This window comes from Hemitrygon akajei, chromosome 19, assembly GCF_048418815.1.
Source record: "Hemitrygon akajei chromosome 19, sHemAka1.3, whole genome shotgun sequence".
Taxonomy (NCBI): domain Eukaryota; kingdom Metazoa; phylum Chordata; class Chondrichthyes; order Myliobatiformes; family Dasyatidae; genus Hemitrygon; species Hemitrygon akajei.
In genome coordinates this window covers 57,065,446-57,186,477 of record NC_133142.1, presented here as the reverse complement: position 1 = coordinate 57,186,477, position 121,032 = coordinate 57,065,446, and the positions used below count along the sequence as shown (strand labels likewise).

Below are 121,032 nucleotides of genomic sequence, written 5' to 3'. Positions count from 1 at the left end.
CTTTGTAGATGTGCTGAAATCGTGGGGAGGGATGTATCTATCATTTTGTAGGCTTTTCTGTTCTTGGGTATTAGTGTTTCCATACCAGGCCATGATGCAACCAGTCAGGATACGCTTCACTGTGCATCTATAGAAGTTTATCAAAATCTTAGTCATACCGCATCTGTGCAAGTTTCTAAGAAAGCAGAGATGTCGTGCTGCCTTTGTGATGGCAATTATGTCTGGTCCAGGGATAGATCCTTTCATATGATGACACCAAGAAATTTAAAGTTACCGACCCTCTCCACTTTCAATCCCCTAACGTGGGCTGGTGCATGGACCTCAGTTATCTTCCTTGTGTTGTTAATAATCAGCATTTTGATTCTGCCTTTTGATTTTGCTGATGTTGGATGAAAGGTGGTGGTTGTTGTGGCACCTTTCAAAAAGATTTTCAATATCTTTTCTTTATGCCATCTGTCCATATTTCTATTGGAAATTGGTTGATGGTAATATCCCATCCTGTGGTTATATAGGAAAAGTGGGAGAGAACAGACCAAGTCAAGCCAAAGAATTGGATTATCAGAGCATATTGTCAGACTAGATGAACGTGATGGCCAAGTGACCTTAATGTAGTTACTTAAGAGGATTAGAAAGTGAGATTGTTATATTTAGATGAAAATGTTCATGAATACGTGATATGCTTTTAAAGATACTTTCACTCTCACCTCGAAGCATTTCTGGCTTCTTCTAGAGCTGAACACTTTAAAGTTGGCCACCAATACCTCAGTGTATCTGCTGCAGACACCGCCACAATCCACTTGTTATCTCCAAAGCTGACTTATCCAACACGTTTGTTCAGCTTTTTTTATGGTGGCATAGCTAGTAGAGCAGTTGTCTTACAGCTTCAGTCCTAACCCCAGTGCTGGCTGGGTGGAGTTTGCACATTCTCATATTGGCTGAGTGGGGTTCCCCTCCCGTATCTCAAAGACATGGGTTGGTGGGTTATTTGGTCACTGAATTGCCTCTTGTGTAGGTAAGTGGTAGAATCTGGGGGAGTTGGTGAGAAAGTAGGGAGAATGAAAAGAAATGAGATTAATGCGGGATTTTGGTGTAAATGGGTGTTGGGTGATTAGCAGACATTCAGTGGGCTTAGGGGCCTGTTTCTGAGCTTGTCTCACTGTCTCTATGACTGTAACCAGCAGGATGGTGGGGTGGAAGCCTAACCTCCCTTTTGGGGCAGACTGTACTGCTATATCCCATGCTAACCACATCATATGAGGGCTAGATCTGTGGCATTCAAGTCTGGCAACCTAGGTCTGTCCAAAAAAACCAAGTATGACTTGCAGAGGGCTATTTCAAGAGCTAAGGAACAATTCCGAGTGAGGTTGGAGGTGAAATCGGATGCACATCAACTCTGGCAGCGTTCACAGGCCATTATTTCCCACAAAATAAAAGCCAACATATCATGAGGCAGAGACACTTCACTCCCAGACAAGCTCAACTCCTTTTATGCTCACTTTGAAAGGGAAAATAAAACTACAGCTATGAGGATCCCTGCAGCACCCAGAGACCCTGTGATCTTTGTCTCGGAGGCCAACGTCAGGCTGTCTTTCAAGAGGGTGAACCCTCGCAAGGCAGTAGGCCCAGTCGGAGTTCCTGGTAAGGCTCTGGAAATTGGTGGGGGTGTTCTTTAGGTTTCAATAGGTACTTTCAATGTCAGAGAAATGTATACGATATACGTTCTGAAAGTCAAAGGCACGTTCAGTCACTCACTGCTACAACTGATAAATTGTGTTAAAGTTATCGCCACAAACGGTGAAGGGGCAAACGATGGCAAGTCATGAAGCTGTGTTGCAGAGTCATTGCAGGTGAGTTCCGATGCCCGTACAGCTGGCCTGGCAGCAAGGTTGGATTGCTCTGGGCATCGAAGGAAGAAGTAGGGACCCGGGCAGAGAAGTTTTGGTGCTTGTTCAGCTGGCCTGGGTGTGAGGCTGGTCGCTCTGAGTGCTGAGCTGATTTGAAGAGCTTGAGAGTGGCTTCAGGCTGGGCAACAAAATCTGTGTCTAGAACGTGTCAGTGGGTGACGCGGTCTAGGCCCAGAGCCTTTTGCTGTAGCTGGGTCCTGGTGAGAGGTACAGTTTGCTGTTTGGCCAATTTAAACACTGGCCGAGATCCGAGGCGAGAGCTGATCTCACTCGCTCAGTACGATAGTCATCTCCACAGCACTGAGGCTATGAGGCAGCCCTGGCTGCCGTGCTCCATGCCTGCTAATATGGTGAATTGATAGGTGAGGCTTTGAGCCTCCACCAGGCTGCTCTGAGGACTCAGTTTTGGTTTAAAATGTTGTTGTTCGCTTCAATTGTTTGCATGATTGGTATTTCTTTTCTTTCTCTTGCGCATCGAGTGTTGGACTTTTTATTTTTATTATTTTTTTCCTTTAATTGATTTTCTTGATTTGTGGCTACCTGTGTGCAAACAAATCAAGGTTGAAGCTTGAATTGAATTGAAGTTCACACCTGCTTCAAAAGGGCAACAATTATAGCCAGTGACCAAGAAGAGCTGTGTCAGCTGCCTTATCACCCTGTGCCTCGCACAGTGATGAGAGGTTGGTGATGGCTAGAATCAACTCCAGCCTCAACAAGGACCTGGCTTGCTACAATTTGCCTATTGCCACAATAGGTCTATGGCAGATGTGATCTCATCGACTCTCTGTGTGGCCTTGGATCACCTGAACAACACAAATGCCTCTGTCAGGAATCTCTTTGTTGACTACAGCTCAGAATTTAACACCATCATTCCTAAAATTCTGATCGAAAAGCTCCAGAACCTGGGCCTTTGCAAATGGATCCTTGACTGCCTAACCAGAAGACCACAATCTGTGCAGATTGGAAATGACATCTCCACCTCGATGGCAATCAACACTGGCACACCACAGGGATGTGTACTTGGCCCACTGCTCTACTCACTACACCCATGTCTTTGTAGCTAGGCACAGCTCAAATGCTGTCTATAAATTTGCTAATGATACAATCATTGATGGCAAAATCTCAGATTGTGATGAGAGGGCGTACAGGAGTGAGATATACCAACTAGTGGAGTGGTGTTGCAACAACAACCTTGCACTCAATGTCAGTAAGACCAAAGAACTGTTTGTGAATTTCTGAAAGGGTAAGATGAGGGAACACACCAGCCCTCAGAGGGATCAGAAGTGGAGAGAGTGAGCAATTTCAAGTTCCTGGCTATCAGTATCTCTGAGGACCTAACCTGGACCTAATATATCAATATAGCTAAAAAGAAAGCAAGACAGCAGCTTTATTTGTTAAGAGTTTGAGATTTGGTATGTTACCTAAAACATTCGCAACTCCCCCAACTCACCTATAGCCGTTACTGCTGATGCTTCACACTGTGCTGTGCATAAACAACTGTTCAGAAAGGTGTGGCATCCGCTCACCTTCTTCAGCCATCAGCTCCACACCCACCCCGAAAGAAAGTACAGCTCGTTTGACTGCGTGCTTCTCTGTCTCTACCTGGCTGTCTGCTGTTTTCATTTTCTTCTAGAGGGTCGCCATTTCACAGCGTTCACTGACCACAAACCCCTTGTGCATGCAGTGGTTAAAAATACCAGCCCTTTGGTTGGCAGGGCAGCAATGCCACCTGGCCTACATATCAGAGTTCACAGCAGACGCACAACACATCAAGGGGAAAATAATGCTGTGTCATTGAGCCCATACACAGGGGGGTTGACTATGCTGGCATGGCAGCCGACCAAGCTACTGATCCAGGCTTGCCAAGCAGCAGTCGTGGGCCTGCAGTTGGTTGACAATAAGTTTGGGGAAGCTGTGGTTTTCTCTATTGTGTGATGTCTCAATCGGTTGCCCTCGCTCCATAGTGCCTGCAAACAGGAGTCGTTTTTAACTCTGTTCATGGCCTCTCGTACCTGGACCAGAAGACCAAGTTTGTGTGGCATGGCCTTGGAAGTGATGTGCGTGATTGGACAGCAGTCTGTGCGGAGTGCCAGCAGGCGAAAATTAATCGTCATGTCCGGGTGTCATTGGCTCCTTTGGAGGTCCCTAAGCAATGGTTTGACCATGTCAACATGGACCTGGTCGGTCCTCTTCCCTCCCCCTGTTTTCACGCACCTCCTTACCATAGTGGCCAGAGATCATCCCTCTAGCATCAACAATGGCCGCAGACGTGGCTCGGGCACTCATCAGCACCTGGGCTGCTCGGTTTGGCAGCTCATCTGATATTTCCTTTGACTGCTGTCCCCAATTCACAGCAGACCCATGGACTGTGATGGCCCAGAACCTCGGCGTTAGACTACATTACACCCACAGTTTCACCGCTCCTTAAAGGCTGCCCTGAGGGCTCCTCTAACAGATGAGTGTGGCATGATCGCTGCGGCTCAGAACAGCTCCAAAAGAGGACCTGCAGTCGCCTGCAGCTGAGTTGGTATATGGAGTGCCCAGTTATTTTATTCCTGACACCACGACTCTCAACAGCATCTGCCCTCCTCACTAAATTCAATTTCCTTGCACCTATTCCTACTTCCCATCATGGCGTATAGCACTCTTGGGTTCTATTGACATACATTCCATCTCATTTGTTTTCATCCGCCACGATGCACACCTTAGCCTTAGGCCCCCTTACAAAGGCCCGTCCTGCATTTTGGAACGAAGTGAAAAGACTTTTATTATAGATGGGAGAGGTAAACCAGAATGTATTCCTGTAGATTGCCTTAAACTGGCTAACCAAGATTTGGAGGATTCCACTGCCATGCCCCTGGCAATATGACATGACCCTATGTGTGTCAACACACCTCTGGACAGGCCCCGGGGCGCCAGCTGGTGCTCAGTCCTTGGAGAATAGGCCTTGAGCCAGGCAGCTCGGACAGGCTATCAATGCAGGCTTTGGAGAACTCTGGAGGGGCCTGTGTAGGATAAAGTAATGAGTGGTAACATAAGCTTTATTGACAATGGAGTGGGGGGGGGGGGGGTTCACTTTAAAGAGGTTGGTCTGATGTGATAGCGTAATCTCGTTAAGTTTTTTTACTGCACTTTATGTTCCCTCTGGTTGACAATAAAGGAGTTGTTACAGTTCCCATTAAATTTAAAATGTCTCTGTCGTTTTATTTACGAAAACCTACAGCCCCATCACTGAGCTGTTCCCAGAACCTATGAACTCGCTTTCAAAGACTCTTATATTTATTGCTAATCTATTTATTCACTATTTTCTCATATTTGCGGTTTGTCGGTTCTTTGCACTTTCGATGTTTGTCCGTCCTATTGAGTGTGGTCTTTCATTATGTTAAAAAAAATTGGATTTACTGAGTATATCTGCAAGAAAACAGATCTCGGGGTTCTGTACGGTGACATATATTCACTTAGATAATAAATTTTCTTTGAACTTTGAGGTTTAATCCTGACCTTGAGTCCAGTCTGTATGGAGTTCCCACACGCTCTCTGGATGAGGTGGGACTGAAGAATTCCCTGCGTAGTTCCACTTTTAAATTCGCTGGTAGCAGTGTGAGCACCGAGCAGCCTCAGCCCATTGCGTAGATAACTCACAAATTGTGCTCTCCTCTTTATTCGTTTGCACTATTTATTTATTGTTGCGACTTGTAATTGCCTTGCACTGCAAGACAACACATTTCTCGACATATGATTCTGATCCACCCCCTTATGAACGTTTGTTTATTTATCACAGAAATATTAGTAATAAGTGAAGGCCGGGCAGAAATATTAAAATTGCATGCCAGGGGCAAGGTCGCAACTTGAGACGGATGTTGACCGTGTAGCAACATCCGCTGGTGCCCAAGTTCATTGGCAAGGCGGTATGGGGAGGCGGGATATTGAAAATACGGACATGTGCACTAACCAATAGAGACAACTATTTGGGGTGGAAAGTTGTTGCTAGGTGATTAGAAGTCAAGTCAACTCCTCCAGAATAACACCCATCTGTCAAATCTGACCAAATTCAAACCCCGGCACTTTGGCATGTCTTTCGGGGCCATTTCTCTCTCAGGGAGGAGAGGAAGTGAGCTCACTGGGCCTGGAGCATCCAGACCCGAGGAATGCGAATGCAGAGCCGGGAGAAGGAGGAGGAGGAGGAGGAGGAGGACGCTGCCTCTAACGCTGATTGGATCACGGGACTATCCAGAGACCGTACTTCCTCGTTAGCTGCTCTGACTTGTCCAGCCTGACCAGCTTTCCCAGGCGGCAGGTCCCGGGCAGGAGCCGAGAGTTTCAGTAAGTATCAATCTGGCTTTGAAAGATTTCCGGCATCCGTTGTCATTCAGTGACGTTTCCCTGTTATTGCAAACAAAACCAGTTTGCTGAGGAACTTCTGAAGGGGGTTAAGGGTTAGCCAGTTTATTCCGCGTCAGCGGCTTGTTTCCCTGGATGATATTCGGGAAAACAGTATATAGACGCTGACTCATAATAGTTTCTTGTATGGTTTGTTTTTAATTAAATTTGCAGTTTCTGAATGCTAATCTCCTTGATTACAAGCCGAATAAAATAACTACCTCAATCCCTTTATAATATGTGCTCATTTTTAATTTAAATATGATTGCACAAATCACTGACATACGTCGCGAAAAGTGTTTTGCTGCAGCAGTACAGTGTAATATTTAAAATACTACATGTTACAATAAGCAATATAAATCATTAAATGGTGCAAAAAATAGCTCATAACCTATTCAGAAATCTGATGGTGGAGGGGATGAAGCGGTTCCTAAAACCATTTCACTTCCCTACGTCAATATTCTAAATCAATCCAAGTACTTTATTTTCTCTATTGAAAACAGCAAAGGTTCAACTTCTGTAGCAGGAGAGTTAGTGTTTATTCCAAGTTCTTTTAAAATAATTATCAAATTTTGTCTTTCTCTGAAGAGAAGGGATTATGAATGCCTGTTGCCTCCCATATCCCAAAGACGGACAGGCTGGTCCCAAACTTGTCCCAAAAATGAACGTGGATAGTTGAATTTCAGGGGGATGGGGGGGAGAGAATAAAGCCGAATTTGTGTAAATGGGTTTGGGCTCGGCCTTGCGGGTCTATTTCTGTGTGGTGTGGCTCTATCGTGTAGGGATTTCTTTCTGTTTCCACCTGTCTACGGGTGGGGTATGGCTGTGGTGCTGTCACGCAATCTGTCCGTAGTCTCTAGGCACTTGCGCCTGGAGCAGATCAGTTGTAAAACGAGTTACCTCCTCGTTGTAAACGACGAACCAATGAGAGCCGGGGCCTGGCAGCCCTCGGTGGTGGTGGTGGTTGCTCGTTTGGAGGGTAAAATCAGGAGGTGTGGGTCTGGAGGAGCACACGTGAACAGATTTCACAATAAAAGTGACCGAGATTTGGTTTCGCGTGGCGCGTTGTACAGCATGAAAAAGACCCTTCAGCCCAACTCATTTGTGCCGGCCGAGGTACAGGCAGCAGGGAACTCGAATTCATCCTGCATGCTGAAATTTTTTTAAAGCACACAAGATGGAAATACAAAACAACAGACTCAGTGCTGGAGGAACTCAGCAGGTCTGGCAGCATCTACGGAAAGGAATGAACAGTCAATGTTTTGGGCCGAGACCTTGTATCAAGGTTGCTAAAAATTTATTGAGGTACAGCGTGAATAGGCCCCTCTGACCCTTTGAGCAGTACCGGCCAGCAATTCCCGATTTAACCCCCGCGGGAAATGAACCCAGCTCGCTGGTACTGTACAGCTTTGTGCAAGCCACTACCTTACCTTCTCATTCCACGCGGAAGCCAAAGTGAATATTATATCGACGCGATTTGGTTTCATTAAACAGTAATAATATGTGTTTAAAAATAGAAGCAAAAAGGCGGTGGTTCTACCATTTCATTCGCTTATTTAAAGAGTGATTTAAAGAAAATGAGTCAAAAGTTAAGCAACCCACGAATTTCAAAAATAATTTATGAAATTTCTTTATAAAATGAGCCGAGTTATTCGAGGATGATGTCACCAATCCGGGCCGCACAGGAGTTCAAATGACACAACAATACTTCTCCTTTCAGAACCAAACTGCAAACAATACTTGCTTTGAATTTCTCTTTCTTTTTGTATTGTTTTCGAAAGGTTGAATTTATTATCACAAGGGTGTTGAGCTGTGGGTGTTGTTTGTTGCTGTGATGAAAGGAGCAGTAACGTATCTAAAGAAGGCAGGACATGGTAACACCAAGTCTACTGTCCGGAAACAAGGCAGTGTTCAGGTGACCGTTGGCCATTTGACATGAAGCCACTGGTTTTAAATGCTTTTGAAGCACCGTCACGGGACTGTGTATATAAGGAAGTCCTATAGTTGCTTGGCAATATCAAGCATTGTATGTTGCAGAACATGGGTGGGTCCAACAGTTGTTCCCTGGATCAGGTGATGGAGTCTGCAGGGAGAGGAAGTGAAGGTGGGACACTGTAGCACAGGACAGGTCCTTTGACCCACAGCGTTGTGCTGATCTATTAACCTACTCTAAAATAAATCTAACCCTTCCATCCTACATGGCCCTCTATTTTTCTTTCATCCCATGTGCCCAAATGTATCTGCCTCAACCACCACCCCAGCAGGGCATTTCAACACTCTCTGTAAGAAGAAAAAAAGTTTTCCCTGACTTCTTATTTGTATTTAGTTTCACATTTTAGTTGAGTTTATTTTTTTTGAAAGTATCTTAAATACTTGAATGAAGATCCGATTCATCAGCTCTTCATTCAGCCCTAAAACATCTGGACACCAAAGATGCAGACATCAGGAGGCTCTTTATCGACTACAGCTCAGCACTCAATACCATCATCCCCTCAAAATAAGCTTCCAGACTGTGGCCTCAATACCTCCTTGTGGAATTGGATCTTCAATTTCCTCACTTGCAGACCCCTGGAATAGAAACACCAGAAAACCCTACAGAAAGTAGTGGAAATGGCCCAGTCCATCACGAGTAAAGCACTCCTCACCCTTGAGCACATCTACTCAAAACCATTTTACTTCCCTACGTCAATAGACTGAAGTACTCCAAGTTCTTTATTTTTTCTATTGAAAATAGCAAAGGTTCAACTTCTCTAGCAGAAGCGTAGAGTTAGTGTTTATCTACTCGGGGTTGCCCCAGGAACGCAGCATCCGTCGTTAGAGACCTCCACTGCCCGGGTTACGCTCTCTTTTTGCTGCCGCCACCAGGAAGAAGTTCCAAGAGGTTCAGGACAAACACCACCAGGTTCAGGAAGATTTATTACCCCTCAACTCTTTAGCCATTGGGAATAATTTCATTCATCTTCACTTGCCCCATCACTGAACTGTTCCAACAACCTACGGACTCATTTTCAAACAGTCTTCATCTCATGTTCTCAATATTTATTGCTTAGTTATTTACTATATTTCCTCTTTTGTATTTGCACAACTTGGTGTCTTTTGCATATTGGTTGTTTGTCTGCCTTGTTGGGTATGGTCTTTCTTTAATTCTAGTATGATTCTTGGATTTACCGAGTGTACCTGCAAGAAAGTTCATCTCAGGGTTGTATGTGGTGACATATATGTACTTTGATAATAAATTTACTTTAAAATACTTATGAAATTCTTGTGTATTTCAGCTATCTGTGACCTTATGCAACCTCCATTGCTCCTTAAGTTCATTGGCTAGTTGGTGTGGGAGGGTGGGATTTTTAAAAGATGGACATGTTAAGCAACCAATAGAGGCACGAGTTGAAGCAGCGAAGTCCTATTTTATTTAGAGACACAGCATGAAATAGGCCCTTGAATCACGGTGCCCAGCAACCCCCGACAATCCCAATTTAGCCCTAACTCAATCATGGGACAGATTACAATGACCAATTAACCTACCTGATGTGTCTAGATTGTGAGAGGAAACCTGGGCACCCAAGGAAAACTGCATTCCATGGAGAGGATTAATAAATACCTTACAGAGGACACTGGGATTGAACTCTGAACTCCACCTCGAGCTGTAATAACATGGCACTAATTGCTACGCTACCGTGATGCAGAAAGTTGTTGCTGGGTGATCAGAATGGTGACTGGGAGTGGGTCCTGATGCCTGTCCATGCTACAGGGAGCAAACTTTGACAGCAGACAGAGGTGGGGCTGGGATTCTGCTATCTGTCAAATCTGCAAAAAACACTGCTGGAGGAACTCAGCGGGTAAGATAAAGGATCTTGAGCTGAAGATAGGGAGAAGGGGTAAGAGTGAGGTGACTGTCCATCGCCCTTCACATATCCTGCCTGATGTGCTGAGTTTCTCAGGAGGGGGTATTAATGCAGTTTTTTTCCTCTGGGGTTAGGAAATTAGAACTAAAGGATACAGGAGCAGATCATTTGTCAAGTGAGTTACCACCTTGTTGCTAAACTGCATTTGTGAAAATTACAGCAGACCAACAATTCAGAGCCAAAGCCTAGTAATCCTGGTCAATGGTGGTGGTTGCCCATTTAGAGGGTAAAATCAGGAGGTGCAGTGAGTAGACTGCAGTGTGGTGGCTATATGGACTGAACTGCCAGAGGAAGGGGATTTGGCAGGTACATTGACATCATTTAAAGAGTATTTGGACAGGAAAACTGCTAGGAAAGGTTGAAAGCATGGTTTCTCAGCCAGGGTTCCATGAGACATTGTGATTTAAAACAAATATTGTTTTTTGAATTTTGCACGATGCTAGCGGTCGCAGTGGTGGGCAGTGACCGAGCAGCCCAGTTAGTAATCTCAGCTCAGTATGGGAGTGTGCAGTTGGACCAGGTTTACTTGGTTGAGTCCATTCTCAGTTTTTGACTCAAGGTCAGGGTTGATAATTGGTGAGTGCTGTGTTGCACAGGGGAGAATGGTAGGCTGATTGTGAGCATTGAATAGGCCTGCTCAAGAGGCTGTGATGTCAGCCTCTCCCTCTCGAATTACCTCCCCGACTTCCCCTTGCGTGCCGCAGACTGACTTATGGGAGCAAACAAACTCTACCGGTGTAATAGAAAATTGGAGGGAAATTTTCATTCTAAAGGTGGTCCAGATTTTTGAAGAGGAGGCATCAGATGGAAGAGTAGGATTCTAGGCCTATGGACAATTCTGATAAGGTTAATGATGACGAATTACAACCTTCTGAGTCAACAATGGACACAAAAAAGTATGCTTTTTTTTTACAAAAGTATTGAAGTGTATTTAACAAATACACTACTGTCTACTAAACAGTCAATTCCCTGGGGGGCCTACCGCTCTCAGAAATACCCCACTGTGCCCGTTGTGACCACAGGCTCCCTTTTCAAGGATAACCGAGCACGAACGTATCCTCAGAAAAGGGGCAGGCACTTGGCCCTGGCAGAGCCCTCGACTTTCCGCTGCCTAGACCGTGAATGGCCATCTTGACCAGGAGCAAGCCCACTGGGAGATCCTCCTCGCGACCCGCCCCCTTCCGTTCTCCGTGCCCATATATGAGGAGCACGGGGCTGAAATGAAACCAGAACCTGAGGAGCAGCCCCTTCAGATGCTCACACAGGGGCTGCAACCTCTCACACTCCATATCAGCGTGGTACACTGACTCCTCCCAGACACAGAATGGACAGGTGGACAGGGTGTCAGTGAACCTGCTTAAAGACCTGTTGTGCGGTACTGCCCCATGCCACACCTTCCAGCCCAGGTCCCCTGTGTACAGGCGAAAGGCCCCTGCATAAGGAGGTTTCCACTGGGGACCTCCTCTGCTGCCAGATGCCAAGGCAAGTGCAGTTGGCAGATGATGGAAAGGAAGTGAAAGGTGTGCAAGAGCAGTCCAAAAAGAAACTGGTTGGAGTGCTATGGAAGGGAGTGTTGCCATCCCCATGAGTGCAGGACCCTCTCCCATGTGGTGTCCCGAAGCCTGGGTCCGATAGGCAATTCCGGCCAATCAGGTGATGGTGCAGCTCCCGGAACCCCTCCTCTTTCCAAGACCCCTCAACCAACACTCACCCTGATAGGATGGGAGTGAGTAGAGCACTGTCCCCCACCAGCACAGGAGCACCCTGTCTGAATGAGATGAGACCCCATACCCTCAACAGCTCTCGTTAAAAGCGAGGCAGTTCCCTCTGTTGTGGTTTCTCGTGCCCAATGACCAAGAGATGCAGAAGATTCTTCAAGAAGGGTTAAACTTTAATTTGCAAATCAAAGCTGAGACAGTCATTGAGCTAGTCGCTGATTGCCCACCGATCCTCCTCGGACACAGCATTTTTTATAGCAATCTCCTGGTCCAGTTGCATTAGCATATGTAATCGATCTATAGTTGCGTATCACACGTACCACATGTACATCTTGCCACTATTGTTTTTATCCATTGACTTAATCATGTTCTAATCTACATCTCTTAGCTACCTCTCATTAACACACCATTGTCTTCTACATTCTTAAGATTTCGTGACTTAATCATCTTCTAATCTACATCTCTTAGCTACCTCTCATTAACACACCATTGTCTTCTACATTCTTAAGATTTCATTCTCCTACTAAATTGAGTACATGCATATCAAATAGCAAGTTTCAAAACTGACTTCATAGTTTTGGTTACACAGCAAAATTTATACTTTTATACTCCAATATATCCCCCCCAATAAACTCAAGCACTTATTCCCAAATCTCGGGTTAAACTATAATTTTCTGCGCCAAGACCTCAAAGTATTCTCTCCCTGTTACCCTGGGCCGCTGAGCCAAAAACCTGTCCCTCTGTATCTGAGACAGGGAAAAAGACTCAGCAGCCCTTACAATCTACTCCCACACTGTCGTTTTGCTTTTGTTCATCCTGCAGGTGTTGTAGGCTGTAACGATACATTTTTGGTGTTTCTTTCTCTACTAAGCTTGCTTCAGTAATTGCCACGAGCATTGGAAATTGTTTGGTTGCAGCACGCACTACAAGAGATTTGAGACAAGGAAGAAAACAGCACAGCACAAACGCACAGCTCAACAATATAATACTGACAGTTATTGCTATTTTAGTCAGCCATGCTCCCCATCCTCCGAGTCTACTTTCCAACCAATCAAAGAACTGATGTTCAAATCCTGCATTCTGTTTGACCTCCGTCCGCAGATTCTTTAATTTATTCATTGCTCTGGTGAAAGACCCTTCTGGGCTAGTATTGTTTGGTATGAAAGTGCAGCATTGTTCTCCAAACATTACACACACACACACTTTTTCTGCCAAAAGCCAATCCAGTACCTGTCTGTTTTAGATAGATAGATAGATAGATACTTTATTCATCCCCATGGGGAAATTCAACTTTTTTTTCCAATGTCCCATACACTTGTTGTAGCAAAACTAATTACATACAATACTTAACTCAGTAAAAAATATGATATGCATCTAAATCACTATCTCAAAAAGCATTAATAATAGCTTTTAAAAAGTTCTTAAGTCCTGGCGGTTGAATTGTAAAGCCTAATGGCATTGGGGAGTATTGACCTCTTCATCCTGTCTGAGGAGCATTGCATCGATAGTAACCTGTCGCTGAAACTGCTTCTCTGTCTCTGGATGGTGCTATGTAGAGGATGTTCAGAGTTTTCCATAATTGACTGTAGCCTACTCAGCGCCCTTCGCTCAGCTACCGATGTTAAACTCTCCAGTACTTTGCCCACGACAGAGCCCGCCTTCCTTACCAGCTTATTAAGACGTGAGGCGTCCCTCTTCTTAATGCTTCCTCCCCAACACGCCACCACAAAGAAGAGGGCGCTCTCCACAACCGACCTATAGAACATCTTCAGCATCTCACTACAGACATTGAATGACGCCAACCTTCTAAGGAAGTACAGTCGACTCTGTGCCTTCCTGCACAAGGCATCTGTGTTGGCAGTCCAGTCTAGCTTCTCATCTAACTGTACTCCCAGATATTTGTAGGTTTTAACCTGCTCCTCCACACATTCTCCATTAATGATCACTTTTTTTTGCCACGCTATCCTGCTAGTTGCATCCAGCTGTTGCCCTAAGGCCTCCAGTGCATCATCGGTGTAGTTGATGAATCTCTGTTGATTGTGGTATATATAGTTTATCCATTCAACATATTTGCTTACCCCTATCACAGGTGTGATAGCTTCCCAGTGAGCAACTCATCATCATCATCAGGCATGTCACTCGATTAGTTTGCATGCGGTAACTCATCAATGTTAACGGTAAAGCATCGACCCAATTAAGTTTAGTGTCTGCACAAATTTTGTTCAGTTTGGCTTTCAGGGTTCCATTAATTCTCTCTACCATACCCTGCGACTGAGGGTGGTATACACATCCAAATCTTTGCTTTATCCTCAGCGCCTGTAGTACCAGTTTGACCACTTTCTGGATAAAAGCTGAACCATTGTCTGAGCTAACTTCTGTAGGTATTCCAAGCCTTGGGATCACTTCATTTGTCAGGAATTTTACCACTGTCTTTGCCCCTTGATCTCTTGAAGGTACCGCCTCCACCCATCTGCTAAATCGATCAATTACTACCAGCATGTATCTTTTCCCTCTCACTGTCTTTATCATGTCTACGTAATCGATCACTAGATGTTTAAATGGTCCTTCAGGTACAGGAATGTGACCTATTGGGGTTGTAATTCCCTTCCGAACATTATTCTGTGCGCATACCTCGCACTGTGACAAGACAAAGTCCACTGAAGCCTGTAAATAAGGTGACAAAAAACCATCCTTCTTTATTTTCTTTATCACTTCCCCCCTTGCACAATGGTCCATCCCATGCGCTTCTGAAATCAGAATCGTCAGTAGAGGGATGGGTGCTACTAATAAACCGTCTTCCGTGCTCCACAAGCCTTCCGGGTTCTGCTTGGCCCCCCTTTTTCTCCACATTGTCTGTTCTGCCAAAGTTGCCTTACCTTGTATTTCAATTAGGTCCTCTACCACAGGTTCTGGAGTTAGGCTTACCTGGGGGGCAATGACAGCTGATGTACATCCAGACGCTTTTCTGGCTGCCTCGTCCGCAGCTTGATTTCCCTTTGTTATTACATCATTTCCCTTTTTATGTGCCTGGCATTTTACTATAGCCAATGCTTTAGGTTTCATTATGGCTTTTATTAAGTCTAGAATTTGCTGACAATGTTATATAGGATCTCCATTACTTTTTTAAAAACCTCTCTGTTTCCACACTGCCCCGAACAAATGGCATACTCCATGAGCATATGCCGAATCAGTACAGATGTCTACTTTCTCACCTTCCATCATTTCACACGCAGCTGTCAGGGCTTTGATTTCTGCTAGTTGGGCAGAACACGGTTGGGGACAGGACTCCATCCTAATAATCTTATAGCTTGACTGATCCTGCTGCACTACTGAGAATCCTGCATGATTTCCATCATAATCCCTATAACAAGAGCCATCTATGAACAGAACCTTTTTATCTGCATCCTCTAGTGGTTCTGACCGTAAATCTGCTCTCAATTTGGCAAATGCCATCGTCTTCCCTACACAATCATGGGGTTCTCCTTCATAGTCTAAAGGGACAAAATCGGCTATATTACTGGTAGTGCATCTCTGTATAGTTATGTCTGGAAATGTCAATAGCATCTGATACGCTGCTATCCTGGCTGGAGTCAGCACAAATTTCCCTCTTTCCAGCAATTCTGCTACTTTGTGGTGTGTGTACAGAGTCACAGGATAGCCCAGGGTTACAGATGATGCCTTTTCATATGCATAGTACAGCGCCGCCAATCCCTGATAACAGGGTGGATACCCCTGAGCCACCTCATCTAGTCTTGTACTGTAGTATGCTATCGGCTGCTTTGCTTTTCTTGTGCCTGTCTCTTGTGTTAGAACCGCTGTGACATAACCCTCCTGTCGGTTGGATACATACAAATGAAAAACCTTCTCGTAGTCAGGCAAAGCTAATGCTGGTGCTGACTGCAATTCCTGCTTAATAGTATTGAAAGCAATCTCCGCCTCTCCATTCCACTGTAAGCCGTTCTTCAAATTTGTATGTCCTGCTTCTTTCATTATCTTTCTCAAAGGTGCCACAATCTCAGCATATTCTCCTATCCAATCTGAGCTGTACCCTGCCATTCCCAAAAACGTCATCATCTGCCCTACTGTCTGGGGTTTTGGGGCCTTAGTTATTGCCTCAATCTGATCTGGTGCTATCGCCTTCACTCCCTTGGATATTACCCTGCCTAAGTACTCCACTTGCTGCGTGCAAAATTGCAGTTTCTTTTTGGATACTTTATGTCCTCCGTGCGCTAGCTTCTCTAACAGAGTTATAGTGTCCTGCTCACACTGTTCCTCGCTGTGGGAGCAAATCAACAGGTCATCCACATACTGTAACAATGTACTTTCCAATGGTCTGCCTTCAACACCTGATTAAAAATGTGTGGTGAATGTTGTGGTGAACTACATATACCTTTCTGGACTGCTCCTGTGGCTCCTCCCACAGACCCCTGCTGACTGCTCCTGTGGTTCCTCCCACAGACCCCTGTATAAAGGCGACTGAGACCTGAGCCCGGCCTCATTCTCCAGGATGTAGTGTTGTTCATTCTTCCAGTCAATAAAAGCCGATATCTCGCTTCTTACGTCTCAGAGTGAGTTATTGATGGTGCATCAAATGTTTAAATCCTTGCGGCATTCTGGTATAGGTATACTGAGCACCTCTGTAAGTAAATGCAAACAAATACTGACACTGATCGGCTAGAGGAATGCTGAAGAAAGCCGAACACAAATCAATCACTGAAAAGTAACTTGCTTCTGGTGGAACATTAGTCAAAAGCGTGTGTGGGTTGGGGACTACCGCTGGCCAGTCCTCTACCACATCATTTACCGCTCGCAAGTCATGCACCAATCTCCACTTAGATTTATCTGCTTTTAAGACCGGCAGCAACGGGGTATTTAGGATATTAGAAACGGGGACTTTAGGAGATCTAGGCCTCATATGGAGCCAGTGATCATTAATGGAGAATGTGTGGAGCAGGTTAAGACCTACAAGTATCTGGGAGTACAGTTAGACGAGAAGCTAGACTGGACTGCCAACACAGATGCCTTGTGCAGGAGGGCACAGAGTCGACTGTACTTCCTAAGAAGGTTGGCGTCATTCAATGTCTGTAGTGAGATGCTGAAGATGTTCTATAGGTCAGTTGTGGAGAGCGCCCTCTTCTTTGTGGTGGCGTGTTGGGGAGGAAGCATTAAGAAGAGGGACGCCTCATGTCTTAATAAGCTGGTAAGGAAGGCGGGCTCTGTCGTGGGCAAAGTACTGGAGAGTTTAACATTGGTAGCTGAGCGAAGGGCGCTGAGTAGGCTACGGTCAATTATGGATAACTCTGAACATCCTCTACATAGCACCATCCAGAGACAGAGAAGCAGTTTCAGCGACAGGTTACTATCGATACAATGCTCCTCAGACAGGATGAAGAGGTCAATACTCCCCAATGCCATTAGGCTTTACAATTCTACCGCCAGGACTTAAGAACTTTTTAAAAGCTATTATTAATGCTTTTTGAGATAGTGATTTAGATGCATATCATATTTTTTACTGAGTTAAGTATTGTATGTAATTAGTTTTGCTACAACAAGTGTATGGGACATTGGAAAAAAAGTTGAATTTCCCCATGGGGATGAATAAAGTATCTATCTATCTATCTATCTATCTATCTATTGCATGGACTGATTGTTCTTTTAAGCACTCCTATTTCAAGCAACCCCTGCACTGTCGATGCTATTCCCTCTTCTGCTTCTGGTCTTAGAGGGTATTGTGGTCTCCTGGGTGGAATCGCTCCCCGTTTCAGCTTTATTTCCACCGGACTAGCTGTTTTTATTTTCCCTACGTCTGTGTCATGCTGTGACCACAGAATAGATGGCAACTCATCTAACCTTTTATCTTTCTGCTGGCCTCTTTCCTTTCCCAGCAAGGGGAGGTGTGGTTGGGGAGTTATTTCGACCTCTCTCACTGTCCCTACCATATCTACACTTACCATTATTTTAATGCAATTGTTGTCTTCTGATATCCACACCTCTGGCGTGATTTTCCTCCACACTGTTACGGTTTCAGCACTCTTAACTAAAGGTCCTAAGTCTTTAGACTGATATCCCTTATTTACCAACAACGTTACGTGGGGCGCAGCCTCCGGTATCTTGTACCATTTTTCTAAAAAGGTGTTCCACTTAACTTGTAAAGCTGCCCCTTGCTTTCCAATTATCACAGCCTCCCTTTCCAGGTGCTGTTGGGTACATACCTCCAGGTGCCATTTCTCCTCTAACTCCCTGTTCTGAGTCTCGTCAAAAATCACTGTACAATGTAGCTCAGATTTGGGCATTACAGCCCTGTGTAATATAACCTGCACGCCCTTTTTCCATTTTTCCCAGGTTTCCTGAATCTGATCTGCGATGTCTCCTATCCAAAAGACATTAGCCTTCTTGTCTTCTCGCTCTATCAATTGAGCCCCTGTTCTTTCCACACTCAGCCCATTTCTGGTGCATTCTAATTTTAATTCCAATTTCAATAAGGCATCTCTGCCTAACAAATTAATCGGAGTTCCTTTAAATACTAGCACCGGCAAAACAATTCCTTTATTTCCCATTCTCAACCGCACTAGAGCCATGCACTGTGTCAACTGTGTTTTCCCCGAGAACCCTACCGTCTTAATAAACTTTCCTGACATGGGAAGGTGAAGGGCATACTGTGGCTGTACACAAGTGTACGTGGCTCCAGTATCTATCATCATTGGTGTCAGTTGCCCTTCTAACATAACCTGAACAATGGGTTCCTCATCTGCCTCCCTTTTTATCATTGGGTAATGTCCCTTCCCACTCAAGTTCTTGGGGCACCCCTAATACCTCGCATATGGGTTCACAGGTCCGCTTGGGCTTGTGGGGGCTGGTCCTTGGCTAAACTTTAGTTCCCTTCTTATCGGTTCCTGTTGGTGTGTGACAGGTCATAGTGTAAACGGACAATCTCTTCTCATGTGACCTGGCTGATTACATTCCCAGCACAATCTCTCTACCTCTCTTTCCCCCTGTTTCCTCACTGGTCCCCTCTGCCCATAGCTCCTCTGTCCCCCTCCTTGGGACTTCCAGTCCTGTCTGGGCTGTTTGAATTTAGTCTGTTCCTGATAGGGCATTTGTGGGAATGTTCCCCCAAAGACAATTATCGGCATGGGGTTTTCCAGCCCTTGTCTTACAGTATGATCGGTCCCTCCATATAGCAGTGCTTTGTCCAGTTCGATGGCTGTACTCGAACCGGTGGTTGCTGGCAACATCTTTTTCTTTCTTTTTGAGTTCTTCGAGCTGCATTTGTATTAACTTTCTTTGCACTTCTTCCTGCTGCTCAGTCAACCTTCGTTTGTCTTTCCGGTATTTCTCAACCGCATGGACTACGTGGTCTCTAAATTCTTGTGGGGTCATTGACGTCAGCCCAACCACTTCCTCCAGCTTGGATTTTACTTGTGGAGGCATTGCATCCAAAATGCTATGTCGGAACAGTGAGGTCATAAATAAGCTATTCTCCGCCTCTTGCTCAGTCTCCAGTCTCCACCTTTTCAACTGGTTTTCTACGTAGGCTGCTGGGTTTTCAGTGTCTCCCAGTGGATCCCCTTTTAAGGCTTTGGGGTCCACTTTGGGTGGATAAAGCTTTCTGAGGGCCTGCCATACCCTCTGCCTCACTCTGTCAAACCCGTCTCCATCAGTTCTTGGGTCGTTCGAGTTTACTATGCCAGCCATTTCCATTAGTTCATTAAATTTGGAGGTTCCCATCAACCTTATCAATAGTGCCTTCAAATCTCCCATAGCCAATAATCGTCCCGCCATTTCCTCTTCAAAGGCTCTAATCTATTTCCCTGCTCCTTCATGTAGATTGGGCAGAGTGTTTTTCAGCCCTTCTAGGTCCTGGGATCCCCAAGGGATATACTGCACTTGTCCTGATCCTTTTACTAACAACGGCATCATTCTTCCTCCTTCTTCCCACCTGCCCTGGCTCTCCTCCTCTCCTGACTCCCCATCTGTCTCAGGGTATGTCTTTACTGCCTCCCACACAAATTTCTCCGGGGTCCTCTTCTTCCCTCGGTCTCCCTGTGGAGTCCTTCCTTTCTGTCTTGATTCAATACTTGGTTGGCCCCTGGAGTATTTTTCGCATCTTCTCTGGCAATCCCCTCTCAGTAACTTATCTAGCTCTCTCTCTACTTCCGCAAGTCGCTCCCCTACCGCCTCCTTCTGCTCTTCTAGGCTTCTGCCTCCTACCTCTTCCCCACAAATTCTCACATCCTCTCTCTCTCCACTTAACTCTTGCTCCTCCAATGAGTCACCTTCTCTTTCTTCCTGTCCGTGTCTGTACACCTGTGGCAGGGACTCCTCATGATCCTTACTCGTGCTTGATTCCCTTCTCTCTTGTGTTTCTCCAAGACTCTCGTCTCCTATCTTTTTTCCACTTCCTCTTGAATGCCTCATCTCTTCCTGCCCTGATTAGCCACTTTCCTTTCTGGTCTGTTTATTTCTATAGTATAACCGATACTCCTCATACTCCTTTTCCTCTCTCAAGTATTTCATCCGTTCAATCCCTTCTTCCATTTCTCTCTGTGCCTGTTCCACCTTTATCCTTTCTGCCTGTATCTCCTTCCATATCGCCACTTTTTCCTTCTCGTATTGTTTTTTTCCTCCTCATTATCCCAAACCTGTTCTTCTCCCTGCATGTTTACTGTTCCCGTCAGCAGGGGGCACTGCTTAGGGGTTCCTTCCTCATTATAGGGAGGGGGCTTTTCTGTTTCTTTCGCATCCGGGTATGGAGCTGAAGCCAGCTTCTCACTGTACCCTTCTCTCTCTCTAACAGGCTGTTTCTCCAGCACCTTAGTGTCTTCCTCGCTTGTAATCAATATTCTACCTGTCCTCCTCAGCCTTTCTCCCTCCGTTCTGAAGAGTTTTAGCACTTCCATTTCTCGTTCTCTTTTTTGCCCTCTTTTCTTAGATTTATCTTTTGGTTTGTAATTTTTAATTAGTCCCTCCATTTCTTTGCACAAACTTACATCAAACGTTCCTTCTCTTGGCCACTTTGTGACCAGGTTTTTGGTTCTTTTTTCCCATTTTTCTGAAGTTTTTGTGATCTCATATTTAATTAACGGGAATTTTTTGCTCAGAACCTCTACTGCCGTTCCTTTACCTGTCATGTTATTCTCTCTTTTTAAGGTATTTCAGAGATTCACAGTTTGTTTACTGGATAATATTATTTACTCTAATTCTATGCCTAGTCTATTCTGTTCTGCCCGTGCAGACCTCTATTCAGAGCGGTACCCACAGAACTTGCTCTTTGCACCTCGTCTGTTCAGACCCTTATCTCTTAAGGCGGTATCCACGAGGATTTTCTACTCTAATTCTATTCTATTTTCCTTTCCCTGCCCGTTCAGCCCTTCGTTTCATACGAAGCGGTACCCACAGGGATTTACCAACACCATGTGGACTTTTTCTTAACTTCTTATTAACTTATTTGTACTTACCCTCACTGCAGTGTTCTTGATCAATCCTCTGAGCCTCCTCTGTTAACCCCCAATTCTGCCAGGTTCTTTGGACCGGAGAGACCCTTCGGCAGTGGTTCCACACTTCTGAGACTCCAAGACCTCCCCAAAGCCAACAGAATTCTTAGTTCAAATTGTCGCAAAAAGCGCTTACCTTTTGTTTGGGTGCACCCTTAATTCTGTTAGCCTTGTGGGGGTCCCTAGAGGTCTGGGAAGCGTCCCCAATCTGCCATCTCCTTTCCACGGGTCTCTTTCCGGTCCTGCCGCTGTCGCCAATTTTGTCATGGTTTCTCGTGCCCCACAGATGACCAAGAGACGCAGAAGATTCTTCAAGAAGGGTTAAACTTTAATTTGCAAATCAAAGCTGAGACAGTCATTGAGCTAGTCGCTGATTGCCCACCGATCCTCGGACACAGCATTGTTTATAGCAATCTCCTGGTCCAGTTGCATTAGCATATGTAATCGATCTATAGTTGCGTATCACACGTACCACACGTACATCTTGCCACTATTGTTTTTATCCATTGACTTAATCATGTTCTAATCTACATCTCTTAGCTACCTCTCATTAACACACCATTGTCTTCTACATTCTTAAGATTTCATTCTCCTACTAAATTGAGTACATGCATATCAAATAGCAGGTTTCAAAACTGACTTCATAGTTTTGGTTACACAGCAAAATTTATACTTTTATACTCCAATACCTCAAAGCCACTGGAAGCCGCGTGCCCTCCTGCAGGTAGTGACCCAGTGGAGAAAGTGCGTTGCCAGCGCATGCCATCTCGGGAGTGGTCATTAGGTACAGTACCTGTGCAGGGTCCTGAGGCGATGTGTGCGCACACACACCAGAGACTGACCGCCCTCCGCAATCGGAAGACTCAGGACCGCAGCAGAGACCCAGTGCCTCCTGTTGCTCCAGAACAAGTCCACCAGCCTCCTGTGGATCCTGGAGACAAAACCAGTATGCAGAACTGAAGGAATCAGCTGCTACCATATCTTTACAACAAAAGCTACTTATCAATGGGTTTCACATAGACTGGCGATCCAAGTTAGAAACATAGAAAACCTATAGCACAATACAGGCCCTTCGGCCCACAAAGCTGTGCCGAACATGTCCTTACCTTAGAAATTACTAGGGTTACCCATAGCCCTCTGTTTTTCTAAGCTCCATGTACCTATCCAAAAGTCTCTTAAAATACCCTATCGTATCCGCCTCCACCACCATCACCGGCAGCCCATTCCACACACTCACCATTCTCTGCGTAAAAAACTTACCCTGACATCTCCTCTGTACCTACTCCCCAGCACCTTAAACCTGTGGCCTCTTGTGGCAGCCATTTCAGCTCTGGGAAAAAGCCTCTGACTATCCACACGATCAATGCCTCTCATCATCTTGTACACCTCTATCAGGTCACCTCTCATCCTTCGTTGCTCCAAGGAGAAAAGGCCGAGTTCACTCAACCTATTCTCATAAGGCATGCTCCCCAATCCAGGCAACATCCTTGTAAATCTCCTCTGCACCCTTTCTATGGCTTCCACATCCTTCCTGTAGTGAGGCAACCAGAACTGAGCACAGTACTCCAAGTGGGGTCTGACCAGGGTCCTACGTAGCTGCAACATTACTCTCGGCTGTTAAACTCAATCCCATGATTGATGAAGGCCAGTACACTAGTTGACCTATTTCACTGTGCCTGGTCTGTGACAAACAACTTATAAATGTAGCAAAGGCTCCAGCAAAATTGAACAGACACTTAACTGCCCCCCACCTCTGTGCCTTGCCCCCCCCTCACCTTGCTTCCTCTGCCCCCCCAACCCATCCTGCTCCCTCACCACTATTGCCTCATTCCCTGGCAGTAACCTTTCCTTTCTGCCTCTTGCAGCTATGCCACCAAAGAGGAAATCCGCTCAAGCAGCCACTACCAAGGGCAAAAAGGTCAAAACAGAACCAGAGGAGGCCTCCTTGAAGTCGACTGTTACTGCGCTGAAGGCCGCCCCAAAGGAGAAACTCAAGGCCAAGATCGATGAGCAGTGTCCACTGAGCGTTGAAGCACAGGCTGCGGTAGGTGGGGCGTCGTCGTAGTGTTATTACAGTGCTAGTGAATCCATCTCTGCCTGCTGAAGCAGTGGACGCCACCTCAGTAAATATATTTAAGACATGGTTGGATAGATTTTTGCATCATAGGGGAATTTAGGGCTTTGTGGAAAAGACAGGTAGGTGGAGATGTCCATGGCCAGACCAGCCATGATCTTATTGAATGGTGGAGCAGGCTGGACAGGTGGCCTACTCCTGCTCCTACTTATGTTAGTGATTACAGATTAAGCTTCAATTCCCATCACTGCCTCAAAGGAGTTTGTACGTTCTGCCCGTGACCCTGTGGGTTTCTTTCAGTTGCTCCTATTTCTTCCCAAATTCCAATGATATTCATGTTAGTAAGTTGTGGGCAGGCGATGTTGGCCCTGGGATCATGGCAACTCTTGCAGGCTCCTCACTGACTTGATTTTGTACAAGTGACGCATTTCACTGTATATTTTGATGTTTCAATGTACATGTGACAAATAAAGCTCATCCTTATTGGTTGTTGCTGTTCTGGAACAGGCCCTCCAACTCCCTTTACTTTCAGGCTCCACCACCTCTTCTGCTTTTGACAACACGGAACATGAGCCCCATCCTACACCAGGCTCATCCAACACAAGACAGTAGAAACACATTTTAACCATGGATCTCCTTTCATATTGGAAATGAAGCACCAAATTATTCAAAAGTAGCTTCTCCTATCTCTATCTCCTTTTCCTGTTGCTACTGCCCTCTGAATCGTTGTTGCTCTTCCAGCGCTCACCTCCTGAAGCACCATCAATAACTCTCGGAGACGGGAGGCAAAAGACAGGCTTTTATTAGCTGCAAGAAATGACCACACAACATCCTGGAGACTGAGGAAGGAGCAGTACCTCCAATCGCCTTTATACAGGGGTCTGTGGGAGGAGCCACAGGAGCAGTCAGCAGAGGGGCGTGTCCAGACAGGTATATGTAGTTCAGCACACCTCCACAGCAGTAAAAACTGTAAAGGCTGTGAGAGCATGGGAAGCAAACCCAATCCCATCTGTAGCAGCACAGTTCCGACTTGCGAGTCAGCCAGGCTCCTTCAACCTGGACTGTGAGGTGACAAGTATTGGCGGTATCAGTGATGAGCAGCAAATGAAATGATGATCACTTTCTGCACTAAGGCCTTGAAATCTTGAAACTTTTTAACCAAGATGCCTGAGCCATACTTTAATTGTCGTCGGTAACGTTACAAAATGTTGGGGGCGCCACACTTTAGAGCAGCCAACTGTATGATCGGGGTTCGATTCCCATTGCTGTCTGGAAGAAGTTTGAACATTTTCCCTTCACGTGTTCCGGTTTCTTCCTACATTCCAGACTACAGGTCAGGGTTAGTGAGTTTTGGACATGTGTGGGCTCACTGAGTTGATTTGATGCCAGCAATACACTTCACTGTATGCTTCAAGCACATGTGACAAATGAAACTGAACTAATTCAATCTAATCTAACCTACAAAAGGCCTGATGGGGTGAACAGTTGGGACTCTTAAGAGGACAGGCACGCAAACTGCTGGAAGAACTCTGCTGGTCGGGCAGCATTTGTCGAGGGAGCTGAAGTTCTGGGTCTGAGACCCTGCATCTGGACTGGAAAGAAATGGGGAGAGCGACATTCCAAAATGATGGAAGGAAAGGCTGGAGCCAGAGTTAGCAGGAGACTGAAACATCGAGAGAGCAGGCAGTGTGCACTGCTGTCGGAAGAGGTCCCCCTTCCCCCCTCAAGTCGGGGGACTTGGAGAAGCAATGCAGAAGAATGTAGCATTGAAACAAGAGAGCTGCTGGCCTCCCACTCTCGTTCACCGCAGAATCTAGCTCTTTCTCCCTCGCCAGTGAGAGATACCGACCGCAGTGTTGGGATGGGCTGCAGTTTTTTTGATGGATTCTAGATTATGGCTTCTTTAAGGGCTTTGCTAATGCTTGCATGGTGGAGGGAGGGAGGTGGTTGGTGCTCTTGTTGTGACAATTAGGGGGAGGGTAAGGGTTGATGCTTTTGATACCACTTGTGTGTGGGAGGGGGAAGTGAGCTTTGGGGTTCTAATATTTCTGTCATTTATCCTTTGGGTTTTTTCTGTTTCATGGATGTCTGTAAAGAGTTGTACAATATACATTTGCTGATATTAAACTGAACCTTTGAACCATGACTACCCCTTTGAGTTTAGAGAAAGTGAAAGGAGATGAAGACATTGTTGAGGGTGGTGGTGGAGAGGAATTGGTTGGATCTTCTGTTGAGAAAGAAGCTGGGAGCTTTAAAGCCTTCTTGATGGGGTTATAAGTGTACAGGCACTGGACAATCATGGTGAGAATGAATATCTCTCTTTGGCTTTCTGTGGTAAAATTATTATAATCATTGATTACATGATGGGGAGGCATAAGAAGGAATGGAAAAGCAATTTATGGAAATAACAAGAAATAGCAAACACCCCACAAGAAAGGGACATTATTGTTTAAAGGGGACCAGATTGTGCAGATCCCAGTCGAGTGTCTGGAAACAGGACAGGAGGCTCAGTAAAGATTTAAGTGAGGTATACAAATTTATAAAAGGTTGAATAGTTAATAATTTCCTTTAACAAGGAAGCTGGAAATTAGGGGTGTAGATTTAAATTCATGGGTGGAATGATCAGAAGTGAATTTAGGAAACATGCCTTCACCCACAGAGCAGCAGTGCCTGGAATCCAGACAGACTGAAGCTCTGCATTTTAGAGAAAGGCAAGGAAGGGTAAGAGACCAGTAGAAGGTTGCTCGATCTGATAAGTTGCGGAAAAAAAATTAAGGAATAACGTGTGGCTTGGGCTGGTGTACAGCACATGAATTACTTTGTAGTTTGCCACCTTGCCCAAGGCCACAGAGCACAGGATCCCAGCACAAAAATGTACCCGGTCTGTGGAGAGTGGGCTTGCTCGTGATGGTCCAGACTGCTTGGCTGTTTTTGTTGCAACATACACACAAAATGCTGGAGGAACTCAGCAGATCAGGCAGCATCTATGGAGAGGAATAGACAGTTGACATTTTGGGCTGAGGACTGGACTGGAAAGGAAGGGGGGAGGGAAGCTAGAATAAGAAGGTGGGGGAGAGGAGGGAGTACAAGGTGACTTGTGATAGGTGAAAGCAGGTGAAAGGAAAGAGGGTGGGGAGGAGAGGATGAAGTGAGAAGCTGGAAGTTGAGAGGTGGAAAAGGTAAAGGGCTGAAGAAAAGGAATCTGTTAGGGGGAGAGTGGGCCATGGGAGAAAGGGGGGGAGGGGCAACAGAAGGAAGTGATGGGCAGGTAATGAGAAGAGAATGGGTAAAAGGGAACCCCGAATAGGAAAAAAGAGGACATCTCCTTCGTTCTAGAATGAAAAAGCCTTTTTCTGAGAGCAGATGTGGCAGAGGCGGAGGAATTAAGAGAAGGGGATGGTGTTTTTACAAAGTAACAGGGTGGGAAGAGGTATAATCCAGGTAGCCGAGAGTCCGTGGATTTATAATAGACATCAGTGGATGGAGATGGAGACAGTAAGATTGAGAAAGGGGAGGGAGGTGTTGGAAATGGAGAGAGATGTGTAAATCTGAGGGCAGGGTGGAAGGTGGAGGCAAAGTGGATGAAGTCAACGACCAATGCAGTCTTTGATGAAGCGCAGGAAAAGTTATGGAGTGACACCAGTGTCTGCTTGGAACATAGACTGTTCCACGTAGCCGACAAACAAGCAGCCATAGCTGGGACCCATGCGAGTACCTATGGCTACCCAGTTTGTTTGAAGGAAGTGGGAGGAGCCAAAGGGGAAATTATTTAGAATCTGGATAAGTTCCACTAGGCGGAGGAGAGTGGTGGTAGAGGGGAACTGGTGAGGTCTGGTGTCCAGAAGAAAACAGAGGGCTTTGAGGCCGTCCTGGTGGGGAATGGAGATGTACAGGGATTGGACATCCATAGTAAAAATGAGATGATAGGGATCAGGGAACCTAAAATCTTTGAAAAGCTCCAGAGTGTGTGATGCTTTTTGTTGCAGGTTTACGAGGACTATGACTGCATGCTGAATCAAACCAACATCGGAAACAACAACAACAAGTTCTATATCATCCAGCTGATTGAACAAGACGACTCGTACTACTGTTGGACCCGCTGGGGCCGGGTGGTGAGTTTCAGAGTCTTCTCCAGTGCCCAGGCCCCCACCCTTGTGCTTCTAATGTCTGTCTGCAGCCCAACCCCACCGGCATGGATCAAATATGGTTCTGATGGATCAAGATCAGTCACGACACCCAGTCCCCCTCCCCCCTCTCCCCTCTCCCTCCTTGAAGTTGTAATGTACAGGAATCAAGTTGATGGTGGTGTCAGTGTCACAGCTCAATCTTGGCTGGAAGGGGGTGTCGTTGCTGTGCGGGGGAAGATGGTGGGCTGGTGAGTTTAGGCATATGGATCAGGGATCATTTGAGGTTCATGGGAGAGTGCTTTGGAGGGGTGAGGAAGGAGCATGGAGGATGGTAGTATAGTGGTGAGTGGTGGAGTGGTGGTATTGGAGGTGTTACAGTGGCCTAGATTGGTGGATTGGAAGAGGTGGATTGTTGCAGGAGTGAATTAGTGGGGTAAGCTTGGTGTGGGATGAGGAGAGGGAATTGGTGGTAAAGGCAGTTATGGGAGGTACTGTAGGGGTAGGCTTGGAAGTGTGGGATGGTGAGAAGAGGCTGATGGTTGGGGAGGGGATTGTGGGGAGTGGGGCAGATACTTCAAGGGGCAAGATTTGGGGTGGGATAGCATGAAGAAGTCGATGGTGTGAGGGGGGAGTTGGTTCTGAAGAATGGGCTAATTGCTGTCAGGGGGGTGTGCTTGGTGGTGTGTGATCATGAGAAGAGGCCACTGATGTGGAGGGGAGATGTGATGTGATGGGGGAGGGATGGAAGGGATACTACTTGGGCTTGAGATGTGAATGTGAGAAAGAGTTGGTAGTTGGGAGGGGAGTGGTTTTACAAGGGGTGAGTTTGGGGCTATGGAACAGCTGTGAAAGGGCTGATTTCTAGCCTTTAACACAGTGGAAGCCTCATGGGCTGCCCCTCCCAGGCACTGAGGCCAGTGACACCCACACTACTACCCCTTCAGGAGAACTCACACCCACCTTTACAGCAGTGGAAACTGCACCCATTTTCAAATTCCTGGCATTGCGTATCTCGCACAAGCTCTCATGGTCCCAGAGCATATCTACACGATCAAAAAAGCTCACCAGTGTATCTGAAGGAAGCTGTTCTCTGCACCTCAGTACTCATGACCTCCTACAGTTGTGCAGTAGAGAGTATCCCAACGTGCTGTGTAACTACGTGGTATGGAAACCACACTGCAGCGGACATTAAGGGTTTATATCAAAGCCCAACCCATCACCAGCACTAGTCTACCAGCCATCAAGGACCTACGTACTGAAAGGTGCCTGTAACAGGCCAGCAAAATTGAAAAGGACCCCAGCCACTCTGCTCATGGACTGTTTGTCCCATACCCGTTGGGAGGAGGCTACGTAGCATGCACACCAGGAGCACTAAGCTCAAAAAACAGCAACTTTCCCCAAGCAGTAAGGTTGATCAACACCTCCACCCACTAACCTACCCCTTCACAACTCCACCTCCACTACCCTACCAGTCACCTTATGTACACACAGTCCTGTGCTGAATGTCACTTTATGTACATGCCATCAATCCACGTATACAAGATATCTTATGTACTGTATTTATATTTATTGTGTCCTTTATCCTAGTGTGTTTTTTGTGCTGTGTCGTATCTGTAGTAGCAATTATTTTTTTCTCCTTTACATTCATGTATGGGAAATGACAGTAAACAATCTTGAAGTATCTGACCCTCACTTCCCAAGTTTGCTGAATGGAAGATTGATGAGGAAGGAGAAGGGGGGATGTCTGATTACAGTCTGAGAGGGTGTAAAATATATGTCCCCCCCCCCCATGAATTTAACATTTAATACTTCCCATATGCTCCCATTCACACAACTACTAGCTTGAAAGTAAGATTTAAAGATTCCTTTTAACAGAAGATGTTGTAAATGATTTGTACGATTGCTCAGTTACACTCTTGCCTCTGTTCTCTGGATTGGCCCTCCCTGATACCCCTCCTCCTCCTCCTGCCTCTCTGTTGATTAGGGAGAAACTGGGCAAAACAATCTGAGTCCTCCACTTGACCTGAACAAAGCTGTGAAGGAATTTGAAAAAAAGTTCAAAGATAAGACAAAGAATGACTGGGCGAAGCGAGATTCCTTCACTGCGCATCCTGGAAAATATACCATGATTGAAGTTCAGCAGGGCTATGAGGAAGCAACAGTCATGAAGGTGGGTAATTGTGATAAGTTCAGATGTATTTTTGTTTGGTTTGACTTATAAAAGCAGCGTTGGGGAAGTGAGACTACAGGCCAGGCTAGGGTGATGTGTGTCATTACAGACATTTGCTAAGTCAACTTTGTCCTTGTCAAAAAATACACCAAAATTACTCAATGGTAACTGTGCAGAATGATAAGAATGGGCAATTAGTAAAACTGGAGAGAGAGAAAGGAAGGAAACTAGTTTGGCCCTTCATAGGAATGAATGTTTGTATGTACCTTGGACTTCTGAATTTATTAATAATATTGGAGTTCACTCATGAGGATGGGTGTCCGTAACTCCAGGGAATGCCTATATGAACGTAATGGAAGGCTTTTGTCAATTTCCATGTGAAAAGCCAGGTCAGTAATATTGTGGAATGGATCACTATACCACATCTGCACAAAGATAAATCCCTGCTTTTTTTTAATTGGAGACAGTGCTGAAGGAAGCAAAGGAGGGCCAAAGCTGCAGAGACAGGAGATGAATGAAAAGAAGATGTGGAACACAAGAGACTGCATATATTGAAATCTGGAGCAATAAAAAATCAGCTGTAGGAACTCAGCAGTCAAGCAGAGTCTATGGGTGGAAAGGAACTGTCTGTGTGGGTCAAAACTTTTTATCAGGATTCAACCTAAAACATCAACAGTTCTTTCTCCCTCACAGATTCCTGCTGAGTTCCTCTTGCACAAGGGTTCCCAAGCCTAGGGTCCATGAACACCTCTGTTAATGGTAGGGGTTCATGGCATAGTAAAAGGTTTGTTCATTGTAGGCAGAGTGATATCCCTGGAAAGGATTGGATTGAATAAGAGTTGGTGCACAGAACCTCCGTTTCAGCAGAGTGAGCTGGAAGTTTAAGAATAACCAAGGCACGGATGTTTGGAGAGAAAGGAACGATATAATGTTATAAAGTGGCGTGAAGGAGAGAAGGTTCAAGATTGCAAATGAAAGGCATAATTTACCACAGTATAGCATGGCAGAATTTGCCTTTAAAGAGATTAAAAGATTAAAGATTAGCTTTGTCACACATACATCACACATACATTAGTGAAACGTGTTGCTTGTGTCAATGACCAACACAGTTTGAGATGTGCTGGAGTCAGCCTGCAAGTGTTGTCATGTTGGTGCCAATGTAGCATGCCCACAACTTTCTAACCCAAAATTGTACACCTTTGGAACGTGGGAGGAAACCCAAGCGGTCACAGGGATCGTGTACAAATACCTTAGACAGTGGCAGGAACTGAATCCTGATCTGAAGCTGTGCGACTGTGCCACCTCGACACTACTGTGCTTCCTTTCGATCCTACAAGATGGATGTTGGGAGTGTGCTAGATATCACCATGGAAGAATCCTAATGCCAGGTCTTCTCTGATTGCAGAATGATGTAGTGGATGGAAATAGTGTGCGTAAGAAAGTCCAACCAAGCACTTTAGATAAAAACACCCAGCAGCTGATCAAATTGATCTTCAGCCACGATATGTTCAAGGAGCAGATGGAAACAATGAATCTTGGTAAGTTTCACATTCACTGGGAGGCGGGGATCAGGGCTATGTGTATGTGCCTGTCACGGACCAATGAATCAGGCCACTGAACTTCAGGGAAAGGTGCACCCATGGTCTTGCAGTGTTATGCTTGTGTCTCAGCATTCTCTCCACTTCCTGCTTTAAATTTATGGATGCTTACCCCCTTTTTGAGGTTCTGCTTTGTCTAAGAATAAATGTAATGTTACTCCAGCCCTTAGCTTCTGCCACAGGAAATTTGGCATGCCTCTGATGACTCCTGCTACTTTTCACAGCTGCATCGTAGAGAGCAGCCTATCAGGATGCATCGCAGCCCAGTCTGGTAACTGCTCTGCCCAGCAAGGGCAAGGATTTGCAGTATTGTGAATGTGGTTCAGTCCATCTTGCAAAGCACCTCCCCTCTATTAACTCCATCTACAATGAAGCTGCACATGCATAAAGAAATGCAAACTGAAAAAAAAGAAAATTGTACTACTTTTTCACTGAATTCAGTATAGTAAATATTATTCCAGACCCCATACTTTTGGGGAAGGATTCGTGAATTCTGTAAAAATAAATTATGTAGCCTAAGCAACTGTAACCCAGGAGTTGCCTGTACTTCCCAAAGTCACATTTCAGTGGGAAGTGGTATGAAGCTTGGGGATTGGGACCAAAACCATCAAGAGTAGGCCCAGTATTTTTTTGGCTTAGAGTGAGAACTGCAAATTTCACTGCAAGATGAATCAAGTACTGATTCACGAATCAGGAGAGGGAAAGCTAGAAGCAATGAGGAAAGTGACAGGTATGTTAGAAGGAGTTTGGGGTACAACTGAAAGATAAATGAAAAAGTGCCTTATTTGTGTCTGAAGGATACAGTAACCTTTATGTTGGGGGTTATAAATCTTTGGAATTTGATAGTACAGATGTTCTGGCTCTTGAGTTAATATGTTGTGAAGCAGGTAGATTTTTTAGACTAGAAGACATCGGGGTTATTGGAGGATGCTGGGACTGGGACATGTGGTAAGTGAATAGTCATTACTGTATTGGTTGGTGCAAGGACTGCATTGCCTACCTCTGGTTATGTTTCTTACATTACAAAACTGAGTCGTGGTACCCTAGAGGATCCTGTTTAATAAGGGGAAGTAATCCCATCTGTGTGAACAGTCCATTTGGCTCCTCTGTACTGAGGTGACCCAGCAGTGCAGCAGTTAGCACAATGCTCTACAGCACTGTTTGTAAGATCGAGGGTCAATTCCCACTGCTGTCGAGAAAGAGTTTGCATGTTTTCCCTGTGGCTGCTTAGGTTTCCTGCCACATTTCACAAGTAAAGAGGCATGGGATCCAAGGGCACCTTGCTTTGTGGATCCAGAACTGGCTTGCCCACAGAAGGCAAAGAGCAGTTGTAGACGAGTCATATTCTGCATGGAGCTCGGTGACCAGTGGAGTGCCTGAGGGATCTGTTCTGGGAACCTTACTCTTTGTGATTTTTATAATTGACCTGGATGAGGAAGTGGAGGGATGGGTTAGTAAGTTTGCTGATGACACTAAGATTGGAGGTGTTGTGTGGAGGGCTGTCAGAGATTACAGCGGGACATTGATAGGATGCAAAACTGGGCTGAGAAGTGGCAGATGGAGTTCAACCCAGATAAGTGTGAGGTGGTTCATTTTGGTAGGTCAAATATGATGGCAGAATATAGTATTAATGGTAAGACTCTTGGCAGTGTGGAGGATCAGAGGGATCTTGGGGTCCAAGTTCATAGGATGCTCAAAGTTCAGGTTGACTCTGTGGTTAAGAAGACGTACGGTGTATTGGCTTTCATCAATCATAGAATTGAATTTAGGAGCTGAGAAATAATATATAAGCTATATAGGACCCTGGTCAGACCCCACTTGGAGTACTGTGCTCAGTTCTGGTCGCCTCACTACAGGAAGGATGTGGAAGCCATAGAAAGGGTGCAGAGGAGATTTACAAGGATGTTGCCTGGATTGGGGAGCATGCCTTATCAGGATAGGTTGAGTGAACTCGACCTTTTCTCCTTGGAGTGACGGAGGATGAGAGGTGACCTGATAGAGGTGTATAAGATGTTAAGAAGCATTGATCATGTGGATAGTCAGAGGCTTTTTCCCAGGGCTGAAATAGTTGCCACAAGAGGACACAGGTTTAAGGTGCTGGGGAGTAGGTACAGAGGAGATGTCAGGGGTAAGTTTTTTTTTTACTCAGAGTGGTGAATGCGTGGAATGGGCTGCCAGCAAAGGTGGTGGAGGCGGATACGATAGGGTCTTTTAAGAGACTTTTGGATAGGTACATGGAGCTTAGAAAAATAGAGGGCTATAGGTAAGCCTAGAAATTTCTAAGGTAGGGACTTGTTTGGCACAACTCTGTGGGCTGAAGGGCCTGTATTGTGCTGTAGGTTTTGTTTTTCTATTCCAAATAGGGTGAGTGAAAAGTGGACATGGTGTGTTGGATACCAGAAGTGTGGCAACATAATCCTCACTCCCATTATTTGACTCAAATAACACATTTCACTATCTGTTTTCATGCACATGCAACAAATAAATCTATTTGAGATGGGAAGAATATTTTAGGTAGAGTCCTATGTGTTTTTTGCAAGCATGTGTATTAAGGTTTCTTTGTGGCACACTGTTTTACTGATGGTGAAGTTTTGTATCGAGATATCAGTTGAAGTAGATCCTGGCACAGATTTTCAGGACGAGAACAAAAAGGCTGCTCTACTGTGGCAGTGACTCTGTTCATTACTGCCCTACCAGATTTGAAGAAGATGCCTCTTGGGAAGCTGAGTAAACAGCAAATTGCCAAGGGGTTCGATGCATTGGATGAATTGGAAGAGGCCTTGAAGAGCCCCAACAATGCAAAACGGCTGGAAGAGTTGTCCTCAAAGTTCTACACCATTATTCCTCATTACTTTGGACGTAATCGACCCCCTGTGATTAATACTGCAGAGGTGCTCCAAGCCAAAAAAGACATGCTGCTGGTGAGTGTCACGCAAAATAAATCAGACTTTGCCTCGCTTTGATGAGACACTGCTGGGGTTTGTCAGTCTGGACACTGAGCACAGTAAAACTCTGATAATCTGGCATCTGGTTGTGTAGAAATCCTGCCATCTGACATCTGGCTCACTTGTTAATTTGGGATGCAGTCTGTGGACTGGGTGGGATCTGCACACCAGGGTTCAGAAACACGGGTGGAACACCTGCAGATTTCCTACTCCATTTAAACTCACGGGGTTTGTGAAAATTTTATTATATTGCTGATGACATGATATAATATAAATTTAGTAGTAGTAATAAGAGTCTACAAAATCTGCTAGTCTAGTACTACCAAGGCCACGCAGGTGCTGACGAAGGGTCTCGGCCCGAAATGTCGACAGTACTTCTCCTATAGATGCTGCCTGGCCTGCTGTGTTCCACCAGCATTTTGTGTGAGGTGCTGGAATATTGTAGTTTTACTGTTCTGCCAAAGTACATCAGTGTGGTTACACTGTCAAAAACAGAAAATACTGGAAAGTCTGGGTGCATATGTGGAGCAAGAAGCAGAGTTAATATTTCAGATTAAAGACTCTTCATTGGAGCCATCATAGTCGTGCAAGACAATATTACATGTTGGCAATCAAGTTTATTACAAGTGGTGCCCTTCAGGGTGCTTGGATATTGGCTCTAACAATTCCATTAGTTCATCTCAAATTAAATTTCACCTCCATTCTCTCTCAACTATCATCTAGCCACTGTTTCATTATATCTCTCAATGATAATGCACACTCCCCATCTGTCCATTCAACCCTGCTGAGTATAAGATTACCTAGCAACTGTTTGAACAACGTTGTGCAACTGTGTCCTTTCCCCACTGATATGATAGCAATTCAAGAGACACCAATCAATGAGGCAGGTATAGAGAACAGAGTCATTTATGAGGTATGAAACGTAAGAGTATAGAACATGGGAACACGCCCTTCGGAACTAATCATGGTTATGATAATCCTGTCTGCACACACACGATCTATATCCATCTGAATGTTTCTCTGTTTCTGTGTTTCTTGTGAATGTCACTATTTTCACTCATTTTGGGCCAGGCCAAGATCCTTCATTAGTCCTAATGAAGGGTCGCTGCATGAAATGTCTCCCTAGATGGCTGCCTGAGATCCACCGGCATTCTGAGTGTGTTACAGTCAATAGATACTGTATGATCTATCTCAGAGCAGCCACGACAATAATGAAAGCAGAATCCATCTTATGACCTCAGATATGACTTTGGTTTTCACTCAGTCTGGGTGATACTCGAGAAATTAACTCGTGATTGGGTTGTGAAATTGGAAATCACAAGATGGAGAAAGGCAGCCTCCTTTAATCGTAAATACCCCGTCTATGTATGACTGAGCCAGACAATCCGGAGGGCCCCAGTTCTGTCTAGGGACTGTTTCTAGCCACAGTAGCACCAATCAAATTCGTTGATGTTAAGATGTGTTCATAGCGACAGGAGATGGTTCATCTCCACAATTAGAGCAGCAGGGTGCCTCACCGCACCAGAGATGTGGGATCAACCCTTATTTCAGTTGCTGTTTGTGTGGACGTTTCACATTTTCTCTGTGACAGCAAGGGCTTCTTCCCATGTTCCACAAACATGCAAATCGATGGGTTAATTGCCCTCTGTAAATTGCTAATCTGGGTGAAGGTGATGGGAATGTGAGATTCGTGTGTAGGATTTCTGCCAAAAACTCTGTTTTTGTCCTGCACTTCTCTATGGCTGTGTGGTCCTTTGTGACCTGTGGGTCTTGGCATGCTGAGTTGTCATTTAAGCTGCCATTCTTGTCTCAGAGCCAGAATGAGGCAGTGCTGTCGGGAGGGGCTGCAGAAGGAAAAGCTAAACACAGTGAGGATTTCTAAAGAGTCAAGAGCATGTGTTAATTTGTAAAATGTTATCAAATCCTCCCCAGGTGCTTGCAGATATTGAACTTGCACAGAGTCTCCAAGCAGAAAAGGAGCAGAAGCAGAAGACAGAAGACGTTGAGGTGCCAAACCCCCTGGATGAAGATTACAATCTGCTGAAATGCCAGCTCACTCACCTGTCCCAGACTACTAATGATTTCAAGGTAAAACCAGGACATCATCCTCCATCTGGAGAGCTGCCTGTTCCCTGCAAAAATAATCCCACCTCTCCCTCCGAAATTATCATTCCTCCCTGTCCCCTTCAAAATCACTACTCACTTTCACCCCAAGAATTACCCTTGCTGGGTATATTCAAGGAAGTTTTCGTAGAATCGCAACACGAGAAAATTTGCGGACGCTGGAAATCCAAGCGGCACACACAAAATGCTGCAGGGACTCAGCAGGTCAGGCAGCATCTATGGAAAAAAGTAAAGTCGACGTTTCAGGCTGAAACCCTTCAGCAGGACTGGAGGGAAAAATGCTGAAGAGTAGATTTGAAAGATGGGGGGAGGGGAGAGAGAAACACCAGGAGATAGGTGAAACCTAGAGGGGGAGGGATGAAGCAAAGAATGTCTGCAAGTCCAAAGCTCGTCTCCAATGTTGGGAGGAGGTTTAATGTTGAGAGTAGAGGTTTTGGGGACAGGTAGTGATATGAGGTCATGCAGACTTGCCTCTCTCCTCCTCCACTCATACTCTCCCCCCACCCCACTCACACCCATTCCTGTGAATCAGGGTGCTGTTTTGAATGACCTTCCAAGGTCACAGTTGAATCCCACGATGAATGACTAGTGGCTTCCTGGCGTTCAGTGTTCTACTGGAACAAGGAAATAGATTCCAAAAGAAGTTTGGAGCTTCCTTGGCGAGGTGAGGAGCAGGGAACCAAAGAGGAGATAGAGAAATGGGCTGATGACAGAGCAACTTCAGAATGACCACGACACTGGCATACAACCCACTGGGGCTGTGGTTGAATGGGGTATCTGCCTGGCTCAGTTCTAGGGGAATCTCTGGGTCTGGAATTGAATTCATTGCCAGAGATGGCTGTGGAAGCCAAATCATTGCGTATATTTAAACCGGAAGATGGTAAGTTCTTGAATAGTAAGGGCTTCAAAGGTTGTGGGGAGAAGGCAGGAGAGGGTTAATAAATTGGCCATGATGGAATGGCAGAGCCGACTAAAAGGGTGAATGGCCTAATTTCCTCCTGTGTCTCATGGTTGCTGAGGCAGTTGCATTTTATACAGGTTGTATGGTGAATCGGCAGTTTTGGTATCAGCACGAGTAACCATCTGACACCACAGTCTCTGAAGCCATCTTATTGAAGGTACATTGATATGGTGGTGGGGAGAGAGGGGATTGGTTTCATTGCCAGCTGCAGGTAATAGCGCCCCAGATCATTAGTGTTTCTCTTTTTCCAACCCTTCTGGATCTCTGTGTCCTTGCAGATTGTTAAGAAATATGTGGATGAAACTGGTTCCAGTAATCTGAAGGTTGTCAACGTCTGGAGATTGGACCGGGAAGGAGAGGTGAGCTTATGTGGAGTGGAGGAACCTAAATCCTTCCTGAGGCAAGTGCTGCTGCTCTTGCTGTGAAGTGTGTAGTGGGCTGGCTGAGGTCATAGGCAACTGCTGTCCCTGTGGTGGGGGCAGAGAGAAGTTGTGCAATGTGGAAAATCAGGAGGGTTGCCTTACTTGTCTCTAACACCACTTACTCCACCAAAGGCTATTAGATTGGCCAGAGCTAGATCCACAAAGAGTTTATCACCAAGAGTAAGAGCAAGAAGAGCAGCATCATCTTTTGCTCAACATTACCTGGAACAGAGAGCATGAAGCACGATAGCACAGCACAGGCCCTTCAGCCCATAGTGTTGTGCCAACCTTTAATCTTACCTTAAAATCAGACTTGTGAGACATGACCTGCCCCTCACAAACTACCCTTAATCACATTGTGCTTCTCATAAATTTTGTCTCTAAGAATCTTCTCCAATAATTTGGCCACCACAGAAGTAAGATTCACTGGTTTGTAATTACCAGGAATATCCCTACTACCTTTCTTGAACAGAGGAACATTTGCCACCCTCCAGTCATCTGGTTACTACTCCTGTAGCCAGTGAAGATGCTAAACTGAACAATTAGCAGCAACCGGGGGCATGTTGCTGAGGGAGCTGACTCTTGGCTCCCACGTTTGGTCATAGGCAGTTCTGAACGCCTGGAACCAGTTGGATCTGGGCATCAGTGCGCGGTGATGTCCTTGCACTGCAACCAGCACAAGTTCACTCTGTTCCTGTGTTCCCAGGCCGAACGATTCAAGGCTCACAACAGCATCGAGCACCGTCGTCTCCTGTGGCACGGGACCAACATCGCCGTTGTTGCTGCCATCCTGAAAACCGGGCTGAGGATCATGCCGCACTCGGGGGGGCGTGTCGGCAGAGGCATCTACTTTGCATCGGAAAACAGCAAATCAGCAGGATACGGTAACGGCACCGTCCACACTGCCAATCGCCTCTTTGATTGTCATTAATAGAGGTGGTGAGACGGGGCCATTCTGATCATGGACTCTGGTCCCTAACTCCTCTCTCTGTCCCCAAAACCATCCCTACAAGCTTAGAGAAACAGCTAAACCTGTGCCATGATTTCAACAGAGATCGCTCTTCAACACCATCTTGACCAGAAGTTCATGATGGCTTGTATTTTTCTTGCCAGTAATTGTACAAGCAATTAAGGAGCTGTAGTGTTTTTAACTCCCTTGACCCTCTATCCGTTAAATATTTCTGTGAAGGAACAGCAAGCTGCTTTTCAATTACACTTACATAGTCATGTCATCTTTTTGAACTGCATCATTCCAATCTCCATCTGTCGACTTTGCAACTCTTATTGTGTATAGTTACCCTCTTCACTGTATTCGTGCTCATCAGTTACTCCTGCTTTATCTGGTTAGAAGATATTATTGTTTGGTGAAAAGTAACATTGTACTCTGAGACTGGTGTTTCTTTTCGCAGTTGGTTTCACATCCAGCAGGGAAGGCATCATGTTCCTGACTGAAGTGGCTCTGGGGAATGTGCACTACATTTTCAATGATAATTCCCAACTGAGGAAACCTCCCATGGGCTTTGACAGCGTTGTTGCCCGTGGCATCACCGAACCAGGTATGTACAGCCCATACTTTATAGTGGCTGCCCTTCTCAAACTACACGCACCACGCACACACATAGGCATATACACGGAGGTGCATGACACGCATACAGACACAGAATCGGCAGAACCCTCTTTTGTAAGTGCTCCTCACACCCAGTTTTCCCTGGATTTTGCCTGCGTGACCAATGATGTCTTTGGATGCACTTCAAGTGGCCGGTTTATGTACAGGTAGTTCAGTGGCACAGCTGGTAGACCCACTGCTTTATAGACCCAGTTCAATCCTAACCTCGGGCACTGTCTGTGTGGCGTTTGCATGTTCTCCTTATGACTCGGTGGGTTTCCTCCTGGTGCTCCAGTTTCCTCTTGCATCCCAAAGACATGGTTAGTAGAGTACTTGGCTGCTGTAAATTACCTCTTGTATGCAGGCGAGTGTTAGAACCTGGAGGAAGTCAATGAAAATGTGGGGAGAATAAAAAGGGACTAAATGGCTGGTTACACACACAAAATGCTGGAAGAGCTCAGCAGGCCAGGCAGCATCTGTGGAAAAGAGTACAGTTGACGTTTCAGGCTGACACCCTTCAGCAGGACTGAAGAAAAAAAGATGAAGAGTAAGATGGTGGGGGAGGGGAGGAAGAAACACAAAGTGATAGGTGGAACCAGGAGGGAGGGAGGGGTGAAGTAAAGAGCTGGGAATTTGATCAGTGAAAGAGATACAGGGCTGGAGAAGGGGGAATCTGATAGGAGAGGACAGAAGGTCAGGGAAGAAAGGAAGTTGGGAGGAGCACCAGAGGGAGGTGTGATTTGTAGGTCAGGAGCTAAGTTGAGAGAGGAAAATGGGAATGGTAACGATGGGGGCATTACCAGAAGTTTGAGAAATAGATGTTCAAGCCATCAGGCTGAAGGCTACCCAATGGAATATGAGGTGTTGCTCCTCCAAACGGAGAGTGGCCTCATCGCGACAGTAGAGGAGGCCATGGACTGACATGTCAGAATGGGAAGTGGAACTAAAATGGGTGGCCACAGGGAAATCCTGCTTTTTCCAGCGGACTGTAGGTGCTCGGGGAAGAGGTCTCCCATTCTACATTGGGTAACATCAATATACAGGAAGCCACACTGGGAGCACCGGATATGGTAGATAACCACTACAGACTCACAGGTGAAGTGTCACCTCACCTGGAAGGACTGTTTGGGACTCTGAATGGTGGTGAGGGACGAGGTGTAGGGGCAGGTTTAGCACTTGTTCTGCTTGCAAGGATAAGTGCCGGAAGGGAGATCAGTGGGGAGGGGCAAATGTACAAGGGAATTGCATAGGGAGCGATCCCTGTGGAAAGCAGTAAGTGGGGGGTGGGGGAGGGAAAGATGTGCTTGGTAGTGATCTCTCACTGGAGATGGCTGAAGTTTCGGAGAATTATGCGCTGCACGCAAAGGTTGGTGGGGTGGTAGGTGAGGACAAGTGGAACCCAATCCTTGGTGTGATGGCAGGAGGATGGTGTGAGGGCAAGTGTTCACAAAATGGAAGAGATACAGGTGAGAACAGCATTGATGGTGGAGGAAGGGAAGCCCCTTTCTTTGAAGGAGGTAATCTCATTAGTTAGAAACATAGAAAACCTGTAGCATAATACAGGCCCTTCGGCCCACTATTATTGTTTCTTTTTTTCCCTTTTTTTGCAGTTTGTTGCCTTTTGCACATTGGTTGTTTGTCCTGTTGGGTGCGGCCCTTCATTGTATATATTCTGTTTCTTGGAGTTACTGAGTATGCCCACGTGAAAATGAATCTTGGTTGTATATGGTGAAGTATATGTACTTTGACAATAAATTTACTTTGAACTTTGAAATTATAAACACAGCAGATTCTACAGATACTGGATATATCTGCAGAGTAAACACAATGCCGGAGGAATTCAACAGGTCAGGCAGCATCTATGGAGAGGAATAAACAGTCACTCGCTTTCAGGCTGAGACCCTTCTGATGTCTTGGCCTGAAATGCTGACTGTTTATTTCTCTCCATAGATGCTACCTGATCTGCTGAGTTCCTCCAGCATCTTGTGTAGGTTGGGGGTAAGTGGAGGCTCGCTGCTTTTCATTCCTCTCTGGCTCTTTGCAGATCCTTCTCAGGACAAGGTGGAAATTATAGATGAGAAGAAGGTGATCGTGCCGCAGGGTAAACCCAAGAAGGTGAAGCTGGCCAAAAATTCCAGCTTTAGCCAGAGTGAGTACGTCATCTACCAGGAAAGCCAGGCACGCCTTCGTTACCTGGTGCAGGTGCGGTACTGAGAGCTCTTTCCACCAGCCTCCCAGAAACATTCAAGTTGAAGGAGCCAGAGCAAGCTTGCTTTCTTTTATTGGGACAGCTTTTGAACGTACACATTTAACCACTGTTGCTGTTCTGCTTTGCAGGTACTAAAGGGTGGAATGAGATCCCATGTGCAGGTGGGACCTATCACATTGGTGATGGGGCTGAGCACTAAGAATGGGTTCTTTCTTGTCACCAAGTACAGGCCTGTTCATCTGGGCCGGTTTATACTTCATTTGCCTGGACAGTCCCATTTCAATCCAGATAGGTTGATAGCACCTGGGTGATGTTGTGTTGGGTTAATGTTGGCACTGATGGTCTAGGAGCTTCTAACCCAGCCACGTTGGGGCTTGTGCAATGGGCAGCACTGACAGATGTCTTCCTTGGCCCTTCCTCATTGTAAACTGACAGTTTCTGCTCCTAGAACTTTACCAAGGATATTCACTGACCAGCATCCACTGGACAGGCTGAGAAACTCAGTGAGTTAGAATCTAAACCTCCCCCACCCTCTCCCTGAGAAACTCAGTGAGTTAGAATCTAAACCTCCCCCACCCCCTCCCTGAGAAACTCAGTGAGCTGATCTGGGTTTAAGTCCGAACACCACACTCTCCCTACATCCTCTCTCCAGGCTAACTGAGTACTTCACTTGATTGCTAAGTTGGACAGCATTAGCATCCAGACCATCTCCAAACCCCAGAGTTGTTTGGGAATTCTGCCCCCAAGGCACATCGGTTAGTTTGAATAGATCCGCTGATCCCAGTGGTAGACACTGGAAAAGCTGGAATCTGGGGAAGAAGTCAAACTGCTGCCAGTTGAGGAAAAGGGTCTCGACCACAAGTGTGAGCTGGTACATTTCCCACCGCAGGTGTTGCATTGCCGTTTGTTTGTCTCCAGTCATGGGTTCCTCAGGAGCCCTTCATCAACGTAAACACTTTAACTCTCACACAGCCAATGTAAGTACTTTCACGGCTGGTTTGTTCCCCATCAGCACACCAGCCTCTTGTTGAATGTCTGAGAAATTTATTTCCAATATTTTACCTTCCTTTGTGCTTGGAGACCACCAGCAGACTGACATTAGGGCATTCCCTTTGTCCTTGGAGACTGACACTGGAGTAGGAGATATAAGGTGAGTTCTCCCAGGTTTCCGGCTACAGACGGACATGGTTTGATTCTGGTTTCATTGTATCTAATTAATAGTCTGTGGACCTTCCTCGATACCCCACCTCTTTTCCAAGCATCTCGCATTTCTCCCCATTATATTGAGAGTGAGTGGCATGAGACTGACTGGCAGAAATGGAAGTTGAGTAATGTGTGTTGCTAGCTGACCTTTGAACTGGGGTTAGCTAGGGTGGAGGACGCTGACTTGATAGTTCTGTTGGGGGTGCAAGCGATTATAAGCCCTAGGTTGGCCATGGTGTCGGGACCCTGTACTCTGCACAAGACAGCTCCTCCCTAGTCAGGAATATGGGGCAGGAAGGCTGTCTGTGGCAACCTTGGATGGTTGACCCCATGTTGGTGGGTCTCACTGTGGAGTACTCTGCACCTGTATTTCAACCTATTGCTAGGTGCAAGATTTCCTCTATTGGGATGTTGCACTCTATAGATGGTCCTGTAATTAGTCTCTCTTAATGTTGACTGCAAGCTTCTGATGTATCTGCACTATTAAAGCATTCTCTTGTTCAAGCTGGTGAATCATCTCGCAGTGAAAGTCTATCATTGTTTTTGGTGTTCCTTTTACTAGTCCTCAGTGCCCTCCACTCACAAGGCTGCTTTCTGTCCTTCCTAACAATATGCCCTTCCTTCATATGTAACACTACACAGGTCTCTTCTCTCTGCCTGCCACGAGAGAAAATCTGCAGATGCTGGAAATTCAAGCGGCACACACAAAATGCTGGAGGAACTCAGCAGGCCGGACAGCATCGCATCGATGGAAAATAGTGTAGTCAATGTTTCAGGCTGAACCCCTTCAGCAGCTGGAGATCTGACTCCTCATCTTTTTGTCCCAGTCCTGTTGAAGGGTCTCGGCCTGAAACGTTGACTGTTCTGTTTTCCATTGATGCTGCCTGGCTGGCTGAGTTCCTCCGGCATTTTATGTGTGTCTCCCTCTCTACTTGTCTCTTTCTTAGTCACTCCCTTAGCTGTCCTTTACCTCCTTGTTTACTTCCTCTCTACCCTGATCCCTCACTTACACTGCCCTCAGTCCCTCCCCACTCTGTGTGTCACCGCAGCCTCTGTCCACACTCAGTGACAGTCTCAGTAAAAGCTAAGGGTGAGACAGTGTAACCAGCTCTTACCTCAGCCTCTAGAACAGGGCTTCCAAACCTTTTTCATGCCAGGTTGGGAACCCCTACTCTGGAGGGTCCAATCCTCTGGCTTAAAGCCCGTACACATACCCCACACCCAAATGCTGAAGGATCCCCCCCCCCCCCCCGAAGATGTGTTGTTAATCAGAGGCCCTGCCTTTGCTCTCAACCTGCTGTGCGATTCCATGAAGAGCAGCGATTGCTTCCAATAAATATCCTTCAGACAGATTGCAGTATATGCTCCTCGCCCAGTTCTGAGAATTTGCTGTTTTAAAACTCCTGTCATGTCTCCTGCACTCAGTGGCTAGGAGCACCTCAGAATCCTGAAGCCAGGACAAGTTCCATATGCACACAGGTTCTGCCATTCTTACCTTGACCTGGACTACCCACAACTCCTGCTGCATGTAAGCCCTGAGCTGTGCACTCCTGATATCTCTGACCTATGGTGGGTCAGCCAGATAGGACCTTTCCACCTGGGATCCCTGTCCCCGGCCAGAGGTAACATTCATCATACTCAGCGAGCTTCTGGCGTCTTCCAGCTGAGTGGGTCCGTGGTCCAAAGGCTCACATGTCGGAGAACCTCAGAGCCCACGCACGGTTCGGAATCTCGCCAGGGAGTATGGGGAGGATAGACATGCATGGATCATGTTCAGCCATGTTCACTACAGATCAGATCAACATTCCCTCTCAAGATGAAACAATCCTGGAAATAAAGGACAATGCACGATGCATGTCTGGTGCTCTATCCTTTATAAGGGAGTCCCTCACATCATTCACGTTAACTGCTTCTAGGCATGCAGCTTACAGTTGTACAAGACATTGATGAGGCCACATTTGAAATATTGTGTTCAGTTTTGTAGACCCTTTCATAGCAATGAGGAAATTAATCTGAGTGCAGAAAAGATTTAGGAGGACATTGTCAGTACTCGAGCGACTGAGTTATGGAGGGAAGTTGAACAGACTAGGGCTTTATTAATTGGAGCACAGGAGCCTGAGGGGCATCAACAGAGTGAATGCACTGTCCTTTCCCCGGGTTTGGGGAACCAAAAACTAAAGGTTGAGAAAAGAGAGATTTTGTAGGAGTGCGAGGGCAACTTTGAACCCAGAGCACAGTCTGTATATGGAATGAGCTGCTAGTACAAGTGTTTGAGGAAAGTACATAACAACGTCTGAGCAGATACATGGATAGGAAAGGTTTAGGGATATGGGCCAAAGTCAGCAAATGGAGACACGAGGAAATCTGCAGATGCTGGAAATTCAAACAACACACACAAAATGCTGGTGGAACGCAGCAGGTCAGGCAGCATCTATAGGGAGAAGCGCTGTCGAAGTTTCGGGCCGAGACCCTTTTTCAGGACTAACTGAAAGGAAAGATAGTAAGAGATTTGAAAGTAGGAGGGGGAGGGGGAAATGTGAAATGACTGGAGAAGACCGGAGGGGGTGGGGTGAAGCTGAGAGCCGGAAAGGTGATTGGCAAAAGGGATACAGAGCTGGAGAAGGGAAAGGATCATGGGACGGGAGGCCTAGGGAGAAAGAAAGGGGGAGGGGAGCACCAGAGGGAGATGGAGAACAGGCAGAGTGATGGGCAGAAAGAGAGGGAAAAAAAGGAGGGGGGAAAAACTAAATATATCAGGGATGGGGTAAGAAGGGGAGGAGGGGCATTAACGGAAGTTAGAGAAGTCAGTGTTCATGCCATCAGGTTGGAGGCTACCCAGCTGGTATATAAGGTATTGTTCCTCCAACCTGAGTGTGGCTTCATCTTGACAGTAGAGGAGGCCATGGATAAACATATCAGAATGGGAATGAGATGTGGAATTAAAATGTGTGGCCACTGGGAGATCCTGCTTTCTCTGGCGGACAGAGCGTAGGTGTTCAGCGAAACGGTCTCCCAGTCTGCGTCGGGTCTCACCAATATATAAAAGGCCACACCGGGAGCACTGGACACAGTATACCACACCAGCCGACTCACAGGTGAAGTGTCGCCTCACCTGGAAGGACTGTCTGGGGCCCTGAATGGTGGTGAGGGAGGAAGTGTAAGGGCAGGTGTAGCACTTGTTCCGCTTACAAGGATAAGTGCCAGGAGGAAGATCGGTGGGAAGGGATGGGGTGGAATCGAATGGACAAGGGAGTCGCGTAGGGAGCGATCCCTGCAAAAAGCAGAAAGAGTGGGGGAGGGAAAGATGAGCTGGGTAGTGGAATCCCATTGGAGGTGGCAGAAGTTACGGAGAATTATACGTTGGACCCGGAGGCTGGTAGGGTGGTAGGTGAAGACAAGGGGAACCCTATCCCGAGTGGGGTGGCGAGCAGATGGGGTGAGAGCAGATGTGCAGAAAATGGGAGAAATGCGTTTGAGAGCGGAGTTGATGGTGGAAGAAGGGAAGCCCCTTTGTTTAAAAAAGGAAGACATCTCCTTCGTCCTGGAATTAAAAACCTCATCCTGAGAGCAGATGCAGCGGAGACGGAGGAATTGTGAGAAAGGGATAGCATTTTTGCAAGAGACAGGATGGGAAGAGGAATACTCCAGGTAGCTGTGAGAGTCTGTAGGCTTATAGTAGATATCAGTAGATAAGCCATCTCCAGAGATGGAGACAGAAAGATCAAAAAAGGGGAGGGAGGTGGCAGGAATGGATCAGGTAAATTTGAGGGCAGGGTGAAAGTTGGAGGCAAAGTTAATGAAGTCAACGAGCTCAGCATGCATGCAGGAGGCAGCGCCAATACAGTCGTTGATGTAGCGAAGGAAAAGAGGGGGACGGATACCCGTATAGACTTGGAACATGGACTGTTCCACAAAGCCAACAAAAAGGCAGGCATAACTGGGACCCATGCGGGTACCCATGGCTACACCTTTGGTTTGGAGAAAGTGGGAGGAGCCAAAGGAGAAATTATTGAGAGTAAGAACTAATTCCGCTAGACGGAGGAGATTGGTGGTAGAGGGGAATTGGTTGGGTCTGGAATCCAAAAAGAAGCGGAGAGCTTTGAGACCTTCCTGGTGGGGGATGGAGGTATATAGGGACTGGACGTCCATGGTAAAAATAAGGCGGTGGGGGCCAGGGAACTTAAAATCATTGAAAAAATTCAGTGTGAGAAATGTCACGAACATAGGTGGGAAGAGATTGAACAAGGGGGGATAAAACAGTGTCAAGGTATGCAGAAATGAGTTCAGTGGGGCAGGAGCAAGCTGAGACAATGGGTCTACCTGGACAGGCAGGTTTGTGGATCTTGGGTAGGAGGTAGAAATGGGAAGTGCGGGGTGTGGGAACTATGAGGTTGGTGGCAGTGGATGGGAGATCCCCAGAGCTGATAAGGTTGGTGATGGTATGGGAGACAGTGGCCTGGTGCTCCTTAGTGGGGTCATGATCAAGGGGTAAATAAGAGGAGGTATCAGAGAGTTGTCGCTGTGCCTTGGCCAGGTAGAGGTCAGTACGCCAGACAACAACAGCTCCCCCCTTATCAATGGGTTTTATAGTGAGGTTGGGATTGATGCGGAGGGAGCAGAGAGCAGAGCGTTTGGAAGGAGTGAGGTTGGAATTGGAACAGGGTGGGGTGAAGTCGAGATGGTTGATGTCCCGTCGACAATTAGCAATAAAGAGATCCAGAGCAGGCAGAAGACCAGAGTGGGGTGTCCATGAAGAGGAGGAGGGTTGAAGACGGGAGAAGGAGTCATCGGTGGGGGTAGGAGAGTCCTTGCCAAAGAAGTAAGGTTGGAGATGGAGCCGGCAGAATAAGAGTTCGGCATCATGGCGTACGCGGAACTCGCTGAGGTGTGGGCGAAGGGGGACAAAGCTGAGGCCCTTACTGAGGACAGAGCGCTCTGCCTCAGAGAGTTGAAGGTTGGAGGGAATGGTAAAGACCCGGCACGGATGAGAGATGGGATCAGAGGGGGGAGTGAGGCTGGTGGTCCCTCTCCCCCTCTTTCTGCTTTCCGCAGGGATCGCTCCCTACGCAACTCCCTTGTCCACTCGTCCCCCCCATCCCTTCCCACCGATCTCCCTCCTGGCACTTATCCTTGTAAACGGAACAAGTGCTACACCTGCCCTTACACTTCCTCCCTCACCACCATTCAGGGCCCCAGACAGTCCTTCCAGGTGAGGCAACACTTCACCTGTGAGTCGGCTGGTGTGGTATACTGTGTCCGGTGCTCCCGGTGTGGCCTTTTATATATTGGTGAGACCCGACGCAGACTGGGAGACCGTTTCGCTGAACACCTACGCTCTGTCCGCCAGAGAAAGCAGGATCTCCCAGTGGCCACACATTTTAATTCCACGTCCCATTCCCATTCTGATATGTCTATCCATGGCCTCCTCTACTGTCAAGATGAAGCCACACTCAGGTTGGAGGAACAACACCTTATATTCCATCTGGGTAGCCTCCAACCTGATGGCATGAACATTGACTTCTCTAACTTCCATTAATGACCCCCTCCCCTTCTTACCCCATCCCTGATATATTTAGTTTTTTCTCCCCTCCTTTTTTTTCCCTCTCTTTCTGCCCATCACTGCCTGTTCTCCATCTCCCTCTGGAGCTCCCCTCTCCTTTTCTTTCTCCCTAGGCCTCCCATCCCATGATCCTTTCCCTTCTCCAGCTCTGTATCCCTTTTGCCAATCACCTTTCCGGCTCTCAGCTTCACCCCACCCCCTCCAGTCTTCTATCATTTCGCATTTTCCCCTCCCCCCCCACTACTTTCAAATCTCTTACTATCTTTTCTTTCAGTTAGTCCTGACGAAGGGTCTCTGTCCGAAACGTTGACAGTGCTTCTCCCTATAGATGCTGCCTGGCCTGCTGTGTTCCACCAGCATTTTGTGTCAGCAAATGGAACTAGCTGAAGTGGGCATCTTGGGCAGTATGGGCCAGTTGTGCATGCTTCCATGCTATTTGACTCTACAGCTGAGTCAAACAGGCTTCTACTGAGTTATATATAATTTTCAAACACCTAAATCTTCACAGCAACACTCTGGACACATCAGATTGAATGTTAATCACCTCTGTCTCTGAGCTGCATTCATGCAAATGCAGGCATCTCAAGTCAGTGGAGTGTTTCGTGGTTTGCAATCGGCCCCTGTCTGCAGCTCCAGGAAGACCAGTGTTCTGAGTTGCATTTAAACTCAATCTACAATCCATATTCAGATCTGAAGACTGGCTGCTGTTGAGATTAATATTTGCCATATTCCATATCTCTAGAATACACCCTAACAGTACGTATCAGTGTTGGCAGGAGCAGTGTCCAGAAATCCCTCACCTCACCTCATCAGAAACAGTCACACTTAGAAATAGTTTTTAAAAATTTTTCACTCTGAAAACCACGTTTTAATTAATAGTCGGTATGTTACAGACAACACTAGGAAAAGTTGCTATTCTTTAAAATGCAACTTGAAAGAACTGTGATGGAGTTCCCAGTGGGGGTGGGGTGGTAAAGTACGTGACTTACACTGTCATGTCCTCTCATTGCTGCTGTGAAGGAGCCCTGTCTTATCCTGTGTACTTGTCCTTCATTGTTATCATCTGAATACTCTTGCACCTGAATTTCTGACTAACACATGCACTTGGAACAGTTTCTTTCCCCCTTTCATTCTGCATTCCTAGATACCTATTCATTAAGCGTCCCTGTCTGTACATCTGGAGAAAACTGACACTCTGACAGCTGGAACAGCAGAGTGGAATAGCTCACAGCACAAAAGACCTGGGTCTAATCTATTGGACCTGCTCTTGTCAAATTTTCATGGTCCTTCTGTGACCACATACTCCATGTTCCTCCCAGTTCCAAAGGTCTGTGAGTTAGCAGGTAATTCGACCACCATGAACAGCTCCTAGTGTCTGAGTAGCAGAAGATGGGGCTGGGGGAGTGTTAATGAGCAGGAAGAATATTGGGATTAGTGCAGGATTGGAGTCAATGGGTAGTTGATGAACATTGTGGACAATGGCCAAGATGAGCTTGATTCTGTGCTGCATCTCTCCTGTAGCCCCTGACCCTTAAACTTTGCACTGAATAATACTCCTGTGATCAGTCATCTCATTCCCAAACTGGTTGGAACAAATTCTGTAGATGTCCTCTCCCTGCTTCCTCATGGTGAAGATATATCTCACTCCTTTGTATCCCAATCTAACTAGTAAGGAGTAGAGACCATTCTGCTTAACATTAGTGGTGGGAAAGGTAGTGGAATAATTCCTAATGAAGAGGTTAGAAGAACGTTTAGAAACAAATGAATAGCCCACATGAATACCAAAAATAAAGATCTGGCTTGCTCAACCTTATTGATTTTTTCAGTAGGTTATAGGGCAGACAATCAAAGTGCAACACATATAATTCATTTAGATCTCCAAAGGGCGTTTGATTAGGAGTCCCATAGATCAGCAAGTGAGGTTGGAGAAAGTAGCACTGGGAAATGTCACCCATTAGGTTACTTTCTGGCTTCAGGAGAGAAAACAGGAGGAAAGGGTGGTGTGTGAGGGTGTGTGGGTGGTGTTTCAAAGAGACCACACTGCTCTTCACAAACAATTTAGTCCCTGGAAACAAAAATACAGTCCCTACGTCTGCAAACTGTGGGAAATGCTCAATAATAAACTTGCACAATTATTTGTCAATGAAGTCCAAGGCAAATGAAGGATGAGCACTCTGGTAGCAAGAATAGGGGTGGTTAATTTATACTTCAATAGATAGGGTAGAAGAACAAGAATATTTCAATCTTGAATTAAAAATGCATGAATTCCCACGGCGGAAATGGTTAAGCCAAGGGGGCATAATTTTAAGGTGATTGGAGGAAAGGATAAGGCATATGTCAGAGGTAAGTACACAAAGAGTGGTGGGTGTGTGGATCGCCCTGCTGGGGGTGACGGTAGAGAGAGAGATACATGACGGGCATTTAAGAAACACTTAGATAGCCACATGGATGGTACAAAAATGTTGGGCCATGTAGGAGGGAAGCATTAGATTGCTCTTAGAGTAGGTTAAAAAATTAGCACAACATTATGGGCCAAAGGCCCTGTACTGTGTTGTAATGATCTGTCTTCTTATGTCTAATCACAAAAAGTTGTGCCACATGTTCACAAGATCATAAAGAAAGCAGACAAACAGCAGGATTCATTTCCAGAGGGACATAATGGAAAAGTTGGGAACTAATGCTAAAGCTGTACCATGTCTTGTTTGAGATACACTTGGAGTCCTGGTCATTATATTATGGGAAGGGTGTAGAGGGACTAGAGAGCGGGTACAGAAATGATGCAAGAATGTGAGGGAATAGATGCCAGGATGGCACGTTGAGAGTTGGGAAGGCTGAGGGATGACCTGACAGGGTTTTAGAATTATGGTATTTTCTCAGAGAGGATGCAGTGGGATGAGTATAACCAGAGGTATCAATATCGGATGAGAATGTGGAACTGGCTGGAACAAATTAGGGAGTAGAGAGTTCCACTGATGGGTTTAGCAAAGGAGGCTGGGGTGAAGCCAGCACGGACAGCTTGGACCAAATGATTCCTCACTGGGCTGAGCATCTTGTATAATCCTAACTCACCCTTGCCCACAGGACCAACTGCAAAGCTCTATATATAAACACACACACACACACACACACATTCACACACACATATACTCACACACACTCACTCACACTCACACATACTCACACACAATCACTCACACACACATACTCACACACAATCACTCACACAGTCACTCACTCACACACACTCTCACACACTCACTCACACACACACTCACTGACACACACTTTCTCTCACACACACAAACAGTCACACACACTCTCTCATGCACAGACACTTACTGACACTCTCTCACACACACATTCACACTCCCACACACTTACATTCACACTCACACTCACACACACCTCTCCACCACTCTTCTTGTTGAAATATTTAACATCTAAGTCTGCTTTTCTTTCCCACTTTCCCACTCCAGTTGATGCTGCCAGCGAGGCCTTCAGCCCTCGAGCCCTCGAGCCACTCCACTTGCACACACTGAGTATATTCTGATGCAAGGAAAGATGGCCAAAACTGAAATTCCTTTTCCATCTTCAGCTCCTCCTTTTTGGGCTAGTGAAAGAATTCACATCATCCAGATATCCTTTAACATTAAACTGGCAACTAGCACAAAAGGTTTATGATTCATTGCAGATTACAACTACCTATTTGCACATAATCCACTAGCAACAGGTGTGTGAAAGGGCAGTATCCTCAAAGTGTTGGAGAAACACAGCAGGTCGGGCAGCATCGATGGAGAGGAGTAAACTGTCGACACTTTGGGCCACGACCCTTCATCAGGCCTGGAAAGGAAGTGGGAAGAAACCAGAATAAGAGTGGTGGGGGCAGGGGGTAGGGAAGTAACACAATCTGGCAAGTGATGGGTGAGACCAGGTGAGTGGGGGGGGGAGATGAAGTGAAAATCTGAAAGGTGATAGGTGAAGAGGTAAAGGGCCAAAAAGGAAGGAATCTGATAGGAGAGGAGAGTTCTCCATGAGAGAAGAGGTGCACCAGAGGGAGGTGATGGGCAGGTGAGAAGAAGAGAAGGGGTAAGATGTGTGACAGGGACAGTGTTTGTGTTTGTAGAGGGTCACTGATGTGATGCAGCAGTGGTCCAGTGGATATTATGAACGTGATTATACCCTGGAACAAAACTCCCAAGAATAATGGTGATGAGCTACCAGAATTTCAGCAAGATGACAGTAAATTAACACAACCCTAGCGTGTACTCTGTACATGGGAGCGAGGGACTCTTGATAGAGGGTCCTCATCCTCTTACACCCAGCGCCGCGTACCAGTTACAGAGTTGAAAAGGTAAGCTCTTCCGGTGCCTGGAAGGAAATATTTCATTCAGTGATATGTAAACATGGTCATTTGTAAAGTTAGATTTAATTCACTATCCTCCTCAAGCTGGGTTTTAGTTGCTTGCCCCAAACCCATACCTTTCATCTTTGGAACATTAACTCCTAGGTTATTTAAAATCTCCTGTCCTCCATCCCTGTTCCTCTACATGTTCAGAATTAATGAAATTGCCAATATCTTCTATTTTTCATGTATATAAAGCTGTGTAATTTCCCTTTCAAGGGAACTTGGACAAGTACGTGGATAAGAAAGATCGTAAGGGACATAGGGCAAAAGCAGTCAAATAGGACTTACCTAAATGGGATCATTGGTTGACACGGATCAGTTGGGTCGAAGGGCATGTTTGCAGGCTCTCTGACTCTGATTAATTGACTGTTTGTCAGCTGCGGGTTGCCCCAGTGCTGAATTAACAACAGTCTACCCACAGAGAAAGCCAGAAGAATAAGGACGGTGCATGCAGATGAACAAGCACAGTTGGCGGCTCTGTGCCTTCATCTCTCCGACTCCCAGGTAAACAATTCAAGGGTGTGCCCAAAGTCTCCACGAAGAAATGCAACATCCCCACAGACTCATAAAAATCTCAGACCCATAGCAAAGTGCAGAAGGAGAGGCTGGATTGCTATCAACATAAATCCATTCTTGGTAACTTACTCTCCCCTCCCCACAGCCCACCCAACTCCCATCTCCAAATCTGCCCATACCCCACTCTCTCCTCAGCCAATTGCCCTCCCCTGCACTTTGTCCATCAGGCACATAGCATCATATAAACAGCATTCACAATAAAAACAAATTAAACATAAACTACACAATTCTCACAAGGAAAAGCACCATCCCATCCACCACCATTCATATGGACTGTGTATCGCCTAACCCTCAGCTCCCCATTATTCTAACACAACCAGCAAACCAACTCTTTCTACATTGAATAGCCACCTCTTTCCTCCATCTCGGCAATCAGCCCCTCCCTTCCAGCTGATGGCCCTGTAACCTTTCATCTATATTGTGTCTCATCTGTCACCAACTATTCACACTAACCTCACACCACTTCACTCCCCATCACCACACGTATACAAGATGCTAATTCACCTCACTTACACAATGATGCTGTCATCATCATCATCAGGTACCAGGCCCAGTTTGAGCTTTGACTGCCATGGCCCACACACTCCTGTTTCGGGTCAAGTGGATCAATTCATTGGTATTTATTTCCAGTTCTCTGGCTGCTGTCTCCATCATCATTTGTCTTCGTCTTCCTCTTGCTTTCTTCCCTTCAATCTTTCCCATAAATACCGTGCATTCTAACTCCTCTTTCCTAATCACATGTCCAATGAAGTTACATTGGCTTTTCATGATCTCATACATTATTTCTCTTTTTGTGCTTGTTCTGTTCATGAGGTCCTCGTTAGATATTAGTTTCATCCATGAAATTCTTTGCATCCTCCTCAAAACCACATCTCTGCTGCTTCAATTCATTTCCTCACGTTACTAGATATTGTCCAACTTTCTGAGCCATATAACATAACAATGATACTGTACCCATTTAACTGAGACAGCATTACTCCATCCAAACCCACATGCCTCAATGGACGAATCACCCAGTTTTGCTCCGGCTCTTCTTTACAGAAGCCAATAATTTCTGATGTTGTGCCAAGCTTTTAACCTATTCTGCGATCAATCTAACCCTTCCCTCCTGCATAACCCTCCATTTTCCTATCATTGTAAGAGGTTCTGAAATGCCCCTAATGTATCTACTTCTGCCACCACCCCGGCAGCACTCTGTATACAAAGCTGTCTCTAACACCCCTCCCCCCATACTTCCCTCCAGTCTCCTTAAAATGGTGACCCCTCACATTAACTATTTCCACCCGTCAGTCATCGATCCAGAGAGTGCAAGGGAACCAACTCCAGACTTACGTGCATCGATCGCTCGACCATCAAACTGCTGTGGGAACAAAGAGCAACAAATAATCGATGAATTGTCTCTGCTGCACCCACCTCCCTCGGTATTTCACTACAGAGATCCGAGGAACAGCTGTGCAGATGTTTCCTAAACGTCACAGTAAACTGAAGCATCTGGGGTCAATTCATTCCAAGCTGATGCAGAACAATTTAGTAATATCACAATAAAAGTTAATAGACCACAGCAAGAGTTGATTTATTAACAATTGTTAATTGTGAACTAGACAATTTACAAGAAAAAGGATGCTGCTGGGATCTGAGGACCGGAGTTATAGGGGAGAAGTTGAATAGGTTAGGATTTTATTCCCTGGAGCATTGGAGAATGAGGGGAGATAGGAGAAAGATATACAAACTTATGAGGGGTATAGATAGGGTAAACGCTAGTCGGCTTTTTCCACTGAGGACAGGCATGACAAGAACTAGAGGTCACAGGTTAAGGATGAAAGGTGAAATGTTTAAGGGGAACCTGGGGCTGAACTTCTTTACACAGAGGGTGGTGAAAGTGTTGAACGAGCTGCCAATACAACTGGTGGGTGCAGGCTCAGTTTTAGCATTTAAGAGACATTTGGATGTGGTTGGGATTAAGCAGAATCATAGTACAGCACAAAGTAGATGGACCAAAAGGCCTCTTTCTGTGCTGCAGTGCTCTGCGACTCTAGACATCACTTCAAATCTTGGATGCAGAGACAAACAGACCACATATAAACTGAAAGGGACAGAGAGAGGGAGAGGGGATGGGAAGAGAAAGAAAGCGAGAAATTGAGAGAGGAAGAGGCAATGCTTGCAGTAAATGATGACAGAACAATAACAGAGAAGGAGAGGTGGCAGTAAGGTATGCACCTGTATGCCAGTGGAAGTGGTGGATGTGGATTCAATTTTGACATTTAAGAAAAATTTGGGTAAGTACATGGATGGGAGGGTGTGGAGGGCCATGGTTCAGGTGTGGGTAGATGGATCTAGGCAGAACAACAGCTTGACTTGGACTCTATGAGCTCAAGAGCCTGTTTCTGTGCGGTAATGCTCTACGACCTGTCTAGGTGCAATGAAATCCCGCAGCAGCAACACAGGCACATTGCATCATATACAGTAAGCAGCATCCACAAGGAAAACAGGTTGCAGTAAACACAACTTCAACAAGTAATACAATTAGAAGAAAAAAAGTCAATTTTAGTACAAAGTGATCAAAGTGGTCATCTTATTACTATTCTGCAGTGATGAGGGTTGTGCCAGTTGGTTCAATGAATAAACCCAGAGAGGAGCACAGTTAGCAACAGAGGCAGAAACACATCCCATGTTCAAGGTGGGACAGAGAGAGAGGCGTGCAATGATGAAAAGGCAGGAGGAAGGGGAGACAAATTTCCCAGCAGGGAATGTTACCTCTTTCCATACACATACCCATTCATACACACTTACAGAGACACACAAATGTACTATTAAACACTACACACTTGTACATAGTCACAGAAACACACACTATTGTATACACATTCTCACACAGATATACTTTAATGTAGACTCACAAACTCAGAAACACAAACATCAATATCCACATATTCACAGACACTAATATAAACTGATAAATATACAGTATTTTCTTACACACATTTGGATAGACAAACATACATCCTCACAGTTACAGACATATACACTCCTTCACATGCAAACCGACTCAGCTATGCTTATAAGCAGTCAGAATTCGTAGTCCATATTGGTCCCTCGATAGGCTGACTAGAAGAGAGGCCATACTCGATCTGGTACTAGGCAATGAACCTAGTCAGGTGACAGATCTCTGGATGGGTGAGCATTTCAGAGACACTGACCACAACTCTCTGACTTTTACCACAGCCTTGAAGAGGGATAGGAGCAGATGGTATGGGAAAGCATTTAGTTGTGGAGGGGCATTATGATGATATTAGGCAGGAACTTGGGAGCATAAATTGGGATTGGATATACTCAGGAAAACATGGAGGTTGTTTAGGAAGTACTTCTGGATAAGTTTGTCCCATTGAGGCAGGGAAAGGATGGCAGGGTGAAGGAAGTGGACACGAGAAGTGGAACATCTGGTCAAGAGGAAGAAAGGAGTTTACTTAAAGTTCAGGAGTCAGGTCTCTTGAGAGTTTTAAGGTATCCAGGAAAGAGCTTAAGAATAGACTTAGTAGAGCTAGGAGGGACATAAAAAGGTGTTGGTGAGTAGGATTAAGAATTAAGGATAACCCCAAGGAAGTCTACAGGATGATGACTAGAGCGAAGGTAGGACTGATCAGGTATAAAAGAGGAAATGTAGAGTTAGAACAGGGGTAGGAGAGGTCCTTAATGAGTACTTTGCTTCAGTATTCACCAATGGGAGGAACCTTGATGAATGTGTGGATAGAGTAGTACAGCCTAATATGCTAGAACCTGTCAATATTAAGAAAGAGGATGTGCTGGAACTTTAGAAAGACAAGATAGGTAAGTTCCCGGGGCCACACAGGATTCGCCACGGATTACAACAATAAGTGAAGGAAGAGATTTTGGCAATGATCTTTGCAGGCTATTGGAGCAGTACCAGAAGATTGGAGAGTGGTAAGTGTTATTCTTTTGTTCAAGGAAGATAATAGAGATAACCCTGGGAATTATAGACCAGCGAGCCTTACATCAGTGGTGAGCGAACTATTGGAGAGGATTCTTAGAGACAGGATTTACGAATCTTTAGATAAATTCAGTCTGATGAGGGATATGGGGAACAGGTCATACTTCACAAGCCTGATTAATTTTTTTGAGAAACTTACAAAACAAATAGATGAAGGAAGAGCAGTGGTACTTGGAACAATATGGTGCCATTGTCCAATGGTGACGTCCTGCAGACAATTCACTAAACTATTTCTTCTTTCAAAAAATAATTCTACTACTAAACTGCATGAGATTGGAGTTATGTTTACACCTTGATGGTGTGCTTTTGGGCCAGTTGAATATCTGGTGTTTTGCTGCTTCCGAGGGAGTTCGGTGAGGTTGGGAGCAGAGTGTATGGCCAGGAGACCTAGAGGCCATGATCGGCTCTGTTGCTTCTCTCTGATTGAAGTGCCCAGCGAGGTTGAAGACAAGGAATACGAGAATGGAGGGTGTTCAGCGCCGCCTGCATGTGTTTGACTGGTCTTCCTCTACCGGCTTTCAGAGGGAAGTGGAGAAGCCTGGCTTTAATGTTGCAAGGATCGATTGGCAAGGCTTGTGGCTGTGGACTTGTTTTGAGGGACTTTGAGGCTCATGTTGCATGTGTCTCTGGATTCTGGTTACTCTTTTTTGCTGCTGTTGAGTGATTTGATCTTCAGTAGTGACGGCAAATCAAGATTTGGTGAAGGCTGGCTCTGTGGCCTGCAGTCGGCTATTGACGTGGAGCTGAACTGAACTACACTGAACACTCCTGGACTCCTGGTTTGATGGTTGCTACTCTATGTGATGTTCACTTGCGCCTTGCCATTGGTATAATCTGTTCTTTTTCCTCACCTTGGTGGTTTCTTTGCACAGATTCCATTGTGTTTCTTTGTTTCATGGCTGCCCGTAGGAGGATAAATCTCAGAGTTATATTCAGTGTAAATAATTTGATAATAAATGTAGTTTGAATCTTTTTTGAATCTGTGGATGTAGTGTATATAGATTTTAGTAAGGTGTTTGAGAAGGTTCCTTATTGATGGCTCATGCAAGAGGCTTGGGATCCAGGGAAACTTGGCTGTGTGATTTCAGAATTGGCTTGCCCACAGAAGGCAGGGGATGGTAGTAGATGGAGTGTACTCTGCCCAGAGGTAGAGTGGTGTTCTGCAGGGATCTGTTCTGAGACTCCCACTTTATGATTTTTTATAAATTTCTTGGATGAAGAAGTGGAAGAATAGGTTAGCAAATGGCATGAAGGTTGGTTGTGTTGTGGACAGTGTGGAACGTTATTGTAGGTTACAGCAGGACATTGGGCTGAGCAGTGGCAGATGGAGTTCCGCCTGGAGAAGTGGGAAGTGATACACTTCGGGAGGTCGAACTTGAAGGCGGAGTACAAAGTTAACGGTAGGATTCTTAGCAGTGTCCAGGAACCAGAAGGATTTTGGGATCCACACCTATTAATCTGAAAAGTTGACATGCATATTGATAGCGTGATTAAGAAGGCAAATAACATGTTGGCCTTCTTTAGTCGGCAGATTGAACTCAAGAGCCAATCTATATAAAACTCTGGTTTTAAACTACACTTGAAATATTTCATTCACTTCTGGTCACCTCATAATAGGAAGGATGTGGAAGCTTTAGAGTGGGTGCAGAGATTTACCAAGATGCTGCCTGGATTAGAGGGCATGTCTAATGGGGACAGTCGAGCGAGCTTTGGAGTGAAGGAGGATGAGGGGTGACTTGCTAGAGGTGTACAAGATAGTAAGGGGCAAAGGGGCAAGGAGTGGACAGCCAGAGACTTTTTTTTTGCAGGGTGGAAATGGCTAATAATACAAGAAGGCAAAATTGTAAGGTGATTGGAGCAAAGTATGCGTGAGGGAAGTCAGAGGTAGTTCTTTTTAACATAGAGAGCAATGCACTGTCTAGGGTGGTGGTAGAGGTACATGAGGGACATTTAAAAAAACTCCTAGATAGGCACACAGATGAAAGAAAAATGGAGGGCTCTGTGGGAGGGAAGGGTAAGATTGGTCTTAGAGTAGGCTAAAAGGTCAGCACAGCATCTTGGGCTGAATGGCCTGTACTGCACTGTTGTATTTCTATGTTCTATGTGATCATCTCTTAAACACATTTTCACATTCATATGCACATTTCACATTCTCTTGCACACAGTCGCACTCTCATGCACACTCGCGCACTGTTGCATATACACCAAAACATATACACTTCCCTGTATACTCACAGGAAATTACCCCTGCACACAAGGCAAGGTTTCATCTGTCTATCATGGAAAATGAGATGCCTTCTATGTAGCACATGGTAACAAACGGAAACACACATTTAAACACAGGCACTTGCACACTCTACACAGTCTCAGGGACACATACATTCACAAACTCTCACCCTTGTCATTACATACACTCTCCCACACACTCCCCACACACACTCATACCCGCTCTCCCCACACGCTGTCCCTCCCACACGCTGTCCCTCCCACACGCTGTCCGTCTCACACACTGTCCGTCTCACACCCTGTCCCTCGCACACCATGTCCCTCCCACACGCTGTCCCTCCCACACCCCGTCCCTCCCACACCCTGTCCATCTCACACGCTGTCCCTCGCACACACTGTCCCTCTCACACACTGTCCCTCGCACACCATGTCCCTCCCACACCCCGTCCCCCCCACACCCTGTCCCTCCCACACCCTGTCCGTCTCACACCATGTCCCTCTCACACACTGTCCCTCGCACACCATGTCCCTCCCACACGCTGTCCCTCCCACACCCCGTCCCTCCCACACCCTGTCCCTCCCACACCCTGTCCGTCTCACACCATGTCCCTCCCACACGCTGTCCCTCGCACACACTGTCCCTCTCACACACTGTCCCTCGCACACCATGTCCCTCCCACACCCTGTCCCTCCCACACCCTGTCCCTCCCACACCCTGTCCGTCTCACACCATGTCCCTCCCACACGCTGTCCCTCCCACACCCTGTCCCTCTCACACCCTGTCCCTCTCACACTATGTCCCTCTCCCTTTGCTCACCGGGCCAAGTGGGCTTATTGCCACGAGCTCGTTGTCCGTGCTGTTCTTGGTTTCACTCCCCTTCTGTGCTTCTGCCTCAGGTGGCAGCCTGCAGCAAGAAGGAAAGGCAGACAGGTTATAAAGTGGAAGAGCAAGGGTGCCTCTTCTTCCCTCTTTCTTCTTGGATTTGAAATGTTTACCTGGAGAAGAACTGTGCTCGACCCAGGGTGCAGTGTGTTGTGGTGGTCAGAATTAGACAGTGCATTGGATACTGAGTAGTCCAGTTCCAATTCAGGTTTCAAGTTTCAGATATATTTATCAAATGCACATTGAAACATGCAGTAAAGTGTGTCATTTGCATTCACGGCAGACCCACAAGTGTCAGCAGAACAGCAACAAAACAAGCCCACTTCCTCCCCCACCCCACAAGCTTGCACAGTACCCCAATCCAGGGCAGGCCGACTTCAGACTCGGACTCACAGGCATTCCCCATCAGTCATGCAGAGATTCGCAGACCTTAATTTCTGGACATTTCGTCGATCCTCGGAATCAACCTCAAGACCTACTGATCCCCCTCAAACTCTGGTCTCGCTGATTCGGATAGCCAGAGAGTGATTCATTCTGACTTTGTTCAGATTGCATCACACTGGAAACGTCCTTCTGAAACCAGACTAGGTACCTCCGTGCACTCATTACGTTAGTGGACCGAATGCTTTCTCAGTGCCACACGCACATCAAATGGAATATCAAACACATATCAAGCTCCTTGGAGTTTAGAAGAATGAGGGGGGACCTCATAGAAACATCTCGAATGTTGAAAGGCATGGACAGAGTGGATGTGGCAAAGTTGTTTCCCATGGTGGGGGAGTCTAGTACGAGAGGACATGACTTGAAGATTGCAGGGCGCCCATTCAGAACAGAGATGCAAAATTTTTTTTTAGCCAGAGGGTGGTGAATCTATGGAATTTGTTGCCACAGGCGGCAGTGGAGGCCAAGTATTTGGGTGTATTTAAGGCAGAGATTGATAGGTATCTGAGTAGTCAGGGCATCAAAGGTTATGGTGAGAAGGCGGGGGAGTGGGACTAAATGGGAGAATGGATCAGCTCATGATGAAATGGCGGAGCAGACTCGACGGGCCGAATGGCTGACTTCTGCTCCTTTGTCATAAGGTCTTATGGAATCAACGTTCACAAAATGCACATCCCAATGCATACCAGCTGAGAGTGGAGCAGTGGAGAAGCCTCAGCAGAACCGTGATCACGTGGTCCTGGTGCCACCTGGAGGGATACTCTGCTGTCACAGGAACACCTGATGGACCATCGACACGATCTTTGCACCCTCCCAGGGTTTGTGCAGCTGGCTACAATAACAGTGGGTGTTACACTGAGGTACTTGTCTGGCTGTCTCAGTGTCAAAGTCAAAGTAAGTTTTCTATCAAAGAATGTACATCAGTCGCCATAAGATTTATTTTCTTGCAGGCATTTACAGGAAAAATAAAATACAATGTCTAGAATTTCCCTAGCACATAGCCCTCTACTTTTCTAAGCTCCGTGTACCTATCGAAGAGTCTCTAAAAAGACCCTATCATATCCACCTCCATCACAGTCATTGGCAGTGCATTCCACACATCCACTGGTCTGCCTGAAAAACTTATCCCTCACTCCTCTGTACCTACTTCCAAGCACTCCTCGTGTTAGCCATTTCAGGCCTGGGAAAAAGCCTCTGGCTATCCTCACGATCGATACCTCTCATCATCTTATACACCTAAGATGAGTTGTGTAAATAAAAAAAGAAATAAATAATTCTGAGAACATGAGCTGTAGAGCCATTGAAAGTGAGTCTGTTGGTTGTGGAATCAGTTCAGAGTTGTGGTGAGTGAGGTTACCCATGCTGATTCAGGAGCCTGATGGTAATAACTGTTCCTGACCCAGATGTGTGGGACTTAAAGCCTCCAGCCCAATGGTATTAGTGAGAAGAGTGCATGGCCTGGATGGTGGTGGTCCTTAATGATGTACGCTGCTTTCTTGCGACAGTCCTCCCCGTAGGTGTGCTCAGTGGTGGGGACGGTGACCCTGCCAGCAACTCCTCACTACTGATCCTGAGGATCAGGCCCTGGTGATTCATCCACCCTAATTTGCCTCAAGACAGCAATCACCTCCTCCTCTGTAACTTGTAAAGTCCATGACCTCATTGCTGTATTGCCTCACTTCACTTGAGTGTCTCCCTTGCATCTCTTATACTCCATATGCACCTCATTTGTACCTTAATAAACAATCACACTTCCCAATTCACAACTGTCCTGCCTGATTCACCGTAAGTCCAAGAAAAAAGGCACGGCAACATCTCAACCTCCTTACAATTTGCATAGATTCAGCATGTTATCTGAAACTTTGACAAACCACTGTAGGTACACAACCTGACTGGTTGTATCATGGCCTGCGATGGAAACAACGCCCAAGGACAGGAAAGTCTTCAGAAAGTGGTGGATGCAGCCCAGTCCATCACAGACAAAGCCCTCCTATCATTGAGCACACTCACAAGGAGCGCTGTCACAAGGGAGAATCCTCAAGGACCACCAACCATCCAGGCCATGCTCCCATCAAAGCTCAAAGAATATTTATTATTAACATCTATAAAGCATCACTGCATCTCATCAGTGCCATCTTTAACAGACTTCTGGCTACACCCGTCAGGCAGGAGGTACGGGAGCCTTAGGTCCCAGAGCATCAGATTCAAGAACAGTTATTATCCTTCAGCCATCAGGACCAGCGTGGATAACTTCACTCACCTCAACAATCAACTGATTTCACAACCTATAGACCCACTTTCAGGGACTCTACAATTCATGTTCTCAGTGTATTTGTTTATGTATTTTCACAATTTGTCTCTCTTGCACATTGCTTATTTGTCTGTCTTTGTTTATCTGCAGTTTTTAATATAAATTCTATTGTACTTCTTTATTTTCCTGTAAATGTCTGCAAGAAAATGAATCTCAAAGTTGTATATGGTGACATAGTTGTACTTTGATAATACATTTACTTCGACTTTGACCTCTGCTCTTCAGTTCTCACTGAGGTGTCGAACACTAGGCCTCTGACCATAACCTTCCCTTCTTTCACTCTGGCCAATCCCTGGTGCACCCAGGTAGCAGAAACACAGGGCAGGCCACCCATTGGCAGAAACAGCTGCACTTCAAATGATATCATCAGCTTTAGAGTCGTGGAGTCTGGGTAGCTCATCAAACTTTTAATCCAAGAGTCCAGGGTTCAGGTGCTGAACTGATACAGGGCAGAAATAAGTAAGGCATAAAGAGGGCATAAAGGGTGATTGGAGGAAAGTGGAGTGGGGATGTCAGAGGTAAGAGGTGGGTATGAGGAATGAACTGCCATGGGTGGTGGAAGAGGCAGACTTATTACAGGCATTTAAGAAATTCTTAGATAGGCACATGGATGATAGGAAAATGGAGGGCTATGTGGGAGGGAAGGGTTAGATTGATCTGAGAGTAGGTGAAAAGGTCGGCACTGCATTGTGGGGCAAGGAGCCGGTACTGTGCTGTAATGTTCTATATTCTGTGTTCTAAGAGCCTCTCAGATAGGCATGTGAAAGGAGAGAGATGAACCATGTACAGACAAGAGGGGTTAATTTAATTTGGCATCATCTGCTTCTTTAGTTCAGCACACCATGGTGGCCCAAGGGGTTTCCTCCTACAGTTCAGTATTCTATCGTCCAACACCCTGGAACTCCCTCCCCAGCAGTTCTGTGGGAACACCTTCAACGACAGACAGCAGCGGCTCAAGAAAGCAGGCCATCAACATATTCTCAAGGGCACTTAGCGGTGGGCATTAAATACAGGTCTTCCTGATGATGCCAGGATCCAAACAGAATGAATAGATTGAGATTCATAGTTGGCAGCCACTCAAAATTACAAAGGGACAAAATTCCGTAGACAGGGTGAACAGTGACACAGCAACAGGGTCACGAATACAAACCACACTGATATACAGCGAGGGAAGACAGGTTGGAGGCAGAAGTGGAGGACAGGAGCATCTGCCCCAACTCAGCCTGGGGTTATAGAGAGAGGTACCCCATGCATTTAGTCCTACCTGTCCAGTAGCAAGTGCTGGGATACTTCACTCTGTGGGAAAATCCGATTAAAGCACAAAGTCCTGCAAAGAGCGGAACAGACCGGTGAGACAATTAAAGGCTACAGAAGGCAGAACAATATACTCAGCGTGTCCTTCATTGCAACAGACTCGTTAGCAGACTGAAACGTTCTTGACCTCCCCCAAAAGGTCTGTCTCAATGATCTCACAACGTTCCCCACATTGCAGAGACATAAGGACTGGAGCATCGACTGGCAAAGCTGCACAGTGGTGCAGGACAGGACTGGAACTCCACGTCTTTAGAGGGACTTGGCCAATGAAGGAGAGGTTTTCCGAAGGGGCCAGCACTGTTGATAAGGCAGCATTTTCAGATCATTTCACAGCTACAGATCCAGAATGGAAGGAGTAACAGTCTGTCTCAGAGACAGTACTGAGGGAGTGACAGTCTGTCTCAGAGACAGTACTGAGGGAGAGCCGGTCTGTCTCAGAGACAGTACTGAGGGAGTGGTGGTCTGTCTCGGAGACAGTACTGAGGGAGAGCTGGTCTGTCTCGGAGACAGTACTGAGGGAGAGCCGGTCTGTCTCAGAGACAGTACTGAGGGAGTGGTGGTCTGTCTCGGAGACAGTACTGAGGGAGAGCTGGTCTGTCTCGGAGACAGTACTGAGGGAGAGCCGGTCTGTCTCAGACACAGTACTGAGGGAGAGCCGGTCTGTCTTGGAGACAGTACTGAGGGAGAGCCGGTCTGTCTCAGACACAGTACTGAGGGAGAGCCGGTCTGTCTCGGAGACAGTACTGAGGGAGAGCCGGTCTGTCTCAGAGACAGTACTGAGGGAGAGCCGGTCTGTCTCGGAGACAGTACTGAGGGAGAGCCGGTCTGTCTCGGAGACAGTACTGAGGGAGAGCCGGTCTGTCTCGGAGACAGTACTGAGGGAGAGCCGGTCTGTCTCGGTCAGGGACAGTAGTGAGGGAGAGCCGGTCTGTCTCGGAGACAGTACTGAGGGAGAGCCGGTCTGTCTCAGACACAGTACTGAGGGAGAGCCGGTCTGTCTCGGAGACAGTACTGAGGGAGAGCCGGTCTGTCTCGGAGACAGTATTGAGGGAGAGCCGGTCTGTCTCGGTCAGGGACAGTAGTGAGGGAGAGCCGGTCAGTCTCGGTCAGGGACAGTAGTGAGGGAGAGCCGGTCTGTCACATTAACAGCACTTCCTTTAGATTGATGAGAAAGGCAGGATATGTCACTGTAAAGAGAACTACATACTTTCCCCTTGTAAGTACATACTTTCAAATGCTGTTCATAGACTTTAGTTCAGCATTCAACACAATCATCCCTCAGAAACTGATTGGAAAGCTGAGCCTACTGGGCCTGAACACCTCCCTCTGCAACTGGATCCTAGACTTCCTGACTGGGAGACCTCAGTCAGTCCGGATCGGGAGCAGCATCTCCAACACCATCACACTGAGCATGGGGGCTCCCCAGGGTGTGAGCTCAGTCCACTGCTGTTCACTCTGCTGACCCACGACTGTGCTGCAACACACAGCTCGAACCACATCATCAAGTTCGTCGATGACACGACCGTGGTGGGTCTCATCAACAAGAACGACGAGTCAGCTTACAGAGAGGAGGTGCAGCGGCTAACGGACTGGTGCAGAGCCAACAACCTGTCTCTGAATGTGAACAAAACAAAAGAGATGGTTGTTGACTTCAGGAGGGCACGGAGCGACCACTCCCCTCTGAAAATCGATGGCTCCTCGGTAGAGATCGTTAAGAGCACCAAATTTCTTGGTGTTCACCTGACAGAGAATCTCGCCTGGTCCCTCAACACCAGCTCCATAGCAAAGAAAGCCCAGCAGCGTCTCTACTTTCTGCGAAGGCTGAGGAAAGTCCATCTCCCACCCCCCCATCCTCATCACATTCTACAGGGGTTGTATTGAGAGCATCCTGAGCAGCTGCATCACTGCCTTGTTCAGAAATTGCACCATCTCAGATCGCAAGACCCTGCAGCGGATAGTGAGGTCAGCTGAGAAGATCATTGGGGTCTCTCTTCCCGCCATCACGGACATTTACACTACACGCTGCATCCGCAGAAAGGAAACAGCATTATGAAGGACCCCATGCACCCCTCATACAATCTCTTCTCCCTCCTGCCGTCTGGGAAAAGGCTCCGAAGCATTCGGGCTCTCACGACCAGACTATGTAACAGTTTCTTCCCCCAAGCTATCAGACTCCTCAATACCCAGAGCCTGGACTGACACCTTGCCCTATTGTCCTGTTTATTATTTATTGTAATGCCTGCACTGTTTTTATGCACTTTATGCAGTCCATTGTAGGTCTGTAGTCTAGTGTAGCTTTCTCTGTGTTTTTTTTATTACGTAGTTCAGTCTAGTTTTTTGTACTGTGTCATGTAAACCATGGTCCTGAAAAACGTTGTCTCATTGTACTGTACCAACAGTTATGGTCGAAATGACAATAAAAGTTGACTTGACTTGAAGTAGTTAACCTCTGTGGGGTCTTCTGTCACAGATTGCAACTGTGGAGTATATTCTGTAAATGCATCCTGAGATGTCTTCAGGTCAAGTGAAGGCTGATTGTTGAGTGGTTACTGGTGACTATAGATGTTAGATCTCTTTGTTATTGACTCCGATGTATTTCCCAAGCCAGCCTCCCCCTTCCCGCCCCCCATGCCCTGAATGAAAGCGGGTGCCTGACCTTGACCGATAGAGCATCAATGCGAGGGTCCCTGCAGTCAGGACTGCCACCACCGTCAGGAGCACCACAAACCAGGGCTGGGGCTTCCAGTACTTGTCCAGCAGAGTCACCACCTTGTGGACAGGTGTTCTTGTCTGGCAAGGGAGAGTTCAGAGAAAAATGAGCCATCGTGTGTTCTCCTCCCTCCACACAGCCCTTGCCTGCCTCCTGTGCCTCTGTCAGATTCTGAGTTATTTATCATTGAAACACGCAGTAAAATGCTCCTTTTTATTAACGACCAACACAGTGAGAGTGTGCTGGAGGCAGCCCGCAAGTGTCTGGCACCAACATAGCATTGGGTCAGCAGATCAACAACTAAACAGAATTTAACAACGGAACTACAGAAAAACCTGCCCCATCCCACACCCACACACACACACACTCTCACACACACCCACACACTCTCACACACACCCACACACACCCACATACACACTGACACCCACATATATACACACACACACCCCACATACACACACACACTCACACACACACACACTCTCACACACACCCACACACACACTGACACCCACATATATACACACACACACCCCACATACACACACACACTCTCACACACACCCACACACACACTGACACCCCACATACACATACACACACACACCCCCCCACACACACACACACACCCACACACACACACTCTCACACACACCCACACACTCTCACACACACCCACACACACACTGACACCCACATATATACACACACACACCCCACATACAAACACACACACTCTCACACACACCCACACACACACTGACACCCCACATACACATACACACACACACACACACCCCCCCACACACACACACACACACCCACACACACACACACTCTCACACACACCCACACACACACTGACACCCACATATATACACACACACACCCCACATACACACACACACTCACACCCCCCCCCACACACACACCCCACATACACATACACACTCTCACACACACCCACACACACACTGAAACCCACATATATATACACACACACACTCACACACACCCCCACATACACACCCACACCCCCCACATGCACCCCCACACCCCCACACACATGCGCGCACACACACACCCACACACACACACACACCACACACACACACACTCACACACACACTGAAACCCACATATATATACACACACACACTCACACACACCCCCACATACACACCCACACCCCCCACATGCACCCCCACACCCCCACACACATGCACGCACACACACACCCACACACACACACACCACACACACACACACTCACACACACACATACACACCGACACCCATATATACACACACACACTCACACACACCCCCACATACACACCCACACCCCCACACACACGCGCGCACACACACACCCCCCACACCCCCCCACATACACACACACACACACACACACACACACACACACACACACACACACACACACACACACACACACACACACACACACACACACACACACACCTCCCTAACTGTCAAGGTGACATTTTCGCTTCTTATGGCTACATTGTCACTAAGTACCATCTTATGAAAGAAACCTCTGCAACTTGCCGAGACACCAACCCTTCACCCTTACCACTGGCAGCGTGCTGGTCGTTGTCACCGTGCTGGTCCATGGAATAACGTGGACGATGACAATCGCCGTGGTGGTGAGCTGAAGCTTTGAATCAGCATCGTTGACATCGGTGACCTGAATTAGTAGTTCAAATGTTGTCGGATCGATGACCTCATCCATATTGTATGAGAAGGTGTTCCTGGAGAACAGGGAGCTCCCGCGAGAAGAAAAGCGACTGTTTGTATTCCCTGGTGAAGAAAGTTTAGTGGGGCCATAGTAGAGTAAGGAAATCAAACACACATGGTGAAGGGAAGAGGTGACAATAACACTGATGGTGAGGTGATGAAGATTCATCACTGGGCCCTCCTACACTCCTCGAAGATCAGGAGAGGAGAGAACTGAAGCTTCTCGTGTAACTTTCCAATGTATCGCAAAAGCTGAATTTCTACATATACATTCCCATTCTTTCAGTATATTTTATATCTAAGTATACTTTATTCATAGTGAAATTAATTACAGACAAAATAATTGCAATACTCTTTCATTCTTACATTCATTAGGCAGTGATTTGTTAAAACCAATAGGACTGTTGCCCCTCATGCGGCCCCCTGGGGTGCTACACTACAACGGTAATTGAGGCCCCCTCCCTGTCCAGTAGTGAAAGAACCCTCAAGTGTGGTCTTCTCCAAGCAACACTTGCAGTGGCTGTACCAATCTTCAGTCTGTCCCTCAGCCTGGAACGTGCCAGTCAGCAGCATTTCCCTACCGACATCCCAATGTGCTGGAAGACCAGCACGTTTTCGACAGGTCAAAGGGTGTCTTTCACTGAGTTAATGATTTGCCAGCAGCACTCATGTCCATCTCTGCACGTGTCCCTGGGAATGCTCCATTCTTTTTATATCAAAATAAACTTTATTCATAATAAGAAATTATTTACAAAATTGTGCAATCCCTTTTCCTTCTTCCACTCATAGTCAATGCTCAAAGTACCGTTTTATTACAATCCCACACACCAATAGCTTTACAGCCAGTGAATTGCACTTGGAATACAACCACTGAGGCTTCTACCCTCTGGGCAACTGGATCTTACGGTAACACTGTGTGAGGGAGAAAGAGTGATGTGACGGAGACAAAAACTTCACCCATTGGCAACATAACCCCATTGGATCTTCTGTGAGAACAGGTGGAGTTTGAGGTCCACAAGTTACCTGATGCATGGAATCTCCTCCAGTACCTCACTGGAGAGTTGGCCGAGAGTGGGGTAGCATCCTTTCTCCTTCAGAGTAAGAGGCAAGGGGGCTGCTCACTGAACCACATCTGACACGGACCTCCCTGACCAGCTGACGGGAAGGACACCAGTGCTTCAATTAATGAAATTCTGGTTTGGCCACAGTTCAGGGCAGGTTGAGTTGCATAAGTACCGTGGCGTGCAGGTACAATGAAAATCTGCTTGCTACAGCATCACTGGCATGCAGGTACAGACAATGCACACGGTATAAATTGTACTGAAATGACATAAGACAGTGAAGAGAGAGAAAAGGACTATGCAAAGCAAGAACTCCGTGCAAAACAAATGGCAAATTTGAAGACGCCACAGATCAAGTCCATGGCATTGCAAGGGGCAGTTGAGGGAGGATAAGGGTTGGATCAAGAACCTGGTGGTGTGGTATTTCTGTCCTTCCTGTCTGATGGTAGCAGTGCGCAAAGGGGACTGCCTGGACTGGGCAGCTGGTCTACTGGATGCCACACCCTAGTAAACAGGAGATGGCACTACAGAGGAGATTCACCGGGGTGTTGCCTGGAGAGGAGCTTTTCAATTATAAGGAGACATTTGATGGGCTGGCCTGTGACAAGTGCTCTTGTACACAATAAAAGCTTGATATTATGTATAGCTTGCTGCTTACTAAGAATTATTCTTGCAACAATATTAGTTTAGACCATAAGACATAGGAGCAGATTGGGTCATTCATCCCTTTCAGTCCCATTCTCCTGTCTTCTCCTCATAACCCTTGATGCCCTTACTGATCAAGAATCTATCAGCCCAGATCTTACCACCAACTATCCTGTAGATGAGTTGTTCTGAGTCCCTGTCAGTGCAGGACAGCGTAACGATGGGAACATTTTCTGCAAGTGTGGAGTAGATGGTCTCCTTGTAGAAAGGAGGGCTGCAGACAGGAGGAATGTCGTTTACGTTCTGTAAGTAAAGAGTGCACAATTTTAGAACTCACCTGCCACTCAAAAATGGTGTCCCAGGAGCAGGTGGAGACCCCAGTGTTCCCTGTGGAAATATGCAGCTCAGATAACTCTAGACCAGGGAAGCTTCTGGTGCTATCCCTGAACCTAGCCATGGTTGGAATGGGCTACATGCACGCTCAGCACCCACACCTTGATGGCCATCAAGCAACTCCTCATTGGAAAACTGGGACATCATGTGAGGAGTTGGGGAAAATCAACACTCAGGGAATTGAACTGCAACAGGAGAGAACTTTGTCTCTGTTCCATCTTTTCCAGAATATACGGGTGCAATTCTACACTTCCATTATAGAGGGTATTACTTCGTCAGTCAGTGCTGTCTGCAGCATCCCATTACACACACAAAAACCACAGCAAACTGTTAGAACAGTGGAAAAGGACATTGGCTGTAGTCTACCATCACTGCAGGACTTGTGTCTGTCCAGGACACAGAAGAGGGCAGGGCCCTGAAAATGGCCTTTCCAAAAGCTCCCTTCTGAAAAATGATTTTAGGCTTTTAAACAGAAACGTCACACCATCTTCACACTTAACGCTGGGACTGTGTGTGGGAGCTAGAGTTGTACGTGGAAGTTGGAATTGTACATAGGGATTGTAAATGTGTATGGGAACTGGGATTATGTGTAGGTCTAGGACTGTGTGAGAGCTGGTATTGTGTGTGGCGACTGGGACTGGGTGTGGGATTGGGTTTGTGTGGGAGGATTTAGATCGTATGTGAGGATTTGGAATGTGTGTAGAGGTTGGGATTGTGTGTGGGAAGTGGGATTGGGAGTTTGTGGTGTACTGAGCAATGGAACAGCACACTGTGAGAAGAGTGTTTGTGTGGCAAGAGTTTCGGCACTCTGCTTCCCACGTTGCCTCTCCTGGAGCACTGAAATAAAATGTCTGAGTCAACAGCAGGACCTGCTATAGATTCTCCAGATTATAGTCTGGACTGTCCACTTTGGGGTTGATTTGGTAAAATCCAGAAAGGTCTGACCAATCCCAGCTTTCCCAAACCATTTGGTTTCTCCCTGCTCTCTGTCTCTCTCTATCCCTCTATGTTCCTTTGTGTTCATGCTCTCTACTCCTCTTATGTCCCTGCGCTGTCCTCCCTGTATCCTCTCAATCTCCCTGTGTCAGCCAGTCTCTCACAAGACAACCACTCCCTGTATAACACTGTGGTGAACTACATATACCTGTCTGGACTGCTCCTGTGGCTCCTCCCACAGACCCCTGTATAAAGTTATTGATGGTGCATCACACACTCCACAATGCCACTTCCCCAGTCTTCTCTCTTATACCTTGACGTAGATGGTGTACTGGGCATAGCTTGTCTTCTGCTGAGAACTATCAGACACCACATCGTAATTCATGTCCACAGCCTGGATTGTAAGCACGTAGGTGTCAACTTTTTCAAAGTCAAGTGGGACCAATGTGTTAATTTCACCTGGAGATAGAAGGATAGAAACATGAATCAGAAGACCACTGATGTGGAGGGCTATAGAATATTACATCAATGTCTAGAAAAATATACATCTTTCTTCCAAATCACAGGAACTAGAGCCAGACACTATTCAGCCCTTCTGAAATAAAAACATAAAGTGCTAGAATCACTCAACTAGATCAGCTGCAACTGCGGAGAGAGAAACAGAGTTTGTTCACCCCTCTCACAGTCTAAGGAAGAGTTACTGATCTGAAATCCAGACTGGTTTCTCTTTCTACAAATGCTGTTTCTTTGGCCTTCTCGAATTTTGTTTCAGCCTCCAACATCTGCTGTTCTACCTGTATTCCAGAGACACAGAGTTTCTGCGGTAGTTGTCTCTGTTTCTCTCTCTCTGCAGTTTCTGTTTTTGTTTCAGATTTCTAATTTTGACAGTCTTTCATTTTCATTCCACAGTGTTGACCTGCTCCGTTGCCCAGTTAGATCAAGGACCTCAATGCCATTTCCTGCCACAAAGTCCATAATACCTAACCAGCACTTTATCTCTGGCCCCAGGCTCCAAATTCCACCAGTCGGTATGTAAATAAGGAGAAGCAGATTCCATTACTAAGTGGTCTCAGTCCAAAATGTTTCTATGAGCAATCGTTTGTGTTTCTTTCCTTTCACCATGTTAGGCCCTTCTGTTATGCTTTAAAGTCAAAGTCAAGTCTATTGCCATGCTCAGGTGCAATGAAAAACCACTGACCATTTTAGTGCAAGGTGATCATCGTCTTTCGAAGCTCTAATGATTAATGTTGGTTCAGGAACTCAGCTAGATTCTACCGTTGGTGGGAAAGAATGTACCCACGTCGGATTGTGCTGAGTCCACTACTTTCTGCAGCTTCTTATGTTCCTGTACGTTCAAATTAGAGGGCTAGGTCATACATGAAACCAGTGTTCAGATTTTAACCCTTTGGGACCCCAAATTATGCAGATTTAAATTGTGAGTTGGGATACCTGGACATTGTGGCTATGGTAAGGGAGTTTTCCACAGGGAGACAAACAATAGCACAGTGAAAGAGTTAGACAGAAACACACAGAAAACCAGAATTGTAAAATCATTTAGGGAGCAGTTGGGTGTTTGTGGGAGCTACAGATTTCCATTGTCATCCCTGATCATAGCTCAGTGGTAGAACGTTTGAGTTTACGCCCTACTCTTATGAATATGAACATAACAAAAGCAGAAAACATTGGAAACACTGGACAGGTCAGGCAGCAACTACGGAGTCAATGGTTCAGGCTGGTGGCTTTCCATCAGAACCCCTGCTCAGATGTTGAGAACAGAACCCAGACTCTAACTTCTGTGCAACTAAGGACAAGGTATTAGCAGTTCGAACCACCATTCTGTACCCCATGACACTGCTACAAGGAAGAGCAGAGGAATTTTATCTAAATACTGTCCAATAGCGATTGTCCAACCAATGTGGTTTAAACAGGTCACCAGACCCTTTACAAACAAGAGAAAATCTGCAGAAACTGGAAATTCAAGTGTACTGTATGACCTACAGTATAATAAGGGACTACTTTATGTTGTAGGGACGCATCGTTGCATACATTATTAGGCACTTATTGAGCATGCGCTATTAGGCGCACATTGATCTGTATTGTTGTGTTGGCGCGTGCCCTAGTGGGCAAGGCATCAGACTAGTAACCTGAAGGTCACTGGTTCAAGCCTCAGCTGAGGCAGCACGTTTATGTCCTTGAGCAAGGCACTTAACAACACATTGCTCTGCGATGTCACCGGTGCCAAGCTGCATGGGTCCTAGTGCCCTTCCCTTGGACAACATCGGTGGCATGGAGAGGGGAAGGCCTGCAGCTTGGGCAACTGCCGGTCTCCCATACAACCCTGCCCAGGCCTGCGCCCTGGAAACTCCAGGTGCAGATCCATGTTCTCTCGAGACCGACAGATGCCACCACGATCTGTATGTGTGGACCGAGTTCGGTTGCTGCCAGTAAAGAATCACAAAACTTAGTTCCTGTCTCCAACGTTTTTATTAATAGCACTGTTGTGTAACCAGGCCACATACACAATAAATTGGCGACGAGGTTAATGAACCTACATTGTATTGGAACACCATGTTTTAATTGATAACGACACTCGGAGGAAGAGCGCAAGGAACGAGCCAAGGAGCGGGAGAAGGAGGCAGTGCGAGGCCGCAAGTCTGAAAGGAAGTGGGAGCACAGCCGGGTCGGGAACGTCGGGAGACCAAGAGACACAGGGACTGAGGGTCTGCCTGCCCCAGAAGGGAGATAAAAAAAAGAGTGAAACACACACAACTAGATGTAGTGCACTCGTGGCGCTAGCAAAAAGGTCACGTGAGTCAAAAAAAAGGAGAACGGGGCTAAATTAACATAACAAAGATGGCGATGGTTGGAACCATTACAGCATTTGATAGTAGCATTGAAGACTGGGCAACTTACATTGAAAGAATGGAGTTATATTGTCATGCTAACAATGTTAATGATGAAAAGAAAGCCAGCGTCTTACTTAGTATTATGGGAGCAAAAACATACGACCTGCTACAGAGCTTGTTAACCCCTGAAAAGCCAGCTGACAAAACATTCAAGCAAATAGTAGACACTCTCCAGCAGCATTTAAACCACAAACCATTGGTCATTGCTGAAAGATTTAAATTTCCCAATCAGAATCAGAGCAAAAATGAAAGCATTTCTGAATATTGTGCTGAACTGCGCAAATTATCCCAACATTGTCAGTTTGGAGCGGGTCTATCGGATTCATTGAGGACAGGTTAGTGTGTGGCACGCACTGTGAAACCACACAGAAGAAGCTTCTGTGTGAAAGGGACCTTACATTAGAGAAGGCGCTAAACATTGCAATATCAATGGAAACAGCTACACGAGGTGCTTCCGAGATACAACAAAAATCTCTGGAATATGCTACAAATAAAATGTCACTGAACAGAAATGAAGGAAAGAAATGTTACCGTTGTGGGAACAGGTCACATGACCCAGATGACTGTTAGTTTAAAGACAAAGAATGCAGAAACTGTGGCAAACAGGGCCACATTGGCAGAGTACGCAAAGTTAGTCAACAGCAGAAAAAGGGCAAAATGCAGGGAATCAAGAAACCCCAGAAAGGAAAATAACAACAAAATTCACAAAATGAAAGAAGGCAGCCCTGATGAAAATGACCCAGACTCAGTGAATTGTCTTGTCTGCAACTTCACAGCGTGAAAGAGACAGATGATCGAAGAGTAATATGGATCACTCCACAAGTGGCAGGCGTGAGACTGAAAATGGAGTTGGGTACAGGCTCAGCTTTAACAGTGATCTCTGTACATGACTACAAATGACTGTTTTCTTACATACCTCTGAAACGAACTAAACTACTGCTAAAGACTTAACACAGAACAGAAAGTGTATCCCGAAGGCAAAATTAAAGTGACAGTGACCCACAGAGGTAAAACACAGCAGCTGAACCTCTGTGACCTGGAAAAAGGAGGACCACCGTTGCTGGGATGTGAAGGCTCAGGAAAATCCAGTTGGAGTGGCACACCATCAAGGCACTAGATGTGTCAACAAAGGAGGACAGCAAGGCCACATCTGAGAGACTGTTGCAAATACTTGCTGACTCTGAGGAAGTGTTCATGAAAGGAATAGGAACAGTTCAGGGCATGAAGGCAAAGACTGAGATTGAGGAAAATGCATGTCCAAAATTTCACAAAGCCAGACCAGTGCCATATGCAGTCCGTCCTACAGTAGAGGCTGAGCTGACAAATCTGGAGCAGACTGGGGTCCTGTCAAAGGTGGATCGGAGTGAATGGGCCACGCCTATTGATGATGAAAACCTCCAGCACAAACTGGGTCCAGTTGAAGGGTCTCGGCCTGAAACATTGACTGTAGATGCTGCCTGGCCTGCTGAGTTCCTCCAGCATTTTGTGTGTGTCAGCAGACCCTTTATTTCGTTGCTTTTTAGAGAATCTTTCTGTGCACAAACAGGAAGTGTGGTGAAGTATCAATGGTGCTAACATGGAGAAGGTTGAGATCTTGACGTTCCTAGGTGGAGGTATCACCAATAGTCTGTTGTTATCCATTTACCTGGATTCTGTGGCCAATGCTCAACATATCTCAACTTCCTGAGAAGGAAATTTGCTATGTCCCCTTTGACACTCACCAATTTTCAGAGATGCATCCTACCCAGATGCATCAACTGCTCTGTCCAAGATCGCAAGCAATGGTGGAGGGTTGTGGAAAAGCCAGTCCATCATGCAAGTCAGCCTCCGCTCCACTGACTCAGCAAGGCAGCCAACGTGGCAACTGGGACTGGCTTGGATGGACATCTTGGTCAGCATGAATCAGCTGGGCAGAAGAGCTGCTTCCATACTGTGTGAGTCTCTCACATCATCATCATCATGCAATGTCCCTTGCACTTTATTTGTCTACCTATCCTGTACTTTGTAGCTATAACACTATATCCTGCACCCTGCTGTTGCTTTTCCTTTTAATATTTTGATAAGAAGCATAGATCAAGTGGACAGTCAGAAACTTTTCCCCAGGGCAGAAAAGGCTAATAACACAGGGGGAATAATTTTAAAGTAATTGGAGGATAGGGGGACGTCAGAGGGAAGACTTTGCACAGAGGGGGTGGTGAGTGCATGGTATGCCCTGCCACCGGTAGTGGTAGAGGCAGATACATTATGGTCATTTAAGAAACTCTTTGATAGGCACTTAAATTATTTAAAATGAAGAGCTATGGAGGAGGGAAGGGTTAAATTGTTCTTAGAGTAGGTTAAAAGATCGGCACAACATGCTGGGTGAAGGGTAAAAGGTCGGCACAACATGCTGGGTGAAGGGTAAAAGGTCGGCACAACATGCTGGGTGAAGGGTAAAAGGTCGGCACTACATCCTGGGTGAAGGGTAAAAGGTCGGCACTACATCCTGGGTGAAGGGTAAAAGGTTAGCACAACATGCTGGGTGAAGGGTAAAAGGTCGGCACTACATGCTGGGTGAAGGGTAAAAGGTCGGCACAACATCCTGGGTGAAGGGTAAAAGGTCGGCACAACATGCTGGGTGAAGGGTAAAAGGTCGGCACAACATGCTGGGTGAAGGGTAAAAGGTCGGCACTACATGCTGGGTGAAGGGTAAAAGGTCGGCACAACATGCTGGGTGAAGGGTAAAAGGTCGGCACAACATGCTGGGTGAAGGGTAAAAGGTCGGCACAACATGCTGGGTGAAGGGTAAAAGGTCGGCACAACATGCTGGGTGAAGGGTAAAAGGTCGGCACAACATGCTGGGTGAAGGGTAAAAGGTCGGCACAACATGCTGGGTGAAGGGTAAAAGGTCAGCACAACATGCTGGGTGAAGGGTAAAAGGTCGGCACAACATGCTGGGTGAAGGGCCTGCATCGTGCTGTGATGTTCTATGTTCTTTTGTACATATCTAATTTTTCAATGGTCATTTTAAATCGAAGCAAGAGGTTGAGAGTCAAGGACTAAAGACATCTCGGAGAGAAGCCATTTTTTTTACTGATTGGGGAAAAGAGGCTAGACTGCGCAGGCGTGTGATGTAGCATGCCAAAGGTTTAAAACAAAGACCCCCATATACAGCAGCCATCGTCGGAGTGGACTGAGTCAGAGTGGGACAGCTTTGGCTCAACAGGCTTCGGCGTGAACAGGCAGAGTCGAGGGTAGGTTCCGGTAAGTTTTGTTTTGTTCGTTTAAAGTTGAGAGAATTCCAGGCAGGATGTAGGAAAACTCCTCTTGCAGGATGTGGAAAGCCAGGGAGACAATGACACCTGCAAGAAGTGCATCCAGCTGCAGCTCCTAACAAACCACGTTAGGGAACTGGAGTAGGAGCTGGATGACCTCCGGATCATTCGGGAGAATGAGGAGTTTATAGATAGTTGTTTCAGGAAGGCAGTTACACCAAAGAAACAGCGCACAGGTAATTGGGTCACCGTCAGGTGAGGGAAGGGGAAAGGGCAGGCAGAGCAGGGTTCCCCTGTGGCCATTTCCCTCAACAACAAGTATACCGATTCAGATACTGTTGGGGGGGATGACTTACTTGGGACAAGCTGCAGCAGCTGGATTTCTGGCACTGAGTCTGGTTCTGCAGTGCAGAAGGGAGGGGGGAAGAAGAGGAGAGCGGTAGTGATAAGGGACTCTGTGGTTGTGACAGAGATTCCCGGATGGTTTGTTGCCTCCCAGGTGCCAGGGTCAGGGATGTCTCTGATCGCGTGCACAGCATTCTGAAATGGGAGGGTGAGCAGCCAGATGTCATGGTGCACATTGGTACCAATGATGCAGGAAGAAAGAGTGAGGAGGTCCTGAAGAGTGAGTATGGAGAGCTTGGTTGGAAGTTAAAAAGCAGGACCTTAAGGGTGGTAATCTCAGGATTGCTACCTGTGCCATATGCCAGTGAGGGTAAGAATAGGATGCTCTAGAGGATGAACACGTGGCTGAGGAACTGGTGTAGGGGGCAGTGTTTCAGATTTCAGGATCATTGGGACCTCTTCTGGGGTGGGTGGGACCTGTACATGAGAGATGGGTTACACCTGAACTACAGGGGGACCAATATCCTTGCAGGGAGGTTTGTTAGTGCTATTGGGAGAGGGGGGTTTAAACTAGATTTGCAAAGGGATGGAACCAGAGTGCCAGAGTAGATAGTGGAACGGGGGTAAAAATAAATGATGTTAGTAGTTCATGCAAAGTCATAAATAGTAAGGTTGTGTGTGGTGGTAATAACATTTAAGATCTCCTCCATTTCTTTTGGCTCCATACATAGCCGACCACTCTGATCTTCAAGAGGACCAATGTTATCCCTTACTATCCTTTTACTCTTAACATACCTGTAGAAGCTCTTTGGATTATCCTTCACCCTGACTGCCAAACCTACCTCATGTCTGCTTTTAGCTCTCCTGATTTCTTTCTTAAGTATTTTTTTGCACTTTTTATACTCCTCAAGTACCTTATTTGCTCCCTGTTTCCTATACCTGCCATACATCTCTCTCTTCTTCTTTATCAGATTTCCAATATCCCTAGAGAACCAAGTTTGCATCAGTATTTACTAAGGAAGCTGGCATGGAGTCAATGGAAATAAGGCAAACAAGTAGTGAGGTCATGGAACCTTTACAGATTGAAGACGAGGAGGTGCTTGCTATCTTGAGGCAAATCAGAGTAGATAAATCCCCAGGACCTGACAGGGTATTCCCTCGGACCTTGAAGGAGACTAGTGTTGAAATTGCAGGGGCCCTGGCAGATATATTTAAAATGTCAGTATCTACAGGTGAGGTGCCAGAGGAATGGAGGATAGCTCATGTTGTTCTGTTGTTTAAAAAAGGCTCTAAAAGTAATCCGGGTAATTATAGGCCGGTAAGTTTGACGTCGGTAGTAGGTAAATTATTGGAAGGAATACTAAGAGATAGGATCTACAAGTATTTAGATAGACAGGGACTTATTAGGGAGAGTCAGCATTGCTTTGTGCATGGTAGGTCATGTTTAACAAATATTTTAGAGTTTTTCAAGGAGGTTACAAGGAAAGTGGATGAATGGAAGGCAGTGGATGTTGTCTACATGGACTTCAGTAAGGCCTTTGACAAGGTCCCGCATGGGAGGTTAGTTAGGAAGATTCAGTCTCTAGGTATATGTGGTGAGGTAGTAAATTGAATTAGACATTGGCTCAATGGGAGAAGTCAGAGAGTGGTAATGGAGCTTTGCTTCTCTGAGTGGAGGCCTGTGACTAGTGGTGTGCCACAGGGATCAGTGCTGGGTCCATTGTTATTTGTCATCTATATCAATGATCTGGATGATAATGTGGTAAATTGGATCAGCAAATTTGCTGATGATACAAAAATTGGAGGTGTAGTGGACAGTGAGGAAGGTTTTCAAAGCTTGCAGAGGGATTTGGACCAGCAGGAAAAATGGGCTGAAAAATGGTAGATGGAGTTTAATACAGACAAGTGTGAGGTACTGCACTTTAGAAGGAAAAACCAAGGTCGAACATACAAGGTAAATGGTAGGGCACTGGGGAGTGCAGTAGAACAGAGGGATCTGGGAGTACAGATACAAAATTCCCTAAAAGTGGTGTCACAAGTAGATAGGGTTGTAAAGAGAGCTTTTGGTACATTGGCCTTTATAAATCAAAGTATTGAGTATAAGAGTTGGAATGTTATGGTGAGGTCGTATAAGGCATTGGTGAGGCCGAATTCAGAGTATTGTGTGCAGTTTTGGTCATTGAATTACAGGAAGGATATTAATAAGGTTGAAAGAGTGCAGAGAAGGATTACAAGGATGTTGCTGAGACTTGAGAAACTGAGTTACAGAGAAAGGTCGAATAGGTTAGGACTTTATTCCCTGGAGCGTAGAAGAATGAGGGGAGATTTGATAGAGGTATATAAAATTATGATGGGTATAGATAGAGTGAATGCAAGCAGGCTTTTTCCACTGTTAGGGGAGAAAAAAACCAGAGGAAATGGGTTAAGAGTGAAGCGGGAAAAGTTTAAAGGGAACATTGGGGGGGGGGGGCTTCTTCACACAGAGAGTGGTGGGAGTGTGGAATGAGCTGCCAGATGAAGTGGTGAATGCGGGCTCACTTTTAACATTTAAGTAAAACTTGGACAGGTACATGGATGAGAGGTGTATGGAGGGATATGGTCCAGGTGCAGGTCAGTGGGACTAGGCAGAAAAATGGTTCGACACAGTCAAGAAGGGCCAAAAGGCCTGTTTCTGTGCTGTAATGTTCTATGGTTCTATCTACTTATATATGGAATGATTTGTCTGGAAGGCAGATGTAAGCTTTTCACATGGAATAACAATAAAACAATTACCAATTGCTAAGCGGTCTGACATTTCAGAATCAGGTTTATTATCACCAGCATGTAATGTGAAATTTGTTAACTCAGCAGCAGCAGTTCAACGCAATACATAATCTAGCAGAGAGGAAAAAAAAAACATAATAAATAAACAAGTAAATCAATTACATATAGTGAGTAGAATTTTTTTTAAAGGCAAAAACAGAAATACTGTATATTAATAACGTGAGGTAGTGTCCAAAGCGTCAATGTCCATTTGGGAATCGGATGGCAGAGGGGAAGAAGCTGTTCCTGAATCGCTGAGTGTGTGCCTTCCGGCTTCTGTATGTCCTACCTGATGGTAACAGTGAGAAAAGGGCATGCCCTGGGTGCTGGAGGTCCTTAATAATGGACGCTGCCTTTCTGAGATACCACTCCCTAAAGATATACTTTGTAGGCTAGTACCCAAGATGGAGCTGACTAGATTTACAACCCTCTGCAGCTTCTTTCGGTCCTGTGCAGTAGCCCAGACAGTGATGCAGCCTGTCAGAATGCTCTCCACAGTACATCTATAGAAGTTTTTGAGTGTATTTGTTAACAGACCAAATCTCTTCAAACTCCTAATAAAGTATAGCTCTCATGACCAGACTATATAACAGTGTCTTCCCCCAAGCTATCAGACTCCTCAATACCCGAAGCCTGGACTGACACATTGCCCTACTGTCCTGTTTATTATTTATTGTAATGCCTGCACTGTTTTTGTGCACTTTATGCAGTCCAGTGTAGGTCTGTAGTCTAGTGTAGCTTTCTCTGTGTTTTTTTTAATTACGTAGTTCAGTCTAGTTTTTTGTACTATGTCATGTAACACCATGGTCCTGAAAAACGTTGTCTCATTTTTACCATGCACTGTACATAGCAGTTATGGTAGAAATGACAATAAAAGTTGACTTGACTTGACTTGACTTGATAACTGCTGTCTTGCCTTCTTTATAACTACATTGATATGTTGGGACCAGGTTAGATCCTCAGAGATCTTGACACCCAGGAACTTGAAGCTGCTCACTCTCTCCACTTCTGATCCCTCTATGAGGATTAGTTTGTGTTCCTTCATCTTACCCTTCCTCAAGTCCACAATCAGCTCTTTCATCTTACTGACGTTGAGTGCTAGGTTGTTGCTGTGGCATCACTCCATTAGTTGGCATATCTCACTCCTGTATGCCCTCGTCACCACCTGAGATTCTACCAACAATGGTTGTATCATCAGCAAATTTGTAGATGGTATTTGAGCTATGCCTAGCCACACAGTCATGTGTATGCAGAGAGTAGAGCAGTGGACTAAGCCCACACCCCTGAGGAGCGCCAGTGTTGATGTCAGCGAGGAGGATGTGTTATCACCAATCCGCACAGACTGGTGTTCAGACTCTCAAGATGGCGCTCGTGCTGTGAGGCAGAGTTTGGCTTCGCTCCAATCATTTTTCTTCCTTTACCTGTAATCACCCCTAACTGCCTTATTTATACCTACACCAAAGGGGTTAATATTGCTGGTGTGCTATCTATATTTCGATTTTAACTTGCTGGAAATGGCTACCCCACAAGAAGCTAAAAACGGGAAAGAGTCTAATGGCGATGGAAAAATAAAAGACGGTGATAAACCATCATCTAAGCAGCGCCCGCTAACTTTGGATGAAATCTTGATGCTTTTACAGGAGGCACGAGAGGAAAAACTTACCCAGAAGTTTTCCTCGTTTGAAGAAAAGTTAAAGTCGGTCGAAGAAAGTATTAAGTTGCTTAGAAGTGATTTTGAACAACAACAAGCAAGAATTTCGGAACTCGAGGAAGCTGCTCGCCAAAGGGATCGGAGAATTGCTGCTTTGGAACGAGACGTATCTTCCACTTCTCAAGTGCTGCAACGTTATAGTTCCAAGATTAATGATCTTGAAAATCGATCGAAAAATAGAAATCGACGGAAATAGAACCTGCGGATAAACTTCTCTCAGTTTTAGTGGAGGTATTCGGCTGAGAGGTTTTGGATGTCCCTCCAGTGATCGACCGCGCTCCCACGACCAATTCTTTATGATGTCTTCATTATGCTCGTATTAAGGAGCGTCTCATTCGAGTCGCCCGGCAGAAGGGTATGATCAGCTTTAAAGATTTCAAATTTCGCATCGTTGAAGACTTCAATCCCGAAATTTTGAGGGAAAGAATGTCTTTTAAATCCGTAACGTCAGAACTTCATCGAAAAGGTTTGAAACAAGTCGTTCTTCCCGACGATTCTCGCCGGCTGTTCAAGTCTCCAGCTGACGCTCGAAAGTTTATTGAACGGCAGTGCTCGTCTGTTACGGGCTGATCAACATTGTTCAACATCTGTTTTTAATTGTTTTTTTTAAGCTAACAATTAGCTTATCGACCCGGACCTTCATAATTTAACGGTCCGTGCTTTCGATCGATAGTGTAGCTGCTTCTCGTATGTCTAACTAAATGTTTTCGTGACTTTGCTCTTCTTTAATAGCAATCTTTTGATTCTAAAAGTACTTAACTAAGGATTTGAAATTTGATTTCATTCTTATTTTATGATGAAGTATTTAATCTTTTTAAATTTCTTTTGTCAAGATGTTTCTTCTTCCCATAAGACCTTTCTTCGCACGTCACCGTTTGGTTGTTGGTACAGAACAGCGCTCGCTCATGTTTTATGCTCGAAGCGTCCAGTTCCTTTTCTCTCTCTAAAACGTTCTTTCATTAATCGTTATAGTTTTACGGTAACCCTTTTTTAAAAATAATGGGTGGTTTGTTTTTAGTCATGTATCTTTTGAGCTGCCGCCTTGAGAGATGGGCTAATTTTAGTACCAGCCTGCTTGCTGACCATCTTTCGGCTTTTTGCGGGCGGGGGAGGGGGTTTCTCGTTTGCTTTTTGCGGGCGGGGGAGGGGGTTTCTCGTTTGCTTTTTGCGGGCGGGGGAGGGGGTTTCTCGTTTGCATTTTGCGGGCGGGGAGGGGGTTTCTCGTTTGCTTTTTGCGGGCGGGGAGGGGGTTTCTCGTTTGCTTTTTGCGGGCGGGGAGGGGGTTTATCGTTTGCTTTTTGTTTGGATTTTTTCACACGGGCTGAACGGAAACTACAAAAATGGCTGAAGTGTCGTAACTTCCGGTTCCTCTTTGACCCATTTTTTCCCTCTTCTGGATTCATGAGTTTGTATTCTGGTTAACCTTTTACGTTCTTTAAGATACGGAAAACGAAGGGTATGTTTCACGACTTATTCATGGATAACTGTTTCATGTCTTTTGAACAGTTGTCTAATAAATATAATTTACCCAGATCCCATTTTTTTTAGATATTTACAAATTAGAAACTTTTTGAATAATATGTTGCAGACTTTTCCAAATTCATATCCAACAGACATCTTGGAATTTTTTTTTAGGTTTAAACCCTTATCAGAAGGGTTTAATAGCAACCATTTATGATATGATCATGAAAATAACAGCCAGAGGTATCAAATAAAATTAAGAATGGATGGGGAAAAGAACTTCAATTTTCCTTACCTACAAAGAAATGGGAAAATTTTTTACAGTTAGTTAACTCTTCTATATGTGCTAAGCACCCGTTGATACAATTTAAGGGCCCATATGTCTAATGACAAACTTGCTTGTTTTTACTCCCATATTAATCCTATCTGTAATAGATGTAATTCCGAAATAGCCTCTTTGACTCATATGTTTTGGTCCTGCCCTCTTTTAGAGAAATATTGGAAAGATATTTTTGGTATTCTTTCAACAGTTTTGAGTATTAATTTACACCCTCACCCTATTACTGCAATTTTTGGCTTACCAATGGTGGATAATAGTCATTTATCCCCATCGGCTCGTCGGATGATTGCATTTGCTACGTTAATGGCCAGAAGATCCATTTTATTGAACTGGAAAGAGATTAATCCTCCAAATACATTCCAGTGGTTTTCCCAAACTATATCCTGTTTAAATTTAGAGAAAATTAGAAGTGTTATTTTTGACCCTTCGGTTAAATTTGAAGAAACCTGGAGACCATTTATTCAACACTTTCATATAAGCTAAATTGACCTTTCCCGAACCTCTTTTATCAGCATTAATTATTTGGATAGAGGAGCGGAGTTATTGACACTACTGTTTATATCTGTTATAATATAATAGCCCAGTTTCTTTTTTCTTTATTTTTAAGTTAGTTGTTTTTTTACATTTGTATATATATTTTTTGGGAGTTTTTCTTTTCATTATAAATACAGGATGAGTTTGGGAGATCTGGCACATTTGTGTTACTAATAGTCATTACTGTATACTGATCTATTAACTTTGTATTCCTAATCTCTGTATTTCTATTGTTATTATGTTTTGTTCAAAAATCAATAAAAAGATTTAAAAAGAAAGACTGGTCTTCCGGTTAGGAAGTCGAGGATCCAATTGCAGAGGGAGGTACAGAGGCCCATGTTCTGCAACTTCTCAATCAGGATTGTGGGAATGATGGTATTAAATGCTGAGCTATAGTCGATGAACAGCATCCTGACGTAGGTGTTTGTGTTGTTCAGGTGGTCTAAAGTCGTGTGGAGAGCCATGGAGATTGCGTCTGCTGTTGACCTATTGGGGCAACAGGCAAATTGCAATGGGTCCCGGTCATTGCTGAGTCAGGAGTTCAGTCTAGTCACGACCAACCTCTCAAAGCATTTCATCGCTGTCGATGTGCGTGCTACCGGGCGATAGTCATTTAGGCAGCTCACATTATTCTTTGGTACTGGTATAATTATTGCCTTTTTGAAGCAAGTGGGAACTTCTGCCCATAGCAGTGAGAGGTTGACAATGTCCTTGAATACTCCCGCTAGTTGGTTGACATAGGTTTTCAGAGCCTAACCAGGTACTCCATTGGGACCTTCCACTTTGTGAGGATTCACTCTCTTTAAAGACAGCCTAACGTCGGCCTCTGAGACAGAGATCACAGGGTCATCAGGTGCAGCAGGGAGCTTCACAGCTGTAGTTGTGTTCTCCCTTTCAAAGCGTGTGTATAAGGCATTGAGTTCATCTAGTAGTGAAGCATCACCTCCGTTCATACTATTGGGTTTATCTTTGTAGGAAGTAATGTCTTGCAGTCCCTGCCAGAGTTGCTGTGAATCTGATACCGCCTCCAACCTCATATGAAATTGTCCTTTCACCCTTGAAATAGCCCTCCACAAATCATACCTGGTTTTCTGGTACAGGCCTGGGTCGCCACAGATCTAGCCTTCAGCAGACAATGTACCCCCTGATTCATCCATGACTTTTGGTTTGGGAATGTACAGTAAGTCTTTGCAGGCACACACTCATCCACACATTTTGTTCATTACAACAGTACCCAACCCTCAAAGGTGCCTCACTGGTTGTGAAGCCATCAGTGTTAACTCGTTGCATGAAACAAAATGAAGGGAAACAAGCCCTGGTGATAACTTCTTTCTTGTATTTTGTAATCTTGAGGTGATTACCCCCCCCCCCCCCCCCCCCCCACAACCAGTTTGACTCACCATTCTCCCCAAACCCAAGTCTCTCTGAAGATCACTAACCGGTGAAGGGGTGGATGTAGAAGATGGGTGGAATGTGCCCCACAATGGAGAACTGAATGTTGTTGTAGACCCAGTCAGCATCGGTAGCATTCACCACGCCCACTCTTGTGTTCCCCGCACTGTTCTCAGGAACGGTGAACTCTCTGGGACCATGAAAGACGGGAGGGAACTCATTGACCTGGGTGACGGTCACCAACAGTGAGACTGTGGCTGAAAGAGAAGGACGGAACTGTGAAGTGGATAACCCCCTTCCCTGGCCACACAAAACCTAGGCTCCTTTATATTCCCGTACCCTCCTTCAATGTCTGCTGGCTCTTGTTGGAGAAATCATGGGAATGGCAGGGTCTGGTGGAAGGTTAGGGTGCAGTTGTAACATTTTAAACAAGTCCTGCAGAGTGGCCCAGAGGTGGGTGAGTGACTGGCCCTGTGTGAATGTTCACATGCTACCATATACATCTGCCCAGTCTCCTTGTAATTTAAAATACACTGCTATTTGCTTGGTTGACTTATTGCAACTTTGTTAACTAACAGCACGAGGACATGTATAATGTTTGTGAATGTTTCTTTGGCCAAACAAGCAACAACTTTCCTGCTGCAGGTTACAAGATTGAAAGCACAATCCGAGTTCAATATTATAGATTTTCCCTTACTCTATTAATCCAGTCTTCCCCAACCTTTTGGCATTTGTTCTGACAACACTGGACAACAATTTTTTCAAAACTATTGCTTTCTCAGATTTTTCATTTGTTTATGATAGACTGCTTGAAGCTGAACAAAAATATAATTTCAAGCTACTTGTATCACATAGGAATTCATTTAATTGCATAACAGTGCTGATGTTTTGCAATAGTTCAACTACACTAAAATGTTTTGATCATGATTTTTATTTGTACTCAGTGTCTGATGTTTCTTGCTTAAGTGTCCAACAATAATCAGACAGTACTGATGGATTCCAGTTGCCTGGATGCCGTTTCTCCATGACCACAATGTCCTGGTGAAACCTTTCACCATGCTTGTCACTGACAGCATCAAGATTGAAAGGGAAGATGTCAAATTGGGAATAAAGAAAATTAATCTTCAGTGACATGTTGCACTTCATGGTTTTGTATGATTGAAGCATGTCATCAAACAGCTACATGTAGTTTGGTACTCTGTAGTTGCCAAGAAAATTTTCAACAACACCCTATAATGCCTTCCATGCGATTTTCTCTGGTCCCACGAGAAGTGCTTCGAATTGCCTGTTACTGATGATCTGTTTGATTTATGGACCAACAAAAACAATGCCTTAATCTTGGCATCCGTTACTCTGACTTGAATTATGATTTGAAATAACAAATGTAAGTGATCTCAAAAATTGGTGTATGATAGGGAAATTTCATGGTGATTTTCATGATCAGCAGCCCAAAATCCATAAGGTACACCCAAAAGTATTCAGGAAGCAAAATCTTTGTTGTCTAGTGTAATAATTCACAGTCTTTCTTCATTAATCAGTCTTTCCATCTCCATGATGAAGGGAAAATAATGCGGTCATTCTATTTCCCATAGCCCGACCCTCACTATACTCAACACACTGGTCCAGATCATACCAATGGTCCCAGCTCACACTGACGGTTCACATTAAAGCTGATAGTTCAGATTCAAACTGATGGTTCATACTCATCCTGACAGTTCACACACTAATGGTCCCAACTCACACCAATGGTTCACTGTCACATCCACATACTGAGAGCTCATGCTCATGCTGATGGTGCACGCTCACTCTGATGGTCACATTGATACTCACACTCACACAAATGGTTCACACTTAGAATGGTGGTCTGTATACTGATGGTTCACACTCACACTGATCACACACTAATAGTTCACTGACACTCTACACTTCTGTACTCATTCTGATTGTCCACACTCACCCTGACAATTCACATTCACTTTAATGATCCCTGTTCACACTGATCATCACAGCTCACACTGATGGTTCACACTCACACTCATGGTCCACACTCCCACTGATGGACTATGCACACATTAATAATTCACACTCATACTGATGGGTCACATTCACACTGATATCCAAGATCATACTGATGTTTCACTCACACTGATGGTCCACAGTCACTCTGAAAATCCCTGTTTACACTAATCATACCAACTCACACTGTTGGTTCACACTCACAGTGATAATTCAGACTCACAGTCATAGTCCAATCTCACACTGATGATTCATATTCATTCCGATGGTCCCTGTTCATACTGGTCATCCCAGCTCACACTGATGGTCCACACTCACACTGATGGTTCACACACACTCTGATGGTCTACAGTCACACTGACAATCCATACTCACACTGATGGTCCACACTCCCTCTGATGGTCCATACACACACTGATGGTTCACACTCAATCGGATGGTCTACAGTCACACTGACAATCCACACTCACACTGATGGTCTACACTCACACTGATGGTCCACACTCACACTGATGGTCTACACTCACACTGACAATCCATACTCACACTGATGGTCCACACTCACACTGATGGTCCACACTCACACTGACGGTCCACACTCACACTGATGGTCAACAGTCACACTGACAATGCAAACTCACACTAATGGTCCACACTCACACTGACAATCTACACTCACATTAATGGTCCACACTCACACTGATGGTCCATACTCACACTGATGGTCTACACTCACACTGACAATCCTCACTCACACTGATGGTCCACACTCACTCTGATAGTCCATACACACACTGGTGGTCCATACTCACACTGATGGTTCACACACTGATGGTCTACAGTCACACTGACAATCCACACTCACACTGATGGTCCACACTCACACTGACAATCCCCACTCACACTGATGGTCCACACTCACACTGATGGTCAACAGTCACACTGACAATGCAAACTCACACTAATGGTCCACACTCACACTTATGGTCTACAATCACACTGATGGTCCACACTCACACTGATGGTCTACAATCACACTGATGGTGCACACTCACACTGATGGTCCATACTCACATTGATGGTCCACACTCACTCTGATGGTTCCTGTTCATACTGATCATCCCAGCTCACTCTGATGGTCTACACTCACACTGACAATCCACACTCATACTGATGGTCCACACTCACTCTGATGGTCCACACTCACACTGATGGTCCACACTCACACTGACAATCCACACTCACACTGACAATCCACACTCATACTGATGGTCCACACTCACACTGATGGTCTACAATCACACTGATGGTGCACACTCACACTGATGGTTCATACTCACATTGATGGTCCACACTCACTCTGATGGTTCCTGTTCATACTGATCATCCCAGCTCACTCTGATGGTCTACACTCACACTGACAATCCACACTCATACTGATGGTCCACAGTCACACTGACAATGCAAACTCACACTAATGGTCCACACTCACACTGATGGTCTACAATCACACTGATGGTCCACACTCACACTGATGGTCTACAATCACACTGATGGTGCACACTCACACTGATGGTCCATACTCACATTGATGGTTCCTGTTCATACTGATCATCCCAGCTCACTCTGATGGTCTACACTCACACTGACAATCCACACTCATACTGATCGTCCAGACTCACTCTGATGGTCCACACTCACACTGATGGTCCACACTCACACTGACAATCCACACTCACACTGACAATCCCCACTCACACTGATGGTCCACACTCACACTGATGGTCAACAGTCACACTGACAATGCAAACTCACACTAATGGTCCACACTCACACTGATGGTCTACAATCACACTGATGGTCCACACTCACACTGATGGTGCACACTCACACTGATGGTCCATACTCACATTGATGGTCCACACTCACTCTGATGGTTCCTGTTCATACTGATCATCCCAGCTCACTCTGATGGTCTACACTCACACTGACAATCCACACTCATACTGATGGTCCACACTCACTCTGATGGTCCACACTCACACTGATGGTCCACACTCACACTGATGGTCCACACTTACTCTGATGGTCCACACCCACACTGATGGTCAACAGTCACACTGACAATGCAAACTCACACTAATGGTCCACACTCACACTGACAATCTACACTCACATTAATGGTCCACACTCACACTGATGGTCCACACTCACACTGATGGTCAACAGTCACACTGACAATGCACTCACACTGACAATCCACACTCACACTAATGGTCCACACTCACACTGATGGTTCTTACTCACACTAATGGTCCACACTCACACTGATGGTCCACACTCACTCTGATGGTCCACACTCACACTGATGGTCTACAATCACACTGACAATCCACACTCACACTGATGGTCCACACTCACACTGATGGTCCACACTCACACTGACGGTCCACACACACTGACAATCCCCACTCACACTGATGGTCAACATTCACACTGACAATGCAAACTCACACTAATGGTCCACACTCACACTGATGGTCCACACTCATTCTGATGGTCCACACTCACACTGATGGTCTACAATCACACTGATGGTCCACACTCACACTGATGGTCAACAGTCACACTGACAATGCACTCACACTGACAATCCACACTCACACTAATGGTCCACACTCACTCTGATGGTTCCTGTTCATACTGATCATCCCAGCTCACTCTGATGGTCTACACTCACACTGACAATCCACACTCATACTGATGGTCCATACTCACTCTGATGGTCCACACTCACACCGATGGTCCACACTCACACTGACAATCCCCACTCACACTGATGATACACACTCACACTGACGGTCCACACTCACACTGATGGTCTACAATCACACTGATGGTCCACACTCACACTGATGGTCCATTCTCACATTGATGGTCCACACTCACACTGATGGTCCATACTCACACTGATGGTCCACACTCACTCTGATGGTTCCTGTTCATACTGATCATCCCAGCTCACTCTGATGGTACACACTCACACTGATGGTCTACACTCACACTGATAATCCACACTCACACTGATGGTCAACAGTCACACTAACAATGCACTCACACTGACAATCCACACTCACACTAATGGTCCACACTCACCCTGATGGTCCATACTCACATTGATGGTCCACACTCACTCTGATGGTTCCTGTTCATACTGATCATCCCAGCTCACAATGATGGTCTACACTCACACTGACAATCCACACTCATACTGATGGTCCACACTCACTCTGATGGTCCACACTCACACTGATGGTCCACACTCACACTGATGGTCCACACTCATTCTGATGGTCCACACTCACACTGCTGGTCTACAGTCACACTGATGGTCCACACTCACACTGATGGTCCATACTCACATTGATGGTCCACATTCACTCTGATGGTTCCTGTTCATACTGATCATCCCAGCTCACTCTGATGGTCCACACTCACACTGATGGTCTACACTCACACTGATAATCCACACTCACACTGATGGTCAACAGTCACACTGACAATGCACTCACACTGACAATCCACACTCACACTAATGGTCCACACTCACACTGATGGTCCATACTCACATTGATGGTCCACATTCACTCTGATGGTTCCTGTTCATACTGATCATCCCAGCTCACTCTGATGGTCTACACTCACACTGACAATCCACACTCATACTGATGGTCCACACTCACTCTGATGGTCCACACTCACACTGATGGTCCACACTTACTCTGATGGTCCACACCCACACTGATTGTCTACAGTCACACTGATAGTCCACACTCACACTGATGGTCAACAGTCACACTGACAATGCAAACTCACACTAATGGTCCACACTCACACTGATGGTCCACACTCATTCTGATGGTCCACACTCACACTGCTGGTCTACAATCACACTGATGGTCCACACTCACACTGATGGTCCATACTCACATTGATGGTCCACATTCACTCTGATTGTTCCTGTTCATACTGATCATCCCAGCTCACTCTGATGGTCCACACTCACACTGATGGTCAACAGTCACACTGACAATGCACTCACACTGACAATCCACACTCACACTAATGGTCCACACTCACACTGATGGTCCATACTCACATTGATGGTCCACACTCACTCTGATGGTTCCTGTTCATACTGATCATCCCAGCTCACTCTGATGGTCCACACTCACACTGATTGTCCACACTCACACTGATGGTCCACACTTACTCTGATGGTCCACACCCACACTGATGGTCTACAGTCACACTGATGGTCCACACTCACACTGATGGTCAACAGTCACACTGACAATGCAAACTCACACTAATGGTCCACACTCACACTGATGGTCCACACTCATTCTGATGGTCCACACTCACATTGATGGTCCACACTCACTCTGATGGTTCCTGTTCATACTGTTCATCCCAGCTCACTCTGATGGTTCACACTCACACTGATTGTTCACACTCACACTGACGGTCCACACTCACACTGACGATCCACACGCACACTGGTGATCTACACTCACACTGATGGTCCACAGTCACTCTGATGGTCCATACTCACACTGATGGTTCTCACTCACTCTGATGGTCTACACTCACACTGACGATCCACACTCACACTGATGGTCCACAGTTACTCTGATGGTCCACACTCACACTGATGGTCTACAATCACACTGATGGTCCACACTCACTCTGATGGTTCACACTCACACTGATGGTTCACACTCACACTGATGGTCTACAATTACACTGACAATCCACACTCACACTGATGGTCTACACTCACACTAATGGTCCACACTCACACTGACAATCCCCACTCACACTGACAATCCCAACTCACACCGATGGTCAACAGTCACACTGACAATGCAAACTCACACTAATGGTCCACACTCACACTGATGGTCCACACTCATTCTGATGGTCCACACTCACACTGATGGTCTACAATCACACTGATGGTCCACACTCACACTGATGGTCAACAGTCACACTGACAATGCACTCACACTGACAATCCACTCTCATGCTAATGGTCCACACTCACACTGATGGTCCATACTCACACTAATAGTCCACACTCACACTGATGGTCCATACTCACTCTGGTGGTCCACACTCACACTGATGGTCCACTCTCACTCTGATGGTTCACACTCACACTGATGGTCTACAATCACAATGACAATCCACACTGACACTGATGGTCTACACTCACACTGATGGTCCACACTCACACTGATGGTCCACACTCACACTGACAATCCCCACTCACACTGACAATCCCCACTCACACTGATGGTCAACAGTCACACTGACAATGCAAACTCACACTAATGGTCCACACTCACACTGATGGTCCACACTCATTCTGATGGTCCACACTCACACTGATGGTCAACAGTCACACTGACAATGCACTCACACTGACAATCCACACTCACACTAATGGTCCACACTCACACTGATGGTCCATACTCACACTAATGGTCCACACTCACACTGACAATCCACACTCACACTAATGGTCCACACTCACACTGATGGTCCATACTCACACTAATGGTCCACACTCACACTGATGGTCCACACTCACTCTGATGGTCCACACTCACAGTGATGGTCTACAATCACACTGATGGTCCACACTCACACTGATGGTCAACAGTCACACTGACAATGCACTCACACTGACAATCCACACTCACACTAATGGTCCACACTCACACTGATGGTCCATACTCACACTAATGGTCCACACTCACACTGACAATCCACACTCACACTAATGGTCCACACTCACACTGATGGTCCACACTCACACTGATGGTCAACAGTCACACTGACAATGCACTCACACTGACAATCCACACTCACACTAATGGTCCACACTCACACTGATGGTCCATACTCACACTAATGGTCTACACTCACACTGACAATCCACACTCACACTAATGGTCCACACTCACACTGATGGTCCATACTCACACTAATTGTCCACACTCGCACTGATGGTCCACACTCACTCTGATGGTCCACACTCACAGTGATGGTCTACAATCACACTGATGGTCCACACTCACTCTGATGGTTCACACTCACACTGATGGTCCACACTCACACTGACGGTCCACACTCACACTGACAATCCCCACTCACACTGACAATCCCCACTCACACTGATGGTCAACAGTCACACTGACAATGCAAACTCACACTAATGGTCCACACTCACACTGATGGTCCACACTCACACTGACGGTCCACACTCACACTGACAATCCCCACTCACACTGATGGTCAACAGTCACACTGACAATGCAAACTCACACTAATGGTCCACACTCACTCTGATGGTCCACACTCACAGTGATGGTCCACACTCACACTGACAATCCCCACTCACACTGATGATACACTCTCACACTGACGGTCCACACTCATTCTGATGGTCCACACTCACACTGATGGTCTACAATCACACTGATGGTCCACACTCACACTGATGGTCCATACTCACATTGATGGTCCACACTCACACTGATGGTCCATACTCACACTGATGGTCCACACTCACTCTGATGGTTCCTGTTCATACTGATCATCCCAGCTCACTCTGATGGTCCACACTCACACTGATGGTCCACAGTCACTCTGATGGTCCACACTCACACTGATGGTTCACACTCACACTGACAATCCACACTCACACTGGTGATCTACACTTACACTGATGGTCCACACTCACACTGGTGATCTACACTCACACTGATGGTCCACAGTCACTCTGATGGTCCACACTCACTGATGGTCAACAGTCACACAGACAATGCAAACTCACACTAATGGTCCACACTCACACTGATAGTCCACACTCACTCTGATGGTCCATACACACACTGGTGGTCCACACTCACACTGATGGTTCACACTCACTCTCGATGGTTCCTGTTCATACTGATCATCCCAGCTCACTCTGATGGTCTACACTCACACTGACAATACACACTCACTCTGATGGTCCACAGTCACTCTGATGGTCCTCACTCACACTGATGGTCCACACTCACACTGATGGTTCACACTCACACTGACAATCCACACTCACTCTGATGGTTCCTGTTCATACTGATCATCCCAGCTCACTCTGATAATCCACACTCACACTGATGGTTCACACTCACACTGACAATCCACACTCACACTGGTGATCTACACTTACACTGATGGTCCACACTCACACTGATGGTTCACACTCACACTGATGGTCCACACTCACACTGATGATCCACACTCACACTGGTGATCTACACTCACACTGATGGTCCACAGTCACTCTGATGGTCCACACTCACTGATGGTCAACAGTCACACTGACAATGCAAACTCACACTAATGGTCCACACTCACACTGATGGTCCACACTCACTCTGATGGTTCACACTCACACTGATGGTCTACAATCACACTGATGGTCCACACTCACACTGATGGTCAACAGTCACACTGACAATGCACTCACACTGACAATCCACACTCACACTAATGGTCCACACTCACACTGATGGTCCATACTCACACTAATGGTCCACACTCACACTGACAATCCACACTCACACTAATGGTCCACACTCACACTGATGGTCCACACTCACACTGATGGTCAACAGTCACACTGACAATGCACTCACACTGACAATCCACACTCACACTAATGGTCCACACTCACACTGATGGTCCATACTCACACTAATGGTCTACACTCACACTGACAATCCACACTCACACTAATGGTCCACACTCACACTGATGGTCCATACTCACACTAATTGTCCACACTCGCACTGATGGTCCACACTCACTCTGATGGTCCACACTCACAGTGATGGTCTACAATCACACTGATGGTCCACACTCACTCTGATGGTTCACACTCACACTGATGGTCCACACTCACACTGACGGTCCACACTCACACTGACAATCCCCACTCACACTGACAATCCCCACTCACACTGATGGTCAACAGTCACACTGACAATGCAAACTCACACTAATGGTCCACACTCACACTGATGGTCCACACTCACTCTGATGGTTCACACTCACACTGATGGTCTACAATCACACTGATGGTCCACACTCACACTGATGGTCAACAGTCACACTGACAATGCACTCACACTGACAATCCACACTCACACTAATGGTCCACACTCACACTGATGGTCCATACTCACACTAATGGTCCACACTCACACTGACAATCCACACTCACACTAATGGTCCACACTCACACTGATGGTCCACACTCACACTGATGGTCAACAGTCACACTGACAATGCACTCACACTGACAATCCACACTCACACTGATGGTCCATACTCACACTAATGGTCTACACTCACACTGACAATCCACACTCACACTAATGGTCCACACTCACACTGATGGTCCATACTCACACTAATTGTCCACACTCGCACTGATGGTCCACACTCACTCTGATGGTCCACACTCACACTAATGGTCTACACTCACACTGACAATCCACACTCACACTAATGGTCCACACTCACACTGATGGTCCATACTCACACTAATTGTCCACACTCACACTGATGGTCCATACTGACACTGATGGTCTACACTCACACTGACAATCCTCACTCACACTGATGGTCCACACTCACTCTGATGGTCAATACACACACTGGTGGTCCACACTCACACTGATGGTTCACACTCACTCCGATGGTTCCTGTTCATACTGATCATCCCAGCTCACTCTGATGGTCTACACTCACACTGACAATTCACACTCACTCTGATGGTCCACAGTCACTCTGATGGTCCACACTCACACTGATGGTCTACACTCACACTGACAATTCACACTCACTCTGATGGTCCACAGTCACTCTGATGGTTCCTGTTCATACTGATCATCCCAGCTCACTCTGATGGTCTACACTCACACTGACAATTCACACTCACTCTGATGGTCCACAGTCACTCTGATGGTTCCTGTTCATACTGATCATCCCAGCTCACACTAATGGTCCACACTCACACTGATGGTCCATACTCACACTAATGGTCCACACTCACACTGACAATCCACACTCACACTAATGGTCCACACTCACACTGATGGTCCACACTCACACTGATGGTCAACAGTCACACTGACAATGCACTCACACTGACAATCCACACTCACACTGATGGTCCATACTCACACTAATGGTCTACACTCACACTGACAATCCACACTCACACTAATGGTCCACACTCACACTGATGGTCCATACTCACACTAATTGTCCACACTCGCACTGATGGTCCACACTCACTCTGATGGTCCACACTCACACTAATGGTCTACACTCACACTGACAATCCACACTCACACTAATGGTCCACACTCACACTGATGGTCCATACTCACACTAATTGTCCACACTCACACTGATGGTCCATACTGACACTGATGGTCTACACTCACACTGACAATCCTCACTCACACTGATGGTCCACACTCACTCTGATGGTCAATACACACACTGGTGGTCCACACTCACACTGATGGTTCACACTCACTCCGATGGTTCCTGTTCATACTGATCATCCCAGCTCACTCTGATGGTCTACACTCACACTGACAATTCACACTCACTCTGATGGTCCACAGTCACTCTGATGGTCCACACTCACACTGATGGTCTACACTCACACTGACAATTCACACTCACTCTGATGGTCCACAGTCACTCTGATGGTTCCTGTTCATACTGATCATCCCAGCTCACTCTGATGGTCTACACTCACACTGACAATTCACACTCACTCTGATGGTCCACAGTCACTCTGATGGTCCACACTCACACTGATGGTCCACACTCACACTGATGGTTCACACTCACACTGACAATCCACACTCACTCTGATGGTTCCTGTTCATACTGATCATCCCAGCTCACTCTGATGGTCTGCACTCACACTGACAATTCACACTCACTCTGATGGTCTACACTCACACTGACAATCCACACTCACTCTGATGGTCCACACTCACACTGATGGTCCACACTCACACTGATGGTTCACACTCACACTGACAATCCACACTCACTCTGATGGTTCCTGTTCATACTGATCATCCCAGCTCACTCTGATGGTCTACACTCACACTGATCATCCCAGATCACTCTGATGGTCTACACTCATATGGATGGTCCAAGCTCACACTGATGTATCACATTCACACTTGTGGTCGGATTTCACACTGATGCTCACATTCATGCTGGTGGATCACACTAACCCTTGGTTCAATGATTCACAGTCAGACTGGTGAAACACACACTCCATCGGCAGTGCCGTGGATTGAAAGTGACTCACTGGTCAGAGGAGGCACTCCGCTGTCCACCACAGTGATCACAGCAGTGTGGCGGAAGTCCACTGTTGCCATCTGAGCGGAGTCATAATTGAGGCTCTCGTTGACCTGCAGGAGAAGTAGAGAATTGAGGGACAGAGTGCAGAAGTAGGAACATCTGAGCAAGGTGAGACCACGCAGAGTATGGTCTGTATTGCTGGTCGCCACACGGCAGGAACGGTGTCATTAAGCAAGAGAAGATGAAGAAATGTGTGGTAATACTTCGGCTTATGTGCTGTGTTTTGTGGGTGCACTGTGGTCCAGAGTAACTTTGTTTCTTTTGGTTGTATATATGTACAGTCAGATGACAGAAAACTTGAACTTCAACTTGAAAGGATTCACCACAATGTTGCCAGGACTGGAGAGTTTAAAGTAAAAGTCAAAGTTGATCTGCACAAGCAGACACAATGAAAACTTTTACGCAGCAGCATCACAAGCACATTGCTATTGATTTACAACATACTGTATATCACAATAAAACAAAGTGCAAAGTGAACAAAGCTGCTGAACTGGGGTAGTGATTAGGGCTGTGCAGATTGGAACAACAACACGAGTTACAGAGCAAGGATGGGACTGTTTTTTCCCCTGGAGCAGAGGAGGCTGCAGGGTGACCTCAAGAAGGTTTATAAATCACTGAACATTACAGCACAGTACAGGACTTTCAGCCCACAATGTTGTACCGTCTCTTTAATCTACTCTAAGATCAATCTAACCCTGCCCTCCTAGAGAGCCCACTACTTTTCTATCCTCCATGTGCCTGTCCAAGAGTGTTCATGAGGGCCATAGGTAAGGTGGATGGTCGCTGTCTTTTTCCCAGGCTAAGGGAGGGTAATACTGAAGGGCATATGTTTAAGGTGAGAGGGAAGGGTTTAAAGAGGATCTGAAAGGCAACTTCTTCCACACAGAGGGACTGGGTTAATGGACGGAGATGCCAGAAGACGTGGTAGAAGAATTGAAGAGACATTAGGCTGGTACATGCATAAGCTGGATTGTAGGGTCACCCCACCGTTTGTCTGCCCAACCATCCTGAGCCCTTGGCTGGACAACATCCCAACCCTGGGGCAGTCTCCTACCTTCACACTGTGATCTTCATACACAAATTTAAATTGTGAGTTGTCACTGGGGACGATGGTGTACAACAGGTTGGTGTTGGTGTAATCAGCGTCACTGCACAACAGCTGAAAAAGGGTTGAGCCCACGGGAGTTGTCTCTGGGATCTCTGTCCTGGTGAGAGACAGTGAGAGAGCATTTACAGTAAGTGAAAAAGGACAACATTGCTAACTGCCGACTGGCCATCGACTGTCTCGACTTCACCACTCCTCTCTCCAATTCCACCCTCACTCCTCCTGAACGCTCGGCTCTCCACACTAATCCAAACCTCACAATCAAATCCGCAGATAAGGGAGGTGCTGTAGTAGTCTGGCGTACTGACCTCTACGTTGTGAGGCCAGGCAACAACTCTCAGACGCTTCCTCTTACGTACCCCTTGAACAGGACCCCACTAAGGAGCATCAGGCCATTGTCTCCCACACCATCATCAACCTTATTAACTCTGGCGATCTCCCATCCACCGCCACCAACCTTATAGTTCCCTCACCCCACACCTCCCATTTCTACCTCCAAGATCCACAAACTTGCCTGTCCAGGTAGACCCATTGTTTCTGCTTGTATCTGCCCTACTGAACTCATTTCTGGATACCTTGACTCAGTTTTATCCCCCCTGGTTCAGTCCCTTCCTACCTACATCCATGACACTTCACACACTCTTGATCTTTTCAAGGATTTCAGGAAGAACATGGTAACCTGCCTCAATGATTATCATCCAGTAGCATTTACATTGACTGTGATGAAGTGCTTTGAGAGGCTGGTGATGAAACAGGCCAACTCCTGCCTGAGAAGTGGCTTGGATATGCTCCAATTTACATACCGGTACAATAGGTAATTTAGAATACCGGCACAGCAGATGCCATCTCTTTGGCTCCTCACTCAACCCTAGAACATCTGAATAGCAAAAATGCATACATCAAGATGCTTTTTATTGACTACAGCTCAGCATTCAATACTATCATCTCCTCAAAACTAATCAATAAGCTTCAGGACCTTGGTTTCAATACCTCCTTGTGCAATTGGATCTTCAATTTCTTCATTTGCAGACCCCAGTCATTTCTGATTGGCAACAACATCTCCTCTACAATCTTCATCAGTATAGGTGCAACATAAAGCTCCAATAGCATATTTAAATTTGCTGATGACAGCTCTGTCATTGGTTGCATCAAAGGTGCTGATGAATATAGGAGGGAGACTGGAAATCTAGCTGAGTGGTATAACAATAACCACTTCTCACTCAAAGTCAACAAGACCAAGGAGCTGATTAATTACTTCAGGAGGAGGAAACCAGAGGTCCATGAGCCAGTCCTCATCGGGGGTGGAGAGGGTCAGCAACTTTCAATTCCTCAGTGTTATCATTACAAAATGTAGTGGATACTGACCAGTTTATCATGGGTAAAGCCCTCCCCACCATTCATCACATCTATACGGAGCGATGTCGCAGGAAAGCAGCATCCATCATCAGGGACTCCCACCACACAGGTGATGCTTATTCTTGTTGCTGCCATCAGGAAGAAGGTACAGAAGCCTTAGGACTCACACCACCAGATTCAGGACCAGTTATTACCTCTCAACCAACAGGCTCCTGAACCAGAGGGATAGCTTCATTCAATTTCACTTGCCGTGTCACTGATCTGTTCCCATGACCTATGCACTCACTTTCAGTATTCTGATTCCAAAACTGGATCAGATTTGTATTTATAGTAAGGTGCGATTTCATTTATGGGTTTGTATTTTAAAGCAACCTTTTGATGAACGATGCTTGCTTATTATTATTGTTATTACTATTATTATTATAATTATTTTTGTATTTGTAGCATGTTGTCTTTTTCACGGGGTGGTTCACCCTACTGGTGTGGTCTTTCATTGATTCTATTATGGTTATTGGATTTATTGAGTATGCCCGCAAGAAAGTGAATCTCAGGGTTATGTACGGTGACGTGAACTGTATGTACTTTGATAATAAATTTTCTTTGAATTTTGAGCTTTGAACCTGAGTTTGGTTTCATCATGGCAGGAGAGGCCATGGACACACATGTCAGAATAAGAATGGGAAGTCAAACTGAAACGGGTAGCCACTGGGAGATGCTGCCTTTTGCGTCGACAAAGCCAAGGTACTCAACAGAGTGGTCTGCTAAGCTGCATCAGATCTCATCACACCAGGAGCACCAAATGCAGTAAATGACCCTGATGGAATTGCAGGTGAAGCATCACTCCATCTGGAAGGATTGTCTGGGGCCCTGAATAAAGGTGAAGAAGGAGGTGTAGGGGCAGGCGCAGTGCCTGTCCCACTTACAGGGGTAAGGTTAGAAGAGCGGTGAGTGGACAAGGAAGTCACATAGACAGTGATGGCTGTGGAGAGCAAAGGGGGTGGGAGAGGGCAAGATATGATTAGTGGTAGGATCTCATTGAAGTTACAGAGATTGCTGAGCTGAATGCTGAAGCTTGTAGGGTGGTAGGTAAGGACAAGGGGAACTGTTATGGTGGCAGGGGATGGGTGAGGATAACTATGCCGGAAATGGAGAAGAGAGTGATAGTGGTGGAAGAGAAACCCTGTTCTTTGAGAAAAAGAGGACATCTCGGATGTTCTAGAATGGAAAACCTCATCCTGGGAACAGATGAGGTGGACTCAGAGTAACCGAGAGAAGGGAATACCATTTTTAAAGCGACAAGGTGGGAAGAGGTATAGTCGAGATAACTGTGAGTCATTAGGTTTGTAAAAGATGTCAGTGGATAATCTCTCTCCAGGGATGGAGACAGAGAGATCACAAAAGGGAAGAGAAGTGTCTGAGATGGACTAAGTAATTTTGAGGGCAGGGTGGAAGTTGGAGGGAAAGCCGATGAAATTGGAGAGCTCTGCATGGGCGGAGGAAGCAGCAATGCTGTAATTCTCTGGAACACGAAGGGTCTCTGGCAGCCCAGTACCTCCCTGTATTGACAGTGAAAAGTCACAAATAAATATGTTTGACTGCTGACTGACACTTACACAAAGATGGGTGGAGTACAGACAGGACTGTTGTCATTCACATCAGTCACATACACCGTGACGTTAGCCGATGAGCTGCAGAGGTAGCTGTCATCATAGGCAGTGATCACCAGCAGACTGACAGCAAGCCCAGGGTTCTGATCCAGGTCCAGGTTGCTCGTAGTTCTGATGATCCCGGTTTCTGTAAAATGACAAGGGGAGGACAGGGCACCATTGTCTTACATTGAACACAGAACACACAGCACTGTACAGGCTCTTGGCCCATGACGTTGTGCCAACCTCTAGACATGCTCTGAGACCCTCCTACACTGCCCTCCATTTTTCTGTAAACCCTGTGCCCATCGAAGAGTCTCTTAAATATCCCTAATACAGTATATCCCCCTCTACCACCATCCCCAGCAGGGCATTCCACACACCCATCACTCTCTGTATAAAAACCTTAGCACTGACATCCCCCTTATACCTTCCTCCAACCACTTTAAAAACTATGCCCTGTCATATTCTGTCTCTGGTTATCTTCTTGATCTGTGTCTCTTATCATCTTGTACACTTCTATCAAATCGCCTCTCATCCTCCTTTGCTCCAAAGAGAAAAGCTCTTGCTCGTCACTCTCTCTAATCCAGACAGCATCCTGGTAAATATCCGTACGTGCAGAGCAAGATTGACAATGGAGCCCCTTTTCTCAATTCCTCCATCTCCACCACGTCTGCTCTCAGGATGAGGCTTTTCATTCTAGGATGAAGGAGATGTCCTCTTTTTTCAAAAAAAAGTGGCTTCCCTTCTTCCACCATCAACGCTGCCCTCAACCACATCTCTTCCATTTCACGCACATCTGTTCTTACCCCATCCTTCCACCACCCTACCAGGGATAGGGTCTTCATCTACCACCCCACCAGCCTCTGCGTCCAGCACGTAATCCACCACCTCCAACGGGATCCTAGCACCAAGCACATCTTTCCCTCCCTCCCTTTCTGCTTTCCACAGGGATCACCCCCTACTTGTCCCTCCCTACTGATCTCCCTCCTGGCACTTACCCTTGCAAGCAGAACAAGTGCTACACCTGCCCCTACACCTCCTCCCTCACAGACACCAAACAGTCCTTCCAGGTGAGGTGTTCTGTGCTCCCGGTGTACAACACCTTATATTCCATTTGAGTAGGCTCAAACCTGATGGAATGAACATTGATTTCTCAAACTTACAGTAATGCCCCCAACAACACCCACTCCCGTCTCCATTTCCCATCCCCTTTTCCCCCTTTCACCTCATCTCACCAATCAATTACCCAACTCTTTACTTCATCCCTCCCCTCCATCACCTGGTGTTTCTCCCTCCCCTCCCCCCACCTCCTAAATCTACTCCTCAGCTTTTCTTCTCCAGTCCTGCTGAAGGGTTTCGGCCTGAAACATCAACTGTACTCTTTTCCATAGATGCTGCCTGGCCTGCTGAGTTCCTCCAGCATTTTGTGTGTGTTGCTCAGATTTCCAGCATCTACAGATTTTCTCTTGTTTGTATTTATCATCTTTGCTTATATGCTAATTGGGAATTAATTGCCAGAGGTTTAAGAAATAATAAAATTAAATATTTTATTCTATTATTATTTATTTTTTATTATTCTCTATCTTTTCTTTAGGGTTATGTACATGACTTGCAAAGCATTCACAGCAAGACATAAAATGCTGGAGGAACACAGCAGGTCAGGCAGCATCTATGGAGGGAAATAAACAGTCGACGTTTCAGACTGAGACAGCTCATCAGCACTGGAAAGGAAGGAGGCAGAAGCCAGAATGAGGAAGTCATACAAACTGGCAGCTGATGGGTGTAAACAGGTGAGGGGAAGGTGGATGGGTGGGGGAGGTGGAGAGAAGTGATAATCCGGGAGGTGATAGGTGGAAAAGGTATCAGGCTGGGGAAGGCGAGGAGAGCGGACCAAGGCAGAAAAGGAAGGATGAGGGGCAACAGAGGGAGGTGATAGACAGGAGAGGAGAAGAAAAGGGTTAAGAGGGGAACCAGAACAGGGAATGGAAAAAAAGAGAAGGGTAAGGGAGGAGAAATTATTGGAAACTAGAGAAATCGATGTCCATGCTCTCAGATTGGAGGCTACCCAGATGGAATATGAGGCGTTGCTCATCCAGCAGTGTTCCTCTCGGTCCCAATACTAATTTAACAATCTTTCAGTCTGATTGGTTGAGAACAGGATTGGTTTCCTAGTTCACTCCTGCCAAGGTGCTGCTTTTCCCTGTGTGGCCATGACAGCTTGTGCTTTCCGTAATTTGGCAAACGAACTATAAAACACTAATTGGGCATGGGCCAGTCCAGCTGACAGCAGTTGTAGCTGGATGCTCTACCATGGCAGGTTATGTCACTGATTAAGGGAACTTACTTCAGGCCATTTCAGGTGCTTAGACCATTGGACCGTAAGACATAGGAGCAGAATTAGGCCATTCAGCCCTTCAAGTCTGCTCTGCCATTCCACCATGGCTGATCCCAGATCCCACTCAACCCCATATACCGGCCTTTTGCCATATCTGTTGATGTCCTGACTGATCAGGAAACAATCAACTTCCGCCTTAAATATACCCATGAACTTGGCCTCCACCACAGTCAGTGACAGAAGACTCCACAGATTCACTGCTCTCTGGCTAAAAAACATTCTCCTTACCTCTATCCTCTCCACATCCACCCTATCTAGTCCTTTCAACATTTGGAAGGTTTCAATGAGATCCCCATACATTCTAAATTCCAGTGAGTACAGGCCCAAAGCTGCCAAATGCTCCTCATATCTTCACCCCTTCATTCCCTCTGGACTCTCTCCGATGATAACACATCCTGTCTGAGATACGGGGCCCAAAACTCCAAGTGCGGCTGACTAGTGTCTTATAAAGCCCCAGCATTATCTCCTTGCTTTTATGTTCTATTCCCCTTGAAATAAATGCCAACATTTGCCTTCTTTACCACAGACTCAACCTGTAAATTAACCTTCTGGGAGTCTAGCATGAGGACTCCTAAGTCCCTGTGCACCTCTGATGTTTGAATTTTCTCCCCATTTAGATAATAGTCTGCACTATTGTTGCTTTTACTAAAATGCATTATCATACATTTCCCATCACTGTATTCCATCTGCCACATTTTTGCCCATTCTTCCAATTTGTCTAAGTCCTGCTGCAACTGCATTGCTTCCTCAGCACTACCTACCCCTCCACCTATCTTCGTATCATCCACAAACTTTGCCATCAAGCCATCAATTCCATTATCCAAATCAATGACAAACCTTGTGAAAAGCAGCGGTCCCATTACTGACCCCTGAGGAACACCACTAGTCACTGGCAGCCATCCAGAAAAGGCCCCTTTTATTCCCACTCACTGCCTCCCGCCTGTCAGCCATTCCTCTACCCATGCCAGTATCTTTCCTGTGACACCAGGATACTTCTTGGTTTATGATCTTACACTGGAACATCATTGACATTCACAAAGCTACTTTTAGTCTATTGAACAACAGCCAAATAAGTAGATTCACTGGCCCAGGAATGGGGCCATAGGGGTGGCACAGTAGAGTAGTGGTTAGTGGAAGTGTATTTCCGTTCCAGCTGTAAGACGAGGGTTCGATTCTCACCGCTGCCTGCAGGGAGCTTGTACGTTCTCCCCGTGACTGCGCGGAGCTCCTCCGGGTGTTCCCATTTCCTCCCACGTTCTAAAGATGTACGGTGAGGGTTAGTGAGTTGCAGATGTGCTATGTTGGCATGGCAACACTTGAGGCTGCCCAGCACAATCCTTGCTGATTGGAGTTGATGCAAACGATGCATTTTCACTGTATGTTTCAATGTACATGTGACAAATAAAGCTCATCTTTACCTTAGTCAATCTCAGGCATCTTGAATAATGCATCAGCTTTTTCCATCCATGGAACTTCATATCTTTTCAGAAACATAACCCTTGAGATGGCGAGAGCAATGTTACTTAGAAGGAGGCAGGGATAAGAGTGATGAGTCACGCGGAGGCCTGGGGAAGCTTTACCTTTCTAACAGCATGAGTAAACTCCGAATCAAAAGAGCATCAAACGTGAGAAATTTTTACAGAGTCGATGCAGACGAGCATGGGGAGTTTGAAGAGATTTGGTAAGTCACCAAAGACTCCAGCGAATTTCTACAGATGTATACATGGCCTCCTCTACTGCCATGAGGAGAACATCGAATTCTCCAACTTCCGGTAATTCCCTCCCTCTCCCTTCCACTATCCCACTTTCACCCTGTCTCCTCTTCCAGCTGCCTATCACCTCTCTCATGATTCTGCCTTCTTCTACTACCAGTAGTGGTTTCCCCTTAGATTCCTTCTTCACCTCTCCGGCCTATCCCCTCCCTCACCCCTTGATCTTTCCTCTGATTAGTTTTTCACGTGGCACCTTCTTTACAGGGTCCCTGCCCCCTCCTTCTTCAGTCCTGATGAAGGGTCTTGGCCCGAAACATTGACCGCTCATTTCAACAGATGCTGCCCGACCTGCTGAGTTCATCCAGCTTGTTTGTACGTGTTGATTTGACCACAGCATCTGCAGTGTACTTTGTGAGAGCACTCGGACTGGTACCATCACCGTCTGGTATGGAGGTGCCGATGTTTAGGATTGAAAGAGGCTACAGAGGGTTTGTAGACTCAGCCAGCTCCAGCTTGGGCATAAGCCTCCCCACCATCGGGACATTCAATAGATGAGAGCTCAGGACGCCGGCATCCATATTAAGGATCCTCACTATTCAGGACATGTCTTCTCCTCAGAGAGAAGTACAGGAGCCTGAAGATGCACATTTAATATTTTAGGGACAGCTTCTTCCCCTCCTCACCTCCTCATCAGATTTCTGAACGGTCCATGAATCCACGAACACTACCTCATTATTACTCTTGTTCATTCCTTATCGTAATATCATCATTTTCTAATGTCTTGCAGTGTATTGAGGCCACAAAACAAACAAAAGATTCATGACATATGTTATTGATAATCAACCTGTTTCTGATTCTAGCCTTTGCTCTTTTCAGTGTGTAGTTCTCCCTCTCGCCTCTGGGAGGAGCTGCTGCACCATCTGAATAACTGGCTGGAAGGGAAAATCTCAGCGTCAACCGGGCAAAAAAATTATTTTATTTCTCGGTTTACCATCATTGTATGAGAATGGTTCTTCTTGTATTTCTACCATTAGTGAGCACCCAGAACCTGTTGCTGCAGCCACGACAGTCAGTGTGCTAACACACATCACACTCACATGAGTGACTGTAACACTGTGACAGTGCAAGATTACCTGAGCTGATTTCGAGCTGTAACAATCCAACCAGTGCCTCACCCTGCCTAGTTTCCCACTGCCCTGAACGTACCCCTTGTAAAGATCCATCCCTCTGAAAGTCATCGTTGAGTCCTCTTCCACCACTCTTTAAGGCAGTGTGCCCTAGATGGCACAAGCGCCTTAGGACCCACACCACAAAAATTCAGCAATGGTTATTACCCTACAACTATCAGGCTGCTGGACCTCTCAACTCAGCACAGAACTGATTCCTCAACCCACAGACTCACTTTCAAAGACTCTACAACTCGTTCTCGGTGTTACTTTACTTGCACAATTGTCTTCTTTTGCACATCGGTTGTTTATAGCCTTTCAAAGGTTCTATTGTGTTTCCTCATTTTCTTGTACATGCCTGCAGGCAAATGAATCCCAAAGTAATGTATGGTAATACATGCGTACTTTGATAAGGAAATTATTTTGACTTTGATAGATCTCTGTGGCTCACTGAATGAAGAGATTCCTCCTGCTGCACTCTCAGGTTCCTGAGCCTGTTACTGATCCTTGTGGAGCAGACAGCTCTCTTATTTAATTTACCACATAGCATTTGTGTTTCTAATCATCCTCTGTCAAATTGCCTTCTTGATTTCACTTCCATATAATTCATATCTGACTCTTCAGCATGAAACTAAAACTTTTAACAAACTCAGCAGGTGCACAGTGGAGACTATCCGGACTGACTGATCACAGCCTGGGGAATCACCAACGCCTAAGAAGAGAGAAGACTGCTAAAAGCAGTGAGCGTAGCCCAGTCCATCACAGGTAAAGCCCTCCCCACACTATGAAGCACATCTACAAGTGTTGTGGCAGGAAAACAGCTTCCATCATCAGGGACCCCCACCACTCGGGACACGCTCTCTTCTTGCTGCTGCCATCAGGAAGGAGGCACAGAAGCCGTAGGTCCCACACCGTCAGGTTCAGGAACAGATGTTACCCTTCAGCCACCAGGCTCCTGAACTGGTACGGGTAACTCTGAACTGACTGCACAGCCTGGGCTCACTTTTAAGGACTCTGCAACTCATGTTCTCAATATTATTTATTTATTATCACTTTTGTTGGTATTTGCACAGTTTTTCTTCTTTTTCACATTGGTCAGTCTTTTTTGTCATAGATTAGAGTCATAGAACACTGCAGCACAGAATCAGGCCCTTCAGCCCATCTAGTCTATGCCAAGCCATCCACCTGCACCCGGATCCGCCATAGCCCTTTATTGAAACAGGACTTTCAAGGAATTATGGATTTGTGTTCCCAAATCCCTCTGTTCTACCACACTCCGCAGTGCCCTACCACTCATCATGTATACTCATCACTGATTGGTCCTCCAAAGTGTAACATCTCACACTTAACTGCATTAGATTCCATCTACCATTTTCAATCCATTTTTCCATCTGGTCCAGATCCTGTTGCAGGACTTGATAGTGTTCCTCATTGTTCACCCCCAATCTTGGTGTCATTGGTAAATTTGCTGATCCAGTTTACCACGTTATCAATTAGATCGTTGTTATCAGTGACAAACAGCAACCAATCTTTGCAGCAAACCACTGGTCACAGGCCTCCAGTCATCCAGGCGACCGTCTGCAACCATTCTCTGGCTTCTGCTATGATGCCGGTGTTTAATCCAATTTACTCCCTTATCCTGAATACCAAGCAACGAAACCTTCTTGACCAGCCTCCCATGTGTGACCTTGTCGAAGGTCCGTGTAGACATCATTCAGTACCTTGCCTTCAGCAACCTCCTCAAAAAACTCTGTAAGACTTACTATGCACAAAGCCATGTTGATTATCCCTAATCAGTCCATGGCTATCCAAATACTTATATATCTGGTCCCTTAGAATACCTTCCAATAACTTTCCCACTACTGACGAAGCAGACAAAATCCTCCCCACCATTGGTGCATTGATGGTGGGTGTTGCTTTCCTGCGACAGCACTTATTGTAAATGTACTTAATGGTGGAGAGGGCTTTGTCTGAACATAGTAGAGCACAGTACAGGCCCTTCGGCCCACAATGTTGTGCCGACCCTTAAACCCTGCCTCCCATATATTCCCCCACCTGAAATTCCTCTGTATACTTGTCTAGTAGTCTCTTAAATTTCACTAGTGTATCTGCCTCCACCACTGACTCAGGCAGTGCATTCCACGCACCAACCACTCTCTGAGTAAAAAACCTTCCTCTGATATCCCCCTTGAACTTCCCTCCCCTTACCTTAAAGCCATGTCCTCTTGTACTGAGCAGTGGTGCCCTGGGGAATAGGCGCTGGCTGTCCACTCTATCTATTCCTCTTAATATCTTGTACACCTCTATTGTGTCTCCTCTCATCCTCCTTCTCTCCAAAGAGTAAAGCCCTAGCTCCCTTAATCTCTGATCATACTGCGTACTCTCTAAACTAGGCAGCATCCTGGTAAATCTCCTCTGTACCCTTTCCAATGTTTCCACATCCTTCCTATAGTGAGCTGACCAGAACTGGACACAGTACTCCAAGTGTGGCCTAACCAGAGTTTTATAGAGCTGCATCATTACCTCACGACTCTTAAACTCTATCCCTCGACTTATGATAGTTAACACTCCATAAGCTTTCTTAACTACCCTATCTACCTGTGAGGCAACTTTCAGGGATCTGTGGACATGTATCCCCAGATCCCTCTGCTCCTCCACACTACCAAGTATCCTGCCACTTACTTTGTACTCTGCCTTGGAGTTTGTCCTTCCAAAGTGTACCACCTCACACTTCTCTGGGTTGAACTCCATCTGCCACTTCTCAGCCCACTTCTGCATCCTATCAATGTCTCTCTGCAATCTTCAACAATCCTCTACATTATCCACAACACCACCAACCTTCGTGTCGTCTGCAAACTTGCCAAGCCACCCTCCACCCCCACATCCAGGTCGGTAATAAAAAAAAAAGTAGAGGTCCCAGAACCGATCCTTGTGGGACACCACTAATCACAACCCTCCAACCCGAATGTACTCCCTCCACCACAATCCTCTGCTTTCTGCAAGCAAGCCAATTCTGAATCCACCTGGCCAAACTTCCCTGGATCCCATGCCTTCTGACTTTCTGAATAAGCCTACCGTGTGGAACCTTGTCAAATGCCTTACTAAAATCCATGTAGATCACATCCACTGCTCTACCCTCATCTATATGCCTGGTCACCTCCTCAAAGAACTCTATCAGGCTTCTTAGACACGATCTGCCCTTCACAAAGCCATGCTGACTGTCCCTGATCAGACCATGATTCTCTAAATGCCCATAGATCCTATCTCTAAGAATCTTTTCCAACAGCTTTCCCACCACAGATGTAAGGCTCACTGGTTTATAATTACCCGGACTATCCGTCCTCACTGTCATCAAGTTCCCTCTCATTGGTGAATACTGAAGAGAAGTATTCATTGAGGACCTCACTCACTTCCACAGCCTCCAGGCACATCTTCCCACCTTTATCTCTAATCGGTCCTACCTTCACTCCTGTCATCCTTTTGTTCTTCATATAATTGAAGAATGCCTTGGGATTTTCCTTTACCCTACTCGCCAAGGCCTTCTCATGCCCCCTTCTTGCTCTCCTCAGCCTCTTCTTAAGCTCCTTTCTTGCTACCCTATATTCCTCAATAGACCCATCTGATCCTTGCTTCCTAAACCTCATGTATGCTGCCTTCTTCCACCTGACTAGATTTTCTACCTCACTTGTCACCTATGGTTCCTTCACCCTACCATTCTTTACCTTCCTCACCGGGACAAATTTATCCCTAACATCCTGCAAGAGATCCCTAAACATCTCTTTAGGGATCACATGTCCATATGTACCACAATGTACCACATGTCCATAGTACATTTCCCTGCAAAAATGTCATCCCAAACCCACAAATTATAGCCTTATAGCCTCATAATTTGCCCTTCCCCAATTAAAAATTTTCCTGTCCTCTCTGATTCTATCCTTTTCCATGATAATGCTAAAGGTCAGGGAGCGGTGGTCACTGTCCCCCAGATGCTCACACACTGACAGATCTGTGATCTGACCCGGTTCATTACCTAATACTAGATCTAGTATGGCATTCCCCCTAGTCGGCCTGTCAACATACTGTGACAGGAATCCATCCTGGACACTCTTAACAAACTCTGCCCCATCTAAACTATTGGAACTAATCAAGTGCCAATCAATATTAGGGAAGTTAAAGTCTCCCATGATAACAACCCTGTTACTTTTGCACCTTTCCAAAATCTGCCTCCCAATCTGCTCCTCGGTATCTCTGTTGCTACCAGGGGGCCTATAGAATACCCCCAGTAGAGTAACTGCTCCCTTCCTGTTCCTGACTTCCACCCATACTGACTCAAAAGAGGATCCTGCTACATTACCCACCCTTTCTGCAGCTGTAATAGTATCCCTGACCAGTAATGCCACCCCTCCTCCCCTTTCCCCCCTTCTCTATCCCCTTTAAAGCACAGAAATCCAGGAATATTGAGAATCTATTCCTGCCCTGGTGCTAGCCGAGTCTTCGTAATGGCCACTACATCATAATTCCATGTATGTATCCAAGCTCTCAGTTCATCAGCTTTGTTCCTGATGCATTTTGCATTGAAGTACACACACTTTAGCCCTTCTACCTTACTACCTTTACACCCTTTATTCTGTTTCTCTTTCCTCAAAGCCTCTCTATATGTTAGATCTGGCTTTACTCCATGCACTATACTTGCAGTTCTCGCATGACCTTTATCCTCCTCCACCTCACCATCTGCTCTAACACTCTGGTTCCTCTCCCCCTGCAAATCTAGTTTAAACCCCCCGGAGCAGCACTAGTCTGTGATGGACTGGGCTGCGTTCAACACTTTTAGCAGACTTCTGCCTTCTTAGGCATTGGTGATTCCACACCAGGCTGTGATTAGTCAGTCCGGATAGTCTCCACTGTGCACCTGCTGAGTTCATTAAAAACTTTAGTTTCATGCTGAAGAGTCAGGTATGAATTATTTTTAAGTGAAATCAAGAAGGCAGTTTGACAGAGCCAGATGTCAGGCTCGCCAGCCCATAATTCCCTGGCTTATTCTTAGGGCCTTTCTTAACAACAGAACAGCATTAACTATCCTCTGATCATCTGGCACCTCACTCGTGGCCAAGAATGCTTTAAATATTTCTGCTAGGGCCCCTGCAGTTTCTGCACTAGCCTCCCACAAGGCCCGAGAGAACACCTTGTCAGGCTCTGGGGATTTATCCACCCTAATTTGCCTCAAGGCAGCAAACACTTCCTTCTCGGTAATCTGTATCGGGTCCATAACCTCACTGCTGCATTGCCTCACATCTATAGACTCTGTGTCCATATCCTGAGTAAATACTGATGTAAAAAATCCATTTACGATTTCCCCCATCTCTTCTGGGTCTACGCATAGGTTACCATTCTGACCAGTTTTGTCCTTTTGCTCTCAGTATATCTGTAGCAACCCTTAGGATTCTCCTGATCTTGTCTGCTCGAGCAACTTCACGTCTTCATTCAACCCTCCTGATTTCCTTCTTAAGAGTTCTTCTGCATTTCTTATACTCTACAAGAACCTCATTTGCTCTTGCCTACCTATCCCCGAAATGCACCTCCTTTCTCCTTAACCAGGCCCTCAGTATCTCTCAACAACCAAGGCTCCTATCCTTGCCTTTTATTCTGACAGGAACATACAAACTCTGTCCTCTCAAAATTTCACTTTTGAAGTTCTCCCACTTATCATGTACACCTTTGCCAGAAAACGGCCTGTCTCAATCCATGCTTGCCAAATCCTTGCTAATACCTTCAAAATTGGCCTTCTTCCAATTTAGAATCTCAGCTTGAGGGCCAGACTTATCCTTCTCCATAATTATTCTGAAACTAATGGCATTATGATCACTAGATGCAAAGAGTACCCTTACACAAAAATCTGCTTCATTCCCTCACAGGAGATCGAGTATTGCACTCTCTCTATCTAGGACTTCTATGCACCAATTAAGGAAACTTTCCTGAACACATTTGATAAACTCTTTCCCATCCATCCCTTTTACAGCATGGGTGTCCAAGTCAATATGTGGAAAATTAAAATCACCTACTATCACAACCTTTTGTTTCCTGCAACAGTCTGTGATTTGTCTAAAAATTTGCTCCTTTAAATCCTGCAGACTGTTGGCCATATAATAACATTAATATAGTTAGAACTTTCTTATCCCTCAGATTTACACATATAGCCACACTAGATGAGTTCTCTAGTCTGCCCTGATGGAGCACTGCTTGTGACATTTTCCCTGACTAGTAATTCCACCCCTCCCCCTGTAATCGCTCCTTCCCTGTTGTGTCTAAAACGATGGAACCCCAGAACGCTGAGCTGCCTGTCCTGCTCCACCTCACAAATGACAACACGTGTTCTGTATTTTGGGTGTAACTGCTTCCCCGTACACCCCGTCTATCAACCTCTCAGCCTCCCATATGATCCGGAGATCATCTAGTTCCAGCTCCAACTCCTTAACACGGTCTGTTAGAAGCTGCAGTTGGATGCACTTCTTGCAGGCATAGTTGTCAGGGACAGGGACACTGCCTTCCCACATCACACAATTTTCATTGATTCTATTGTATTTAATCATTCTACTGTGAATGACAGCAAGGAAATTATCTCAGAATAGGATATGTTGAAGGATGTACTTTGATAATAAAATTACTTTAAAATTTGAACTTTTCTTTGCTTCTCCTGACATCTTTAGTTCCATCTCTGGGAATAGGTCAACTACCCAACGCATCATAACCTCACACACCCCTGGACTGGTATCCACACCTTCTACATTTCCTGTCTTCAACAGCAAGTTAGCTTTCGGGCCAGGGGTGGGAGAGTGGAAAAACTGATTCTGTTTTCCCTGGAGAGAAGGAAACGGAGGGTAACCCAACAGAGGGTATATAAGATTATGAATGCCATAGATAGGGGGCATGGTCAAAATCTCTTTCCCCTGGTACGAGTAGGGAAATGGATTTAAGGTGAGAGGAAAGAGATTTAGAATCATAGAGTCTTTCAGCTTGGAAAGATGTCCTTAGACCCAACTGGTCCAGGTCAAATAGGATTCCTATCTAAGCTAGTCCCATTTGCCCATGTTTGACCGATATATTCTGAATTTTTCCTATCCACGTAGCTCTGAAATTTTGTTAAAATATCTGCCTCCACCCTGGCAGCTCATTCCATATACTGGCCATTCTCTGGGTGCATATTTTGCTGCTCAGGTTCTTGTTAAATTTATCTCCTCTCACCTTAAACTTATGCCTTTGAGATCATGATTCCCCCAAACCTGGGAGAAGTACTGTGCATATTCACCCTATCTGAGCCTCTCATAATATTATACCTCTCCGTAAGACAATCCTTCATAATCTTTTGGTCTGGTGAGCAAAGACCCACCCTGTTGAATCTCTCTCCATAACAAGCCCTGGAATCATCCCGTGCACTCTTTCCAGCTTAATGGCATCTTTCTTATTGCAGGGTGACCAAAACTGAACACAATTTTCCAGATTGGCCTCAGCAACATGACACCCCATCTTCTACACTCCATCCTCTGAGTGATGGAAGCCAGTGTGTGCTAAAAGGCTTCCCCAGTCTATCACTCACATAGAATACAGAACAGAGAACGCTTCGGCATAGTACAGGCCCCTCGGCTCACCATGTTGTGCCAGCCCTTTAACCGACTCTAAAATAAATCTAAGTCTTACCTCCTACATACCCCCTCACTTTTATATCAACCACGTGCCTATCAAAGTGCCTCTTAAATGTCTCCAATATATCTGCTTTACCACCACTACTGGCAGGATGTTCCACACGCTCAACACTCTGTGTGTAAAATACTTACCTCTAACCTCCTCCCCCACCATACTTGAATCCGATTACCTTAAAGTTATGTCATCTGGCTATGCTAGCCTGAAAACAGCCAATCTCATCTGATCTCAGAAGCTAACCAGGCTCAGGGCAGGACAGGAGACCACCTGGACATGAGCAAATGGAATTGGTGTAAATGGGAACAACCACCAGCATAGACAAACTGGGTTGATGTGCCTGTTTCTGATTGGTATGACTGTGACTGTTGCTGGAGGGTGGTCTAGACCAGCACGGGGAGGTCAGTAGAGTTTCTTCGACTTGCAAATGTTGAGAGTCACACATGTCCCCTTGTATGCTCCAACGAGAGCATTAATAACATGCTGGAGGCCAGTCTCCGAGGTGAACACAAGTGTCCTTTGTGTACTGCTACTTGACAACTGCAGTTCAGGCAATCTTAGTTCCAAAGAGTAGTTGCTAGAGATTGAACAATTACCCGTTAATTCTGAAAATTATCTCTGCTTCTGTGGGAAACTTGTTGGACATGAATTGCAACAATGCAGCAAGAAAGATTGAGAAAGGCTTTGGGGAAGCTAGGCAGCCTTGTCTGACACCAGTCTTTATTGAGGATAGTTCTCAGCTTTGGAGAGGAATAAACAGTCAACTTCTTGAACTGAGACCCTTCATGAATCCTTATGTAGTGTCTCGCCCCGAAACATCCTCTCCATAGATGCCGCCTGACCTGCTGAGTTCCTTCAGCATTTTCAGTGTGTTACTCTGGATTTCCAGCATCTGCAGAATCTCTTGTGTTTTTAAGAATAGTTCTGGTTTGGATGCAATGGAAGAACACGTATAAAATGAAGAACGTTTGTAGGCATCAAATTTGTGGAGGGTGTTTCACAATTCCTCTTTGTTGATGGAATTGAAGGCTTTGATGAGGTTAAAGGCTGCTGCTGATGATGATGATGGGGTTACACTGCAGTGAAGATTGCATCCACTATGGACTCAGGGAAAAGTTCTTTGGCTACAAGAACAGATGACTGAAGTGCTTCCTGATGTGACTTTCCATTTGACGGACAGCAGGGAGAGATCTGGAGTTACTATGGTCGTCCTTAGAGATGGCCATGATTACCGCATCATTGTTGTCCTCTTTCCAATGTGGATGATGTGACTGAAGTGCTTTCATCACCTCATTTTAGAACTTAGGTGAAATTATCAGCTCCTGAGGCTAGATTATTTTTAATCACAGTAGGAAGTAGTGGCAGTGTAATTTGATACTTTGACAAGCAAGTTTTATGAAAACTTTGTTTTATGAAATATGTAGAAATGATGACTGACAGATTTACTAGTGATGATTGTAGATATAACAAGCAGGATGGAAAAAGGCTCACGGTAAGCCATGTACTTGGGTTTCCTGGTAGCATGACATGCCACATAAAGTGAGAGCTAAGGGCATTGAGAGTGATTCATTGGCATGGGTGGAGGGGTCAGGAGGTAACATAAACGGAGCCAGGCTGACTGGGTCATTTTTAGATTGGCGATCTGTAAGGAGCGAGGTGACACAGGGGCTCAACTTTATGTAGTGACGGGACAAATTTTTCTGTGGCTGGAAGCAGATGGTGAGTGATGGGTCACAGAGAGCCTGCAAGGGGTTACAGAGAGGGAGTCTGTGGATAAGGTTGTGGTGTACTGTGGGAGACTATGAGGTTCCTCTGTGCTAGGAAGAGGCCTAAATGTCTTTAAAGTTACTAGGCAGCATACATCGGCCACCAGACCCCCACCACCCTTTCCAACTCCAACCCAAACTCACAGACCACCCCATTGGGATGAAGGATGGTGGGGTTAGATACAGTAGGAGTATTTCCGGCAGCTCTGTGGTGGCTGGGTTCGTAGACCTCTACCAGACACTCTCCCACTGCAGGTACGTCCCATCCAAATGGGAAAGGTTGGACACAGGGTAAGTCACTTTCCCACATACCTCGACCCTCCCATTGTATGGTGGAGTGACCAGAGGCTTACCTTCACCCAGCTGGAAGGAGGGGTGGAAGGTGGCCAGGTGAAAGTGCACTCCCTGTCCTGCAGCACTGACCTTGGTCACGTAGAACTCCGGCCCTTGGTTCTCCGGGATGCTGACGGTACGCGGGACCCGCCTGTGGGAGAGGCTGTGTTAGCAGGGCAGTGGACAGGTACTCCAGTTCTTTGCACTGGAGTGGGCAGGCTCGTCACGGAAATAACCCGGGACAGGGAGAGGTTAGGCGGGCTAGGACTTTGTTTCTTGCGCTGCCCTTAGAGGGGTATATAAGGGATGTAGATTCAGTACAAGATTCATTTTGATCACACGTGCATCAAAATATACAGTGAGATGCATCACTTGTGTTAGCAACCGCACATCTGGGGATATGCTGGCGGAGGGGGGCAGCCCACAGGTAACGCCACAAAGCTGAGAGGCAAAAGACTTAGAAGGGATATGAGCAGCAACTTTTAATAAGAGGACATTTGGGACAGGTACTTGGATGGGAGGGGCATGGAGGGACACAGGGAAATGGGTTTGGCTCCTGACTGGCATGGACACATTGGGGTGGAGGGCCTGTTTCTGTGCTGTGTGTCTCAGTATCCTCCCCCTCATTAACTCATTGGGATGGAAGTCCGTGCCTCGCATTCTCATCCTCCTCGGAGCACCCGGTAGTTTCACTGGGACAGACCAGGCAGAAGTGAGGTTTGGGAGGTGATCGCGTATTCCCATCTCCGGGCCCCAAAGTAAGACAGCAGGAGAGGGTGCAGGGGTTGTACTAGGGGGAGAGGGATGGTGACCGTTTTGTTTCACATCACCAGCCCTCTTCCACAGGACCCACCGCCTAGACAGCAGACACAGACGGAAATTACAGCCACACGCTGATGTGATCACTCGGTGCCCATGCCCCATCCACAGACAGGATCCCTCTCGTACCTCTGCTGAGGGTCAGGACACAAAACACCCAATTCCCTACGTTGTCCTGAGAATGGGAACTCGGCTCAGCTGTGAGAGGACAGTCTGGCCACCAGCTCATCTTCAGCCCTAGTCCAGGGTCACTGCAGCCTGGATCCCTGCCCAGTCTCCCCCTCACTGAGCCTCAGTGGCTGCAATCTCTACAGTCCCAGGTGATGTGTCTGTGGGGTTGGGAGGTCAGGGCTTGATGGCTGTTCTAGGAGCAGCCGCCAGTAGACCCAGAGCACACCGTCCCGGTGGAGAACAGGGACACAGATGTACACAGACCCGGTGGGCTAGAGGAACACAGAGCCGGTGGGGTAGAGGGACACCGGTGTACACGGACCCAGTGGGGTAGAGGGACACTGGTGTACACGGACCCGGTGGGGTAGAGGGACACCGGTGTACACAGACCCGGTGTGGTAGAGGGACACCAATGTACACAGAGCCGGTGGGGTAGAGGGACGCCGGTGTACACGGACCCGGTAGGGTAGAGGGACACCAATGTACATGGACCCGGTGGGGTAGAGGAACGCCGGTGTACACAGACCCAGTGGGGTAGAGGAACACAGACCCGGTGGGCTAGAGGAACACAGAGCCGGTGGGGTAGAGGGACACCGGTGTACACGGACCCAGTGGGGTAGAGGGACACTGGTGTACACGGACCCGGTGGGGTAGAGGGACACCGGTGTACACAGACCCGGTGTGGTAGAGGGACACCAATGTACACAGAGCCGGTGGGGTAGAGGGACGCCGGTGTACACGGACCCGGTGGGGTAGAGGGACACCGGTGTACACAGACCCGGTGTGGTAGAGGGACACCGGTGTACACAGACCCGGTGGGGTAGAGGGACACCAATGTACACGGACCCGGTGGGGTAGAGGGACACCGGTGTACACGGACCCGGTGGGGTAGAGGGACATCGGTGTACACGGACCCGGTGGGGTAGAGGGACACCGGTGTACACGGACCCGGTGGGGTAGAGGTAGACCGGTGTACACAGACCCGGTGGGGTAGAGGGACACCGGTGTACACGGACCCGGTGGGGTAGAGGGACACCAATGTACACGGACCCGGTGGGGTAGAGGGACACCGGTGTACACAGACCCGGTGGGGTAGAGGGACACCAATGTACACGGACCCGGTGGGGTAGAGGGACACCGGTGTACACGGACCCGGTGGGGTAGAGGGACACCGGTGTACACAGACCCAGTGGGGTAGAGGAACACAGACCCAGTAGGGTAGAGGAACACAGACCCAGTGGGGTAGAGGGACGCCAGGGTACACAGACCCGGTGGGGTAGAGGAACACAGACCCGGTGGGGTAGAGGAACACAGACCCAGTGGGGTAGAGTGACGCCGGGGTACACAGACCCGGTGGGGTAGAGGAACGCCGGTGTACACAGACCCGGTGGGGTAGAGGAACACAGACCGGGTGGGGTAGAGGAACACAGACCCGGTGGGGTAGAGGAATGCCGGTGTACACAGACCTGGTGGGGTAGAGGGACGCCGGGGTACACAGACCCGGTGGGGTAGAGGGACACT

At 46.2% G+C, this 121,032-nt stretch overlaps 2 protein-coding genes across 2 annotated transcripts; one reads left to right on the top strand and one right to left on the bottom strand.

The window, feature by feature from the left end:
- Positions 1-5,969: 5,969 nt before the first annotated feature.
- On the top strand, positions 5,970-43,353 carry parp3 (poly (ADP-ribose) polymerase family, member 3). The gene is made up of 11 exons (XM_073072559.1): positions 5,970-6,227; positions 23,267-23,445; positions 27,462-27,587; positions 29,587-29,772; positions 31,178-31,310; positions 34,068-34,291; positions 36,248-36,403; positions 37,679-37,759; positions 38,529-38,706; positions 39,232-39,378; positions 41,473-43,353. The coding sequence occupies exons 2-11, from the start codon at positions 23,269-23,271 to the stop codon at positions 41,640-41,642; spliced, it is 1,578 nt and encodes a 525-aa protein (XP_072928660.1). The 5' UTR covers positions 5,970-6,227; positions 23,267-23,268; the 3' UTR covers positions 41,643-43,353.
- A 5,882-nt stretch (positions 43,354-49,235) lies between these two features.
- Positions 49,236-81,730, bottom strand: LOC140741951 (cadherin-related family member 4-like). The gene is made up of 9 exons (XM_073072560.1): positions 81,346-81,730; positions 72,382-72,527; positions 70,901-71,042; positions 68,870-69,096; positions 67,219-67,352; positions 64,513-64,575; positions 60,431-60,518; positions 54,714-54,741; positions 49,236-52,768 (listed from the first exon to the last, which is right to left on the bottom strand). Exons 1-9 carry the CDS (start codon positions 81,365-81,367, stop codon positions 52,713-52,715), a joined length of 906 nt encoding a protein of 301 aa, XP_072928661.1. The 5' UTR covers positions 81,368-81,730; the 3' UTR covers positions 49,236-52,712.
- Positions 81,731-121,032: the final 39,302 nt, after the last annotated feature.

What these genes read in the sequence shown, in the direction of transcription:
- LOC140741951 (XM_073072560.1), bottom strand. Translation starts at nt 81,367, where the DNA reads ATGTCAGACCGCTTAGCAATTG. An exon ending in GTCAGACCGCTTAGCAATTG is followed by an intron (nt 72,528 to 81,345) that starts GTAATTGTTTTA and finishes TTCTATCTCCAG; the next exon opens with GTGAAATTAACACATTGGTC. An exon ending in TGGTCGAGCGATCGATGCAC is followed by an intron (nt 52,769 to 54,713) that starts GTAAGTCTGGAG and finishes ATTTCCTTCCAG; the next exon opens with GCACCGGAAGAGCTTACCTT.
- parp3 (XM_073072559.1), top strand. Translation starts at nt 23,269, where the DNA reads ATGCCACCAAAGAGGAAATCCGCTCAAGCAGCCACTACCAAGGGCAAA. An exon ending in AGGAAGCAACAGTCATGAAG is followed by an intron (nt 29,773 to 31,177) that starts GTGGGTAATTGT and finishes CTCTGATTGCAG; the next exon opens with AATGATGTAGTGGATGGAAA. An exon ending in CAGCAAATCAGCAGGATACG is followed by an intron (nt 38,707 to 39,231) that starts GTAACGGCACCG and finishes TTCTTTTCGCAG; the next exon opens with TTGGTTTCACATCCAGCAGG.